Raw genomic sequence first — 144,179 nt, 5'->3', positions numbered from 1 at the left:
CTGAAGAAGGGGCCGCAACAATGTTAACATTTTGGCGTAAATTCTCCCACACACCACCTGTATTTATGCAAGTACTTCTTCCTGAATCATTGCCTCTTCAGCTCAGAGCTAAAACACACATACACCTCTCCACCTTTCTTCTCCTGGTTTAATTCCTATTATTCCTTCAGACATCACCTCAACCATCACCTCCTCTGTGCAACCCGCTGACATCTCCCTGACTAAGTAAATTGCTCCTTCTATTGGGAGCTAATAGCTGTTCATCAAAACCTATTGCATATAAGCCTAACCAATGGACACAGACAACAGGGGCATGAGGGCATATGTGGGGCCTGGTGTGTGTGTGGGGGGGGTGACAATGGGGCGATAAGGACACATGTAATACCTTAATCAATAAAGAAAAAAAACCTATTGTCTCCTTCAAGCGTGGTGTTATGGCATTGATAGGAAATGCACTGCCCAGCAAGCCTCTGCAGTTAGGTATGCCCATGTGACCAAGCTCTGTCATATGCAAGTGGACGCATTATGGAGTGTGTCTGCCCCGGCCCTCATCTCTACCTCTCAACCCCAGCCATCTTGTGAGGGTCACAAGTTTTCTTTATAGATTACCACCAACTGTTTGGGGCATCTTCAAAGCACTGTTGCTTTCACGTGCCCACATTCATACCCTCTTATTCCAATAACCCCGATTTTCTTTTGGGAGAATGTCCCTTCCTCACTCTAAATCCTGTGCCTTGAGTGCCTGACTACACCTTTGGGACTCCGGGGAAACAGTAGATGAACTATCTATGTTTTCATGTAGATGATTACTAATAAGCCCACTCCATCTGTCTGGCAACAATAATTAGCTCATGGATAGGCACTTTACCAAAGTTGACCCAATAAGAGGAAGCCCCAAGAGTTTTGCTGGAATTCTTGGGAAGAGCCATTCTTTTGCTGCTCCTGTTCCTTGGGTGGAGTAGCTTAAACATAGAGCTGCCACTGGTTATCTTTGCCACAACAGAGATAGAGCCTGTCTTAAGATTATGCCAGCGGTTGGCAAACTCATTAGTCAACAGAGCCAAATATCAACAGTGCAACGATTGAAATTTCTTTTGAGAGCCAAATTTTTTAAACTTAAACTATATAGGTAGGTACATTGTTATTAACTTAATTAGGGTACTCCTAAGGCTTAGGAAGAGCCACACTCAAGGGACCAAAGAGCTGCATGTGGCTCGCGAGCCGCAGTTAGCCGACCACGGGATTATACCAACTCAGAGGTGGCAGTGCCAGAATAGTGAAGAAAGACAGACTCCTGACAGGTCTTTTGAGCACCTGATCAGCCTAAATGTAGTAACACTCTTTACTTTGCAGCTGACAGAGCCAATAAATCCCCATTTATATTTTAAGCCCGTTTGAGTAGATTTTCTGTCCCTTGGGTATTGGGAATCCTGAGTGGTATACTCCCCCCACCAATCAGCTCAGATCTCTGATTTTACCCTATTGAGGGCAGATATTACATTCTATCTTATTTTACCTCCTTCCCCAAAGTTTTAAGTTCCATGAGGGTAAGGATGCCTTATTTTTCTTTGTTGTCTCCAAATGCCTTCAAACAATACCTAGTACTTAATAAATTTCGAAAGGCTGGATGGACAGAACAGGTTCTATGGCACCCAGGGGACTGACTGAGGAAGGTGAAGACATAGTTCCTTTTCTTAAAGGAGTTTATAAATTAACTATTAATTATTCCCAGATGGAAGTGTATTCTTCCTAATTCATCAGCTCCAGCTATGAATTTGAGGAGCTATTAATTATGTGTTTCTATTGGATGATCCTACAGCTATGTCTTCTACCGTACAAATGATACTAACTCCATTCATCCTTAGATTTTTCCATCACTTATCTTTCGGGGGCTGGCTTGCTTGTTGAGCTGAATTCTCTCCAAATATCCTTCCAGTCACATGATACTAATCCATCAATATCAGAGAAGGGCTTGGGGGGTGGGGGAGGGAGAGCTATCAGGGAGGGAGGAGAGAAGCCAGGGGAAAGTGAAACCACATGAAATGGGCACAGTACCAAAAACATTTTGGAAGTCTCTGGTGAAACTTTTTCTGGCATCACTACATAACAATAGCACATCATTTTCATTAACTTGAACAAACAAAACTAAACTGAGATTAAAAACCAGTACAGATGTGATAGAACTTTCCACCCCTAGCCTGGGCTAGGATGCTGTATGGAGCCACTTCTCTTCACAAGGCAGGACGTGTTCTTTCAGTCTGTCCCAGGATAAACAGAATATGGCAACACATGCACAGCTCTCAGCTCCCTCGTTTGTTCTCATCCTGCTCCTCCCATTAGGCTCCTTTCTGATCACTGACAGGATCCTGGTGTCGTCTCCATCGCCGCCCCCTTTATATTCCCTTTGTTGCCACCCCTCATGATGCTCCCTAGACCTGGAATCATGTCTTGCTCCTTCAGTGCCAAGCACCTTCTCCCGGTTTCTCTCCTATGGAGCACTGCCTGTAGCTGAGCCTTCCAAGGCTGATCTCATCGCAAACCGTGTTTACGCACCGTGAGTCCCTTTACTGTTATCTCATGAATCATGAGCATCTGAAGTCCATTTCCATTTCCTTGGGGGACCGTCGTGTCTGGTGTGTGTTCCACACAGCCCCACATCAAGGGATGGCACTCAATAAATACATTGTGATGATAACAGTACCATGAACAGACACTCCAGGAATATTTCACAAAAATGGATGATTGTGGGACCTAGCCTTGGCTCCGGGGCTGAACCTGCCTGGTCAGGGTGGGTTTTGGTCTGAAGCTGTCTCTCGTGTGCATTGTGGCTTCCCAACTATCAGGGCGGCACATGGCTCCTCAGGCTCCCAGGAACTAAAGATGAACACAATAACGAAACAGCTGCAAGGAACCTTAGAGACATGATTTTCCTGCTGAGGACTCTGATATCCAGAGAGATGACATTACTCTTAATCCTATCCGATTCAATTCTTACGACAACCGTAGACATTAGTTAATGTTTTATCCTCACTTTAAAGATAAAAACAAAACTGAAGCACAGAGAAGATACGGAATTCTTCCAATATTTCATAGCTAGTAGATAGATGGTAGACCAGTTATTGAAGCTGGGCGTTTGAAGCTAGAGGCCATTCTATGATATATTATCTACTCCAGAAACATGATAAGGTGCAGCAATGTAGAAAGGCAAAGCATTATTTTAAAAAAAACTCTGGAAGTACCAGGTATCATTGTTACTTGGAATATTACATGGTATCATAAATAAAAATAATTCAGAATAGCATTAACATAAGTCAATTCTCCCCTCACTCTGTACCAGAACGTCTTACCAGGGTGATGCAAAGTAAGATAAACATGATCCATGGAATGGCATCCTATGCACTTGGAGCCTGCTCTCCTTTCATTCCCTACATAAAAAAAGAAAAGTGATCTAAAGACTGCGTGTGACTCACCCGCCTTGCATGGAGCACACGCCCTGTAATGGGAGACCCGCATCAGCTGCTTCTCCGCCAGCCTCCATGGCTGCATTCCACCCACCCTAGTGAAAGCCACTCACCACACTGTATGTGACTTCGGGCGTTAGAGATTCCTACTTTTCATATGCATGGCCGCTACATATAAGCCGATCCTTTCATCTGGTGCCCAGCAAAAGAAACTATAACCTGCTCCTACCCGAGGGGAAAACTTGGCTCTTGCTTGAATTACTGAGAGATGTTGTTATTCTTTAATGCGGCACCTTCCTAGGGGAACCTTCGAGGTATTTCAACTATGCACAATGGTTACATTATTCCCCCACGCTGGACTATAACCCCAGATTAAATGGAGGGATAAGCCAAGTACTGTAACAGAGTGTGTGTGGTGCTGGCAGCGATGGGGGTTATTCTACTGCTGAGGGGGGACCCAAAATATTTTTGAGTAAGAGGGTTCATTTAGGAAGAATGCCCCTTGAGTGAGTGACTGAATGGTATCAAATAAACCCCAGCTTCTCTTTATACTCTGCATTCGTCACCAGCCTTTTGCAAGAATAGCCAGGCATCCAGCAGTATTCCCTGTTGTGTGCACACTATATCCGAGACAGAAATACATCTGTGAATAGGGCAGGCAAGTACCTGCCTTTATTGGGCTGAACTTCCAAGGGAAAGAGATGGAAATTAGATGCAACAAATAAATAAGTTCATTTCAACTTCTAATAAATGCTACTAAGAAAATAATATATTATATTTTATCAATTTTAAAATGCATATTTTCACATGTCACCATTTCTGATATCTGGAAGGATCTTACAATCTGCTAGTAAGTCTGAGTTCAATTGGCAGCATTTTTTTCCTTTCTTTGTGGTATGTAAAATAATAAAGCATTGTATGACTGATGACAACTTAGAGTAGATGAAAATAATACAAAATGTGGTAGACAGTAGGGCCTTTGCATATTCATTTTAAATAGCAATGATCATGTGACAAATTAATAACTTGACAATTTCCAACACTAAAGAACTAAGGTGTATCAAATGACTTTGACCATGAAAAAGCACATAATGGGTCAGAGGGAAGAAAAACTCATTTCAAATTTTTATAAACATTTTACTTTCTTTATCTTGTTTGTTTGTTTTGTTAATCTCCACCTGAGGATATTTCTCCATTGATTTTTGGAGAGAGTGGAAGGGACAGGGAGAGACAGACAGAGAGAGAAACAACAATATGTGAGAGACACATCCATTGGTTGCCTCCCACAGGGGCTGTGACCACACCCACAACCCAGGAACATGCCCTTGACCGGAATTGAACCTCTGACCCTTCAGTCAGCGGGCCAATGCTCTACCCACTGAGCAAAATGGGCCAAGGCAAAATTTGTATTTTCTTTTAGCCTAATTTCTTTTACTTGTTGGCCTGCTTCTTTTTAGCTTGCACTAAATTTCCCCTTATTTATTTTTCCTTTGAAATGCCTACACCATCTCGTCCACAGATATAAAAACAGCTGCTCTAGCCAGAGGACGGCCTTTCCTTACGGTTTTGCTTTTCATGTTTAAAAAGTTCCCTTTCATCTTTCAGTTTACTTGTTCTTAAAAAAACATCTCCACCTCCACTTTTCTTCTTCTTTCTTACTCCTATGAGGTGGAGGTTGCTTCTTCCAGACTTTCCTGAATACATGCATCTTAAAATTGATAAAATATAATTTTCTTGGTAGCATTTATCAGAAGTTGAAATACACTCTCCCCTCCTCATAGACTTGCATACAAATCTTACCTGTATGTCAGCTCAATCTGCTTCTGATCCCCTCTGCTGGGTGCTCTCTCTCTGCTACCCGTGTTTTCTGAGGCCTGACACCGACCCCGAGTTGCTCCGTGTACTCCCTTACAGTTACAGGTTTCCCTTTATGAATTCACATTAAAACATGTCAGCACATGCTGCGCCTTCGCAGTTTCCTTCAACGTTTAAGCCACATTTTATTTTTGGCAACTGACCTTATGGTGAGGGGGACCTTTTCCCCTTCTCCTGATGTTTCCACGTGGGAACCTCTACTCCCAGGTGTGAATGGTTTTGAAGTAACGTGTCTAGCCTTCCTTCCCGCCCATCCCTTCCTCCTCACCTAGGGAGAGGAAATGATTCATCTGACTAGTAAATCCGGGAGAGAGAGCTGAGCGTGCTCAGCTCTGCCATCCGGGCCTTCCTCTGGGTCTCCCTACAGAGTGGGTACCTCTAGTCTGTGCCTGGGGCCGCTTCTGGCCCGTGAGTGGGGAAGGAGTTTCTATTGCACTTGTGACCCGGTGGTTAGGTAGGTCCCACTGAGCATGGGGTTCTGTGTAGGTGCCACCTCAGGTTGCCTTTGCCAACCCAGCTTCACCAATGCAGCAGGCACGCTGATGCTCGTCGGACACCTGTGCTTGATTTTTCAATCACGATTAGAAAAAGAGCAGATAAGGCAGGGCTGGTTTTTTTGATCCCCTAACACTTCCTCTCATGATGCCAACATATATAAGATCACAAATGACATAATCAGGAGGGATTTTTAAAAGCCAGAGGTGTCCAAAATGAAATTAGCTGTCATTTCTGGAGATATCCAACTTTGAGGCGGGGCGGGGGTGGGGTAGGGGGTGGAGGGGTGGGAGGTAAGGGGTTGAGGGAGGTAGGGTGAAATTGATTGTGTTTGTGCCTCTATTACAAGCAACTTTTATATCTATTTTTTCCTTTAATCCTTACAACTGCCCTTGGGGTTAGATGTGATTAGACTGTTTTCACAGTTGACAAAACTGGCACAGAGATCCCCCAGATGATAAGAGAAGCAAGGTTGTAATTAGTCAGGTCAGGCTGCCGTAACCAAATACCAGAATGAGCGGCTTAAACAGCAGAATTTATTTTCTCACAGTTAGGAGGCTGGAAGGCAAGATCAAGGTCCCAGCTATCTATTGATTCTGTAGAGACCGCTCTTTCTAGCTTACAGATGGCTGCCACTTGTTACCAGGAATCCAACCCACAACCGTGTGTGTGTGTGTGTGTGTGTGTGTGTGTGTGTGTGTGTGTGTGTATGAGAAGATGCTCCAACCAACTGAGCCACCCAGCCAGGGCAAGTTCCATTCATTTTTAAACAGAATAACAATAGCATGGTACCTCTATGCTTCAGAAACAATATTGTCTGAAAACTTCTGCGCATCTAGAAGATCTGAAATTAATGTTTTCTCAGATTTATGGTGAAATGTCTCTTCTCTAATTCTGTGGTTACCTTAAAGCTTACTTTACGAAGTGCCTAAACCAAATTTAAAATTGTCTGAATAGATCTCCTTGCTGATAGCATTGCAGACAGGGGACATGATAAAAATGGTAAGTTTCAAGTAAACTATTCCCTCATAATTTTGCATTTCCCTGCTTACATTTTTTCTTATAGTAAGAGTTCATTTTCAAGTATAGTCAGTAATGGTCTTTTTGATCCATTTTGTTTTTATGGCCACTATATGTAGAGATTGAAATTCATGCCAGAGAAAAGCATGAGGCGAGATTAGAAGTAATGATAATGTTTCCACAAGCCACATATGAATACCAAGCTTATCATGTAAAGTAATCCCTTATGAAACGTTATGAAAAAGATGTAAAAAAAATTTATGTTTATGGAGCACTTAAAGAAAACAACATATAATGCTGTGACATTTTACTTCATCATTTACTAAACTTAAAAGTGATGGTACTTCTATTCCAACACAAGAGACTTACACATACACCACATCAGACTTACACATATCATTTGTAAATCATTTTAAACTTAGTTCAACCACATAAATGCTCTACTGATCTCTTCTATATGACGCTCTTTGTTAATTTGGACCCCACTCCTCATTTCTTGATTTATTTTCTTTCTAAAATAAATCCCAGAACAATGATGCTGGGTCATGTGCCTTGATCTTAAATTGATGATCATCATAGGTCAAAAGTCCAGAGAAGAAAGAAAGGCAACAGTTGCTGATGAAATCACATGAGTTGATGAAATCCATAAAGAGCAGCTGTTCTATCAATCAAATCAACCAAAATTTCCTTAAAAGTCACCCCAAAGTTTGTACCCTATATGATTGGTGGTTGCCCAAGTTTTATGCTTTGGTGTGTGTTTAAAGAAGCTTTCAGTGTGAACTTAGGTAAGATTTCAGAGAAATGACCTTAATAAGGTATTGATTACCTGGGTGAAATCTGTGTTTTCATCCGGAAATTCTTGAGAGAAAGGAAAATCTTTGTTCCTTCATTACTTGTTTATATGTCCTCCTACTTGCCTTTTATTATCAAGTTAAAATATCTTTCTTTTATTGACCTTCCCACAAACCAGTAAAAACTGCTCTGCTTCACAAGAAAGTAAAAGACACAGAGAGTGAAGCCAGATGCACAGATTGAACACACACTCATGAAGCTCTCTTTGGTCTTATCTCCATAGAATGTGCTTTTCTAAACGTTTCAAAACCACATAATACAATCTCCCATGTACGGTGTGCTTAGTGTTTGAGGATGATGTTCCTTTCACAGCTGAGAAGGTGATGGACAGACCTTCAACAGTAACTTGTCCAATCCAAAATTGGTAAAAGTTGGACAATTTGTAAATTTATTTTGGAAGAATGGCCAAGTGGCCTAGTGCAGTTTCACTCTACTTACCTCTCAACTTTAGTTCTTTTTAACCACTGAATTTAATGTAGTCTCAGAAAAAAAAAAGCATAGAATTCTTGTTTTCCTTAACAAAGAGTAATATGATGGCCTTGAAACCCACCTAATTTTAGAAATATAAAATCATTTGATCTACAGTATCTAGAAGAGCCCAGAGATGGATCATATGATGTTTCCTGTTCATTTTTCCCCTAGAAATGATTTAAACTTGTGGATATTTGCACCTGGAAATGCTTTTCCCGTTAATCAGCCTGAAAAGACTATGAAGTTGGTATTACCAATTTACTGGCTGACTCTGAACTGAAGTGGCATTTCACACATAATGTAACGGTCTTCCCTGATTCAAAACCTCCAAGCAAGGCTTGGAAATAGGCCAGCACATCTGCTATATATCCCTGGATATATCATCACCATCCAAATAGAGATACATATTGAAACTTGAACATTTTTATAATAATTGTTTTTCTTCATTTCTTCTTTAGAGACTTTATATTTTTTCCCCTTGTCATTGTATTCCAGATTGCCAGACTGGAGCATTCACACAGTTTAATTTATAAAAAAATACATCTAAATGAAATGTCAGGATAAACATCTATTTATTTCCACTTTGTGTCAAGCACTATGAGACGTTAATAATTTTATAGAAAGTGTTATTTTTTTTAAATGCCACAATTGAATGAAAATATGCACTAAAGTCTAAGTAAATCCTTCTGGTTTTCTTCACACAACAGATTTTCTTTATGCTTATGTGAACTCCAGGACTATCTCTTTTTCCTGGTGCTCAGCAGAATAGTATGTGTGTTGGCCACCAAAATTTTGAAGATGATCTTTAAACAAAGTGTTTAGATTCTCTTCTATAATACAATAGAAAAAAAGACAGATAACTCATTAGAAAATGGGCAAAAGACTTGTACTGGCATTTCACAAAAGAGGATTTCCAAATGGCCATAACGATAAACATATGAAAAAGTGCCTACATTGGCCAATAGGAAAAAAAGTGAATTAAAATTATAATGAAATATCAGTGCACCCTCACTAGTCTAAGACAGACAACATGAGTATTACAATGACGTGGAGCAAGCAGAACCCTCACATTGCTGGTGAGAAGGCAAATAGATAAAAATCACTTTATTAAACAGGTTGGCAGTTTTCTAAAGCTGAATGCGTTTCCTACAACCAAGCAACTTAGACTATTTTGGCAACATTTTAAGGAGGATAGTGACTAAAGAAAAATACAAGGGAGTGGGTGAGTGTTGGGTTGCATGATATCCTGTCTTTTGGTCTAGGTGCTACTTCAATAAGCTGTATAGTTATATGAGCATTTTGTATATTATAGTTCAAAAATTATTTAAATGTTTTTTTTTTCTATCAAGTCTTTTTCTAGGAATTTAACCTGAGAAAAATCAAATCACAATAAAGTTCAAATATATACTTATGAGGATGTTCATTATGACACTAATTTAAATTTAAAAATGAACCCCCCCCCACATGTTAATTAGTAGAAAATTTGTTTAGAAATGTGATATATTTTTAAAAAATCACTTTAGCTACCTAAAAATATCATTGAGATAACTATTTATTATACCTAAAATATTTGAAATACTAATAAATGAAGAGTTAGGTTTATAAGAGTATGTTTGATGTGTTCTGCTTATGGGACCCAGGGCCCCTGCCATGTGTTCCTAGAGCATTGTTGCCATTTGTAGTCTGTGTGGAAGGTGACCCCTGCAGCTGTGAAATGCACAACCTGCTAATGGGGCGTGACCATCCTTCAGGCATCTATCAAGGCCTTTCTGTTTATCTCTGAGCGGTGAGATTATAGACATTTTTATTTTTCTCTTTGTAAATTTTCTGTACCTTCTATAAAGAAATTTCTATAATGAAATTTCTATAATGAAAATGTATCAGTTCTTTTTAAAATGAAAAGAAAACTAAAATAGTTCAAATCCCAGAACACTTACTTCAATTATTTTATAAGAAAGCTAAAAACTGCAATTTCATTATCAATTTTCATTGGTGTTTATCAAAAAGAGTGGAAGAAAGTTGATTTTTTACCCCCTTGGAAATTCTGATCAAAGGCAACCTACAATAATATAATTGGTGTAAGGATATAAAGTAGAAACATAGAAAAATGAGTGATGGACATAGAAACAACACTTAACAAATGCACTTTTAAAAACCTCTCTCCTTTTGTTGAAACCCTGCACATTCTTCAATGCCCGCTTTAATTTCTAAGCTTTTTTACAAAGAACTTCTGGACCACACTAGTCAAAATGAGCTGTCCTTCCTTCTCCAAATGCTCTTCTCATTTTTAATCAGTAAAATTTGTGCAGTTCTTAGAAAATTCTACCTAAGCTCTCTTCCCAAATAGAAAGTAAGCGTTTTGAGAGCAGGAAATGCAAAGTACATTTTTACTTTTGAGTAGCCTCTCCCTCCCCCATTGCACCTGGCATAGTGCTTTGTATTACAAATAAAATATTTATTGGTGTTCAATAAATAGATATGCATTAGTGAATCACAGTGACCCCTTCTATTAATGCTAAGTGATTATAAAATCGATATGAAGGAAAGGGTGTGAAGGGATCATCAGTATCTGCTGTCACCACTCCTACGAAGGTGAATGCTTACACATCGCAGGACCAAGACAGAGGTCATTCATTTAATTAAACCATTTATGCGAGAGTCCAGATCAGTGATGGCAAACCTATGACACGTGTGTCAGAGGTGACACGCGAACTCATTTTTTTGGTTATTTTTCTTTGTTAAATGGCATTTAAATATATAAAATAAACATAAAAAATATAAATCTCTGTTTTACTATGATTGCAAATATTAAAACATTTCTATATGTGACACGGCACCAGAGTTAAGTTAGGGTTTTTCAAAATGCTGACACACCGAGCTCAAAAGGTTCACCATCCCTGGTCCAGATCTTCCCATGGGCAAGGAGGGCCCGATATAGTGGAAGGCCTTGCGATGCTCTGGGACTGACTGTGGGCAGCTCATGCAGCCCCGAAGTCTTACTGCCAACCTGCAGCTGTTGGAGAAGAGAGTGGCCTCAGATGGAGAGTGTTCATCCATAGCAACCGGCTCATAGCTCTTCTTTCTGATCTGAGCCATTCTAGCCAGATTCATCTTCGAGGGGTGTCCTAACTAGGCCAAAGCTAAATTGTCAAGTAGAGCATGTATTAAGAAATTAAAGTCTGGGTGATGTCACTGGCATTAAAGACTCTGAATATTATGTTTAGCAGAGGAAGGAAACAAGATTGAAACCAGAGAGTAGGGTCCCATAGACAAGTGTCTTGCGGGGGAGGAGTTTCAGGTAAACAAACAAGATCAAGTGTTCACTGGTGAGAACAGTCACACACATAAAGGAAACATCACATCAAGTTCCAAGGCTGGAACTAACCTGTAGGGGCAGTAGGGCTGGGACAGAGGTAAGAAGGAGTGAGGAGCTTGAGAAGAGATACAACATGAGGCCTGACCACCAGATCAGAAAGTTCCTGAGCCTTAAATACTGCATCTACCACTACCTTTCTACCTTACCCAGGCTTCAGCTCACCTGCTCCATTTCTTTCAATCTCCCTATATTTCTTCACAACCCAAAGCCATGAACTTGCATGTGTCTTATGAACCCAACCACTGTGGGAAATCTAAGGGTACAGAGAGAAAAGATTTTCTAATTTCCATGGTTCAAGGTCATAATCCCTGCAACTTTCCCATGTTGGAAAAAAAAAAAAAAAAAAGGAAGAATTTTGACATTATTGTGATTGTATTTCCTCACTGAAAAAGCTGATAAACAAGAGGATTTCATGTGGTTTTTCCTTTCTTTATGGCTGTTTCATTGATCAAAGTTGAGCTCCTATTCCACTAAAAATAAAGCCAGCTGTTTTAAAAATCTTTATCGTTTGCAGCTCTGCAAGCGACCCACAGCGAACCAGTTAGTGAGTACAGATGGAGAACTGGAAGAGAAGGGGTGTGGGTTTATAAAAGAGTCTCCTGGACTTAACTAGCCTCAGGCTACAATAAAATTTTAATGAAAATGCGTTAGAAGGAACAGTCAGGGGCAGCAATAATTAACTACATACAACACCACTGACTTACTCAAAACAATGCCCCCCGCTCCTCTGGATCATTACACCTGCACAAGGAGAGCAGGTCAGATGGGAAAGATCTCACAGCATCGCCTGAAGGTCGAGGTTCTAGGCAAACCACAGAGGACAAAATTTCAGAGGCCAGGCTGGAACACCTGCCTGAAGTCAGACTTGAGGTGGCTATAGGTAACATATTCCACCGGATCTTGTCTTCAAATCCATGTTCAAATGCATCCTGAACCAGAAGTGTTTGAGGGATGGTGAGAGCAACACGGGCTCTGCTGACAATGTGATGGAGGAGAGCGTTCGCTTGCTAGTAAACTTAACCGAAATAATTGGAGCCAGTTCACGGTTATTGTTTCTTTTCCCAGAATATGCATTTCGTTGTTTATACGCTATCCCCCGCCATACTGAATGCCGTCTAATTGGACATGTTTTGAGAAACTGATTTTTGCAATAGTCTCACTTGAAGTTCAGGAATGAAATAAAATATTTTTGTAGAGCAGATGAAAAATGTAAGATGCTCTTTCAAAGGCTCTTGTGCTCCGGACTGTCACGTTCACAGGCCTTAAATTCCACAAAACTCTTCACTCAGCCGAGCGACATTTGCTTTCCTAACCACAGGAGAAGGAATCCCGCAGACGAAAAACTGTCCCCGGAGACGCAAAGTGCTGGTGCAGCAGCATGGCAACATGCATAATAAAAAAACGGGTTAAATTTAGTGATGGATGAACATCAAACGATTTCTAGCTCTGTTTCAATTTAGATATTTATTCAAAGCATGTCGAAATGACATAAACCTCGTGAGCCTACATAATTGAGCTTTAAAAATTTCTTGACCAATTTTTCCTTACAGCTCTCTCTCTCTCTCGCTCTTTCTCCTTTTGCTTTTGCTTTTTGCTTTTTTGTGTAGAATCTGGAATGTAAAAGCCAAGGACTACACAAATATGAAAATAAATATTGCAAAGATAACTATGGTTCTGTCTGTTAACACTACAGTGGGGTTTCATTTTCATTCACTTTTCTTACAACATCATAAGAAACTTGTTTCCCCATATGCCACATGGATAGGTAAGGACTCGACATGCCAAAAAGTCCCATTGTCTTTTGGATATTGAGGAAATAAGTCACCATCATGGACATAATGGTACCTTTCTCCCAATTTTTTCAAAGTTTAATAATTTTATTCTTCCAATACTTCAGCAATGTTTTAAGAATACATATTTTTGTCCCCCGTAAGAGTAATGCAAAGGACAGAAAAATTGTAGTAAGTAGGCCTCCCAGAGATCCCAGATTTTCCACTTAGTCTCTTTATAGTAAAGTGTTTCCTTCAGTAAGTTTGGAAGATATTAACTATCTGATGCCCTGGAAGCTAAAATAGGAAACACTCACTCACACCTGGAAGTTCTGAAGAAAGGTGTCATGCCAAGTTTAAATATAAAGAGAAAAGGAGAGGCAGGGGCTCAAGGATTGGCCTGAGAACCGCTGTCTCTAGGCAAAAGCCCCAGACTTTTTGGAGTTCTGATCCTGTGCTCTCACTCCTTTCCTGAGTTCCTGAGGCCATTACTTCAGAACAATGGAATTTTAAAGAAAATATTCTTAATGCTACCTTGAGATGTTTAAAAAAAATTCCAGATCTGCCATGTTCATTTTGCTTTGGGCAATTCATGATATATTTTAGAACTATTTTCATCAAAAATACCTAAGCCCAGCTGGTGTGACTTAGTGGCTGAACATCAACCTGTGAACCAGGAGGTCACAGTTCAATTACCATTCAGGGCACATGCCTGCTTTACAGGCTCCATCCCATTTGGGGGTGTGCAGGAGGCAGCCAATCAACTATCATCTCTCATTATTGATGTTTCTATCTCTCTCTCCTTTCCCTTCCTCTCTGAAGTCAATAAATATATATGTATACTAAAGGCCCAATGCATGAAATTCATGCAAGAGTAGGCATTCCTTCCCCTGGCTGCCAGCACTGGTTTCCCTCTGGGACCTGGGATTCCTTCCAGCCGCCGGCATGCACCCAGGACTCAGGCTTCCCTCGCAGCCCCGGCTTCATCTGGAAGGTCATCCAGAAGGACGTCTGGTCTAATTAGCATATTACACTTTTATTATTATAGATATAACGTACCTAAAATGTCAAGATTTTACATTTTAGGTGTTCATTACCCAGGAAACTGTCTTCTGTGACTATCTGAATTTCAGTCAGTGGTACAGCAGCCATGCAGACCACAGTGCCAGAGCTCCTTCTCAGTCACACCACAGATGAGGTCTTTAAAAAAATTTTTTAATTTTTAAATTACAGTTGACACACAAAATTATATTAGTTTCATGTGTACAGCGTAGTGCTTACACATTCATATAACTTTCAAAGTGAGAGGATGAGGCCTCTGGGTTGGAGATGAACAGGAGTCTGGCATCAGAGCTGAGAGCAGCACAGGAAATGGACCCCATGGTTAAGCACATTAAGGCCGGATAGACCTAGAACAAAGTTCCCAGAAAAAACACACTACACTTAGCCAGAGTCAGTGGACCCAGGAAGAATAAGACAAGGGGAAAACTGAATTTTTTATATTGTCAGGAAACGGTGACAGTAAAGCCAAAAGAACTTTGGCCAACACTGAATTCTTGTAGATCCCAACGGCCAAAGCTAGAACAATTTGAGCAGCAAAATAAATAATGATGCGATTGGATAATAAGCCAAAGAAGAACATAAATATCTAAAAGTCTGTACTGATATAACTAAATAATTGATTAAACAAAAGGAGACAAATCTTCTCTACAGAAGAAACCAAAGCAGTAACTGTTGAAGGCACAATCCATGGATGAATGCTAAAATTAGTGGGTGAAGCTTTTAGGAGAAACAGGATGTTTGGACAGCCTCAATCTATCTCCCTCGAAATGTATATTAATTACTGTAGTGGTTTTAACACATGTCCACAGTTCTTTGATACTCCTTCCTCCAGACAGTGGAGCTTAATTTCTCTCCCCTCAAAAAGGAGGCTGAATAGAATAGTTATGGGGATCTAAAGTACAGCATTGGGAGCGTAGTCAATAACATTGTAATAACTATGTCTGATGCCAGGTGGGTACTGGAAATATCAAGGGGGACACTTTGTAAAGTATATGATTATCTAACCACTATGCTGTACACCGGACACTAATATAAAATAATCCTAAATGTAAACTGTAATTGAAAAATAAAATAAAAAAGAAAGGATACAATTTAGTGACTTACTTTCAAAGAATAGAGTATGGAAAGGGGAAAAAATAGCAAACATTATTTAACAACGTGACTAAGGTTAATGTTGCCAGTGATGTGCCATGGTGCCATTAGGTATCCCTGATGTGAGAAGGGCACTTCACCTCTGTGATATTCTTTCCCAAAACACACTACCCAAGCCTAACCATGAGAAAACATCAGTCAGACCCAAACTCAGGGACATTTACAGAATATTCTTCAAAAGTGTGAAGGTCATCAAAACCAAGAGGATGCTGAGAAACTGTCACAGATTAAAAGAGACTAAGAAGACACAACTATTAAGTACAATGTAAGATCCTGGATAGGGTCCTAGACCAGAAAAAGTACGTTAGTGGAAAAACTGGTGATATCTGAATAAATTATGCAATTAACTTTATAGTCTTATACCAATGTTAGTCTTTTAGTTTTGACAAAAGTATCATGGTACTTTTCCACCTTGTTTTACCAAAGGAGGAGACATTGAGATTCTGCTTCCCAGCAATTGTCAACGGTTTGGCTCAAATAAACTCCCCAAATTATTTGCAGGTTTGAATGTTTCTTATGTTAACACCAAGATTCCCTACAATAGGCGAGTGGATAAACAAACCATGGTACATCCATACAATGGAATGTTATATAAAGAAAAGAAATGAGTAAGCAAGCCAAGAAAAAACATGGAGAAACTTTTAAGTGCATACTACAAAGTGAAAGAAGTCTATGCAAAAGGCTACATCCTATATGCGTTCAACTCAATGACAGTCTAGAAAAGGCAAAACTATAGGCAGTGAGAGGGTCAGGTTGGAGAAGAGGTAAATAGGTGAAGCACAGAATTTTTAGAGCAATGAAGCTATTCTGTATGATACTGTAATGCTGGACACTTGTCAAACCCATAGAATGAGCACCACAGAAATGAGCTCTCACATAAACTGTGAACTTTAATAAAAAATAATGTATCAATATTGGTTCACCAATTGTGACAGTAATGCAAGACAAGGGGTTGGAAGAATGAGGAGGCTTGGGGGAACTCTCTATACTTTCTCCTTAATTTTTCTGTAAGCCTAAAACCAGCATAAACAATAAAGTCTATTGATTAAACAGGAAAAAGTATCATGGTGACATGAGATGTTAATATTAGAGGATGCTGGGTGAAGGGCATATGGGAACTTTCTCTACTATATGCAACTTTTCTATAAATCTTAAATTATTTCAAAATTAAATGTATGTATATGTGTGTGCAATACCCCTCAAAAAAAGGTAAGTCCTGGCTGGGTGGCTTGGTTGGTTGGAGCTTCATCCCATACACCAAAAGGTTGTGGGTCCAACTCCAGGTCAGGTTGCTGGTTGTATCCCCAGTGGGGACTCACACAGGAGGCAATAACCGACTGATGTTTCTCTCACATTGATGTTTTTCTCACTCCCTCCTCTCTCTAAAATCAATAAAAACATATCCTTGGCTGAGGATAAAAAAGGATAAAATAGATTTCAGAAGCCAGGATAAAAAATAAAAATTATTTATGTAGAAGAATATAAAGTAAACAGATTCAACTCTAGCATTTGAGAGCTGAGGTTTAGAAACCTCAGATAGATTCTCAGGCCTGTGTTTTCTTGTTGCTAAATAGTTGATCACAGTCTTGAGCAAAGCCTGGGACAGGTTAGGTAGTGGGCCATCAGCCTTCTGAATTCTTACATGCATACAAATTTGAGAGAAGATGTCAATATCCAATTGATCAAAAACTAGAATGTTCTATTACTCAGCTCAAAAGAAATGTAAAATTGAAAAAAAAATCACATGATTTAGAAATAGAAAAATTGGGTTAAAATCTTAACTCTCAACTACTTAGCTAAGTCAATCAGCCTTACTGAGCACAGTTACTTCCTCTGCAAAATATAGGCAATAAGTAATAATGGCTGTCTTATTTACTTCTAAAGGTTTGAGGAACCTTAAAAGAGGTTTTGTAAGTAAAAGGACTTGGCAAAATACACCAAGCATGGTTCTACTGGGCCTTCTGTGTTCTCTAAAAAGCAGAAATTATACGCTGCATACTTTAATAATGTATTCTAGTGGAAATTTCCTATAATAAGAGCAGTTGATTAACTGCAAAGCCTTCCATCTCCCTGAGAGCTTTCTATGGGAGATTTCAAATAGACCAGAAGAACATACAGGTACAACTAAATTCACTTTATTTCCTGAGGTTTTTTCATCCCAATATATAACAGGCAAAATGAAAAGGACTCTTCATTTCTTCACCTGTAAAATGTATGTATTGGTAGATAATCCCCCCAAATCTTTCTGGTTCAAAAGTTTTTAGGACAATTATATATTCTTCCAAAGATGCAACCATTCAAGGCAATGCTTTACAAGATTACAGTTGGGGCATCAGAAAAGAAATCTATGTCCTCTGTAAACTTATGACAGTTTTAACACGTCACACATACAAATAATTCTTATAGTGGACATCCTAACTATGAACACATCCTGAGGAGATCCCAGGCCCAGTAATCATCTCTCTAATTGTAAATTGCAGTTTCCTACTTAGATTCTTTGAGATCTATCATCTGCAGTGGTCAACCACTGACTGCCAATAACCCAATCAACCAATGAACCATAATTAAGACGTCATTGTGTTTGTTCCTGTCTCAGCTATTACAGCTGAACTCAGTACCTACATTCAAGAATTCCACTCATGTAACTGAATTTGTGTGTGTGTGTGTATGTGTTCCTAGTCCTCTGAATTAAGGTGAAAATAAACCTCATTAATTGTTTTCAGGCATAGAATTTGCCTGACTCCAAATAGGCAAATCAAAGCAATCAACTCATTTTTTCCAACTTTGACCACTTCATAGGAAAGGAACTTATAAATCTAGTCCAAATAAATCTGTTACATATCAGCCCAGAATAATTACCCAAGCCCAGCTCAAACCCAGTTCCATTAACCAATTCTTTTATCTCTGTAATGTTTACATAAATCTTATCATAATCATCACTCTAGGTTTGGCTTGAAGATTGCCAAAAGAAGAATACTTTTTTTAAAAAAGGTAAAATCTTCATACCTGTTACCTTTATCAGCCCTATAATGCTAAAAGGAACCTCCAGTACATACTACATGCTTCCTATTTTGTGAATGAAGAAGCATTTGGCATGTGAAGGAGTTTTCCTACTCTCTCCTCCCACTATCTCAGAGGTGTGTTCCCCTGAAAATAACAGTCAGAGCTACCACCACATTTTGGCGTGATACAAATCAAAGTACTTGGTGTGGCATCACCGATCCATCCACACTAGTGAGTGTTTTAACTCCTGCAAATAGACAAGTTTGAGTGGGCATATTCCTAACCTAAGCCAGATGGGCTTCAGGGTTCAGATTTTTCAGATTTTGGAGAGGTAATAAGGCTCATGTGCTGAGTCCCATGTAGCATCCCCAATGAAGTCTGATGAAACACTCAATTCTTCATGTGATTAAGACTTCAGGGAAGCCATGAATATCACACTCAGTGGGATAAATAAAGATTTCTTAATAGCTCCACATCCATTCAGGAAAAATTTTGTTCTCAAATGAATTATGAAAAAAATTTTATTTTTAAGAATGTCTTGGATTTTGGAGTTGAGGTTAATGGCTTGTGGACTTGAAACATCACTGATGGCAAAAATGACAAAACTAAAGCTGTCCTATTTCAGGCACATCATGAGAAAGTCAGGGTATTTTGGAAAAGATAATTATGCTGGGGGAAAATGGAAGGCAGCAGAAAAAAAGAGGAAGACCAAATACAAGATGGGCTGACTTCATGAAAGAAGGCATAGACACGATCTACGGGAGCTGAGCAGGGATGTTGAGGACAAGACAGAGTGGACGACACTCATTTGCAAGGTCACTAGAAGTTGGAGCTGACTTAACAATACGTAATACACAGAGTGAAACTAGTATTTGAGTGTGAGAAGGGAACAAAAAGAAAACTCCTGTTATTTTAATGCTCTCCTTTCTAGAAAAGAAACTATTTCTCCATTTCCAATAGTTAAAAACATCCTTTGAGGGTTGACTCTCTCTAATTAAGACCTCAGCCTGCCACCTTCAAAAGGATCCCTGTAGGCAGATAGCATATCTCTATCCTGCCAATGTAGACTCTACTATAATTTATTGCTCCCAAACTCCAACCAGTTTCTTTTACAAAGTTCACAGTTTCAGAAGACAGTTTTGCTTAAGTTAGAAATAGAAACCCACCTGGCTCCATTTATCCCCCTTTCATATTAAGGGCAATGTAACCCAAAACCTTTATCTTCAACTTTTAAACAGACCATTTGGAAAATTTATTGTATTCTTAAAGAGAGTTGTCTTTTTCATTCACCATACCCACTACAAAAACCAGCTCAGTACCTGTCGGCCATCTGGTCTCTGTGTATATAGCAGGCCAAAATTTCCAGATTTCCTCCTTGGAGTTTGTTCTGTAGAAGACGAATCCGATTAGGTAAAAAATAATGCTGGAAGAGTTACAAGCCATTATTCTGAGCGCAAATGACATTTTCTTTAATAAGCGTTCCTTTGAACTTCAGATCTGCCTGGATGCTGGGGCTTGTTTGCAATAGCCATGTAGCCAACATGACGGCATCTTTGGCTGGGACCCAGATATTTTTAATCAGCAAAGCTGTAGTGTATGAAACAGATTCAAATGGCCCTTCTTTTTCTATGTCAGAAATTTCCAGGAACCTAACAGTGATTCTAGCACAGAGCAAACAAAATTAAACCAATAGAATCATTGTGATAGTCACAGCCAGAGTCTATAAGTAATTTGAAATCAAACAGGGACTTGTAACAATAAATAGGGAAAGATTTATTTTTTGAGAATATATTGGATTATATGATAGTGACACCATAGGATGGTGAGACCTCAGGGGTCTGGGTAAACCATGTAACTTGTTTATTAACAATTGTCCTTTCCTTGAGCTCCCTCTTTCTCAACTCTACCTACAATTAGAATAATCTGAGAAGTGTTTTCAAAAATACCAATATTCTGGTCCATAGCAGAAATTAAATCAGAAACTCTAGGAGTGGATTTTAGACATATTTGTTAGTTTTAAAAATATATATTTTTTGTTTTGTTAGAGAGAGAGGAAGGGAGGGGGAGAGAGAGAGAGAGAAAGAGAGAGAGAGAGAGAGAGAGAGAGAGAGAGAGAGAGGGAGAAACATCAATGTGAGAGAGAAACATTGATCGGTTGCCTCCCCTACACACCCTGACCAAAGATTGAACCCTCAACTTGGGTATGTGCCCTGACCGGGAATAAAACCAGTGACCTTTCAGTGCACAGATGATGCTCAACCAACTGAGCCATACAAGCCAGGGCCAGACATATTTATTTTAAAAAGTTCTGTAGGTGGTTCAAATGTGCAAACAGGTTTGATAACAGCTGCTTTGAGTCATCCATTCATTTAATTATTCAATAAATATATGTAGTGAGTGCCGGCTATGTCCTGGAGCTATTCTAGGCACTGAGAATGCAGAAAAAAATGTCAGGAGTGGCTGTAGGATAGTCATCACACGTTACAGGTGATGTGTGACCAAGTGCAGGATCCAGGTCATGCAGAGCCTTGAAGGACTTGGATTTTATTTTAAGTGCAATGGAAGGCCATCATGAGGAGGAGAGCAAGCAGACAACTGACATGATTAGATTCATATGTTTAAAAGAACATCTTGGCTTCCCCTTGGAAAATATCATTAAAATTAAATCAAGTTCATGGACAGAACACACTGCAAGTTTGGGAAACAAGACAATGGAAACTGTTGGACACTTGCCTTTGTTACTGCCTTTGTCTCAGACAGCAGAATGGCATGCCTGCTGTTTCAAAGTCCTCGTTCCTCTGGGCCATGTTTGGATGAATTACTCTGGCACCATCCCCCTGAGTGACCTCCCAGTGTTAGGAGGAGGCCGCATACGACCTCCTCTGCTACTAGACAGAACTCACTTTGAGAGCACAGCACACATTTCTCAACTTGATTGTGCATGACTATTGACCATCTCGAACATTCAAGCAATGACTGTTCCCAGTTGAGACACATGGGCCCCATGTAGAAATATGAACTCAGCTATGGACTGTCAAACAGTGCCGGGAGCTGGTCCATCCTTGCTGTTTCAAGGGACCTGGCATATATGGCATACTGTTCTTAAAATGTTTGCTCACCTTCTTGGCACTATGTGTTTTAACCAAGGTCTCCTCTCTGAGAAAGGTTGTTTCCCCAGGTAGGGATTTTCCCCTGAAGTTAGGGAGGGAATAAAACCTCTTAACTAAGTGCCAGGCGGGTAATTAATCACTTTAACTACGAACAATCGTGCTTAAGCTACATAATCTTTACTCCCTGGAATGAAGATAAGAAACGCCCTAACCTTTGTAATAGAGATTGATAGGATTGAATCAACTGGTATAAATACAGATGCAACAAGACAGCAAGACACAGAACTTAGAACACAGAACTTAGAACACAGAACTTAGAACACAGAACTTAGAACACAGAACCTACACAGAACTAGAGACAGAAGAACTTCGCTGGAGAGAACATGGCAAAAGATCCTGGACTGAACCTGACTACAGAAATGGGCAAGAGAACCTGACTAGAACCTGGTGACTGAACCTGGCTGGAGAACCTGGACTGAACCTGGCTGGAGAACCTAGCAAGAGAACATGGACACAGAACCTGGCTGGAGATCTGAAGCAGAACCTCTCTGGAGATCCAGACCAGAACTTGGCTGGAGATCCTGGCTGGAGATCCTGGCTAGGCTGCTGATCAACTGAACGTTGCCTCCATGTCATTCCTTCTTTGCCTACTCCGTCCACACCTTTGGGGACCCCTGGACCTGCTGGGGCCGGACCCCGGCAAAACAGGAGCTAATGTCCACCACCAGAGAGAAAGTTATGATCTCTAACAAAGGCTTTGGGCTCTCCATCCTGTTTGGGTAATAACTACTACCAGGCCCTATGTCTTTCTTCTAAATTATAATGTAAGCATTTTCCCCACAGTGTGGGTTTGTGTGTGAGTCACAGCACAAACAGGATCAGCCATGATTGATGAACTATGGAGCAAACCCATTGTTGTGTTTTGTGTTCCTAACCAGATCACAACTGGGAGCCAGTAACACCATCTTGGGAACAGGAAAAATGGAGAGACAACAAAACCTCTGAAACACAACCTACTCTGCTAAGGTATTTTATTTACCATTGCACTGCCTCTTCTTTAGTTGAGACTGCTCTGGTGTGTACTGCCCACTCTGAGTGATGGAAGAGGGTAAAAGGCTCCTGTATAGATGGACACAAAGGCAAGTAGTACAGCACTTAGGCTAGGTATTCGTCATTTAGAGCGACCCTTTGTAAGTTTTAACCAGCAACTGTAAGACAGGCAGAGATTTTTGTAAGCTACTGTCATTGAAATACAATGTCAAGAATAATTTTATTACTATGAACCAGAAACACGGAAGCTGGTAGACCCCCTTTTCCATTGATACCATTGTTTTCATGTCTTTGGTCAGCAATTGTTGCTGACACAAATTTTCTTGGGAAGGCAGTTCATTTTCTCTTAAAGCAGAATATAAAGAAAGTGAAAATTATTGGAGATGAGGCTAATTCTTCAGCAAAATTCTATTAAAGTTAGCATACTTATTTTAGAAAATCCATGCATTGTCATTTACTGACAGATAATAACAACCTTGGTTAGTAATTTACTTACACTTAAAATAATAGTTCCAGTTGATAATATACATGAATCAATTATTCAACAATGAGTCACTGGACTTATGCTAGACACACGGATAGAAAACAAATCAGATAAAGTGTTTGTGCTTATCTGGAGCTCAGTGAGCTGGGTGCCCGCCTTGCTGTCTCTTCGCTCTGCTTCACGGCACTTGTCATTACCCAATTTATGTGTTTATTTGTGTATTGTCATGATCCTCTGCTAGGCTCATGGCGGAACTGACTTATTTAATGCTGTTACCATCTCCAAATCAGTGCCTGGCTTATAATGGGCTTTCCGTACATATCTGCTGAATAAAAACAGGATGAAATAAAGTCAAAATCATATAACTTATAAGAGACAGAACCCAAACTGAAGTCCAGATCCATCTGACCACAGAACTTGCATTCTTCAGTTATACTCTTCCACAATGTTCATTAATTTTTTAGTCATGATACCCCCAATTTAGGAACAACCTACATGTTCTATAGTAGGGTGTCCATTTGTTAGAGTGATATAACCAATAGAATACTGTTTTTAAGTTACCTTAAATGCTGTTGGAAATTGCTGATATTATAGATTTAGAAGAAGAAAAAACAGGATATTGTATATACTGCATGTAAAACAAAACAAAACACTGAAAGATAGATATAAAAATAAAGATTAGAGAAAAGTGCATGAAAAGGTTTAGAATAGTTCATTCTGGGTGATAGGATTGTGATAACTTTTGGGTTTCTTTTTACTTTTATCTACATCCAAATGTTCTATTAAGAACATGTAACCTCTTATGTAACCATAAGAAGATAATTTTTCAACACCTAAGTAGAATTTTCAGTGGAATATAAGAGCAAAAAGGACTTGCTAGGTAGGGCGAGTTTCAATAGCAAAGAAATAGAGGAAGGGGACATTTTGCAAAGGCATTTTGAGGGTAGATTATAGGGAAATCTTTCATGCTGACTAAGTTCAGACTTCATTTTAAAGTAATAGGGAGCCATTGAGGGTGCTTGAGTTGTATGAAAGTGCTACTGAGTGCTCAAAGCCTAAGTAATTTTAAGAAAGTGGAGCCACGAGACACTAATTAACCACCATGTTAATTATTCTTCCTTGCAGACATGTCTATTGTTTTAGCATTCCATCATTACATCCGAAAGATTCACACAAGAACACATTTACTTGCCAAAAACTGCTTTGCTAACAAATTTTGTCACTGAAAATGTGACAGTGTCCCATGTGCCAACACCGTGCGGAAGAACACTCTGATCCTCTGATATACCCCACCGACCACAGGTGTTTTAAAATGAGGAGTTCCATCAGGCCTTCGTTTTCTCTATTTCTTCCTTGTGCAATAAATTTATGATAGGGAATTGGTATACAATATAAGAATATGCTTATTGTTCCCTGGAGTATTTTTTGTGAAATATTTTCGTTTCATTAGATTTTATTTCAATACTGGACATTTTTCATTTTACTTTTTTCTTTTTCTTTTTTTGCATTTTTCACTTTCATTATGAAATTTTTGGTTTTCTAACACTATATCTGGAAACCAATTAGCCAGTGCATCACAGGGGGCAAATGTTACCTTTAATACTGATTCTTACAAAATTATCGGACTGAGTAATTAAACTTTTACCTTATTTTGCTGAGATAAACAGCCATAGGAATTTAAAAAATCAAGCATGTAACAATTCTTTTTTCTAAGCAGGAATTAAGAAGCCTCATGAAAATAAGTTTTTTTCACTCCGGAAAGGAAATACATTATATATGTGCTGACCTATGTAAAAACTGTATTTCTACCTAGTCTACCTTATGTGTTTTTCCCTATCTAGTTTACATATGAGCTTTTTGTAAAACCTACTCTATTAGGATTTTTTTGGCTTCAAGTGAAAGGAACCCAAGTCAAACTGGCTTAAGAAAAATAAAAAGTTTCATATAACTAAGAAGCCAGGAGTTTTGACTTACATCCTACATGCTTAGCAACTTCAGAAGAAGAAAAAATGCACCTCTTTCCTATCAGTTCCATCAGGAATCCTGGATTTATCTTTCATAAACCTGGCTTGGGTATTCTGCCCAACTCTGACCCCAACACTGAGACTGGGGCATGTCATGCTCTAACTAGTCAGAGAGAATCCTCTCTCAGCAGCCAGGGGGATGGTCAGCTCTAGGCAGAGAAAATAACAGGAGAAAGAAGAACAAAGGCTTATGTGGAGTTTCTGGAGAACTGCAAGGCACCACATTAAACACACACACACACACACACACACACACACACACACACACACACACATTTACAAAGGAGGAAAATGTCAAGAGATGAGGTGGCAGAGTTAGACAAAGACTGGATAATAAAGGACCTGGAATGTCATGCTCAGGAGTTTGGAGTTGATCCTGAAACTGAGGCCAGCAAAGGAGTAGTATGGTCATGTATGCATCCTTCTGAAAGCCAGGTGGAAGATGGTTTGGAAGGAGAAAGTCTACATAATCGTTAATCTATATTAGAACACCTACTAGTAAAGTGTAAGCCCATTGGTACAGCCACTATGGGGAACAGTGTGGAGGTCCCTCACGAAATTAAAAATAGAACTACCATATGATCCAGCAATTCCACTTCTGGGAATGTATCCAAAGGAAATGAAAACACTAACTCAAAAAGATACCTAGACCCAATGTTCATAACAGCATTATTTACAATAGTCAAGACATGGAAACAACCTAAGCGCCCATGAACCAATAAGTGAATAAAGAAGTTATGTTTATATCACATTGTATATATCACATTGTATATCACATATAATGGAATATTGTTATACCATAAAAATGAGGAAATCCTATAATTTGCAACAACATGACTGAACTTTAAAGGCATTATAACTAAATGAAATAAGCCAGACAGAGAAAGACAAATACCGAAAGATCTCATTCACATGGAATATGAAAAAGCCCCACAAAACTCATAGAAAAAGAGATCAGATTTGTGATTACTGGAGGCATGGAGTAGGGAAAATTGGAAGAAGGTGACCAAAAAGTACAAACTTCCAGTTATAATACAAATAAGTACTAGAGATGTAATGTACAATAGGATTACTATAGTCAACACCGCTGGATGATACATAAGAAATTCATAAAGGGAGTAGACCCTAAGAGCTCTCATCACAGGAAAAAAATTTATTTTATTTATATGAGATGATAGATATTAACTAACCTATTATGGCCCTAATTTCACACTCTATGTAAGTCAAAACATGATGCTATACACTTTAAACTTTTAGGGTGATGTATGTCAATGATTTCTCAATAAAACAGGAAAAATGTTAGCAGTACAAAAGAAAGGTATTTCTGACTTCACAATTATGTCCAAGATGATCCCCACAGTCCTGGATTTCCTTTGTGAGTCAGAGCATAATGTTTCAATTCTTAAAAATATTAGCTTTCCTTTTCATCTGACACCACCCATTGATAAGATTACTATGGGAATAATGGAATTATTCTTATTTCCTGAGTTTTTTATCCCCCTTTAAAGGGTCAAGTTCCTAGAGGACGGTAATAAATGAACCATGGTAGAGCAGTTTGTGGAAATTTCTTCTTGACCTGTAACTTAGCTTTATAAATAATTCTAAATAGTCATAAGATGGCTATGCTTAAAAGATAATTGCTCATTGAGGTGGCAAATAAATTCAGCAAGAATATAATATCCAAGAAAGGCTTTAACTTAAAATTGTGCTTTCTAGGTATCATTGTTAATGTACTTGGCTAATTCTATAGCTTCATATTTTAGAAATAATACATTTTGTATAGTTTAAAGGAAGAAGAAGATAAAAACTTTAGTGTTCCAGGATTTTTAAAAATGTTATTCTTTATGAGGGAATGTAAGAGGCGGGCAGAGGGAGGCGGCAGGTCAGAGAAGATACAATTAATGTAAATCAAAGAAACAAACTATGAGGATGAAAGGTGCAATTGCTGCAATCCCAAGGTGAAGGGTACAAAGGGAAGGAATAAAAGACACAATACACTATAGTTACAGAGGGTTTTATTTATTTATTTTTTTGTTTCTCAATGGAATCATCTTCCTGGTGTCTCTCTTTCATTCATGTATTCCAAGATATTTATTGAATTTATTGGATACCAGTAATTAGTTGCATATCATACCACATGTTTTAAATTCTAGGATAAATAAAATACAAAGCATGACCTCACAGTCCTGAAAATCTCATTAGTCAGGGACAAAGACATGTAAAGAAGTGATTTTTTTATTATCATAAATTAGATGAGGTAAATGTTGATATAGGTCAATATAGTGCACTTTAGGCAGTATCTTTTTAAAAATATATATATATTTTATTGATTTTTTACAGAGAGGAAGGGAGAGGGATAGAGAGTTAGAAACATCAATGAGAGAGAAACATCTATCAGCTGCCTCCTGCACACCCTCCACTGGGGATGTGCCCACAACCAAGGTACATGCCCTTGACTGGAATCGAACCTGGGACCTTTCAGTCCACAGGCCGTCGCTCTATCCACTGAGCCAAACCGGTTATGGCTAGGCAATATCTTAAAAAAATGAGCAAGGGATGAGAAAAGAGTCTGTGAAGAATTCGTAAAGGAGACCTCTTTAGAGCTGAATTAAAAACAGAAAACCAGATTTTTTTTTATCTGATTTTGATAATTCTCTGGAAATGTGATGGGTCTTGACCAGTTGGGACATATGATTAAAGATGATGCCATGGGCCTATTGAGTAGGAGATTGAAACAGAAACTCCCACACCAAGCCATGATCCTCAATGTACTCTAAGTAGAAAGGTAGAAAGATAAAAAGATGGGCTAATCCAAATTTACCCACCCAGGGATATGACAGATAAATTGGTTATCTCCTTTAGGATCTGGGAGTCAAAAGTCTTCCTTGAGAATTTGGGATGGAATTTACAAAGGAATGTTAAAATTTGAAATTTATACTACCAAAATTATTTGGAAATACCCAAGCTCAACAATTAATATGACAAGTTTTCCCAGATTGATGCTATCCCTGAAAAGCTCCTGCAACCCAAAGCACAAAGATATGCTTGGGAAAAATTAAACTCCTCTAAAAATGAGGTCATGGTAATATTTTTAAAGTATAGGACAATGATGAAAGAGTTGAAAAAGCACCAGCAGACAAATAGAGACTCAAGAAGTTGAGAGAACAAAAACATCTGAAAGAGAATGAAAAATATATTTAAAATAATTAAAAACACAGTCCCTAAATTCTGATTGAAGTATCCCTTTGCTTTCTCACCTTCTGCTTTCTATTTCTCTTGAATTAATTGTAATTACAAGACTCTATTTCCATATCAGAAAGCCACCCTCTCAATCTCTTTGCTCTAATATATTTTTTTGTGTGAGCTATTATGAGTTCCACCCTTAATTGAATCTTTACTGAAAAATGTTAATAGATTCAGGGATTTTAATAATGAGTATGAAACCAAAAGTACTCTTAGCTTGATCCTTGCCAGCTAGACTGAGGTTTAGTCAACTTTTGTCCTTCGAAGCTTTTAAAATCTTATTTTTCACTATTAATACAGGAAAACACGACGTCAATCAACTCTGTCTCTGAGTGTCCCCAGAGATCAGATTTAGCAGACAAAGACTTCAAAAAATTCATTTTAAATATGTTCAAAGAGATAAAGGAAACTATGCTTAAAGAGTTAAATTGAAGCATGGCAATGATAAATCAATTAACAGGGATTCCTTTTTTAAAAATATATTTTATTGATTTTTTACAGAGGGGAAGAGAGAGGGATAGAGAGTTAGAAACATCGATGAGAGAGAAACATTGATCAGCTGCTTCCTGCACACCTCCTACTGGGGATGTGCCCGCAACCAAGGTACATGCCCTTGACCAGAATCAAGCCTGGGACCTTTCAGTCTGCAGGTCAATGCTCCATCCACTGAGCCAAACCAGTTAGGGCAACAGGGATTCTTAATAAAAACATAAAAATTAATTTTTAAAAAACCAATGAAATTTTATAATTGAGGAATACAATAACTGAAATCATCAGTAAAGGGGCTCAACAGATTTGAGATGACAAAAGAATCAATAAATTTGAGGAGAGATCAATAGAAATTATTGACTGAAGAACAGAGAGAAATAAAGATTGAAGAAAAATGAACAGAGTCATAAGTCAGATTTAGCAGACAAAGACTTCAAAAAATTCATTTTAAATATGTTCAAAGAGCTAAAGGAAACTATGCTTAAAGAGTTAAATTGAAGCATGGCAATGATTCAATTGGACATTTAGCATACTAATGTGTGCATAATGGGAATCCAGTAAAGATAGAAAAAGAAAAACTGTAAAGAAACAATGGTTAAACACTTCTTAATTTTTTTAAAAATATACTTTATTGATTTTTTACGGAGAGGAAGGGAGAGGGATAGAGAGAAACATCGATCAGCTGCCTCCTGCACACCCCCTCCTGGGGATGAGCCCGCAACCAAGGTACATGCCCTTGACCGGAATCGAACCTGGGACCCTTGAGTCTGCAGGCCGACACTCTATCCACTGAGCCAAACCGGTTAGGGCTAAACACTTCTTAATTTTGATGAAAAACATTAATCTACACATCCAACAGAGTTTGTTATAAGAGTTAAATAAGTTTATATGTATAAAGCAAATAGGAGAAACCTGGCAAATGGCTATCCCCATATAAATATAATTCATTATTAAATACATTTGTAAACATAAAGCAAACATAGTTTATTAAAGTATTATTTGTACCAAAAAGAAAAGATATAGAATATCTGCAGCACCCCTGTGTTCCCCTCCCAACTATTACCTCCTTCCCCTAGGTAAGCATTTATTCTGACCTTTATCAACACAGATTAGCTTTAAATATTCTTGAATTACACATAGGTGGAATAATATAGTATGCTCTCTTTGTATCTGACTTCTTTCATTCAACATTGTATCTGTAATTTTAATCCATTTGTTCTATGTATCAGTGATTTCTTCTTTGATTGATGTATAGTATTTTACTGTATGAATATAACTATCCCTTCTACTTAATTTTTTTTAATATTTATTGATTGATTTTTTTAGAGATAGAGAGGGAAAGAGAGATGAGAGAGACAGATAGAGAAAGAGGGAAAGAGAGAGAGAGGGAAAGAGAGAGAGAGAAAACATCAGTTTGTTGTTTCAATTATTTATTTACATGTGCCCTGACCAGGGATGGACCTGAAACTTTGGCATATTGGAAGGATGCTCTAACCAACTGAGCTACCTGGCCATGGTTCCAGTCTACTTTTGATGGATATTTATGTTGTTTACAGTTTTTTACTATTATTAATAAAGTTACTATAAGCATTCTTGCATATGTTTTTTTGGTGCATATAAGCATTTGTATCAATTAGCTATTTACTCAAGAGTGAAATCTTTGTATCATAGAGAATTCTCATGGTTAGCTTTTTGGGGGGAAGTGAGGGCTTAAAGCAACAAATTTATTCTTTCACAGTCCTTGAGGTCAGAGATCAAACCTAACCTCTAATATCCTACCTATCTAACTATGGGCAGTCAGTCAATCATTAGAGACCTCAATTTCCTGGTGTATAAGATTAACCTGAATTGTTGGGACAGGCCCTGGTTGCCATCGAGTACTGTCTTTATAAGAGAGGTGGAGTGGGATTTGGTGCCGTTACACACAGGTGATGTAAAGATAAAGCAGAGAGAGAGAGATTTGAAGATGTTGGCCTTGAAGACTGGAGTGAGACAGCCACAAACAGGAATGCTGGCAGCCACCTGAAACTGCAAAAGGCCAAAGAACTAGTTGCCCCCACGGCTCCAGCGATAGATCCTTGAATATCCTTGGATCCTCTCAGTGTCCAGAGTAGGACTTAGTGAAGGGTAGTTCGTTGAGCTCATCTGCAAGTATTAACACAAAAACACAAGTGCCCGTCAGACTCTTGTGCAGGATGGTTGGCTTTTTTCAGAACCGTCAGTTTCCCAAAATGATTGTGCCCATGTGCACTCCCCGTCAGTATAAGAACGTTTCGGTTGCTCCACATCCTCGCCAATGCTATTCATGTGTCTTCTGAATGTCAGCAAACTGTGATATCATATTGTGACTTCAATTTGCATTTCTTTGATAATTATTAATGCGTATATTTATTGACCATTTTGATAGTCTCTCTTGTGGATTGTCTCTTCATGTTTTTGTCTATTTTTAAATTAGATTATTTATCTTCCTAATGATTTAAAGGTCTTCCTTACATATACTACATGCCAGTCCTTTGAGTCCAAGTTCAATTAAATGCAGTCCCCACTCAGGATTGGAGGGCCTGACAATACCTATCTAGGGAAATTTCTAAATTGATATAGACCAGTTTATTTATTTTATTATGTCCTTTTTATAATTATATTATTTTTGTTCCATCATTATATGCATTTCAGATATTTCCCCCAGTTTGGCTTATCTTTTGACCTTTTTAATAATGCTTTCTTATAAAAAGAAGTTTGTATTTTTTTTTAAATATATTTTTTATTGATTTTTTACAGAGAGGAAGGGAGAGAGATAGTTAGAAACATCGATGAGAGAGAAACATCGATCAGCTGCCTCCTGCACATCTCCTACTGGGGATGTGCCCGCAACCCAGGTACATGCCCTTGACCGGAATCAAACCTGGGACCTTTCAGTCCACAGGCCGACGCTCTATCCACTGAGCTAAACCGGTTTCGGCTTGTATTTTATCAAAATATATTTTATAAATCACTCCTTTTAAGGTTAATGGATTTTGAAACTGTGTAAGAAATCTTTGCCTATAAAGATCTCCTGTTGTCTTCTAGAAATTGATTTCTTTCAGATTTAGATCTATGATCCACCTTGAATTAATTTTATGTATGGTTTGATTAGTGGTTAAAATTTATTTTTTTACAGCTTGGAAATATAGTTGCTCTAATATCATTTGTTGCGAACATTGCATGTATAAGTTATTAGGTTATTGTCTTTCAGCTCCAAACCCACTTGGCTATATATATTGCTTTGTGAGGCTGGGGCTGGGACTTTGCAAACCACATTTCTGCTTTGCTAGCCAGCTTGCTATTAGACTCTACCAGTAGGGGTCGATAGAGAGGGGCTTTAAACCAAGTAGAAAGAAGGGACTTGTTTATTCCTGTTGGTTTCTAGGTTGGTTGTCATTTGTTTATTATTATTACTAGAGGCCCAGTGCACAAAAATTTGTGCACTCGGGGGGAAGGGGGGCCCCTCAGCCTGGCCTGTGCCCTCTCGCAGTCTGGGACCCCTCGGGAGATAAAGACCTGCTGGCTTAGGCCTGCTCCCGGGTGGCAGAGGGCAGGCCCAATCCCTAGGTGCAGCCCCTGGTCGGGCTCAGAGCAGGGCCGATTGGGGAGTTGGGGCGCCGCCCCCTGTCATGCACAGAGCAGGGCGGATGGGGAGGTTGCGATGCCACCCCCAGTCACGTTCAGGGTAGGGCCGATTGGGGGGTTGGGGCACTGCCCCCTGTCACACTCAAGGCAGGGTCAATGGGGAGGTTGTGGCGCCACCCCCTGTCAAGCACAGAGCAGGGCCGATCCGGGGGTTGAGGAGCTCCCCCCTGTCACTCAGAGAGTAGGGCCGATAGGGGAGTTGGGGCACCGTCCCCTGTCACACACAGAGCAGGGCTGATCAGGGGGTTGGGGCACCGCCCTCTATCACCCACAGAGCAGGGCTGATCAGGGGGTTGGGGTGCCGCCACTCTCACACTTAGGGCAGGGCCAATGGGGAGGTTATGGCTCTACCCTGTCACACACAGAGCAGGGCCCGTGGAGGGGGGGGGGGTTTGTAGCACCACACCCTGTCACACACAGAGCCGCAGGGCGATCAGAGGTTGGGGAGCTCCCCCATATCAGGCACAGAGCAGGGCTGATCAGGAAGTTGGGGCACCTTCCCCTGTCAGGAACAGAGCAGGGCAGATAGGGAGGTTGTGGCCCCACCCCTTGTCACACACAGAGCCGCAGGGAGATCAGGGGGTTTGGGCGCTGCCCCCTGTCACGCTGATCCCGGTGCCGGGAGGCCTCTCAGCTCCGCTGATCCCGGTGCTGGGAGGCATATTACCCTTTTACTATATAGGATAGAAGCCTGGCGCATGAGTGGGGCTGACTGGTTTGCCCTGAAGGGTGTTCTGGATCAGGGTGGGGGTCCCCACTGGGGTGCCTGGCCAGCCTGGGTGAGGGGATGATGGCTATTTGCAACTGGTCACACACCATTCAGGGTGGGGGTCTCCACTGGGGTGCCTGGCCAGCATGGGTGAGGGGCTGAGGGCTATTTGCAAGTGGTCACACACCCTTCAGGGTGGGGGTCCCCACTGGGGTGCCTGGCCAGCCTGGGTGAGGGGATGATGGCTATTTGCAACTGGTCACACACCATTCAGGGTGGGGGTCCCCACTGGGGTGCCTGGCCAGCATGGGTGAGGGGCTGAGGGCTATTTGCAACTGGTCACACACCATTCAGGGTGGGGGTCCCCACTGGGGTGCCTGGCCAGCCTGGGTGAGGGGCTGAGGGCTATTTGCAGCTGGTCACACACCCTTCAGGGTGGGGGTCCCCACTGGGGTGCCTGGCCAGTCTGGGTGAGGGGCTGAGGGCTGTTTTCAGGCTGGCAGGTGATGGAAGCTCCCAACCGCTCCTTTTTTTCTTTTCTTTTTTTATTCTGGGCCAGCTTTAGCTCTGAGGCTCCAGCTCTTAGGCCTCCGCTGCTGAAAGTAGGTATCTGGTTTGTTTCGGTTCTATTATCGAAACAATGTATAACTCCAGCTCTGACTCCAGCTCTGAGATCCCAGCTCGCTGAAAGCTGGTTTCTGGGGTTTTTTTTAGCTCCATGTTTGTTACAATGTTCAAACTGCAGGCTCAGAGGCCTGCAAGGCAGGCGGGGAACGTTGGAGTCCTCCGTCACTGAAGCAAGCAAGCCTCATGTTAGTTTCAAGCTGCCTGGCTGCCGGCCGCCATCTTGGCTGACAGTTAATTTGCATATCTCCCTGATTAGCCAATGGGAAGGGTAGCAGTCGTATGCTAATTACCATGTTTCTCTTTTATTAGTGTAGATTACTAGAGGCCCAGTGCATGAATTCATGCACAGGTGGGTCCCTCCCCCCGCCAGAGATCAGGGCTCATCTGGGCAGTCCAGGGGGGCAGGACCACAGAAGTTTTGCTGGCCAGAGGGGAGGAACCACCGGAGGTTGGCCGCCAAACCCAAGGAGGGAGCCGGCCCTTGGTCCTCCTGGGAAAGGGGCCTCATCCACCATCACCACCCCTGGTTCTGGGTGTTGCCAGCAGTACCCCGCCACCTCGCGGTTCCCTCCTTCCCCCCTCCTCTTTCCCTCACTGCCACACAGCCACCTCAGCAGGCGGGTGGCCCCTGGGGAAGGGAGAGGATGGAAGCAAGACAAACCCTTGTGTCAAGCGCTGACTTTCAATAGATCTCAGTGAGGGAGCTCCTGTGCTATATATAAAATCCCAACCCAGAAGCAGGTTGTCTATGAATGGTTTAGCACCGGGGCCAACAGGGGGGGCCCAGCTGGCCTGGGGAAGGGGCCACGGGAGGTTGGCTGTTGGAGGACACTGACCACCGGGGGAAGCTCCTGTTTTGAGTATCTACCCCCCTGGTGGTCAGTGCATGTCATAGCGACTGGTCAACCGGTCGTTCTGGTCATTTGGTTGTATATATAAACTAGGGGCCCGATGCATGAAATTCGTACAAGGGGCTTGGCTCTCGCAGCCCCAGCTGCCTTGGCCGGCCCTTGCAGTCCCTGCTTTGTCTGGAAGGTCATCTAGACAGTCGTCAGGAAGGATGTCCGGATGGTTGTCCTGCTGTTTGGTCTAATTATTAGCATATTAGCTCTTTATTACATAGGATAGATTATTATTATTATTATTATTATTATTATTATTATTATTATTATCCTGAGGGCTCCTGTGGCTGGTGTTTTCTGCATTGGCACCCAATCGTATGTCGTCCCTGTAGTGGCAGAAGCATGCTTGTCTTCTGCAGCAACAATACCCCCTCTTCAGAGCCTGGGACTGATCCCCAGACCGACTCCTCCAAAGCTCATAATCACAAGCACAACTGAGCACCACCCCTCCTCAGAGCTGAGAGTCAGCCCCAAAAGCCCTTTCTCTAACTCTCCAAGTTTTCCCTTTGATCCTGAAGCCAGGGGGGTGGTAGCTGCTTTCTGCTTTCTGCAGTTGTTACACTGAGACTCTCTATTTGCCCTGTTAGTAGTTAATAACATTTCACTCTGTGAACAGTGCTTTATATTAAATTCTCTTTGTTCAAATTACTGGTGTGGTTTCTAGCTCCTGACAAGGCCTCGACTGATGTACCATCTGTTCACTCACTGCATTGGGTTGGAATGTCACCGTAAATCAGGTGACTTCATATAAATGGGTATGTTCTTGGCCTCTCTTCTGTGTCATGGGTTTGTTTGTCTATTCTTCTGCCAGTACCATACTGTCTGAATTACTGTGTTATTATAGTAAATCTTAATATCTAGTAGTGTAAGTCATACAGCTTTGTTTTTGTTTTTTTCAAAAAACAAAAGGCTCTTCTAGATAGTGCATTACTACCAGAATTTTCCAATCAACCCATCAATTTCCATTAAAAAAAAGGTTGACATGCCCTAACCAGTTTGGCTCAGTGGATAGAGCATCGGCCTTTGGACTCAAGGGTCCTGGGTTCGATTCTGGTCAAGGGCATACACCTTGGTTGCGGGCACATCCCCAGTGGGGAGTGTGCAGAAGGCAGCTGATCGATGTTTCTCTCTCATCGATGTTTCTAACTCTCTATCCCTCACCCTTCCTCTCTCTAAAAAATCAATAAAATATGTTTTAAAAAAAGGTTGACATTGTGATTCAGATTGCTTTGAATCTTAAGAAGGGACATTTTACAATGTTGATTTTTTAAAAAGTGATAAACAGAGAGATGTATTCACAAACATGATATATCCTAGTTACAACTTAATTTCTCACAAAACGGATTTGTAGCTTTCACCACTGTTTTTACTCACCTTCCCCTAGGTTTAATTCTAAGTATTTGATGTTCTTGATATTGCTATAAAAGATGTACTTTTTCGTTTCATTTTCCACTTGTTTGTTGCTAGTACAGAGAAAAATGATTTTTATTGATATTGTAAATTTATTTATTAGTTTTATAGTTTATTAGTTCTACTTTATTTTATTAGTTGTGATTCCCAAAGAATTTTTCCTTTTAAGTTATGTTGTCAAAATAATCAGCATGAAGTTGACCATGATATCTCTTATTCTTTTAAAGCATACTCACGTCTTCTTTTTAATTCTATTGATGTTATTCTCTCTTTTATCTTAACACTGCTAAGTTTTTACCCATTTTATTAATCTTATCAAAGAATCAGCTGCTCACTGTGTTGATTTTAGTTATTAAACATTTGGTTTTTATTTTGTTGATTTTTCTTTTATCCTTACTATTTCTTTCATTCTAATTTTTAAATTTAATTTGCTCTCTTTTTATAGCTTCTTGAAAATGGAAGACCCCTCACAACATTGCTTTGGCTGTACCCTAACAATTTTATGTGACATTTTTATTTTCATTCAGTTTGAAACACTTTCTAATTTTATTTTGATTTTTAAAGCAATATGAGTCATTTAGAATGTGTTATTTAATTTCCAAACTTTGCGGGATTTTCTAGGACTTTTTTTGTTATTGATTTCTAGTTGAATTTTATTGTGGTGAGAGAACTGACACTATGATTTTAATCTTTAAAATGTATTAATATTTATTATGTATTACAACATATAGTGTATTTTGGCAAATGTTCCATGTGTGCTTGAAAATAATGTGTATTCTGAAGTTGTTGGGTGTGGTGTTCTGTCAATTAAAGGAAGATGGGTAATATTGTTATTTGAGTTTCCTAAAAGCTTTTTTTGTTGCTTCTGTTAATCATTGAGAGGTATTTGTTAAATTATGTAATTCTGATTGTGGGTTTGTCGAATTTTTTTAAAGTTCTGCTATGTTTTTCACTGTTATTATGGTGCAAACACATTGTGAATCATTATGTCTTGCTGGTGAATTTTATTGAAAGACAAACAGATTAATATATATACATAGAGAGAAGGGAAAACTTAATTACCTAAAGATGGCAAGTTTTTCCAAAATAATCTATAAATTTAGTGTAAGACCAATCAAAATCTCAACAATTTTCTTTTATTATGATTGTCAATTTCATCCTATAAATCATATAGAAGAATTATAAGCCCAAAATAGAAAAAACGATTTCAATGAAAGCATTTTTAAAGGAATGATTCATATTTTACTGTACTTATAATTGCAAATACACAGAAATTAAATGAGAATGATACTCTGACAGGACAGTTAAGAAAATTAAATGAATGGAAAATAAAGCTTAAAAACTCTCTCTCTCTCTCTCTCTCTCTCTCTCTCTCTCTATATATATATATATATATATATATATATATATATATATACACACACACATATGTATATATATATACACACATATATGTATATATACACATATAAACTTGGCATGTGATAGATAAGATTTCAATTAAATTATGGTTTGATTATTAAATGGTGCTGGTAAAATTAACTACACATTTGTTGGGGGAATATGTATATCTCTATTTCTATACACAAAAATAAATTACAGATGGATTAAAGAACTAACTGCAATTTCTGTTTGGGAAAATTACAGACTAGATACTTTGAATTAAAGTATTAAATTTCTGAAAATATATATAAATGTTAAAAATCTTTTTAAATGCTTTGCTAAGCTGGCAAAAAATAAAATTCACAGAGAGACCAAAAATGATGGAATGCTAGAATCCTGTGGTGCAATGTGTTCCACAAGCTTTTATTCTAGGAAGTTTGGCTAAATCCTGGAGACCCTCAGCATCCATTCTGACGGCTGCATGGGGAAATGACAGAAGGGCCATGGGTCTAGCTAACATGAGAAATCTAAGAGAAAACCTCCACATGTAGCTGGTTTTCCAATGGGCTCTGCCTTCTGTGTCAAAATGAAGAGGAAGTAAACCTGCTATGTGGTTTACCCATTTGAAACTTTCCACTGATGGAAAGTAAAAAACAAAAACACCCCCCTAGGATTTGTAACAAGTTAGCATCTACAGTGGTTTATGGCCTGAATTCATGCTACCCCTATAGTCTGAAAAACCTCAAACCACTTAGGTTGGTGGCATCTCCAGGCAATAAGCAGAAGCAAATACAAATCATCTTGGAGAAACTCAACTGCAAGTGAAGCCATAAAGAGCTCAAATAAATAAAATAAATTCCAAGGGAAACAATCATCTAACAGTCAAAGAGCACAACCAATATCAGTGGTGGTACAATTAACAAAAGAATTATTTTAAAAAGCAATTTGTCTGCTTGGAGGTGTGCATTCTCATGTGACCCAGTGGTTCCATTCCCAGGTGGAGACTCCCCTGTGCTGTACAAGGAGATGTGAATGTGTTCATGGATGTTGAGTACAGCCTGTTAGTAACTCAAAAGAAATGAAACAGAGTAGACTGGGGTCATCCTATGCAATATCTTATAGTAGAATAAATTAACTCTCCTTCAATAAGTCTCAGTATTGCAATGTTGAACTTTCGTAAGTCAATTACAGAATGATGCAAGCAAGTTGGCACCATTCATCTAAAATTTTAAAACTCAAACGATATGGTTATGTACATATATATTTAAAGCCCAAAAATATATGGAAGAATTTTCAACATTAACCTCGGGATGGGGGTTACTTTTGGGGAGGGAAGGAGAAGAGAAGTTGTGGAAGGCAGAGGAAAATAAGACTTCAGCAATGTCTGTGATAGTTACATTTTTTCTGTTTTGTATGAGACAGATATAAATCAAATAATGTATTTTAGTCATAAAAGACTGTTTTATTCTTTTCTTGTCTGTATGTTTTAATGATAAAATTTGAAACAAAACAAAAAGAACAGAAAATCAAAACCTAACTCATGTTAAAAAAATGATATATATCATTAGTTGCCTGGTTTAATTTTACTCAATATTATATAATTAATGAAAAATAATCATTTTGTAAAAAAACAAGTCTCTATAAAGAATCTTTTTAAAAAATTATCTGTATTGTTAAAAGTATTAACAGATATTCCTCATTTTTTCCCCCATTGACTCCCTCCACTCTGGTCCTAACATCCCCTCCCCAGGCTGAAAACTTGAAATCTACTCTCCAACAAATATGTCATTTATTACCATATTTTATTCAACTTTTTTCAATCTTATAATCTAGTGATGTCCTTTAAAAAATATTTTTTCCAAGGCTGTTATTATTAAAATGTTCAAAACTCACAGACAAGTTGAAATAGTACAGAAAACATGTGTATTTTTCTCCCTCACATGAAAATTAATAATAATTCCAAAATATCACTTTATATTAATATAACTAATATATATTATTAAATATTAATATACTTACTATTCAAATTTCCCTTATTGTTCCAAAAAGGGTTTATTGTTATTTTATTTAAATTAGGACCAAGAGTCCATACAGTATATATAGTTGTTATTTTTTTAGCTTTTTTAAATCTTAACATCCACTCTTTCTCCTTTATGACCTTCATGATCATATCTAGGCCAGTTATATAGTACAAAGTGCCTACAAGGAAAGGTTTACTAGATGCTTCCATCTTTACTTTTGCCTCAAGGACATATGAGAATTTGATTCTTGCTGGCATCTTCCTTTCAGTATTAACTCAAGAAATTGTTGGGAGTTTATCTATACCATACCAGAAAAAACAGGATCCAGGGGAGAACTATGCACCTCATTTTCTAAATTGTTTATCAAGTAACTAGAGTCCCGGTCCCTCAGCCCAGCCTGCACCCTCTCCAATCTGGGACACCCTTGAAGGATGTCCCTAAACAGGCAGTCGGACATCCCTCTCACAATCCAGGACTGCTGGCTCCCAACCGCTTGCCTGCCTGCCTGCCTACCTGATTGCCCCTAACTGCTTCTGCCTGCCAGCTTGATCACTCCCTAACCACTCCCCTGCCAGCCTGATTGATGCCTAACTGCTCCCCTGCATACCAGATTGCCCCCTAACTGCTCTCCCTTGCCAGCCTGGTAACCCCTAACTGTCCTCCCCTGCAGGCCTGGTCTCTCCTAACTGCCTTCCCCTGCTGGCCTGGTCCCCCCCAACTGCTCCCCTGTAGGCCTGGTCCCCCCCAACTGCCCTCCCCTGTTGGCTGTCTTGTGTCCACATGGGGGTGGCCATCTTTTGTGTTGGAGTGATGGTCAATTTGCATATTACTCTTTTATTAGATAGGATGAGAAGCCGGTATTGAAGAGATGTGTCCACACTGGAGAATGGAAGTCAATCATGTCCTTCTGAATGTATCCTACAGCTGAGGCTCAGGTGAGCCAGCTTAGCTCCTTGCCAGTGACCACACATGTTCCAAACACAGAGCTGTGCTCTGGAAGTAACAAGCCCTTCACTATGTTGTTTAAAGGTGCTTATTGTGTGCTTTTCTATTCTGAATCTTTTTGTAAAATTTGTACTGAGTAAAGGCTTTCAAGTCTCATGAGTCTGGTTGTCAATCCAAATGCTAGAGCACCATTGTCAGTAAAGCAGAATGAGGTCATTGCACATCACATCTGTTTTGTCTGCCCTTCTCACCATACTGTCATTATCCATCTCATGAATGTCATGTAAACCGCAAGTGATGTGTAATGACATGATGAGAGTCAGATTAAAGAATTTTGGCAAGCATACCTCATGGGTGATCTTGGTTAATTCATTTTATACTACATCAAGGGTCACATAATGTCAATTAGCCCTGCTCTTAGTAATGAATGATAGGTTTGACTGCTTGGTCATGGTATGGGCATTAGAAAACAAAGATATGGAGGTACAGTGTGCTTATTAGTACTGGAGTTTCACTTCTTGGATTATTCCTAAACTTTTGCAGTGAGTAGAACTAGCAAATATGTTTCCTTACAGTATAATTATGCATTTATATTGCCAATTCAAATTTACCATTATAGATTTTCCAACTCCTTTTGCTCTGTGTTTGTATCCTTTTTCTTTTATACTAAAAAAAATCTTTGTTCACAATAAGCTAATATATTTATTTATTTGCTTTATCTTATAATATATAAAAAATAGTTTCAAAATGGCAATATGAATACTACTACTATCAATAAACTTATTTAGTGAGGTTTTTCTCTGGATTTTGTTATTGTTTATGTCCTTAAGATATATTACAGATGTACAGTCAGAGTACTATGTCAAAGTGACTTGAAATGAATCTTTGGTTATATTACCCATTTATATACATTTAGGTCCTATGTTTCTATTTATGTTAAATTTTAGAGTTTACTTTTATTTCCTTTTTACTTTAACTTTGCATATGTAAAGCACTTACATAGTTTAAAATCATATTAGAAAGTCAAAAGAATATGCTTTTGAGGGAACATATTCAGAGAATTCTCAGCTTCATTCCTATCCCCCCACCTGATTTCCTGATTTCCTTTCCGGAATGAATAAACATTTTCATCAGTTTCTGTTTCTTTGCTTTTCTTTTGCATGCATAAATATATGTACATGCTTCTATTTCTCTTTATTGCTTACACACAAAAGTAGCACACCGTAATAGACATTGATTTTTCCCTTTATAATATGGCCTGGAAGTCAGTCCATACCAGCTCATAGAGGCCTTCCTCATTCTTTCTTACAGCTACACTGACCCGTGAGTATGCCATAGTTTATGTAACTTATCCCTCACTTGTGAATTCTTCAGTCATTAAAAATGTCTTGCTACTGCAAATAACACTCCAATGAATAAGTGTTGTGCAAGTTGTTTCATATTTGCGGAAGTGTACTAAGATTATGGGGAAAAGTGTCAATTGCCTATGTAGTTTGGTCAGATGTTTCCAAAATTCTTTCCATAGAGGTTGGACCATTCCATAATCCCACCAGCACTGTATGAAAGGCTCTGTTTCCTATATCCTTATCAACAAAACACATCGCAAAGATTTTGGATGTTTGCCAATCTGATAGGTTAGGAATGGTATCTCAGAGCAGATTTAATTTGTAATTCTCTTATTTTGGTGTTATTTGCCTTTCTTTTTCTACAAACTGCCTAATATTTTTGCCCATGTTTGTCTTTTTCCTCTTGATTATAAACAGGTCTTTATATATGAAGGAAATTAGCACACTGAGTTACAACTACAGTTTGTAGCAAAAGTAGGTTTGCAGTTGTGAGAATGTGAAACAGCATTTATTCTTGTATTATTATTTATTAATTATTGTATTACTTTTCATAAAAACAACTGTAAGCCTATTTGCCCCACCTTGTATTTTGTTTCAGGTGTTCTTCATCTTTTGATTTTGCTTATAGTAGTTTGATTATTTTAAAAAATATATTTTATTGATTTTTTTACAGAGAGGAAGGGAGAAGGATAGAGAGTTAGAAACATTGATCAGCTGCCTCCTGCAAACCCCCAACTGGGGATGTGCCCGCAACCAAGGTGCATGCCCTTGACTGGAATCGAATCCGGGACCTTGCAGTCCCCAGGCTGATGCTCTATCCACTGAGCCAAACTGGTTAGGGCAATAGTTTGATTTTTTTATTTATACTACTTCCTATACAGACAACATTATATTTCATGCAAAAATTATTTATTTCATGGAATTAAATTTATTAATTTTTATTGCTTCTGTATTGTATGAAATAGTTTAAAAGAGTTTCTCCACTTCTAGATTATTAAAGAACTTAATGTTTTCTTTTGCCATTTGTGTGTGTTTTTTTCTTACTCACTAAGAGTTTATTACGGTATAGTGTGAAGTGTGAATATAATTTTATCTTCTAACAAATTCTGTTCAACTGTTCCAATGTTATTTATTAAAACTCATTTCCCCATAATGATTTGAGGTGCCACCTATGCCATAAACTAAATTGCCAAAGGTACTTGAATCTATTTATGGAATTGCTATTATTTATACCCTAACACCACAGTTTTAATCACAGAGGCTTTAGAGTGCACGTCAATATTTGATAGAGCTAGCCCCTGTCATTACTCTTTATTTTCCTAGTTATTGCTGCATATCAATTCTTGCATATGAATTTTAAATTTAATTTGTCTAGTTCCAGAAGAAATATTTTTGATATTTTTATTCAGCTTACTCTAAATGTAAATATTATGAGATAACTTACATATTTAAATACTGAGAATTCCTCTCCAAAACAAAAGGAGTCTTTCCATTTGTTCAAGTCCTGTTTTGTGTCTTTCGAAACTTTTCAAGTTTCCCTCATATAGATTTTGAATTTTTCACATGAAGTTTATTTCTAAGTATTTTATCTTCTTTTATTTCTATTGTAATTGTGGTCTTCCATTGTCTCTTTTAACCACATTTGTTTGTTAGGATGAAGACCACTAGTTTCTGTATGCTAACATTTTATCTTCTTTCCTTGCAAATTCTGTTGTTGATTATATCATTTAACATTGATTTTCTTGAGTTTCTACATTAAGTAACATATAGAATTGGGGGCTAAAATATGTACTAAGAGAATATCCAAATATTTCTATTTCATTACTTATTTTCTGGTTGTTGTTTTTTCAGGAATGGGTATTTAATATTACTCAAGGCATTTTTAGTGTCTGTGGAGATAATTACATCATTTTTCTCATTATCTTCTTTGTAAGTTAAATACATATATTTGTGTAAATATATGTTTATGTATAGATTAATAAACATTTGTATGTGTGTGTCTTTAATTAACTTGATCACAGGCACACACAAAAAGTAGCTGACCATATTAAATGTCAATGTCAGGTGTATCTAAACTCAAAACCAACAGGAAACATTTCCCTTGCCAGATAGAAAAGAAAGTGGTGGTTATATGCTGATATACTGACAAATGTTAAAACTTGATTTTAGCCCTGGCTGGTGTGGCTCAGTTGGTTGGAACATCATTCTGTGCATCGAAGGGTCATGGGTTTGATTCCCAGTTGGAACACATACCCAGGTTGTAGGTTTGATCCCTAGTCAGGGCCATATGGGAAGCAACTATTTGATCAATATTTGATAGATAGATGTTTCTCTCTGGCATCAGTGTTTCTCTCTCCCCCTCCTCTCTCTCTAGAATCAATAAAAACATATCCTAGGGTGAGGATTAGAAAACACACACACAAAAAAACTTGATTTTAAAATATAGCTGAAGGAAGATGGAGGATGGTGAAAAAGTTGAAGGGGAATATAGTCAATAACATTGTGATAAGTTTACATGGTGACAGATAATTACTAGAATTAGTGGGGTGGTTGATTACATTGTAAAATATAAAAGTGTCAAATCACTATATTATTGTACACCTGAAACTAATATAAAGAATATAATACTGTAAATCAATTATACTTCAATAAAGTAAATAAATTCTTACAAAATTAAAAAATAAAATGTAGCTGTAAAAAATCATTAAATAAAATTTGTAAGTAACATGTACTTTTAAAAAATATCCTCACCTGAGGATATTTTTCCATTCATTTTTTTATAAATAGTGGAAGAGAGGGGAGTAGAGACAGAGAGAAACATTAATTTGAGAGAGACACATCTGTTGGTTGCCTCCCACATGAGCCCGGACCAGGGCCAGGGATCAAGCCCACATCTAAGGCATGTGCCCTTGACTGGAATCAAACCCAAGACCTTTCAGTCGGAAGACCAATGCTCTACCCTTTGAGCAAAACTGGCCAGGGCAATATATATTTTTGATAAATAAAACTTTACATGTGTATTCAAGAAAAACTATACAATTAAAATTAATCATCTACAACTATACTAAAAAATGTGGCTAAATGTCATAAACATAATGTTTAGTGAAATAAACCAGATAAAAAGTAGTAAATACTCATATAATTCATTCATATGAAGTCTAGAAAAATGGGGGGAAATATGTGCTGTTAGAAGTCAGAATTATAATTTTCAGGGAAGAGGGCAGTGACTGGAAATAGTAATGGAGAGAGTGGAGAAATGTTCTACTTCTTGATCTCAGTACTAAGGTGTTCAGTTTTTGAAAGGTCTTTGATCTGTACACTTTTGTATTAGCTAGTGTTTTTTGCATAATAAGTTACTCAAAACTTAGAGGCTGAAAGCAACAATAAGTAGTTCTTATAGTTGCAATTTCGTTGGGCTAGGAGGAGAGGCTTAGCTGGGTCGTTCTGGCTCAGGGTCTCGGGAGGCTGCAGGCAAGTCTCTGAAGGCTCCCAGGCTGATTTACTCGGAGGCTGTTGGCAGAGGCCTCACTTCTCACCAGAGATCTCTCCATAGGGCTGGTTCAGTGTCCTCCCACCCTGGTATCCGGCTTCCTCCAGAGCAAGTGCTTTGAGGGCAAGGAGGGAGCCATCATGCTTTTTTGACCTCATTTCAGAAGTCACACTGTCCCTTTCATCACTTTCTAGCCAATAGAAATGAGTCACTAATTTGGACCCACCTTGAAGGGGAGCAGAATTGGGCTTTACCTTTGGAGGAGGAAGTAGTAAAGAATTTGTGCACACATTTTAGAAATTTCAACCGGGTAGGTCATTTTTCTGAATACATATCATACTTCAAGTAGACGTTAAAAATACACAATTTGAAAGTATTCTCTAAAATATGCATTGTTAGGGATGTTTCATTCCTATATCTGATATGTCTTCTATATTCAGGAAGCTTTGTTAATTTAACTTTTTAAGTCTCTCAGCATATTCTCCCCACCTATTTTCCCAACACCACCCAGTCCTACAGCCCTCCCCTACCCAAGGAAGTCGGAGTGATTCATCTGATGGTAATTAGGGATAAATAAACTGGGCCTACTTGGCTTAATTTCCTTTGGAAGCCAGCATGTCTCTTGGATAACTCACTCCATGGCAGGATTTTATAGTTTGGGGAGTATTTCAACCCAACATGTGGTGTTTGTGATTTGAACACTGGAAAATAAAATTGGAAATAGAATTTGTGGACCATATCAAGAGGATTTCTCCAAGGACTTGCGTTGATAGACCATGGACTTGAATGTATGGGTAAAGAATGCCCTTGGTGCCCTGACTGGTTTGGTTCAATGAATGTTCCGTCGGCCTGTGGTCTGGAGGGTCCTGGGTTCGATTCCAGTCAAGGGCATGTGCCTTGGTTGCGGGCACATCCCCAGTGGGGGGTGTGCAGGAGGCAGCTGATCGATGTTTCTCTCTCACTGATGTTTCTAGCTCTCTATCCCTCTCCTCTCCTCTCTGTGGAAAATCAATAAAATATATTTTTAAAAAACCACAAAAAATGAATGCCCTTGGTGGTTTGGAAAGTCTTATGTATACCATGCCTAAGGGTTTTCCTTTGTGTGGCCAGCTTTACCTGTTGCAGCTTGACCTTGGCAGCTGATTGTTTCTTTATGGCCATTTTGTCCACAGGCCAGAGGCTGTGTTGTAGAGGTGCCGGGGTCCAACCCCAGCAGGTCCAGGGGTTCCCAAAGGCGTAGACGGAGTCGGCAAAGAAGGAAGGACACAGAGACAGTGTTCAGTTGATCAGCAGCCTAGCCAGGATCTCCAGACAGGATCTCCAGCCAAGTTCTGGTCTGGATCTCCAGAGAGGTTCTGCTGTTTATTGTCTTGTTACATCCGTATTTATACCAGTTGATTTTAATCCTTTTAATTTCTATTACAAAGGTTAGGGCGTTTCTTATCTCCATTCCAGGGAGTAAAGATTATGTAGCTTAAGCATGATTGTTTGTAGTTAAAGTGATTAACTACCCGCCTGGCACTTAGTTAAGGAGTTTCATCCACTCCCTAACTTCAGGGAAAAATTCCTACCTGGAGAAACAACCTTTCTCGGAGAGGTGACCTTGGTTAAAACACACAGCGCTAAGGGGAGCAAACATATTAAGAACAGTATGCTATATACGCCAGGTGCCTTGAAACATAGGCTGTGCAGATGTTTCTTTCCTTAAGCGACTGTGTCAAGCAGCAAGGATGGACCGGCTTCTGGCATAGAGGCAGGACTGTGCACCCGGGCAGCTCCACACAAATCTTTGGGCCACGCAGGCCTCAGCAAAGCACGGAGGTGGGAGGACCTGGGCTGGGTTGAGGAGGTACAGTTCAAATTTCAGGAAAGGTGTGTGTGCTAGACAATGTCAGCTAAATGGCCCAGGCTTTATAACCACCACCACCACCACCCCCCCCCCCCCCCCCCCCCCCCGCCCCCGCCCGCGCACACACACCCAGGCCTTTTACTCCTTAGGCACACCTGAGGCAAAAATTCAAGTCTAAAGAAAACATCCTCATTCCACACTAGACAGTGGGAGGCAAGCAAGGTTTTGCTGCTTTCAATGCAAGACTGCCGAGTCCCACCTGGGCCAGGGAACACTGGGGAGATGACATCCACGGGTTGGAATTGTTTGTTGCCTCTAGAAAGGCAGGGCTTGATCAGCTATTCCAAGTCCTGCTCTGAATCAAGGACCAAGACAGAACCTGTGGAAGGTCAGATGTTGAATTTATGGGGTTTGTACACACGCTCAAGAGTGGAAAGTATTTAACACACTGGGTGTGTTTCAAGGTGATCCTGGGATTGTAGGTGGCATGCAGGTGCTCTGAAGGAACACGCCTGAGAAAATGTACGGAATTCAACAGCACAGAACAAAAGGTACTGAGACACTGACTTGGCAAAAAGTATGTAAAATTATGTAACCTTGAGCTTGGTTCTGGGAGCTGGAGTCGAGGGTTCTAAGTCTGGTGATGAGCCTGGCTCTGTGTGATGGCATCTACTAAAGGAATGATGGTGCCGGCAGCCACTTCCTCTCATACATGATGTGGTCTTTCCTTTTCCTAGGATGTTTGGGTAAGTTCTGTAAGGAATTTTAATTATTTTATCAACGTTGTTTCATAACAGTAGGTAATCCAACATTGCAATTTATTTCAGCCATTTCAGAAAAGTCTACATGAACAGAGGGGTTTTTTTTTTTTTGGATTCTTAGTGGTCTCATAAATCCCACCATTGTTCCTTCTGTTTCCCCTCCATTTACTGAAAAATACAAGTGTCTCATTCTTTAACCACGGCACATTGCTACCGTTTAACCATAAAGATATAGGATAATTATATATGAGAGCAATCTGGGTGGTAGGAAAAATAGAATTTCTGCTTTATATTTGTCAAATATATGTCCTTGCCAAGATATTTTTAGATTTTTTTATTTTTTTATTTTTTGGCTGGATGCTTCCCAGGAAAGAAAGTTGGTTCTTCCATCTGAAACTTGCACTTTCTATCTCAGGATTTTTAGGTCTTTAGATCTTTAGAAAGTACTTTTTAAAGTCCAGAATTTTAAACCACTGAGGGATCATTAATGAGGATAAAGAAGGCACTGGGGTTTTAGCCAGCATCACACAGAGCCAGGCTCGCAGCCTGACTTACAGCCCATGGCTCCAGTTTTCAGAACCATGAGACTCTACTTTTCCCAGTTCGGCAAGCACTCACCACATCCTACTGTGCATTATACACATTTGATACTCATTTCATTTCAGAGTACTTAGTGGGCTTAGTTTGCTTGACTTGCCTGTCTCTATAGTAAGCAATTTTTTCAGTTATGGTATTAAAAAATAAGTCCAGTTGCCAGTTATTATGGCTTCCAGTGATTATGAACTAACCAATGATTTCTTGCTTGTTTTTTACATTCCTAACCATTTTCATCTCAAATTTTGCCACGAACCCTAACCTGTTTTCCAAAATCACAATTTCTTCAGAGAACAACGTGTTCTACTGGAATTATTTGAAATAGTGTCACAAATTGCTCTTGGAGCTGTGGTGAGCCAGGTGCAATGTCATGTTCGCCTAGTTAGTTACTGCTCTTGGCTTTGCCACAACTGATGCTCAGATTATATTAAATAGACATGACTTATTTGTGTCTCACCTTGCCGGCAGAGCTGGCGGAGCTGTCTCTCCACTCAACGCGATGCATGCTCTTTAACAACATACTGATTCCCGGATTAAATCCCCTTCCAATTACTGTCTGTCATCCAATGTGGCTCAGTTCCTGGCCCGTTATCCCTCCCATGTCTCTTTGGTTCCATTGCTTAACATGAGCATTGGACAGCACAGCTTCTGTGCCAAAGATTTCTCATTTTGTGAAAGAGTTTGTATCAAAATTCGTTTAAAAAACTCAGAGCTTTGAAGATGAAGTCCTTGACAGCCCTAAACTTTTGCAAAGTGTAAAGAAGCTTCATAATCAAAACCAAAACTAGAGAAGTATTTAAATTCTAATGCTAATCCTACTTACTCTTATAATAATGATATTATAGCTACTAACACTTATTGAGTACTAACTAACTCTATGTTCCAAATATTGTGCATGGATTGGTTTATTTAATCTCACAACAGCCTCACAAAGATTTTTTTGAATCTCTGATAAGGAGAAGGCAAAGAAAAAATTACAATCCCATGATCACTCAGCTCCTAGATGGTGAATCCATGATTTGAACCCAGACAAATCAGATTCCAGATTCCATAGCTCTTAATCAGCACCCATCGTCTCTTTCTATTACGAAAGAAGTGGAAACTAAACAAAGTCCTCTCATGAAAGGTGACAGGACATTCTAATCTCTTGGAGTTCATTTATTTGGTTGCTAGTTTTAGAACTTACCAACTTTCGCCCTAACCGGTTTGGCTCAGTGGATAGAGCGCCGGCCTACCGACTGAAGAGTCCCAGGTTTGATTCCGGTCAAGGGCACATACCTTGGTTGCAGGCACATCCCCAGTAGGGAGTGTGCAGGAGGCAGCTGATCGATGTTTCTCTCTCATCGATGTTTCTAACTCTCTATCCCTCTCCCTTCCTCTCTGTAAAAAAATTAAAAAAATAAAAAATAAATCAACAAAATATATATTTTTTTAAAAAAAGAACTTACCAACTTTAATTTATGGGTGTGGCCATTTCAATGTCTTTAAAAATGTAAGCACTATTTCTTATTCTTTCATTCACTAATCATTGATTGGGCAACCATCTCTCAGGTATCATGCTATGCATGGGTAAGAATAAAATCTAAAAACACATATTTCCTGCCTCAAGTTTTTCCCAATCAGAAAAAAAAAAGTACATGGAAACACAGCCTTGTGATACAGTGTGATAAATGTGATGCTGCAGGTGTACACAAAGTAGAAGGGTGGGGGAAAGGAGACCACGACATTTGGATTTATGGTCATTTGTTAATATACTTTGATGTTCAAGTGTCAGCCTCAACAATTCAATGACTCTGGAAAGAATCTAAAATTATATTTTAAAAACAAATTATCCTTTTTTTCCAAGAGATGTACTATAGCTGGGTTTGAAACCTGGGTCCATTAATTTTGGGCAATTTAACTTCCCTAAGGCTCAGTTTCATTATCTGTAAAATGAGGATAATAATTTTAGTAACAGAACTGTTATGAGAATTGAATGTGATATATGTGAATTCCTCAGAGCAGTATCTAACATACAATAAGCACTATATGTATTTTCTATTGTTATTATAACTAGAGGCCCGGTGCACAAAAATTGGTGCACTCAGGGGGGAGTGGGGTTCCTCAGCCCGGCCTGTGCCCTCTCTCAGTCTGGGACCCCTCGGGAGATAAAGACCTGCTGGCTTAGGCCTGCTCCCGGGTGGCAGAGGGCAGGCCCAATCCCTAGGTGCAGCCCCTGGTCGGGCTCAGAGCAGGGACGATTGGGGAGTTGGGGCGCCGCCCCCTGTCATGCACAGAGCAGGGCAACCTGGAGGTTGTGATGCCACCCTCAGTCATGCTCAGGGTAGGGCCGATTGGGGGGTTGGGGCACCGCCCCCTGTCACACTCAAGGCAGGGTCCATGGGGAGGTTGTGGCGCCACCCCCTGTCACGCACAGAGCAGGGCCAATCAGGGGGTTGGGGCACTGCCCCCTGTCACTCACAGAGCAGGGCCCATCAGGGGGGTTGGGGCTCTGTACCCTGTCACGTACAGAGCAGGGCCAATCAGGGGGTTGGGGCGCTGCCCCCTGTCATGCACAGAGCAGGGCCCATCAGGGGGTTGGGGCGCTGCCCTCTATCACCCACAGAGCAGGGCTGATCAGGGGGTTAGGGTGCTGCCACTCTCACACTCAGGGCAGGGGCTGATGGGGAGGTTATGGCTCTACCCCGTCACACACAGAGCAGGGCCCGTGGGAGTGGGGGGTTGGGGCGCCGCACCCTGTCACACACAGAGCAGGGCCGATCAGGGGGTTGGGGCGCCTTCCCCTGTCACGAACAGAGCAGGGTGGATAGGGAGGTTGTGGCCCCACCCCCTGTCACGCACAGAGCAGGGCCAATCAGGGGGTTTGGATGCTGCCCCCTGTCATGCTGATCCCAGTGCCGGGAGGCATATTACCCTTTTACTATATAGGGTAGAGGCCTGGTGCACGGGTGGGTGCCAGCTGGTTTGCCCTGAAGGGTGTCCTGGATCAGGGTGGGGGTCCCCACTGGGGTGCCTGGCCAGTCTGGGTGAGGGGCTGAGGGCTGTTTTCAGGCTGGGGGTGACTGAAGCTCCCAACCGCTCCTTTTGTTCTTTTTTTTTTTTTTTTTATTCTGGGCCAGCTTTAGCTTTGAGGCTTGGCTCCAGCTCTTAGGCCTCCGCTGCTGAAAGTAGGTTTCTGGCCTTTGCTTACAATGTTGCGATCCTGCTGGCTGAAGCCCGGCAGGTTCCTGGGGTTTTGTTTAGCTTTTATATTTGTTACATAGTTGCTTAGAGTTGCAGATCAGAGGCTTGCAGCGGCAGGTGGGGAATGTTGGAGTCCTCCGTCACTGAAGCAAGCAAGCCTCATGTTAGTTTCAAGCTGCCTGGCTGCCGGCCGCCATCTTGGCTGGCAGTTAATTTGCATATTGCCCTGATTAGCCAATGGGAAGGGTAGCGGTCATATGCCAATTACCATGTTTCTCTTTTATTAGATAGGATTATTAATAAATATGTTGATATTCAATGAAAGAGCTTTGTAAGGTAAAATTGAATGCCTTTCTTCAAGTGGACCAGGTGATATTAAAAACAACACATGTATATTTGTTGAGCTTCTAATTAATATTCTAGGTGTCATGCCAGGGTCTGGAAAACAAATTCGATTCAGGAGTACTCAGTAAGTTTATAATAAAATGGAGGCAACAAAATACTAGCCAAAATATATTAGAATACATGGTATTTAAACGCAATGTGCGATGGGAAAATGCAGGTGAGCAGAAAATTAAATCAGTCTTGATGGATCCAGAAAAGCTTTAGTGAGGAGGTGACATTTGAAACAGCTGTTGAAGGAATCCAGCAAAATGAGTACCAAGGTCAGACCAGGCACAGGGAGCAGCATGGCAAAGATATGAAGAGATAACAGAAGAATAGAAAGTGAAGACTCATGGGATACATATAGACAGGTGTCTGGAAATGAGCAGGGAGAAGTGAAATTCTTATGAAAATCCTGTAGTCAATTCTCTAATTTGGGGAGAGAGTAATGTAACAACATAACATCTGCATTTCGAAATATTTTTTGTGGTACCAGGGGAAATGGATTTGAAGAGGGAACAAACAAGGATAGAAAAACTCATCAAGAGATTATTACAACAGTCCCAAAGAGAAATGATGATGGCCTGAACTAAGGCTGTGACTAGCATGAAAGGAAGAGAGAAGATAGAAGTATCAACAAAACAAGGTGACCAATTAAACGTGGTAGATAAAGAGATGTTCAATGTGACTCTGAGATGCCTGCTCTGAGTCACTAATTTTTAATGCTGATAACCAATATCAAACAAGGCAGAAGGAAAAGCACATATGCCATCTCTATCTAGCAGCTAAAATTCCCCAGCCAGGGATATGGATTTTGAAGACTTGAGAGTTCACTGGGGATTTGGAAATAGTTAGGATCAACAGGAATAGAAAGTAGAATAAAAAGACAAAGACTAGACTAAGACTAGATCCCAGAGAAACTCCAAAATTCTAACAGTGTCCAGAAGAAGAAGAAAAAGGAACAGAATACAAATTAGATATCAAAGGAGCAGCCAGAGTGATGAGTACCTGACTGTAGCAGTCAGAGGGATGATGAGAGAGCAGGAAACAGATGGAAAAGAGGAACAAGAACAGGAAGGAGTAGAATTGTGGAAGCTACAGGACAAGATTTCAAGTAAGTTGTGGTGACAGGAGACAAAGAGAACAAGAAAAGAGTAGAAGTCAGTACTGTCAATTCATAGAAACAGGAAAAAAGAGTAAGTAAACTCTATTTTAAGTGCCCATTATGGGGAGGGGAATAGGGGACTGTATAGGGTGTAGAGATAGAAACTTAATCTGAGCCCATTTCTGAAAACCTCAGCGCTGAGATATGGTGGGGGAGTTGAAGGAGCCAATCTGATTATTGTTCATAAGGCCCACAGTTGCACAGGTAGCACCATAGGAAAGACCTCACATCTTTCAGTCTCATGGCCACTTCTGGGACTAATCCATATTTGAGGTGGAGAGCAAGACTTTTCCTCTTACGTTGGTGCCACAGCTGGGGCATGTTGCTGTTTGGAACACTTCCGTGCCCGCTCTAGACATAGCTGTCATTCCTTCTCTGAGGGCTTGCTGCCTTCCAGGTGCTTAGTCAAGAAGTCTTACTTCACACACAGAGAGGAAGAAAGAGAGAGAGAGAGAGAGAGAGAGAGAGAGAGAGAGAGAGAGAGAGAGAGAGAAAGGGAGGAAGGGAGGAAGGAAGGAAGGAAGGAAGGAAGGAAGGAAGGAAGGAAGGAAGGAAGGAAGGAAGGAAGGAAGGAAGGAAGGAAGGAAGGAAGGAAGGAAAGGGAAGGGAAGAAAGAAAGAAAGAAAGAAAGAAAGAAAGAAAGAAAGAAAGAAAGAAAGAAAGAAAAAGAGAGAGAGAAACTCCCACATTTTGTCCTCTCATTCTCTCCTGCCCACAGTTTGGGTCTGGAAGATACATATTCTAAGTTGGTGAGGGACCAGCAATGCCCCAAACTCTCTGCCTTGCTTCTCCCAAATATTTGGCTATTCCCCAAATTTATCAAATATCTCTGAACAGAACACACAAACTTGAATGTGTACCACAGCTGCACAGGTGACATAGATGAATGAGAGGCCCATGGTGGCCATGTCAAACTGGAGCTCAAGCAGCCCATTCAAGGGGCAGGCATTGTAGAGCTCTAGCCAATTCCTCTCCATGAAAATGCAGATCCAGCTGTGCCTGATCTTCCAGAGCTTTATATGAAGTATCCCAATTTTAAGTGCTAGGAACTATTTATACACTGCGAAGCAATACAGAACACCTCTGAAAGCAAATGCAGGCCAAATCCCACAAGTTTAAGACAACTCCCTCAAAATGTTAAGTTCTCAAATGCAAAAGCTAGAAGCACTGCTGATTATTTCTGCTTTCCTCTCTATCCCTTCCTCCTAGAGCAGTGGTTCTCAACCTTCCTAATGCCGCGACCCTTTAATACAGTTCCTCATGTTGTGGTGACCCCCAACCATAAAATTATTTTCATTGCTACTTCATAACTGTAATTTTGCTACTGTTATGAATCGTAATGTAAATATCTGATATGCAGGATGTATTTTCATTGTTACAAATTGAACATAATTAAAGCATAGTGATTAATTACAAAAATAATATATAATTATATATGTGTTTTCCGATGGTCTTAGGCGACCCCCAAAGGGGTCGTGACCCACAGGTTGAGAACCGCTGTCCTAGAGGGTCCCTACTATGTGCTTGATCACTGTGGAAGTTTAAGGGTGGTGGTGAGACAGGAAAGAAAGACCAAGATGAAAGTGTATAGCTTAGTATGTCAAAAGTATTACACAGCAACACAAGATAAAGAAGAATTCAAGCCAAAAATGGGCAGAAAACTAATTTATTGTACATTTTTATATAACCAATAACATACATGTTTTATCTCACTCATCCTTATAATTATCCCAGTAACTATGAATCATTATCCTCAATTTACAGGTGAATAACTGAGCTTCAAAGGGATTAAGCAACTTGGCTGTGGTTACACAACGATGGAGCTGGAATTTAAACTCAGATATTTTTTATTGCAAAAGTCATGTTCCTATTCAAACTGCTTTCCAAATGGCTGAGTGCTCACATAATGAGAAATTTGGGTTTTGCTAATATAAAATATGAATGTGTTTAGGACCATCTGTTTCTCTCCATTCCAATACCCATTACCATTTTCCTTGGGGAATAATATACGTTTTGGGAGCTGGCCCCTGTCACTGCTCCAATGATGGTAGCTCCTATTTCATTCCATCCAAGCTCTTCCTCCAAATCTCTTTGTTCTTCCATACTTGTAAATTGCCTGATCAATAATGTTGCTTAAAACGGATTTTTCTTTACATATATCCCTAGTCTTATGCTAGATTTTGGTATATTTTTGTTACTGATGAAACTAGCATCACTAATTCTAGAATTTGAAAAACAAAAAACAACCTATGTATCTACTTTACACACCCATGGAAGATACCATTTCTATTCAACATTGCACTAAAGGTCTTAGTCAATGAAATAAATCAAGAAAAAAAAGAAATAAAAATGTGTAATTATTGGAAAGGAAGAAATAAAGCTGTATTATTAGCCAAGCACACAGTGACATATGTAGAAAATACGCAATATAATCTAAGATAAATTATTAAAATTAATTAGTAAGTTTAGCAAAGTTACCAGATTCAAAATCAACACAAAAAATGTGTTTCTTTTCTTTTAACATGTTTTTATTTATTTAAGAGAGGAAGGGAGGAAAGATAGAAACATCAATGATGAGAGAGAATCATAGATCGGTCACCTTCTGCATGCCCCACACTGGGGATTGAGCCTGCAACCTGGGCATGTGCCTTGACTGGGAACTGAAACATGACCTCCTGGTTCATAGGTCAACACTCAACCACTGAGCCATGCTGGCTGGGCCAAAAATTATATTTCTATATTCATTTATTTATCCTAAGGATGTTTTATAAATTTTGTATTAAAAGACTTGCAATTATTCATTATATTTATTTTTAGGTACTTAACATTTCACGATTCTTTGTAAATGATTTTTTAAAAATTCCAATTTGTACTATTTATAGTTGATATAAAACAATTTTGCATGTGGTGACATTGAATCCAGCAACTTTGCTAAACTTACTTATTAATTTAGACAATTAAAAGATTTCTAACAGAAAAATGCTAAAACATTATTAAAAACAAAGAAATCTAAATAATTGGATAGGTATACCATGGATAGGGAGACTCAATGTTGTAAAGATGTAAACTACAGATTCAAAATAAAAATTCTAGCAGGAGTGTGTGTGTGTGTGTGTGTGTGTGTGTGTGTGTGTGTGTGTGTATGCGCGCGCACAAACTGACAAGCTTCTAAAATTTCTATAGAAACATGAGGGCAAAGAATAACCACATCACTCAACAACAAAGTGAGAGAGCTTCTTCTATAAGCCTTATAATGTTCAACAGCAGGGTATTGGCCCAAGGATAGAACAAAACAGAGTTCAAAAGCAGACCTTGGGGCAATTTGGGACAATATCCCACCTTTGCCAGTGGCTCATGGTGTTTGTCTCGTACAGAACTAACTCTCCAAGGAAGGTGCTTAGGAATGGTTTGTATTGTCATCCAACACCGCCATCTCAGTGTGTTTTCCAGTCTGGGCTACAGAAGTTACTTTTTTTTTTCAATTGTGCACATTTTTTTCAATTGTGACTCATGTTCAATTTAGAAGACAGGCATCAGAGAGGGTCTCTTTGATAAAATATGATAAAATTCTACTCTAATGCTCTATGTGGGGTCCAATAAATTTAGTCTCTTAAAAGATGCTCTTATGTTTTTGAAAGATTAACTAAAAATGAAAGCAGCCTGCTGCTGTAGAAGACTCACTAATTAGTGTACACTGTGTGTGTTTGCTAGCTGTGTTAAAGAGGAGTTTCACTACAGTAGGTGGTGGTAAATAAAACGTTTTACTTGGGCTCATTATATGCCCATAAATATCTGCAATATATCAGTAACAGAGACAAAGAAAGAAAGAATATTGAATAGACCATTAGTTATTTCTACCTCAGGAGGGATTGTGAGAGATCAGGTAGGATGGTAGCCACAGGGAAGCAGAAAAATGGACAGATTTGAGAAGCATTTGTCAAAACATAATATATATTTTATATATAAATGAGTGCAATTGTATAATCTTAAACATAATGGAGATAATTTCTACATTTTTCTTAATTAGAAGAAACATTTCTACCTACATTGAGTTATCAATTTGACCACAGTTTCTTTTTATTTTTTTCTTGCTGTGTTCTCAAGTAATTTAATAAAATGTAATATGTTTTTAATATTGTGGTTTGTTCTGGGAAGCATGAAGGTAAAAGATGAGCTTACTCTTAAATCTGATTTTAATATCCTTCCCTTATAATTACCTTCAGTACCAAAGATCAAAATTAAGACTTCAATAAAATATCATAAGCAGATAAATATCTTCTAGATAAAAGTTCTCCTTTGGAGTTGATGAGACTTAAGTGACTTGCAAAAATCACACAGTCATCAAGTTCAGAGCCCGGCCTAAAACGACTTCTGACTCCATGATAACAGGCACCTCCTACCCTGGGGCAAGAGGCCATGTTATTCAGATGTGATTCTCTAAAGCAGGGTTTCGTAAGCACAGCACTATGGACATTTTGGACCATATAATTCTTTGTTATAGGGGCACATTCCTGTGCATGGTAGGATGTTTAGCAGCATACCTAGTCTCTACCCACTAAAGGCCAGTAACATTGCCCTTCCACACCAGTTGTGACAATCAAAGTATCTCCAGACATTGCCAACTATCCTGAGAGGCAAATGTCTTCCCAGTTAGAAACAACAGCCCTAAAAAGTTCTATCCCTAAAATGCTTTGAATTTTTGTCAAAACAGAAAGAACCCAGGAAACTTTGTACCATGTCTCCTAAGAATATTAAATCTGTTATGCTTTCTACAGCTTAATCAGAGTTCAGCACCTGTGTGCTTGCTCTCGAAACCTCCCATTGCTAAGACAGTCTTCCCAGTCTGCTCAGTGCAGTCCTTGCCACTTTCAGCTTAGCTTTGAATCAGAGGAACTACATTACCCAGGCGCCCTTGTTTCCTGGTCTCTAGGTGATTTCAGCCAGTGGGAGGTACTGGCAAAAGTCTGGAGTGGGCAGGAGGGAATGAACCTGGGCACTTCTCCCTTTCTCTGTTCTGGCAGTAGCCCTTGAGTCCCCTCCTAGACACCCTTCCCTCTGTGGTCCCTGCCATAGGTTCCGTTATCTCGGTCTTTCCAGTCTAAGGGTGGTAGCAACTTTCTATGGTTGCTAATTTCTGGTTTACCTTGCTCTCCTGTTTGGCTTCTTCTTCTATCATCTGTATAAACAGTTGCTACGGACTGAATGTTGTCCTCTCCCTCCCCAAATTCAGGTTTGGGCCCTAAGCCTCAGGGTAGCTGTATTTGGCGTCAGGAAGTAATTAAGGTTAAATGATATCTTAAAGATGAAACCCTGATCCAATGGGATCAGTGTTTTTTATAAGACACCAGAGAGCTCATTTTTTCTCTCTCTGCCATGTGAGAACTATCAACAATTCTCTCTCATCACTGATGTTTCTATCTATCTCTGTCCCCCTTCCTCTCTGAAATCAATAAAAATATATATACTTAAAAAATAGTACTAACCTAAGAGTGTCATTATGGATTAAATGAGTGACCCCCATGCAAAGTACAAGAGGGTGATTCATCCATAGGCTAGGAAGAGGGCTCTCAGCAAGAACGGGTCTGCAGCACGCTGACGGACTTCCGGCCTCCAGAATGGTGAGGAAATCAATGTCTGCTGCTTAAGCCCACTAGTAGTGGTGGGAAAACTCATTAGTCAACAGAGCCAAATATCAACAGTACAATGATTGAAATTTCTTTTGAGAGCCACATTTTTTAAACTTAAACTATATAGGTAGGTACATTGTTATTAACTTAATTAGGGTACTCCTAAGGCTTAGGAAGAGCCACACTCAAGGGGACCAAGAGCCGCATGTGGCTCGCGAACCGCAGTTTGCCGACTAGACTATTATAGTGTTTTGTCATTGCAGCCCAAGCTGACTAATATAGCAATTCCCTCTACTGTATTTCCATTATTTAAATAGCTAGAGATTTTGCTTTTCTGTTTTAGTTCTTTATGCCATTGATACCATAACATGTCCTAACATGTGCCCGACACTATGCAGAGGCACTTCCATATTCACTTCCTCACCCACTTCTCCCAATATCACTGTAAGGTAGGGCAAAATGGTATGATGTAAGGAGCACAGGTTTTGAGTTACTTAGATAGAATCAGAAGTCCTCCACTGAACTAGCTGCATAACCTAAGGAAAATTAGTTAATCTCAATGAGCCCTGGTTTCCTCGTCTGTAAATTGGATCTAGTAATAGTACTAACCTGCCCTAGCCGGTTTGGCTCAGTGGATAGAGCGTCAGCCTTCGGACTAAATGGTCCCAGGTTTGATTCTGGCCAAGGGCACATGCCCAAGTTGTGGGTTCAATCCCCTCCAGTAGAGGATGTGCAGGAGGCAGCCAATAAATGATTCTCTCTCATCACTGCTGTTTCTATATATCTCTCTGTCTTCCTCTCTGAAATCAATAAAAAATATATACTAAAAAAATAGTACTAATGTAAGAGTGTCATTCTGGATTAAATCAGTGACCCCCATGCAAAGTACTCAGAATAGTTTAGGCATATCATAAGCTCTCAATAATATAGCTAAGGTATTCTTTTTAGCTACAGTTTATTGAGTACCCTTTATGTGCCAAGCCCTCCAATAGGTACTGGGAACATAATGGCAAATAAGAAATAACTAATGCCTTTAAGGACTTGCAGTTTACCAACAGAGGCAAACCATGAACAGGTAATTATAATACAACTAGAGGCCTGTTGCATGAAGATTTGTGCAATAGGCCTTCTTTCCCCTGGCTGCCAGCACTAGTTTTCCTCTGGCACCCGGGACCCAGACCTGTAACTCCGGCCACCGCCTTCCATCTTCACTCTGGACACAGTCTTCACTGCAGCTGGAGCCTTCAGTCTTTGCTCCTCACTCTGGCGGGAGTCTTCAGGCTCTGGCCAGAGCTGCTCCTGTAGCTCCTTCCACACCCCCACCCTCTCCCTCATAGCTTGATCACTGCTTCGCCTGCAGACCTCACCGACGGGCTCCTGGGTTCCAGGGGGCCGCCTTGCCTGAGGCCTGGCTTCCCAATCAAGATCATGATCACAGGCCTCAGGCAGGGCGGCTCCTGGGTCCCGGGGTGCTGCCTTGCCTGCGGCCCAGCTTTCTGATCACAATCATGATCACAGATGCAGGGTCCCACCGCCCAGGGCCGCACACGGGGGTTCCAGCTGGCGGCGGGGCTTAGGCGGCACATGGGGGCCCGTATGGTGGCTGGCGCTGGCCCTCCCTGCCTGCAGTATGCAAATTAGCCACCATCTTAGTTGGTGGTTCATTTGCATATCACACTGATTAGCCAATGGGAGGCGTAGCAAAGGTACAGTCAATTACCATGTTTGTCTATTATTAGATAAGATATGGAAAATTTATTAATAGACATGTCATGGGAAAGCCAAATAATGATTCTCAGCCAAGGCTTGGGAGACAAGAGTCAAGGTTTGTGTCCCAGTTTTGCCAGTTACTAATGGTTTGGCTCTGGGCTGAGAGCTCTAATTCTCTATTTTCTCACCAGCAAAATGAGAATAATAATAGATAGTATTTGCCTCATAAGAATGTGGTGAGAAGAAATGAGGTAATAAAAGTAGAGTTTCTGGGACATGGCCTGTGCTTAGAGGACAGTTACCGTTACCATCAATAGGGGAGCACAGAATCAGGCTGTGTAACCCAGCCAGCACTCCCTCAAGTTTTCCAGTCCTTGCTGGTCACTCTCATCTACTTGACAACAACTGCCTTTCTTCCTCTTTCTCCTGCTCAGAAGAGGAGTGCAGATACAGACTTAAAAATGTACAAGAATGTTTATAGCAGCTTTATTCACAATAATTCCAAATTGGAAGCAAATCCAACAATGCCTGTCAACAGGAGGATGGATAAATACATTGTGCTATATAGTCCTCTACAATGAAATACTACATAACAATGAAAATTAACTACAGTTGCATGCAACAATATAGATGAACCTCACAAACAGAATGTTGAAGAGAAAGAAGCCAGAGTGCAAATTTGACTATTCCATTTATAGAAAGTTTAAGAATAGGCAAAGTGAATCTGTGGCCATAGAATAAATTCAGAAGAGGGGTTATCTTTGGGGAGGTATTAGCTGAGAAGGGCGATCACATACTAGTAACTGTTTAACAACCAGCTCTTAGAAAAAAATCCCCAATTGTATGCCATTTGCCAGTTTCCATCGTGTAAATACTCCCACCACCATGGATTTAAAGCACTGTGTGATGCCTCTGAGCACAGAGTGGGGAAGAGACCCTTATGGATGGTCTGCTCTGTCATAGCACTGGCCGGTGGCATGCAGGGGCACTCTGGTGTGCTGGAAGTGTCCTGTATCCTGACCTCATCATGCTTACACAGGTGCATACTTAAGATTGTTCACCTTATTGTGTGTCTCTTATACCTCAAGAAAAGGTAGAATGTAAAAATGTCTGTGAGAACTAGAAAGATAGAAGCCGTTGTAACTATTTTCCAGAGAAGGTCCAGAGAGGAATCAGAGAGTCAGTGTCTGGAAAGATGGCACTCACATCTTCTTGTCCCCTAAACAGAGAGAAGAGAGAGATGCCATCCGTAGACATTGGCATAAATAGCAAAGAGCCAGCCCACTCTCTCAGTCTTTCAAATTGTGACTTAATCTTATCACTAATGGCTGAGACACCACACAAAACAGTGTTGCTTCTGAAGAGCCCTAGATGCACTGCCTTGACTACCTGTCACTCAGAGATGGCTATTCCCCTGGCTGGCTCCAGATGAATGTTTTAAGCACAGTACCATCTGAACACAATGATCGGACACAAAAAAGCACCAATGTAAAGAATGTCACTTTTATTTTGAGTAAAAATGCACATTTATATTACTTTTCTAGCATCACTAAAATCCTAAGTATATTCAATATGTCTGGGAGATAACTAAAGTCTAGCTAAATAAGAAATTTTAATAAGACAGCTGCTCCTAACATAGACAGCACTCATACGTTTAAAGTTACAGAGGCAAAGCAACCATTTTAAGGAGCTTGACTGATGATAACTCGACATATCCACAGATTCACTTGTTCCCAATCTGGCAGAACAGGACCATAGAAAATACCAGACCAAGTATCTAGAAAACAAAATAATAGAGTTAACATGGAATTCAAGGGAAAATGCATTATAAATAGACAGAAAGAACATTATATAGGAAAAGATTCTGGCTATGGACAGTTTTAATCTTTTTAACCTACGTCATCTCTCTTCCTGGGAAATTAGAGACTCCCATGGGACAAGAGAGCATTGAGAAAGTTCTCTGAGTGAACTGTTTTAATCAGGGTTTTCTGCTGCCAGTCCATCTCTAATTTGCCCAGTCTGGTTGTTCAGTAGCTGCTGCCCCCAGAGCACTCCAACTTTGGGGGACACACACCCTTCTGTGGGGCACCTGCCCCAGAGCTCAGGGGAACTCGGGCCTCTGGACGCTCAATATACCTATTGCTTCCATGAAACAGCTATGCTCTCTGGGTTAGATCATCTGCATACAAATCAAGGAGTCTAGAATTTCTCTTGCCATAGTGACGGCATTGCCAAGAGGAGTGAAAAAAAAAGTAACATTTAAAAAACAACAACTTCTAAATCTATGGAGAATAGCTTAATTTAGAAATTTCCTCCGAAGTGAACAAACACAGCTGAAAATCGGGGGCATAGTTTCCCATTTATTAAGTGGCTCTCCCAAGAATGAGGCATCTCAAAACTTGCCCTAAGTGTCTTTGCAGTTGGTGACTCGCATGCCGTGGCTTTGATGTAGAAATGACAGAAGGACCTGTGTGTTTTACCAATCAAAAGTTTTCCTCCCCACCAGCCTGCTTTCAGGGGAGGCAGGAGGAGGGTGAGCTGCTACTTATGTTGAGTCGTCATAAGTGCTCCTACTATATTGAGATGTCCTGCTTAAGAATTTGTTCCTGAAAATGCATTTCAGATGAGAACTACTGCCCAATATTTGTCACCTTAAAAAAATAAAAAAGAAAAAAAAGCAGATACCAGCTCTCTGAAAAAAATAATGATTTTCATTCAGAGCTTTCTCAGAGTCATTCTTTTAGAATGACTTCAAAAAGCCTTGAAATTTAGTCTTTTTGCCTTGATCCCAAGCCTCAAGTCTGGGAGACAGGTATCAGGAAAGAATAAAGAACATGGGCAAAATACTGAGATAAGGCAACTATCATCTTTCATCGTCACATCCTTGAAATAGAAGCCTGATATTTATCATCTGACTAGACAGTTAATATTCCCACTTTCTTGCACTTCGCTGCCTCTGAAAAAAATTTTTTTATCATTGTTCATAAAAATAGCAGGTAATTAAAATGAGATCCATCATATGGTAATGTATGCAAAGACTCAGGATAAACTTGCTATACGTAATGTGCATGAGTTCCCCTATTCTGGAAAAGTCTAAAAAAATGTAAAGTTATCATTTTTCTCTCTCTTAACTATGCTATTCTTGGGATCTTCTGTCAGGATAACATTTATCCTACAAAGTGATGACTACCAGTGTCAGTGCCCTTTTTTTTTTTTTTTTTTTTTTAAATATATTTTATTGATTTTTTACAGAGAGGAAGGGAGAGAGATAGAGAGTTAGAAACATCGATGGGAGAGAAACATCGATCAGCCGCCTCCTGCACATCTCCCACTGGGGATGTTCCCACAGCCCAGGTACATGCCCTTAACCGGAATCGAACCTGGGACCCCTCAGTCCGCAGGCCGACGCTCTATCCACTGAGCCAAACCGGTTTCGGCAGTGTCAGTGCCCTTTTTTCTTAGTTGAAATGAGAAGAGAAAGTGCTGATCATTTTTGTGCTTGTAAGTTCTATAGTCAAATACGGCAAGGTATGTTATGATGGTCTGATTATTTAACTTGGAATAATGAGGATTCCAAGAATGTCTATAGCATTTTCTTGCAAAAATAAAGCATTTTGCATAGATTCATAGCATCCTCTCTAAGAAGAATTGCCCAGGTATGTGGTCTTACTTAGAGTCTTGAAAATGACTACTGGCCCACTCCATCAGAGCCTATGCATAAACAAACTAATGCCAACAGTCTAAATGTCAAAGGGTCATGTTTTCATATGATATTTTAATGGAGATAGTTTGAATATATTTTATGCATGGAGATATTTGCCCCGTTTCCTTCTTAAAAATATTTATTAGAGAGATATTTTTTCTCTCTCTGAGTCTTTGTGTTTACTTGAATGTAAACTTGGGAAACAAGGCCTAGGTATTAAGCCTTAGAAACGGGCCTAAGTGTTAGTCAACTAGGAATAATGAGTATAAGATAGACTAATGTACATTTTTGGATACATTTTTATAGGCTGAATATCAGACTATTTTCAAGGCTATAGTTCTTTTTTAAAAAATATATATTTTATTGATCTTTTACAGAGAGGAAGGGAGAGGGATAGAGGGCCACAAACATCAATGAGAGAGAAACATCGATCAGCTGCCTCCTGCACACCTCCCACTGGGGATGTGCCCGCAACCAAGGCACATGCCCTTGACCGGAATCGAACCTGGGACCCTTCAGTCCGCAGGCTGATACTCTATCCACTGAGCCAAACCGGTTAGGGCAAGGCTATAGTTCTTTAAACCAATTATCATATCTACATATAGTCTAGAAATCACACTAACTGGCATAACTAAAAATGTTATATTTTATGATATTAATATATATAAATTTCATACCCATAAAACGGTATTTCCCTAATCATATATTTAGAACACTCAATAAAATATCTAAATATGTAACAAACACATGGATATACCAATTTCATAGACTATGTTACTCCTCTTGTGTTCTTACTTTCCATTACATGTATTTAGATTCTTGGCAATGCCTTTGATTATGATATACAGTGGGGCTTTGACTTACGAGTTTAATTCGTTCCGAGACCGAGCTCATTAAGGAGCTTGTTAAGGAGCTCGTTAACTCAAATTACTCTGTCAACTCAAAGCAAAAAATCGGCCGAGAGACAGCTGGTATCTCAAAAAACTCGTTAGTCGGGACACTCGTAAGTCAAGGCCCCACTGTATGAGATATCAAACTCCCCAGTTGATTATGTCCTTATTTTCTCTGGCTTTCCTTTTGAGAAACTTCTTAAAAGCATCTGTGGGTTGTAGCCAGTCATAGTCAATTTGAGTCTAATATGGAATTTGACACATATTGATACTTGCATTGAATACTTCATTTAAAGCCTGCTCTTTCAACCATTCATTTAAAGTCTATTCTTGCAACACATGTGTGTGTGACTTTAATGAAAATATGTGAGTGTATGTGTGTGATTTCTTTCTCACCTCTAGGGCCACTAGCTCATATTTCTAAATTAACATTAACCCAGAATACGAAGCAGAGAAATAAAGGACATTTCGAAAAAGGAAGAATCAAGAGAAATAGACTTAATACTTTAAGTTTAAGCCAATTATCATATCTACATATAGTCTAGAAATCAGACTATTCAACTTCGATCATATATCAGACGTAGAGAAGGACATCCATGTTTCCAACAGAGAATGCTTCATATGTAGACCTATTCTGGGCTACCAGAAAGAATACTCAACACCCCAATTTACTGCTAATTGTCCCAACCCCTTTTCTAATGATTGGCTGGGAATTCCACCAGTAACCTTAATGACCACATAGGACACTAAATTGCTTTAGTCCCAGCTAAAATTCCTTTCTGGCACAGATGTGGCACAAGAGGTAAAAAGGTACCAGAAATCCCAAGGAGGACGCTGTACAGCGTTCCATGCAAGTGAAGCAGCAGCCGCTCAGCTGAGCTCACCAGCCCTCAGAGGCGTTAACCAGAGACACCCCACACCTCATCAGGACTCCTGCCAATGCCCTGCACAGGATGCAAGGGAATTTGACTCACCTGATATCTTTATTCACCAAGAGCTAGGATGATTCCAAAAACCCTTCCCTGAGATTGTTTTATTTCATCTATTTGGCAAACATTTTTAGGCCATGTAAAAAGTATCATTCAGATTCTTTTAAAAAATGCCAAGTAAGGCCGTCCAGATAAAAACCCTATTCAGGAATTGTTTTCAACATCAATAATTAAATTGATGAGAGTACATTTGAGAATTTTTACTCAATGAGAAAATTAAAGGCAACTGCTTCAAAATTTTAAAACTAATTAGATTTCTGTGGAATGGAATAGCAGGAAAACAGCTATTGAGTTCAGTTTTTATTTTCTCTTGAGTTCAGTTTTTATTTTCTCTTTCAAAATCAGGAGGAGAGATAAGAAAATGTAAAGACTGTGTTTTGGATTTGTCTGGGCTCTTTCTTCTGACTTTAAATCTTACATTAGATTCCAATGGGAAAACGATATATGGGACTAAGAACTATGTGGAAGTTAATTCAAAATTTATTCCCCAGTAGAGAGATCATTGAAAAATAGGCTTAGCCATGCTCAATTCATACAATTGTAATCCCCTCCCCAGACTCAAGGTTGACAGAGGGAGAAGCTGGCCCTTGGCACTTGGTACCCAGTGCTTGTCTGAAGCACCTGGTTTTTACTTGGCTCACCATAAATGTGCTAGCAGGATTAATGGACAAGCAAGGGAATAAATAGAGTAATTAATGAAAGGTTATACTGTACCTCAATAAATGCTATTCCAAATGCTAATCCAATAATTACGAGGAGATTTTTTTTAAGTATGTCTTTTATAAGAGTAATGCATGCCTGTTAAAAAATATATACATAAAGTTAACTTTAATCACATTTTGATGACCTTATCAGAATTAAGATTTTTTTTTCCCAGTGGGTTGATTTTTTGCACTGTTACCAAGAAACATATTCAACAAAAAGGAATTGGATTATCTCCTCTGCTTCAAACTCCTCCCCTCATCTGAAAGGTTATAGCAAGCACTCGAGGAGCAAAATTTTGCTTCAGCTACATCATTGCTGAATCTAGGGATCTCTAGTTATAAATAATAAATAATTTTATCTTAACTGGCAACTTAGAGTTATGACATTGGCTATGTATATTTTTAGGTTTGTAATCTGCAGATTACAACCAGAGTTCTCTGGTTGGGGTTTCAGTTAATTATAGTGAAATGTTTCACTTTTAAAAGGAGGTTTATATAAATTCCCTTTCTAATACTTATCAGTAATTTTTAGCTTAAAAATCATATGTCCACTATTATGCCCTTAATTGAGATAAAAAAGGAGAATTTTGGAAGTTATCTCTCTACCACATTTTTTAAAATTTATTAACACCAGTATGCAATTCCAACCTTAAAAAATTTCAGACCAACTAAAAATTCCAAAAATTGTAAATTACATGAATAATTTTAAAAATGAAAAATACTGCACAATGTAATAGTCCTATTATCTGTATTGACAGAAAACATTTCATTCCCATAATAGTCTTATATGTTCAATGGGCTAGCAAAATATTGCTATTTGTTAAATAAAATATAAGTTTTCCATAAGGTTTTTTTCCCCCCTTTGTTCCTGCCTGGGTTTCTCCATTCTCATCTGATCCAAAGTGGTCAACATTAGAAGAAGTGATTACATTATTTAGGGTTAACTATGCGATTAATGATCTATGGAGTCATATTTGTTACGCTTGAGGCGTTTTCTCCCCCATCCCCTTTAGATAACCAGGTTATCTCGGCAAAAGAGAAGGCGGGTGGGGGGTGGGGGAAGAAACAAATTATGGCCATTCAGATTTCTTATTTTTCCAGACTTCTTGCAAATGACACAAGGCAGATGGAAGTATTTTGTGAATTTATGACCATCCTGTTGGGAAACTTGGTGAAGCTATCACCCTGTATTCAGTTGAATTATGTGTGAATTTTGAGGGAATGTCTATTATTTTTGAGGATAATGTTAGTACTTTTCAAAATGTATCCTAAGGAAAAACATCTTTGCATTGAATCTTTACCAGAACACAACAATCTGCAATTTGCTATTGAATTTACCATTTTCATCATCCCAAGCAGAAACTACATTTGCTTATACCATATTTATTTCTCTCTTCCTCATACATACCATGTCACTAACATTAGGTAGAGGAAGGGAGCAGGGAGAAATATAAAAAGTAAGAATAAAATATTTTTACTGGTATTACTTGGACAATGAAAGACAGGGTAGCTGTGTAGTCGGATAGATAACTTCTTCCCCACCTGTTACTTTAAACACCAGTAACCGAAATTCCCTTTCAGAACACAGTCTCCTTCATTATGATAAGATTAGTAAAAGGGATGTGCTAGTCAGCAGGAGAGACGTTTCTCCTGAGACGCTTTCTATGTCCGGAAATGTAATTCATCTCAGTAGCCATTACTAAGCCAATACTAAATTGAAAATAATATTAAGGCATTACAGAAATTAATTTATTGAATCACGTAGCTGTTATAGATCTTGCTTCCATCTAACTATAATCTCCTTGAGGAGCCAGAAGTCTATCTGACTCTAACAAGGGTCTGTCTGACACACAGTAGGCACCCAAGTATAATAGCAAATAAAGGAAACATTAATATCATTCATATCAACTGTCATTTCTGTACACAATCCTTTCAGGCGTAAGGAAAAAATTATATAAAACCCTGTGGCAACAGGCAGATATCATGTCCTCTAGGAAGCCATAGCTTGTACCTCCAACCCTGAATTAGATGGTGTCCCATAACACTTATGCTTGCCCCTATCCAAGAAATACCAATAGTTCATTAAATGGAAGTTGCCGAGTTATCATCCTCTCCTCCCTATTTGGGCTGACCCTGTGTCCTGCACAGAAATTGGTCTCCAATGGATGATAGGAGGTAGTCAAGAAATATGGGATGAATTAAGCAGTAAGAAATATCACATGCATATATTGACATCCACAAGTGACATAGTTAAATAGGACATCTACAACACATAAAAAATAAACCCAGCTTTTTCAATTGACTTTAAATATCTGAGGCAACTTTTAATTGGAGCACTAATGAGACAAAGCAGTAAATAAACATGAATCCAGAGCTGAAACCACTAAAGGCCAATCCTTTCTTTAGGCTGATACAGTTACTTGAGAAAAGGAATCTTTGATTAGAAAACGGAAGCTTCACTTTTAAAATTAAAGTGAAAATATAGATTTCTAGAATTTATGTTAAAATAGAAAAAAAAATGGAGGAGAATAATAATTAAAGTCACCAAAAAGAGGACAACATAAACATGTATCTGTTAATTTGGACGTTGCTTCCCCTTGCAAGCAGAATGTTGCTTTGATCTATTAGAGTTGAGTTTAAATGATTGCCAGGCTCATAGAAGAAATGAAATACTTTCATCTTTTATATTGGCTTTTATCTTTAAATAAGGATTTCTTTTTTATTTGGGAAATTCCTGGGACGTTTATGTCATGATTCCCATTATAATTGCTGAAATTTAAATTTTGTGAAGTCTTTCATTTTGAAAAAGAAATGAACAGAACCACTTACTGTGACAAGTTTGATTTGTTCTTACCTGTTGGTAAACATATTTTCCATCATATAGTGTACATGGGGAATCTGATGTATCTGAACATTCACACGACTCAGAATTGGGTTGAAAATTCTGTCCCCAGTCAGAAGCTCCATCGACCAAACCACAACATTTGAACTGTTTGATGAAAAAATAGATATGAAAAGTAGGCACTAAAGAAGATAAAAAACATTGTCAATACACTGAATCACATTCTCCTGAAACCATTAAGATGTTTCTTATAATAAAATATCATATATTTTCACCCACCTCTCTGAGTACAAAAGCAAAAATAAAGGACTATTCCTTTTGGTCTTAATATAAGAAAAGGAAAAATAGGTTGCAGGAGCAAAAGTCTGAGGAACTTGGGGATGAAAAACTCACCTTCTAGATTTTAATGATGAAAGAGGAGCAGAATCAGTTCTACTTGGCCTAGATTTTAGGAAAGAAGCTTCCAAAGAGTTCATGAGAGAGTCAAGATCTCTTTAAAGAACTTTTGCTCAAAAGAGATGAGAGGTTTTACAAATGAAATTTCCATCTCATGATCTTTGACCACTTACGAAGGCTAGGAAGAAAGGGGCGAGAGGCCTCTCAAAAGCCAAGGATGCTCCGTGGGCCTCCCGTGGGATGAAATGTTACATGGACATCTGCACGAGAGGGAAAGGCGTGCCAATGGGAGATGAAACTCTTAGAACAATGTCAGAAAGACGGAGGCCCAGAACAAACCGAAACATGGAGAAACACTAGCGGCACTTGTGGCCATGCTCGGGGAAGAAAAACAAGGAAGTGATGAGCCCAATAGCACAGAGTATAAGGCGCAGATTATTAGATGAGAGAGAGAAGTAATTATCCCTCATCTTGTCCTACTTGTTCTATTAGAGGGAGAGAAAACGCTTCATGCAGAAAGGCAGAAGAAAACGGAGCCAATCCTGGGTGGTTTTCCAGGCCCAGAGGCATCGTCATGCCAGGAAACTGAAAGAACGTTCACGTACTGACTGGGTGACCACATTACCCAAGTTACTCAACCCTCTCTGTGCCCGTTTCTTCATTGTTAAATACAGATAATAATAGGATCAATTTGTAGATTTGTTGTAAAGATAAAAATAAGAAAAACAATGTGAAGATATGAAATGCTTTACCCAGGGACTGACTTACAGGAAGCACTCACTGTGTGTCAGCTGTTGTTGTTGTTTCTGTTTTGCAGTTGCTGTTATTTCCGTTATGCTTACACCGCACATGATCTACTCAACACTGATACCAATGATTTAGAGAAAGATATAGAAAGTATCTTTTCAACTCTGTAGCTGATCTAGAAGCTGGGAGTGATGATCAATATATTGGAGAGAAGCAAAGATAGTTCAAACAATGGACTCAAAGTAGCAAGTTTAACTGGGGGGCGGGGGGGATAAAAAAATCTGCACTTTGGCCCTAACTGGTTTGGCTCAGTGGATAGAGCGTCAGCCTGCAGACTGAAGGGTCCCAGGTTCGATTCTGATCAAGGGCATGTACCTTGGTTGCAGGCACATCCCCAGTAGGGTTGTGCAAGAGGCAGCTGATCGATGTATGTTTCTAACTATCCCTCTCTGTAAAAAAAATCAATAAAATATATTTAAAATTAAAAAGTCTGCACTTTGGCTCAAAGACTCATTTGCACAAATACAGCGGGGGGCAAAAGTATGTTTACAGTTGTGAGTATGCAAAATGCAGATGTTATTCTTGTATTATTATTCTTGTATTATTTTCCATATGAACAACTGTAAATCTAGTTTTGCCCCTCCCTGTATATGACTTAACAGGCATTTATATGAGAGAGCTGAAGATTTCTGGTGGTTCAAAGGCCAATCAATATTAGCAAAGAGGGCAGTTTTGAAATAACCTCCTTTCCTGTTCCCACGGTAGACATCATTAATTGCTCACTCTTTCTGATTAAATAATCTTGAATAGTGTTAATGGATAGAGATACTTCAGACTGAAATGAATATAAGCCCTACTCTATGCACTCACAGATCAGTCCATATTAGGAACACAGTGTACCTCAGGAATCCTCAGGGAGGTACAGAAGACAGGGTAGAAAGGCTAAACTTGTCATGATATCTAGTCCCAGATCGGATGTGGGAGAAGTTGGGAAGAACTTGGTCAGAATGTGTTGAAGGAGTTATAACTGCCACATGAACAAGGCACTGTGCAGGGAATGAGACACAACAACCTCTAGACTAACAGTCATCACAAGAACGCAGAAGGCACATTCCATTAGCATGTTAGCAGGTAACTTGTGTGGGAATTCCCTGAAATCTAAAGAGAAAGCCATTTGTTATCTAGAACTTCTGTCCATGTGTGGTGGAGTGCAGGTCACCCAGCCAGAGTTTGAAGTAGGATATTTTGTTCCCAAAGAAGCATTAAAAAGGAAGGAAGGAAGGAAGGAAGGAAGGAAGGAAGGAAGGAAGGAAGGAAGGAAAGAAGGGAGGGAGGAGGGAGGGAGGGAGAGGAGGGAGGGGGAGGAGGAGTGAGGGAGGAGGATGAAGAAAGGAAGAAAGAAAGCCAAGAAAAAGAAAGAAAGAAAGAAAGAAGAAATAAAGACACGACGGAAGGAAGAAGGAAGCAGTACGGAAGGCAGAATGAGGTCCGTCCTTAAGTCCGGAGGATGTGTGAGGTGTGGAGTTCTTTCGTTGCGTGCTTTCTTTCTGTCTTTCAGTCCCTCCGCCTCCCTCCGACTCCTCCATCCCCAGCCCTCCCTTCCCCCCACCCCTCTCCCGCCTTCTCCCCGCCGACCCACTTCCTCCGTTCCGTCCTCCTATACCTTCCTTCACTCCCACCCTCCTCCTCCCTCCCTTCATCCCTCCTCCTCCTCCCTCCTCCCTCCCTCCCTCCCTCCCTACCCTTCCTCCCTATCCTCCTTGCCTTCCTTCGGTCCCTTCCTTTTCTCACCTCCATTAACGTACAAGCAAAAAAACCTCAGAATGAATAATAAACAGGAACTATTGTCCTGTGACAATGATGGCGAACCTTTTGAGCTCCAAGTGTCAGCATTTTGAAAAACCCTAACTTAACTCTGGTGCCATGTCACATATAGAAATTGTTTGATATTTGCAACCATAGTAAAACAAAGACTTATATTTTTTATATTTATTTTATATATTAAAATGCCATTTAACAAAGAAAAATCAACCCAAAAAATGAGTTCGTGTGTCACCTCTGACACGCGTGTCATAGGTTTGCCATCACTGTCCTATGACATAAGGAACTTCAGATAGAGGATTAATGTGTAAGAATGAAAACAATTCAGAATTGTACTACAACAAAGAGAACATTCAGAACCCCACTGTTGGCACTGAGACCTTGGATAACAGAGAATGTGTAATAAGTATGACTCAGGACCCAACCCAGAGACCCAGAGGTTAACTGTAGTACATTTGATTCCAGGTCAGCTACCAGGGAGAGTCAAGGATGCTCAATCCCACTCAGTGGAGGAATTGAATTGCCTAAATTCTTTCTTGATTAATCTGGGGGTCAGGGTGGGAATGATCCAGAGAGGAGTGGACCAAGGGATGCAGCTATGGGGAAGCTAAGACAGCTCAACACAGAGAAAGTTACACAGGGACGGACTCATATCAGGTTTTGGCTCTTGAAAATGATTCTTAAGGCAGAATTCTTACAAGCTGGAGTCTATCCAAATGGGGACTGAGTAATGCTCTGGAAAGAAAAGTCATCTGATAAATAGCTCAAGAAAGGATGTTTGAACTTGAAAGGCAAAGCTTTTAGAAGTCACATGATAGCCATTTTCAAAGAAAAAATTGCAGCATATAGGCCCATCCGTAGATTTTCTTTCTCCTCTGAAACTCCAGAAGAAAGAATGGGACTAAATGATGCAAATCCTAGGGAGGCAGATGTTGTGTCCAATTAAGAAAGAGCACACTAATGATCAGATGTGGCTATAGGTGGGATGGGCAAAAACTGGTGAACTTTCAGCTCTTCCATATTTAATTAGCAGGTGTGTGAACATAGATATAAAACACTTCAGTCAATGAGAAGTCAGGTTAAATGTTCTATCAAATCCAGCTCTCCTCTAAGATTCTCAGTTTCCACGACATACATGAAATGCTACATGTAGTTAAGATGATGGGGATTATGAATAAAGAAAGTGTGGTTGGAAGGAGTTTCACAGAGTAAGTAATATTTCAGTCAAGCCTTAAAGCACATGTGTATTTGGAAAGCAAGAGAAAAGCAGTGAGTGCGTTCCAAAGGTGGGGAACCATGCAAAAATGCAAAAGAAGAGAAGCAGAACCGTTTCACGCATCCTGCACAGATAGACCTGGCTGGACTAGAGTATTTCTGTTATGAAGCTGTGTTTCAGAAAGTTAAACTGTTAGGCAGGAGCCCGATAGGAGAATACCTTCAAAGCAGCCTAAATAAACTAACTAACAAATGGGGGGTGGGGGTGTTAATGTGCTGGTTCAAAAGAATAAACTAGTCAGATCTGAGTTCAAATTCCAACCCTATCACTTGTTAGCTGTCAGACCTCTCAAAGCCCTAATCCCCTCATCTGTCAAATAGGGACGATGAAGATAATTATATTATCTGCCTCATAGAGTTGTGAGGATTCAATGAGCTACTAAATGTAAAGCCTGGTACCTAGTATGTAATAAGTGACCATTATAATTATTTTTATGAGAGAGGGAGCGGTCATGAAGAAAGGGAGAGAGAGAGAGAGAGAGAGAGAGAGAGAGAGAGAGAGAGAGAGAGAGAGAGACTCTTCAAATGCCCAAGCACAATATAAATATTAAAACAATGATTGATTTGGCCTTGAAACTTAATCTATTATGAACATATCTTCTTAATCTCTGTCCTTGTGAACTGCTTTAGAACTTTGTAAGATGCTGGAAAAAAATAGAAATGTTCTCGGATTTTTTTTTATTGCATGGTGACAGAAAATCTGCAAAATGGATTTTTCAACCTTTAAGGAACCCACCTGTTGAAAATTAAGTAAGCACAGAAGAACTAAGTCTAACTCCCCAAACGACCTACCTCTTTCTGAAAATTAATCAGGTTTTTCTGGAATGACTTTGCTTTTTCATCTGTTCCCCTCAAAAGCTCTACGTTTTTATGGAGAGTCTCATTCAGGACTCGTTCATACTGAAAATTAAAGAATATTGTTAAAATTGTTCATGCCAGAAGGTAGTATTTTTATTTTTCAGAATTTTCCAAAATTATCAAGTATCATATGTGCACATACCTCAGATCTGTAAGTAACTCCTAAGATACCTGCCGCCACCTGCAGGAGCAGGATCAAAAGCAAGCATATGAAAAACTGAAAAAGAGAAAAAGGAACATACATTATCCCCCAGTGCATTCGGTAACATCTTGGGCATGTCAGCATGGCGCTTCATTCTACAGTCTAGGTCATGTTACAATTTGAAGTAGTAACCATGTCCTTTATTGATTCTAACCTTTGCCTCAAGAAGCAATTCTTGGGACCATTACTACTGAGAAATATTTGTACCAAAGACTGACTATAGAAAGCAGTTAAAAAGAAAAATTATTCATAGATTTTCAGGCATCAGTATGCTGTTAATGGGGAAAAGTTTCAAAAGTCAGATGAGATTATTTAAATATTATCTTTCTCCTCTTTCTTCCTCAAACACAAACTTCAGAACTGACTACAAAACAACATTTCTGCAGCTATCAGAATCAGCCAGTCTTGTTATAAATGCAGATTCCCAAACCAGCCTCAGATCTATTAAATCATAATTTTGGAGAATATAGCCCAGAAATTGATTTTTAAAGCAAGCTCTTCAAGTAATTGAATCCCCAATTGCAAATGAGGCCTTATTAATCTAAGGGCAACCACTATGGATGCTAATAAAGTTCTGTTAAAACGCTGTCCTTACCTTCCCTCATAATAAACACTTAAAAAATATTTTTTAGGGAATGACACAATACTTTATGGGAGAAGCAAGTTGAGGTGAATTCTCATAAACACTTATGTCAGATTTATACCTAATAAATATGTGATGGTTTTTCTAATGTGTTTTTTATAACCATTTATTATTTTCTACTCTTTATTTTAAAAGTGGAGTCTGCGGGTTAGCCCAACTGAAGCCATCCTCTTCAAAGCTTTCTAAGTGACAGATCGGATTACCTAACTCTCTTAACATGAAATGTGATTTTGCTACAGTCCATACTCAGACCCATCTCCCATTGTTTACCAAAGGGGCCTCTGCCACTCTAGCCAGACCCAACGCCTACCAGTTCCCCAAACAGGCCAGCCATGCCCAAAACCCTATAGTTCCTCCAAAAATCCAGGGTGTTTTTTTCTTGGAAAGCACATCACAACCACATCCGTGCAAATACCTTATTTACTTCTGCTTCTGGCTTGAAGTTCCCTCCTATATCCTTGCCCTTTTCTTCTTGGGCCACTCCCACAGTAGCTAATTATTTATTTGTCTGTCTTCTTTAATGGGTTCTAACTGTCTTAATGCTTCTGCATTATTTAGCACAGTATCTGGCATGTAGCAGGTACTCAGCAATAATGAATAAGTGAATGCTGAAATTTGTCTTCTCTCAGGGTACCCTCTAATCTAAGCTAAACATATTAGCTTCCAGAATCAAACCTGCTAAACAGAAGTCAAGAGTTTCATCAGTCTTGGCAAGTCCTTTTGGCAGGCGATGGGGGTGGGTGTTGGGATTGGCTGGAGAACTCACCACCAGAAGCATGCAGCGGCTCTCTTTCATGGCACCACAGCATCCCAGGAAACCCAGAATCATGATGATAGAACCCACAGCAATCAAGATATTCACAGCAACATAAGGATGCATGCCACCGTCCTCAGTGACAAACTGAAAATAAAAAAAGAAATCTGAAAATCCCTTTCCTTGATGTGTTTTAGTCAACAAAAATCCATTGGATGCCTACTATGTGCCTTAGGACCTTAAGATACTTCAATGATTGCCCCTAACCAGTTTGGCTCAGTGGATAGAGCGTGGGCCTGCAGACTGAAGGGTCCCGGGTTCGATTCCGGTCAAGGGCATGTACCTTGGTTGTGGGCACATCCATAGTAGGGGGTGTGCAGGAGGCAGCTGATCGATGTTTCTCTCTCATCAATGTTTCTAACTCTCTATCCCTCTCCTTTCCTCTCTGTAAATAATCAAATATATATATATATATATATATATATATATATATATATATAATACTTTAATGATCTACACCAGCAAAAGTATCTGCCCTCAAGGAGCTTACAATCTATTAAGGTTTTACTTGTCTGGATAATGTTTCCAACATTATACTTTTCTAAGAGGAACTGGATATTGGATAGAGGCAATGTAAAAGGCTTTGAAACACCAATTATTTTAAATTTAGAAGGACATGTACTTCCTTCCACCTATGATGTGCTCTTTGATTTGCATATTTTGTGTTTTATACATAAAAGTAGCATTGTAAAGCATGTGTAGCATGTGTTTCTATGGCAATTAAATGAATTATAAAGCCCAAGTTTCTCAAACTACTGAGAGACTCAAGAATATGAATGATTTCAAAAATGAATTAATCTCTTATTGAGCTAAATAAGCCACATTCAAACAAGTGATTATTGTATGATTCCATTTATATGATGATCAATAATGGGTAACTCTAAACTATGATGATAGAAATCAGAGCAGGGGATGACTGTTAGCTGTGTAGGAGAGAAAGGAGGAGCTGACTGCAAAGGGATGAGGGAGCTTTTAGGTGTTAATTAAATGTTTTATACATTGATTATAATAGTAATTTCACAGGTCTATACATTTGCCAAAACAAACAAAAAATTTAAACTAAGAAAAAAAAAATCTAGTACCTGATATTTCATATCAATTCTATCTCCTTGTTCCCAGAAGATATATAGTCCATAGAGTCTTCCAGAAAACTCTTCCATTTGCCTGACTGTTAAGTAACAGAATGTTAAGGGAAAAAATCTTAGGTCCCTATGTGGGGGATTAGGCTATACAACTTGCATAATTTGATTCCTCTTCCCCACACATACTCTTCTTCATCACCTTCCTAACACCTAGCCTCAATCTACCACTTGCTAGGTGTACTGGTTAATAATGCAGATTTTTTCAATAGATGAAGTTACTCATATTTTGATATATATGCTATTTGATATGTATGTTATTTTGTTGTATTGACAACAAGCTTCAAAACTTCATATGCCAAATTTTCTGAAGGTGTTAACATCATGGATATTATTACACTTAAAGAGGTCAAATTTCGTGCCCCAAAAAAGAGCACTTTAGTACAAAGAGGTACCCTAAAAGATGTTCACCTAACCCTCTCTGACATCCTTCTTTTCTGTGTTTATGCTCAGGTTTCTCCTTCTAAAATTGCAACCACTGCTTTCCACTAGTAAAATCGGTTCTTTGCACAGTCTGGATTCTTTGTCACTGACTTTGAATAAATACAAATCAAGCCAATTTAACAGAAGTCAAGCTAGGTAATGTTGTCCTGAAAGATAATGACTTTTGTGCAGGGTTAGAACCTGGCAGAGGACAAGAAGCAAAATGTGACTAAAGATGCTGTCTAGCTCTATTAATTTATTCTTATCCTCAGGGACACTTCTTTAATACATTCAATCTGGGTAATTTCTTAATAGACTAAACACTAAATTTGTTTACCAGAAGCACTGGGGGAAAAGAAAATGTTCCCATATCAACCAGGACTCTTACCTAATAATAAACAAACATGTAAATTGACCGCCCCCCTGCTATGCCTACCAGCCAATCAGGAGAGTATGCAAATTAACCCAACAAAGATGGCGGTTAATTTGCATACCTATGCGTGAAGCGGTGGAGCAAAGACTGAAGGCTTCGGCCGGAGCGAAGGTCTGGGTCCTGGGTGCCAGAGGAAAACTGGTGCTGGCAGCCAGGGGAAGGGAAGGCCTGTTGCACAAATCTCTTCATGCAACAGGCCTCTCGTAGTAAAATAAAATAAAATACAGGCTGTACACACATCTTAAAAGGCAAAGCACCCTCTAAATAGGTGGCTGTTATGAGTAATCTCTGTGCTTTAATTTGAGACTCAAAGTCAGACATCAGTTTCTAGAAAACAGAGAGTCTGTGCATCTTCAAATACCATCAACAGGCTCAAAGTTCAAAGCCCAAGGCCATTAGGAAGTTACAGTTACATTTATCAGCATGAAACAACACATGAAATCCTGATGGACTAGAATGTTATCAACTAGTTGCCACACCTGTCCCTCACCCAATTCACCCAATTTCTTCAACAGGGTAAGACACAGAATGAGGAAGCAGCTAATTCCCACTGTGATTCTCTGGTTTCTCTAATGGTAGAAATCATACTTTTAAATGAAAATAAATAAAAGAGAGAGAGAGGGGGAGGGAAGGAAGGACAGAAGGAAGAAAAGGAAGGAGGAAGGAGGAAGGAGGAAGGAAGGAAGGAAGGAAGGAAGGAAGGAAGGAAGGAAGGAAGGATAGAAGGGGAAAGCCATGCATTTAGAATAAGTGTTAATTTTCTTGTAATCTTTCTTTCAACTAGGCTATATCCAAAGGCATTTAGCTGAACCACAGTATAAGAATTCATGGGAAATGCTTTACCTGTACAGTACAGGGAGTATAGTCAATAGAATTGTAATAACTATGTATGGTGTCAAAGGATACTTGACTTATTGGGGGATCACTTCATAAGTTATATAAATGTCTACCCACTATGATATACACCTAAAACTAACATAATATTGAATGTAAACTTCAATTGAAAAATTAAACAAAAAATTAATTAATTAAAAAATTCTTTACCTTAATTGATAGCTTAATAATCTTATCTAATAAAAGAGTAATATGCAAATTAACCATCACTCCATCACTCCGTCATAAAGATGGCGGTGCCCATAGCCACAAGATGGCAGCACCCAGTCCCCTAAGCTCCACCGCTGAAGTGTCCAGGCCTGTTGGCCAGGCAGGTGGCGGGGGAGGTAGCAGGGGGGAGCTGAGTGGCGAGGCTGGATCTAGGCAGATCCAGCCTTGCCACTCCATCGCTGTTGGAGTGTCCAGGCCTGTCACCTGGCCGGGGGCCGCGGGGGTGAGCAATGAGGCATGATTTGCCCACTCCAGCGGCCGATCCAGTCTCGCCAATCCAGCCTCACCCCTCCGCCACTGCTGCAGTGTCCGGGCCTGTCACCTGGCTGGGGGCCACAGGGGTGAGCAACGAGGCATGATTTGCCCACTCCAGCGGCCGATCCAGTCTCGCCAATCCAGCCTCACCCCTCCGCCACTGCTGCAGTGTCCGGGCCTGTTGACCCAGCCAGGGGCCATGGGGGCGAGTGGCGAGGCATGATCCGCCTATTCTGGAGGCTGATCCAGCCTTGCCGCTCTGCCATCGATGGAGTGTCCTGAGGGAGCGGATACGGGAGCAGAGCTGAGGCAACGGAGATGGGAGGGGGTGAAGCAGCAGAGAAGGGCAGGCTTCGCTCCCTTCTCTGCTTCGCTCCGGCTGCAGGAAGCCCTATTCTTGCAGAAATAGGTCCGAGGAAGCCCGATTCTTGCAGGAATCTTCCTGCAATGGGCCTCTAGTAACTTAATAATCATCAAATAAAAGTCAGCATTTCTCTTAGAGGAAACTTTTTGGTAAAGTTCCTTGGAAAGGCCCTAGCAATAGATAATGTGATCCTGAGTAGTGGCAGAAGCCCAGACAACAAAGAACAAGAAAACAGTCCCGAGGGCAGTAAGGATATTTCTTTGAAGGGTGGAATGACTCTGATAGGAGAGAAAAGGGAAGCAGGGAAGCAGGAAATAGTGCCAGGCATGATGTTGGGTTAAACTAATAGAACCCCCTCCTACACACACACACACACACACACCCTTTTCCCCAAACACACATTCTTTCCACATTTGTGACACGATGATGTGGAACAGAAACAGTGCAGGTGGAATCCAAAAATTGGACACAGAGCTAAATATATGAACTAAACTTCCTCTAGACCTACGGAAATCTGGGTAAGAGCTTTGCCACAGGACAATGCACAGTGTGTGTTGAGGGGGAAGGGGCATGCTAATCCTATCTAGATCGCAAGGAGCTGGAAATCCCCAGCCCACTGCTGAGTTACACCAGTGTGACCAGCCTCCTGCTGTTAGCAGCAGTTACCCTCATTGCCAGTGGCCACAGGTAACTACCAACCATCTTTGTACACTGCTGCCTTTAAAACACAGATTCAAAGTCTCCAAGAGGACTTCTTACCTTCTTTCCTTTGGACCACCACCCCACCTAGGGATCAGCCAAATGATTGCCAATACCTTATACTACAAAAACCATTCCTGGTGGGGAGGAAAGGTGATCATTATCGTCCAGCCACACTTCAGGCTGGCCTTAAGCACATGAAGGAAAAGGCTAACTTCCACTCAGGCCCCTTCCCACCTCCACTTTCTTTGCGATCTTCCTATTTTTGGAATAAATAACACCTCCATTCTCCAGAAGAACTGATCCATGCCCAACACAGGCAGGCACATAGTGAGTACTTTTGATTAATTAAATTTAAGTATATTAAAAAATCACTTACCAATGTAAATAATTATATGAGTCAGTTAAGGAAAATGCTATAGAAACATTTATTATAGTCGTTACTCTCATCATTATAGGAAAAATGATCTACTTAGGGATAGGAGAGGTTTGTATTTATTTATTTACCTCTTGCTCAAATTTGCTTACTCGTAGCCAGATTGCCAATGCCAGGATCAAGATGCCACATAGCTGCAGGAAAAGAAAAAAACATATATTAGAGTACAACTAAGATAAACTGCAACTCTTATCCCATATACCCCCAGGCATCTGGTTACAATAGTCTGTCTGTTAATTATACCTTTAAACCCTAAAAGACATAAATAGGGCATATTCCCATGCAGATAACTGCTAAAATGATCCACCGTAATTGGTAAGTTTGAAAAGAATAATGTTTCCCATCTACAGTCCAGTCATAGGTCTAGGACAAAAAATCATCTCCAATGTGGGGCAGGGGGAAAGATGATTTTCCATTTTTCAACCCTAACTCGGTGGTTTTGCTAGATTTTAACCTACAAAAGATAAATCACAACAGTTTAAAGACAAAATATCCTTATTAGGCCCTGGATTGTCTCTGAGAAGCTATCTTAGACCAAAATAAGGAGAATAACTGACTAATTACCAAACATTAGTCAAGATCCAAGAAACAAGAAGTTGGATAGACAAAGAAAAGTAGAACATTTGACAAAATTTGCAGTTAAGCAACAAGCATTCATAGCACTTTCTGTACCCAAATAAACTCTTTTAAAATAAGCTTTTAGGTAGTAAAGATTACATGGAGAAGAGCAACAATGGGGAACAGTACTTAAAGTCTTAAATTCCATAAATGACTTTACCAGATTATTTAATGTGGACCAAGGCCAAAACATAAAATGTGAAACACATTTTACTTTCGTGTAAGGAAAACCCCTGTCTTTTTTTTTTCCTTTTTTTTTAAGATATTTATGTTGTGGTCTCAAAAAAAAAAAAAAAATCAAAGGTCCATTATTAGATAGAGATGTTGAGAACAAACTAGGTAACATACCAAATACAGCAGGCCTTGGAGGACTTTCTAGACTATTCTGACCTTATGGTGCTCTGACACAGACCTGGCTGAGTCCCCCCAAAGCCCAGGGAACCTGCAGTATCATTGCTTTCATGCACAGTTGGACCACATGTCTGGAATCCCAAAGTAACAGTTTCATTTCCAATAGCTTTTCATTAAGTTTGCTATGGAAGTAGAGTCAAGGGTTTTGATGAGGAATAGCGAGTGCCATGAGTAGCTGAATAACCCGAGAATCTGTGCTCCCTAAAAGAACTCAAAAATCATCTAGGTTCAAACCCTTCTTTTCAGGTACAGAAACTAGAACCCTTAGCAGATCACAGTCATATCGTGAAAATCCAGCACTGCAGCTGATCCAATCCTGCCTCTATTGCATGCTTCTACTCCTACAAAATAAGGAATGCAATGGAAAACCAACGCTCTTTATCCAGTCACCAAGTCAGTTGTACAATTTAATTATCTCATAGGCACACACTGTAAAATACAAACCATTCTTTGGAGCCTGAGAACCCTCCTTTTTTCCTCTCCCTGTTTCACCTAGTTCTAATTTCATTTGCAGATGAAGATAAAATACTCATGTTAGCAGTTCTTTGTTAATAATTAAGTCTGTAAGAATGTATGTCAAATAATAATGAGACTCTCTGGTATTATCTGTAATTTTATAGCAGTTGAATTTTTGTTATTTTCTTTGTTCACTGATATTTTCTTTCTTTTTCTTCTTTTGTAGGAAGGCTTACATTGATTATCTTAATAGTTGCTCTGGCTTTTAGATTTAATTGAAAACAGTATTAATTATCTAAATAGATATGATTATCATCCTTATCTGATATTTATTGATGTCACTATTAAGAAAAATTTAAGAATTCTAAGAAACTAAGAGTATAAGATTGTTTAAACCCTTACTTTTTTTTTGTTTCTATGTGATCTATAAGTTCACGTTTTCAATGTATTTAGACATCAAATTATTCCAAAATCTTTTGAAATCAATCATATTTTCCCCTCAAATGATAACTTTTAGTCTTCTCAACCACTGGCAATCACCTGTTACATTAACATTTAAAGGAAGGATAGGAAAACAATGAGATGCCACTACACACCTATTAGAATAGCCATAATCAGAACACTGACCATCCCAAAAGCTGATACGGATGCGGAGTGACAGGATTTCTCATTCATTGCTGACGGGAAGCAAAATGGTATAGCTATCTTGGAAGATAATCTGGCAATTTCTCACAAGCTACATATACTCTTACCATGTGATCCAGCAATAATGCTCTTTGGTATTTATCCAAAGGAGTTGAAAAACCTGCTCAAGGATATTTATAGCAGCTTTATTCATAATTGCTAAAACTTGAAAGCCACCAAGATGTTCTTCTTTATGTACATCCAGGCAATGGAATATTACTCAGGGCTAAAAAGAAATGAGCACCCTAGCTGGTTTTGCTCAGTGGATAGAGCACCGGCCTGCGGACTGAAGGGTCTCGGGTTCGATTCCAGTCAAGGCCACATGCCTGGGTTGCTGGCTCTATCCTCATTAGAGGGCATGCAGGAGGCAGCTGATCAATGATTCTCTCTCCTTCTCCCTTCCTCTCTGAAATCAATAAAAAAATATTTAAAAAAAAATAAAAAATAAATAAATGAGCTGTCAAGCCATGAAAGAATATGGAGAAAGCTTAAATGCATATTACTAGGTGAAAAAAGCCAATCTGAAAATGCTACATACAGTATGATTCCAACTATATGACATTTGGAAAAAGGCAAAACTATGGGGTCAGTAAAAAGATCAGGGATTGCCCTGGCAGTGTTGCCCAAGGTTAGAGCATCAACAGAATACTGAGGTTAGATTCCAGGTCAAAGGCACATTATCTGGGTTGCAGGAGGCAACCAATCACTGTATCTCTCTCTCTCTCTCTCTCTCTCTCTCTCTCTCTCTCTCTCTCTCTCTCTCTATATATATATATATATATATATATATACATATATATATATATATATATCTTCCCCCCCCCCTTCTTCCTTCCCTTCTTGTCCACTCTCTCTAAAAATCAACGGGAAAAAATATCCTCAGGTAGGGATTAACAACAACAACAACAACAAAAATCAGGGATTGCTGGGGGGAGGATGAAATGAATGGGCAGAGCACAGAAGATTTTAGGCCTGTGAATCAATACTCTGTATAATAATATAATGGGTATATGTCAATGTCATTATACATTTGTTCAAACTCCTATACAAGACTAAGAGTGACCCCTAATGTAAACTATGGTCTTTGGACAATTATAATGTGTCAATGTTGGTTCAACAATTGTTAACAAATGTACCACTGTAGCGATATCAATAATGGGGGAAGCTATGCATGTGTGGGGACCAGGAGTACATGGGAAATCTCTGTACTTTCTTCATTTTGCTGTGAGCTTAAAACTGCTCTAACAAATTACAGTCTTTTTAAAAATAAAAATAAAGAGTATTCAATTATTTCAGAAGTCAAGAATATTTTGCCCAACTTCAATCTTCCCAATTAGATCAATATTCTTAGGGTTTTTGAAGTTGGCCAAACTATCATTTCCATCCCTTCTTCAAACATTATCATTAAAAACAAGAAATAAATGCTCAAAATATATCATCCTCATCTTATTGAAGAAAATCATATGTAAAAATCAGAGTCTTAATAACATGAAATCATTTATAAATCTGTTAAATGACTTTAAAAGTAAATTGATTTTCTGTCAAGAACAATCATTCTGTGTCAGGATTGACACCAGCCTAACTTATCCCAATTGTTTTTAGATTGGTAAGAATAGTTCTTGGAGCTCTTTTCCAGTTTGTATTTGAAGGTTTGTTCCCAATCCAATAAAACAAAGAGGTATATGCAAATTGACCCTCACAAGTAAAACCGTCACAAGATGGCTGCGCCCACAGCAGAGGCAGGGTTCCAGTAACGAGCCATAATGAGCGATCAACACGGACCTGAGGCTGCGTAGCACCAGGCTGGGCTGGGGAGTGGGGGACCTGAGGCTGCACCCCCTGCCCAGTGAGGCTTGACAGGGGACCTCAGGCCACGGCCCCGGCCCTGGCGCCAGGCCGAGGGACCTGAGGCTGCGCCCCCTGCTCGGCGGGGTTTGACAGGGGATCTGAGGCTGAGCCCCCCACCCGGCAGGGCTTGATAGGGGACCTAAGGCTGAGCCCCCCACCCAGCGGGGCTTGACAGGGGACCTGAGGCTGCACCCCCTGTCCGACGCCGGGCCAGGGGACCTGAGGCTGTGCCCCTCGCCTGGTGGGGCTTGACAGGGGTGGGGCCAGCCAGGTCTGGATCTCGCCCAATGGGGGTGAGTCCGGCCGGGTCTGGGTCTCCTGCAATTTTGTGGAGTGTGCAGGTGGGTAGGGACTTGACTCTGGGTCCCGCGGTGCACCCCAAACTCTGACAGGAGGAAGATTTTCATACACATTTTACTAATTTTCTTTCATCTCTGACACTTCTATTACAGAGAAAGGGCAAGTAGCAGTATTAAAATATTTCCTCTAATTAATCCCTTTTAATGTGCATGAATTCAATGTGCACCAGGCCACGAGTCTTTTTATAATGTTTTAAATAATTGGGAATATAAATTAGAAAAAAATGTCTAGCTCTGTCCTTTCTGTTGATAAGACTATAAAAGGAAATGGATTATGTGGGGCCCCCAGGTTAGCTGAACTACAGAACTGAGTAGGTTTACTTCCACTCCCATCCCAACCCCCAATGAGGTATTGCAGTTGTCACTCGGCTCTCATGGGACATCTTTCTTTCTTTTTCAAAATATTTTTTATGATTTTTTTTTTTTTTTAGACAGAGAGAGAGGAAGAGAGAAAGAGAGAAAGAGAGAAATATTGATGCAAAAGAGAAACATCAATCCCCTGCCTCCCACAATTACCCCGACCAGGGATCAAACTTGCAACTTGGGTATGTGCCCTGTTTGGAAATCACACCGGGCTGGTACATAGGCCAATGCTCAACCAACTGAGCCACACTGGCCAGGGCAGGACATCTTTCTTTTTATGGAATTAGGATGCTGTTGGTCTGAGCCAGCATGCTAAGAAATGAGGTAATTTTGGTTTGCTTATGAGCATGCTGTGGACTAAATTATATTGGGATGTTGGAAGTCCTAATTCACAATGTGACTGTATGTTGAGGTAGAGCTTTTAGGAGGTAATTAAGGTTAAATGAGACCATAAGGGCGAGATCCTAATCCTGTATGATTGGTGACCTTGTAACAAGCGGGAGAGAGAGAAATCTTTCTTTTTCTCTGTACACATGGAGGGAGGAGAGGCCATATAAGAACATAAAAGAAGGCAGCCATTTGCAAGCTGGGAAGAGAGGCTTCACCAGAAACCAAATTAGATCTTAAACGTGATCTTAGACTTCCAGCCTCCAGAACTGTGAGGAAAAAAAAAATCTGTTGTTTAACCTACCAACTCTATACTATGTTGTTATGGCAGCCCAAGCCCACTAATACAGGGCAGGAAGAAAATGGGAAGCCACGTCCAGAGCACAAACAAATGGTATAGAACAAGCCCCTTTGTCCTCTTCTCAGATAATGTGTCCTCCAACCATCTTTACTCACTCTCTCTCAATCCTATCTTTTTATTTGGGTGATTATCAAAGTGTTTTTGAAGAACGTCAGAAATGGAAGAAGTGCATGGTGCTGTGCTAAGAGGAAGAGTATATTATGAGCTATGTCATTATCGATCCAAAATAGACACTTTTAAGATAAACTTAAGGGACATCTTATGCTGCTCCTGAGAGGTCACAGATGAATAAGAAAATATCCAAATGGATACTGTGGAGAACTACAAGGTGTGTTTATACAATAACCCAGAGCACAAGAGATCATGAGTACAGTCCTAACATTTTGGGACAGCGCTACTGTTGTTCATTTTCAAGCTTCCTCTTTTATTAACCATGACTCAAACATCTAGTTCAATTGCATTGTAGTAAGATAATATAGCCTGTGAAATCATTGCTCATGAGAATTTTTAATAATTGATTGTTGATATAATTGATATAATCGATCGTTGTTCTGTTCTCTGTTCTCTCGCTCTCTCTCATCTCCTTTCCCATCATTTATCTCTTTTTGATTCTCCTCTGGCAGAGCCTCTCAATTTGGGACTCTATTTTACCGTCTCCATGTAATGTGATTTCTGGAGTGGATTTTAATTCTATCATTGTGTTTCTGGCTTACTCAAAGTACTCCTTTATTTTATCCATTTCCCTGTTCATCTCATCCTATGGTTTCCCAGTTAACTTTATCTTCTCTTATGACCTCCAGCCACCATTTCATGGGGGGTTATTTCTTGCATTGCATGTGGATACCAATTTCCTGATATTTTTTCAGGATGCTGGAGCGTTTTTTTCAGGGGTGTGCACTTGTCCTCTAAGGCTTCAGAGTGACATTCCCTTTCACTGGTTCAATGGGTTTTTGTTTGTTTTTTATCAGCACTTATGTTGGTTTTCCCTTATTCACTATATTTTTATTTTAAAAAATTGTTTTTATTGATTTTAGAGAGGAAGGGAGAGTGAGAGAGACAGAAACATCAATGATGAGAGGGCATCATTGATTGGCTGCCTCCTGCATGCCCTCCACTGGGGACTGAGCACGCACGCACCCGGGCATGTACCCTGACCAGAAATCGAACCATGACCTCCTGGTTCCTAGGTCAACACTCAACCACTGAGCCATGTCGGCCAGCCCTTATTCATTCTTTATTGAACCTGTTCTAATTTCTTATTAATTTGCCTCACTCTCTAACAACAGTGGAGATGTTAATTCTCAGATCTGCTGTTGGAGGGAGGTTGCTGTGCATTTTCTCTGCAGGTATGGCCTAATGCCACTCTGACTTACTACAGAGATGGCCCCCAGCCGTCAGATAATATTGAATTTTCTGATGCTCTAAACCAAGGGAGTAAATTAAAACCTTCAATTCTTAGCAGGCTCTACTACTGCGAGTGACATTTTGGGTTTTCTATCTTCCCTATTAATATGTGTGAAATACACAGTGGCATGTCTCTATGGTTGCATTCATGTGCATTTTCTAAACCTCTGATGTAAGCCAAGAACCCCGTATAACTACTGCAAATTCTAACTTTAAATATCTCTAAACTTAAGGGAAAGAAATCAACCACTTCTCCTTCTGACACAAATAGGTCCTGGGTAAGCATACTTCAGGTTATCTTTCCTGAACTGAAGCTTAAAATCACTAAAATTCACACAACTTCAAAATATATAAAGAGAGATGAATGTTCAGCATTTGGTTGGCATCCTAATGTTTCTGAATGATGAAACGATGCACATTCAGGAATTCTTTTAGCACTTTGTTTCAAAGTACATTTGCAGGGCTTTGGGCAAGAATACAAATAACAGACCACAGGCCACAGGTCTCTATATTGAGAAGTTATAACGCAAGTGATAAATATATACCAAATGTGTTCCATCTTTCTGCCATTGCAAATGTACCCACTTAATGACCTGAAGGACAAGGTTTGATTTAGAATTTTCAGAGTTCGCTAGCAGAAGGAGGTGGCCCAGGCCCCCATCCCTCACTTCCAGCTCTGTCTTAAATTCTAAGGGGTATAACGGAATGGGTATGGATAGCTCAGCTTGCAAGCCAGATCTGTTTATAATTTGTTCTCATTCCTGGCAAATAGCTCCCTCTTGATCACCCCTGCAGAAGGGTTTGTGCAGACCCTGGAAACAGGGCCATTTGGGGGGGGAAATTGTGGTCTTGGGTGCGCAAAATAGAGATTGAATTTAGGGTGAGCATATTCCTCTAGCTGTAAGATTATACAGATTTCTTGCACTATGAGGCTAGAGGAGAATCAGAGGAGGGATAAAATTATATTTAAAGACCATCTACACTAATAAAAGAGAAACATGGTAATTGTCGTACGACTGCTACCCTTTTCATTGGCTAATCAGCGAGATATGCAAATTAACTGTCAGCCAAGATGGCGGCCAGCAGCCAGGCAGCTTGAAACTAACATGAGGCTTGGTTGCCTCAGTGACAGAGGAAACCAACGTTCCCCGCCTGCCGCTGCAGGCCTCTGAGCCTGCAGTTTCAAACATTGTAACAAATACCGCCGGACTTCAGCCAGCAGAATCGCAACATTGTATGCAAAGGCCAGAAACCTACTTTCAGCCGTGGAGGCCTAAGAGCTGGAGCCAAGCCTCAAGCTAAAGCTGGCCCAGAATTTTTAAAAAAAGAAAAAAAAGGAGCAGTTGGGAGCTTCAGTCACTCCCAGCCTGAAAACAGCCCTCAGCCCCTCACCCAGACTGGCCAGGCACCCCAGTGGGGACCCCCACCCTGAAGGATGTGTGACCAGCTGCAAACAGCCATCATCCCCTCACCCAGGCTGGCCAGGCACCCCAGTGGGGACCCCCACCCTGATCCAGGACACCCTTCAGGGCAAACCAGCCAGCCCCACCCATGTACCAGGCCTCTACCCTATATAGTAAAAGGATCAGCGGAGCCATGAGGCCTCCCGGCACTGGGATAAGCGTGACAGGGGGCAGCATCCAAACCCCCTGATTGCCCTGCGGCTCTGTGTGTGACAGGGGGCAGGGCCACAACCTCCCTATCCACCCTGCTCTGTTCGTGACAGGGGAAGGCGCCCCAACCGCCCTGATCAGCCTTGCTCTGTGCCTGATAGGGGGGAGCTCTCCAAACCCCCCCCCCCCACGGGCCCTGCTCTGTGTGTGACGGGGTAGAGCCATAACCTCCCCATCGGCCCTGCCCTGAGTGTGAGAGTGGCAGCGCCCCAACCCCCTGATCGGCCCTGCTCTGTGGGTGATAGAGGGCGGTGCCCCACTCCCTGATGGGCCCTGCTCTGTGTGTGACGGGGGCAGCGCCCCAACCCCCTGATTGGCCCTGCTCTGTGCATGACGGGGGCAGCGCCCCAACCCCCTGATTGGCCCTGCTCTGTGCGTGACAGGGTACAGAGCCCCAACCCCCCTGATGGGCCCTGCTCTGTGAGTGACAGGGGGCAGTGCCCCAACCCCCTGATTGGCCCTGCTCTGTGCATGACAGGGCGTGGCGCTGCAACCTCCCCATCAACCCTGCCTTGAGTGTGACAGGGGACGGTGCCCCAACCCCCCAATCGGCCCTACCCTGAGCGTGACTGAGGGTGGCATCACAACCTCCCAATCTCCCTGCTCTGTGCATGACAGGGGGCGGTGCCCCAACTCCCCAATCGGCCCTGCTCTGAGCCCAACCAGGAGCTGCACCTAGGGATTGGGCCTGCCCTCTGCCACCCGGGAGCAGGCCTAAGCCAGCAGGTCGTTATCTCCCGAGGGGTCCCAGACTTCGAGAGGGCACAGGCCGGGCTGAGGGACCCGCCCCCTCCCCCCCGAGTGCACAAATTTTTGTGCACCGGGCCTTTAGTCATATATAAAATACTATCACACCAGATTCCAATACTTTTAAATTAAAAAGCAGTATGATGGTTGGACTTGGGGAAAATACCATTAACTGAACTATAATTGTATGTCAATCCTTGGTTATAGGCATTCATAAAACATCTCAGTGAATCCTGAAAAATAAAATTATCACCCTCATTTTACAAGTGCAGAGACCAGGGAACAGAAAAGTCAGGGAACACGTTCCAGGCCACAAAGTGATATGGGTGAATTCAGGAGTTGAATCTGTCTGTCTGTTTACAAAACATGCTTTCTTTCCATTCCCTTAATTTATGATAGAAGAATTTCTGCCTTATGACATTTTACTTCCTCCTCTGTTTGAAAATCCAACACTGTAATGTATTTATCACTGCACACAATGGTTTTATATTTTTGCCTCGTAGAAATGCCTATATACCCCAGCCGGTGTGGTTCAGTGGTTGAGCATTGACCTATGAACCAGGAGGTCATGGTTTGATTCCCGGTCAGGACACGTACCTGGATTGTGGGCTCGATCCCCAGTAGGGAGTGTGCAGGAGGCAGCTGATGAATAAGTCTCTCTCATCATTGATGTTTCTCTCTCTATCCCTCTCCCTCTCCCTTCCTCTCTGAAATCAATAAAAATATATCTTTTTAAAATGCCTATACAATGTTGGCTGAAGTGTTTGTTTTTTAAACATTTATGTAGGGTTATTCTGAGTTCTTTATAGAAATTAAATCACTTAATCTCACAACAACCCCATGAGGTAGGTACCACTACTACCCCCGTGTTACAGATGAGGAACAGTAAGGCACAGACAAGTTAACTAACTTCCCCGTCACACGGCCGGTGAGGAAGCAGCTGAGGTTAGCCTGAGCTCTCAACCACTGAGCTCCCGTGCCCTTTGTCACTGTAATAGTTGCACACTGATTGCATACTGGCAGACGAATGCTTTATTTACAAAGCTCACATGTTTCTGCCATGGTCAAATCTTTATCTCGAGGGAATTTATCAGCTGACAGAATGAAATATAATTGTGCCCTATGTTCTAATACAGCCTATCTCCTAGTTATGTCTGCTCTGCATCAACTCTTTTAATTGCTCTCAGAACATCTAATCTAGAGACCCAGGCACCACATAAAATACAATGATGAACATCAAAATGCTGGTTTCTGGACACTCTCCAAACTCTAGCTTCCCTCTGCTCTCTTCAAACTGCTTCATGCATGGGCTTCCCTCACTTGCTGATCCATTTGGCTTTACAGCTTAGCTCCTCCTTCTTACCTCACCTCATTTGCCATTGGTAATGATCCTTCACTCTGCTTTCCTTCATACAGGGCTGGCCTCTCCATGGCGCTCCGCCACTGGCAATGGCTCCTCTGCACCCATGGGTCCAAGGCCCTGTGCTCCATGCTTCCCCAGACTCCTAAGACACCCGAAGCATCTACAGTACTCCCAAGCCTGACTCATCTGAGAGGAGCATGAGAAAATGTGGGCAGTTCATCTGTTTTGACAAGACTAAAGAAATAGGTTTTGTTCCTATCATTTATCTATCATTTATAGCATTTCCAAGTCACTGTAACGCACACCACCCTCTAGCATGAGCGATTAGAAGCGATATTCACTTACACATGTTTTCCTTCAATTACTAATTCTAACAAATGGAAATCACGGCATATTTGTGTGGCATATCTCAAGTTCTCTCACAAAAGAAGCCGGTATGTTTAACTTAAGTGACCATATGCATATCTTACAGATATTTCAACATCTGGCCCTACTTTGCAAAGGCTTAGTTTCACAAGTTACACCAGAAAGAATGCATTTAAAAACATAAGGCCCTGGATATCTATACGAAAACCACATCAGTGGGACCCTTGAAATTTTGTGTAAGTAAACATTGGGAATGTGACAAATTGCTAATTTCCTATGAAGGACAGTAAAATTCCAGCTGAGAACTCTGGGTTGTGGGTAGAGAGAAGAATAGAAATAGGAATGGCTCGCTAACCTCAGAGACTGCTCCTGCTGTCTAGATTTTGAATGAAAACATGTTGCCTGGAGGCTGAGAAGTTATCATTGGTCTTTATAACTGTTGCTCACCCAAAGCCTCCATTTCAAGATGCTCATATACAGATTGTAGATCTCAGCATTCTGCTGGTGGTAAGAACAAGACCTTTAGCCCAGGGAAGTTAGTAATGTCTAACTGAAATCTACAGCATCAGACTTTGTCTTCATTATCAGAAAAACAAAGAAATAACAGTACCGATAAAATAATCAGAGCACCCCAGGAAAGCAACAGTAATGTCAAGTAACAGCATGGTACAGATGTCTCCAACTCACTTTGAACTCTGCTCTTAAATGTATCCTGCTGAACCTATGGCATATCCATTTCTTACACTGTCTTTATCATAGTAGTTTAAAATTTGGATTTATTCCAAATTTCTGCTTACCTATTTATTCTGACCTCTGATGTATTCACTTTGTATGCTGTATTTTTACAACAGCAATATATTTCCACTGTTTTATAATGTCATAATGAGGATTGCTACTGGTTTGAGTACTTTGGGACATGTTATTAAAATAGGAGCCATACACTTATTGGCATATTCATATTTTGGTTTGTTTAAATGAGACGCATTCTGTATCATGAAAAGACAATGGTTACAGTTTTTTAAAAAATGGGTATCAGGATTTCTTGGAAAAATAGCTGAGTCCAGGCTGGGGCAGGAAATAGGGAAGTGAGCCTGAAATATCTTGTCATACCTAATAGTGAAGAAGTTATCAAAGTTCTAAGGATCATGGTAAAAGAACTCAGAAGACAACTTTTAAGGATGCTCCCACTGGCCAAAGATGGAATAAATTATACATCAATGAGGATGAGAACTCTGATGGTATTTAAATGTATTACTTCATAGGCTACTTAAAGAAATACTTGCTTATCACTGTTGTCTGATACCAAAAACTTAACTCATCATTTTGAAATCTGCTGGGTAAAGAGTAAGAAACATTTGTGCTGCTTTTTTAAAATAAAAACTGGGAACCAATGAGTCAATGACACATTTCTCTTCATGGAAAACATTATTGCTAATAAATAAAACAAAAATAATAGAAATGTAATATCACTCATTTGAAACTCTTACAGAACTAAGGATTTAGGTTCTTGAGCATCAGTGGCTACTAACATCATCAAAAGTAACATGGCCAGACATTATGTGTCTCCTGATGAAAAAAATGCAGTATCACTTATAAAGTAGTTATATCTGACAAAAGGAATAACCTGAATCTTTTCAAGTTGCCAGATGTGGCTATTAAATTAGAGTAAATACAGAGAATGGGGAACATGTTAATCTACATACACTGTGGGTATGAAAATAGCAAAATCCAGATCGTGAAAACTGTGACAAGACAACACACAGCAGTACATAAATTTCAAGGAGAAAAAAATGAATAAATAAAGATGGAGGGATAATCTAAACGTGAAAATGGATGTAAAGGATGTATCAGTGTGTGGGCACAATGTATGGGCCTTATCTGGATTCTGATTCAAACAGGGACATTTACAAGCAATGGGAAATTTGAACCCTGGATGGATATTTGATAATCAGTTAAGAAATTTTTGATGTTTTTAGTGTGATAATGACATTGTGGTTACATTTTTTTAAAGAATTGTCCTTTAGAGATATATACTAAAGTATTTATAGATGAAATGCTATATCTGAAATGTGCTTCAAAATAATATGGGCTGGGGAAGTTGGATGAGACTATGTGCAGGAAAAGATTGACAATGGTTTCATGGCTATTGGGGTTAGATGATGGTGTTGATTACCCCTGTCCTGTTATGTGGATGTTTCAAGTTCTCTCTAATTAAAGCTAAAAACAAAGCCAGCCATTTCTTTGTTTACATTCTACTCTCAATGTATATTTGAATATCCAATCAATTTTAAATATCCAAGGGAAGAAATTTATCAGGACTAACTTAAAAAACCAGCATATATTCATGAGCTTCATTTACTATTTACAAAGGCGGCCCATTTTTCTAGAGAAAAGAGAAAGTACAAAGAACAAACCTTCTTTATTTTATTGTATCTATTTATATGCTCACTCACTTCACCTATGTATCATCTGTACTCACTGTGGCTACTGGACATTGAATGGAAAGTCAGTCTGTACAATAAGACTGTATTCTTATAGTTATTGTTTAATTAAGTACATCATTAGTTTAATAGAACAGAAATTTACCAATATTTAAATTTACCAGCTGCCTGTTTACTACAGGTAACCAGGTAGAAAACAAAACCACAACTCTCTTCTGCTTATACTGCATTAGCCAGTTTTTAAATCAGTACACAAAATGATTTTTTTCTTTTGAACAGTCTAAAATTGTGCCATCTATACTAAAAGTAATGTCAGTTTTCCTATATCCCTGCCTGCCCTTTACCTTATTGCCTTTCCATACCTTATTTTTCCATTTTCCAATGTTAGATTTCACTTATCAATTTATTTGCTATGTCTCATGTCAATAGACTTTTAAGGGAAACATAAGAACTTGCTAAAATACTAAACTTGTTGATTAAAAGGTGGGGTGATGACGCATCAAAATCCTAACTTTAAATTGCTGATACTAACCGAGTTGCTTAGTTTCACCTTTTCACGATTGAATACTTTTATTGTTTCCTTCTCAAGTTCTTTATGACCCATTGTTTCTTCTGCGAGTTTCTGAAAATAATCCTTTTCTCAGGCCTTTATCTTCTGACAGCCCACCGTCCACCTGCTACAACCCCAGATGTAAAGGTTACGATTCAGGGGCTTGGGCTCCATCCAGATGGAATCAGATCAGAATTTTCCCACTGGGTCCTAACACCAGGGAGGCCTGCATGATATACAACTAAGAATAATTAGCCTTTAATTAAGGGGTATTTCTTTCCTCTGTGATTGTTTTGCAACAATATCAAAACATTTATAAAATGTTTATCCTTACAGATCCTGAGGTGCATTTCCTTGAGTCATTGGCTCCTTTTCAATTACTGAAATAACCAAAGAAAGAACAAACGAATCTAAACAAGTAAATGGAAAATACATTTTCCTCCTCCTATTTCTCTAGTACAGAGCCTGCTCTCGTTTATGATATTTATATCAAGATCCCCTTTGTTGTATAAAATTGATAATTAAAAGAAAAACACTTACCCAGAACAAGAAGTTGAAGACAAACATAGAATATTTTAGACAGTTATTCACACCTGCCATGTCGGAAAAGGATCAGGAATCAGATGCTGAGAATTTAGCTGTTCGTTATAGGATTGTCCGGCAATGTGCTCAGGAGTAATTTGCCTGTGGAGAATTCTGTGCCCGCGGCTTCAGAGCAGAAATAGAAAGCAAAGAAGTGAGGGGGGCAGAGGAGGGGGGGTAATCTAGTTATTAAAGTGGATAAAAAATTAACCCACACATTTAAATATCTCAAGGGCTATCTCTAGGCGAGTATGTTCTTTTGCTTGTCATGGCTCTGGGGCACCAGGCCAGGATATTTATGGTCCTTTTTCAAAAACTGCCTCCTCTAAAGTAAACAGATATCAAGTTAAGGGAGTGGCACTGAACCCGGGAGAGAATGGCACAGTGATACTAGGTTGTTAGATTTCAGAAACCACAACCTGACTTGTCTGCCCTCTATTTTAACTATACGGAAGGAAATAAGGCTGCTTTGCAGCTTTGAGATAAAGGGACATTGCGTCTCAACTCATTTTTGCATTGCATTTTCTCAAGAATGCAAAATTTCTTTCAGGTGCAATAGCATGCATTCAGAAATCTGCCCGATCTGAAGGCTTAGACATAGCAGCCTTTTATCCTTAACTCCAGAATAGTGGTAACAACCATTGCTTGTACCTGCCTTCCAAAGTTTCTCAATGTATTTCGAAACAATTTCATGGAGCTTCTTTAAGTGCAGCGCAGTTTGGGGGAAGTGGGGAGGGAGAGGCTGCCCTGCCTGTCATAAGAACATTCCATTTTTATCTTTATTTCTTTACGATGTAAAAAGAAAAAAAAAATTCTCAGGTGTCACTCTCTGACTCCCCTACTTGCATTCATTTTATAACGTGTAGCCATTCTGACAAGTCAGCTTGTTTTTAAGGTGGACACTGATAAGTTATGTCTATCAAAGTTCCTCACCACCAATTCAATTTCTGGATTCCGGGTCTTTTGGACAGAAAAAAAAAAAAATTTTTTTTTTTTCAAAAAGAGAAGGTGGTCATAGTTCAATGACCATAGATTATAGAGTTTGTTTCCAGTACTAATAGAAGGCAGCTGTTGCAGGTAAAGGCAAAGTTTTCTGACCTAATTAGGGAGGTGTGGACTGCTTTTGTGTAAACAATTTGGGTCATGCTAGTCTCCACATCCTGCCTCTAAAAAGAAGGATTCCCTGCCCCCACCCCTGAAATAAAAGAACCCTGTACTTCAAAAGGTTTTTTTGAAAAAAATAATTCTTTAAAATCTTTGTTATGTTCTATACAATAAGCAAGCATGAACTTCTAAAAAATGTGAAGAGTTAAAAGAATATTTTTCTAACTTTTACTGACATACAAAGATGCTTTTGAAACAATCTCAGTACTTGAGTATAAACATAATATGTTTTTCATGTATTAGTAGCAATAATATTTAGTGTCAAAAGCCAAATTTAGAACTAATATTAAAAAGTATTGCTTAACATTTAAATCACTAAAATTATTGGTGTCCTGTGTTGTTTCCTCCTAGAAAATGGAAATTATTTTGAAATTGCTATTGAGATAGTACATTTAGGATTATCCATGGCTAAAAGAAGAGAGAGTTTTTAACTGAATGAAAAACCAAATGGATTTGATTTTTATTTATCAAAAGAAACATACAGTATAGGTTAAAATACTGTTTTGTTGACAACCATGTAATTGAGTGTCTACCAAATTTAAGTTTGGAATAGATTTTTTTTTATAGGTGCTGAATCTCCTTTAAAAAATTATAGTATTTAGTTTAAATCATAATTGAACTTTGAAACACAAAAATCAATGGATGTGTTTTTAAAGGAAAAGTACTCAATGTAATAGATTCCCCAGTCCAATTCAAAAATCTATATGAAACAGTTCACTCCCCTAAATTCTTATCCCAGTAAGTTTGAGAAGACACATTTGCCCAAGCTAAATACCATAGAATCATTTTACATTCCACCTTCTTTCTTGTCTCATATCCTATCATTTCACACAATCTGTTGAGCTTCTACAGTTTCTCCAAAATCTGTTTCTTCCCCCTCATTCATTCACCACTGTCATTACTCAGCCTTTTGTCATCTCTTACGTGAACCATTTCAATAGTATCATAATTAGTTTCCCTATCCCACTTCTCTACTCTCAGCACTCTAGAATTTTCTCTTTTGCTTTCCATAATTCTCTTTGTAAAATACTTACTGATCATGTAATTTTCCTGATTAGAAACCAAGCGAAGGATGCTTTCCTGCTACCTACTGGATAAATTTCAGGCTCAGAGTGACAGTGAAAGCACATGGCAGGCAGACGCCTACCCATCTCCCTGAACTTTGCCCTGCTCCTTTCTCCCCAGGCAGCCTCCACAAAAGTGTTTCACAGGACTAGAACACACGTTGGTATTTTATCCCTCTGCGCCATGGCATTCCTTCTACCTGGAATATCCTTTCCCACTTTCTCCACCTGGTGAGTTATTACAAACACTCCTCAGTGCTCAGTGCAAATGACACTTCACCTGTGGCACTTCCTTACTTACTCTGGGAAAACCTTGTTTCTCCATACTCATGCCCATTATAATTTGAAAAAAAAAAACAAACAAAAAAAAACCCTTTAGTCTAAAATTGACATCCCTTGTAACACTGATTTTCCTCTCTGCCCAATTTGATCTTTTATGCCCGAAAGACCAAAATCCTGACCTACTTATCTCTATACTGACAGCAGCTGACATTGGAGATGAAGGAATATAAAACTGCAGCCAAGATTCCCAGAAAGTTCAACTAGGGACTCCTTCATAGAGTTATATGGAACTACCAACATGTTAGCCTTTCCCCATAAAAAAAAAAAAGTAAATATCAGGTAAAGAAAAATAGTTTCTTAATTCAGGACTTGTCAAAACCTTAACTTGCTAACCGTTAAGAAGGTGACAAAGTACATAGCGATTTCCAAACAAATGTGACCTCAGAACATATTTTTGAAAAATATATTATTGGACCAGTGTTATAGCACTTACTTATAGAAACACTAACCTATACCAACCCTCACACTTTATACATGAGAAACGAAGCTCAGAGGGATTGAGTAGCCCAAGTTCACAACACTGGTTATTGTCAGAGCGCTTTCCAGAAAGGAGGCCTCATGGTGATCAGATCAGTATCCTTGCATCAACTATTTCTTGAGTTAAGTTCTAAGATTGTGAGTCAGTTATCAACTTAACTTATCTTGAGAAATTGTCTTAACCAATATTTAACAGTAGAAGGTTATAGTAGGGAGGGATTGGAGAGTGTTAGTAGTAAATCTTAGACCCCGGGAAAGACCAGGCCAGGAAAGAGAGGCAATAGAGAGTGGGATATCACAAGAAGTAACTACTGAAGGAAGGAGCAGAAGGAGAGTTTCAATAAATTTAGATAAAGTTTTCTTAATGCTTCCATCATGTCAATGACTATCACTCATAGGGAATGCACTAGGAAAAGCAGGATGGAGTTTCAAGTCTGATTAATCGTGAAAACTCTATAAGAGGCAGTCTTATTAAACTGGGTTTTGATAGCAGTATGGGAACCCTGACAGGAAAAAGAGAGAGAGAGACTCCTTGTGCTCAGAGTAAAGAGCATGAATAGAACCATCAGATACCCTATGCAAATTGGCATTTTCTTTAAGTCATAAGCAAATCAGGCTTATCTTTGAGACTTGAACTAGAAAGCAGGCATATATAGTGGTTTACATTTTCATCATGACATCATGTTTCCTTCTACTAGATACACCCAGTAATTCACTCAACAAATGTACTGAATGACTAATATACTCAAGGCACTGTATACTAGGTACTGGAGATATAGCAGCTTAAAAAACAAGACAAAAATATTTGCCCCATGGGGGATTTTTGTTATCTATGTACACAAATATATTGGGCAACTAGATTTCAGAAACAAAAATGTAACAATGAAGCTTTTGTTCCCAAAATCTAGTTACCCAATATATTTGTCTGTGGAGTAGGTACTGAAAAAAAATCATGTGTTTTAGAGAAAATATTATTTTATGTATTAGAGGCCTGGTGCACGAATTCATGGGGGGAGGGGCTGCACGAGGTTGGCTGGCTGGCCTTGCCCTCGATCAGGCTGGTTGGTCAGCTGGAGTGCATGTCTTACTGACTGGTTGTTCCAGTCATTCTGGTCGTTCTGGTCACTTGGCTTTTATCCTATATTAGAGGCCTGGTGCATGAAATTCATGCCCAGGGGAGGGTCCCTCAGCTCGCCTGCACCCTCTTGCAATCCAGGACCAATCCAGGACCCCTCAGGAGATGGCTGACTGCTGGTTTAGGCCCGATCCCTGGGGGACATCCCTCTCACAATTCAGGACTGCTGGTTTCTAACTGCTTGCCTGCCTGCCTGCCTGATCACCCCTAACCACTCTGCCTGCCTGCCTGATCGTCCCTAACTGCCTCTGCCTCGGCCCCTGCACCATGGGCCCAGGCTTTCCTCCTCTGGCTATCTGTAAGCACCCAGGACCTGGGCCAGCTTCACCCAGGCTGGCTGCAGGCACCTGGGACCCCGGGTGGCTTCGCCCAGGCCCCACCCAGCTTTGTCAGGAGGGACATCCAGAATGATGTCTGGAAGACGTCCAGTCTATCCAGTCTAATTAGCATAATACCCTTTTATTAGTATCCTTATATAATAAAAGGCTAATATGCAAATTGTCCCCTCTACCGGGAGTTCAACCAGGGGGCAGGGCCAGCCAGCCAACTTCCCGCGTCTCCTCCCCGCTACCGGCACAGCCCGATCAGCTGCAATCGGGGCAGGCTGGCTGGACCCCACCCGTGCACAAATTCGTGCACCAGGCCTCTAGTAGATAATAAAAGGCCAACTACCAAAAGGGTGGAATGACCAGAATGACCAGAGACCAGAACACCATGGCCCCTCGCCCAGGCTGGCCCTGCCCCCCAGGGAGCGGTTAGGGGAGCTACTAGGCAACACGATAAGGTACGAGTTTGATGGGGGAAAGTCGAAGAAATAGCAGGGATGGTCTTAAAGGTCTGCAGGGTTGGGGTGGTCAGTCCGGAGTAGGTTTGGAGCGTGCTGGGGAAGGAAGAGAAAGATCGAATTGGAAAAAGGCTCAGCACAGCACCTTTCTCATTGCAAATAGGGACGGCGCCAGCCATGGATTGAATGGAGGTGGTTTCATGAGTGTGCGGCAGTACTCCCAAAACTTCACTGATTTCAAATAGTAAACAGCTATCAACGTCAAACAACAGAAAAATCCTCTCCAACTAGAGACCCTGGATGTCGCAACACAACTGAAGGAAACACCATTTAAGGAGGAACTAGAAAAATCGGAAGTATATGACCAGAGGATTGTGGGATTGTGGAGGACGCCTGGACACCTACCGCTAGAACGTGAGCCCGTTATTGCACATGTAGATAGTCAGCCCTGTAGTCCTCAGTCTCATAGTATTTGGACATGACTTCTGGTGGGAAATTATTTCGATTGAGGTTTGCTGTTCCCTTGTGGCGAGGAAGATCAGAATTAAAGTTTTCATTTGTTATCTTGGTTTGAAGTGAAGCGGAGGAAAATGAGATAGTGATGAGTAAGAAACTTTGGAGATAGTGAAGGGCAGATTGTCCAGACTGTTGAGAGCTCAGAATTAAAGTTTAATTGGGATAGAAATCCTGCTAATAGCACCTGATGCCTGAAATCTGAGCACCCTACTTTTAGGTTTTCCAGTTCAAATTTTTGGAGACTGTCTATTAAAACATTCCTGGTTGGAAAGTGCAGAACACCACGACCCCTCACCCAGGCTGGCCCTGCTCCCCAGGGAGTGGTTAGGGGCGATCAGGCAGGCAGGCAAGTGGTTAGGGGTGATCAGGCAGGCAGAAGTGTTAGGGGCAATCAGGCAGGCAGGCTGTTTGCAGGCTGTTTGCAGGCAGAAGTGTTAGGGGCAATCAGGCAGGCAGGCAGAAGCATTAGGGATGATCAGGCAGGCAGGCAGAGTGGTTAGGGGTGATCAGGCAAGCAGAGGCAGTTAGGGGCAATCAGGCAGGCAGGCAGAGGCAGTTAGGGGCAATAGGAAGGCAGGCAAGTGGTTAGGGGTGATCAGGCAGTCAGGCAAGTGGGTAGTGGTGATCAGGCATGCAGACAAGCAGTTAGGAGCCAGCGGTCCTGGATTGTGAGAGGGATGTCCAACTGCTGGTTTAGGCCCGATCCGCAAGGCCTAAACTGGCAGTCGGACATTCCCCAAAAGGTCCCGCATTGCAAGAGGGTGCAGGCTGGGCTGAGGGAACACACACACACACACACACACACACACACACAGACACACACACACGAATTTCATGCACCAGGCCTCTAGTATATACATATATCGATGAAAGAAAACTTGTTGCTACTTGGATGTCAGACAAAGTTATTCACACTTGAAATTGCAAATATCCACATTTTTCTGTGAGATACTATATGACAACAGGGTCTTGGGAGAGATATGGTCAAAGAAATGTGAAGTCAGAGCCTGCCACAGCAAGGTTAAAGGGTATGATACAAAAGTTTCACACTTTCATTCCTCCCAAATATTGTCCAGGTGTGTGTTCAAGGAAGAGATAAGACGGTAAACCATTCTTTCTACTCATTTGATCATTTGGAAATGTTGTAAAACCAGAAAGGGTTTTATGATTCAGATGAGAGGCTTCAGCCTTTAGGATCTGATCCACAATACTTCTATAGCTCTACCACGGTAATTTTCCATTTGAATTGAAACTCAATTTGAGAAGGTGAGAGGGATAAAAGGACAGGGTGACAAATAGACTGAGGAAACAGAACAATACAGAGAGGCTGCTTGCTTGTGACAGCCATGGGGGCTACCACACTCATCCAATGTTTGCCAAATCACTACCAAATCCCTCCAAGAGGAAGTTTTTATTTATAGACTAGAGGCCCAGTGCACAAATTTGTGCATCAGTGGAGTTCCTCGACCCGGCCTGTGGAATCGAGCCAAAACCGTCTCTCCGACATCCCGAGAGGTTCTGGATTGCAAGAGGGTGCACAATCAGGGCCAGGGAGGGCACAGGAGCTTGACTAGCCAGGGAGGGACTGCAGGAGGTTGCCAGGGCATGTTGGGCCCATCTCGCTCAGTCCCTATTAGCAGACCCCAGCAGTAAGCTAACCTACCAGTTGCAGTGTCTGCTCCCTGGTGGTCAGTGCACATCATAGCAACTGGTCGACTGGTCGACTGTTTGCCCCTGGTGGTCAATGCACATCATAGTGAGCATTTGAGCAGCCTTAGCAGATTATTAGCATATTATGCTTTGATTGGTTGAATGGACAACCAGATGACTGTACACTTAGCATATTAGGCTTTCATTATATAGGACTAGAGGCCCGGTGCACAAAAATATGTGCACTCCAGGGGGGTGGGGGGTCCCTCAGCCCGGCCTGTGCCCTCTCTCAATCTGGGACCCCTTAGGGGATGACCACCTGCTGGCTTAGGCCTGCTTCCTGGGGGAATGGGCCTAAGCTGGCAGTCAGACATCCTTATGGCAGCCCAGAAGCCATTGGGGGATGTCCACTTGCCAGCGGGGAGCAGGCCTAAGCAGCAGTCGGACATCCTTAGTGCTGCTGAGGAGGTGGGAGAGGCTCCCGCCACCACCACTGTACTGGTAGCCTTCAGCCTGGCTTGTGGCTGAGCAGAGCTCCCCCTGTGGGAGCGCACTGACCACCAGAGGGCAGCTCCTGTATTGAGCGTCTGCCCCCTGGTGGTCAGTGTGTTTCATAGTGACCAGTCATTCCCAGTCTTTCTGCTGTTAGGGTCAATTTGCATATTACCCTTTTATTATATAGGAGTGCCTGGCCAGCCTGGGTGAGGGGCTGATGGCTGTTTGCAGGCTGGCCACAGGCCCTTCAGGGTGGGGGTCCCTGCTGGGGTACCTAGCCAGCCTGGATGAGGGGCTGATGGCTGTTTGAAGGCTGGCCAAGCCCCCCAGCAGGGACCCTCACCCCATGAGGGTGAGGCCAACCTGGGTGAGTGGCTGATGGCTGTTTGCAGGCTGGCCACAGTCCCTTCAGGGTGGGGGTCCCCACTGGGGTGCCTGGCCAGCCTGGGTTAGGGGCTGAGGGCCATTTGCAGTCTGGCCACAGCCCCTTCAAGGTGGGGGGTCCTGTTGGGGTGCCTGGCCAGTCTGGATGAGGGGCTGAGGGCCATTTTCAGGCTGGCTAAGACCCCAAGCAGGGACCCTCACCCCATGAGGGTGTGGCCAGCCTGGGTGAAGGGCTGATGGCTGTTTGCAGGCTGGCCACAACCCCCAGCCACCCAAGCTCCCAGTGGAGGCTGGCTGGAAGCAGGTATCTGTGATTTATTTGTCTTCTATAATTGAAACTTTGTTGCCATGAATGGAGGCCACAGCCAGCTCAGGGAAGGCGTCCTGCTTGCTCCAGCTCTGTGGCTCCAGTCTGCCATCTTGGTTGGGTTAATTTGCATATAGTCACTCTAATTGGCTGGTGAGTGTGGCTTAGGGTGTAGCGAAGGTATGGTCAATTAGCATCTTTGTCTTTTATTAGTGTAGATTGCTGTCACTCTATACTTACAGGGGTTTTTTTATGGTATTGTGAATATTCCATTGTCTCAAAGGCTGGTGGCAATAGCAAAAAAAGTGATGTTAAAGTTTCTCTTCCTTATGACTGTTCTTACGTGTGGTTATGTAAGTGCATGAGGTCATGTGAAGAAAAAGATCTGGTACTCCTGAGCATTTCTCATTTTGAAAAATCATTTTTCTTATTTTTGGAAAATTGAGGTTGCTCACTTACCGTTTTTATGACCCTTTTTACAGGGAGAGAGCCTTGGCTCTTGTCCTCTAGCTCAATTCCAGCATCCCCGAGACCAACATTCTTCTTATGCTTTATTTGAACACATAGTCTACCCTTCCTACCCTGTATGCTTATGGAACCTGGCTCATAAAAGCCTTCTGCATATTCCCACTGGGAGGGGAAGCATCTGGTATGAAAATGATCCCTCTCCTTCCTTAGGATATTTTGAAAATATAATATCTACTTGTAGTATTAATTCCAGCTCAAAAAACGTGTGGCTTGGAATAGTCATGAAGTAGCAATACAGTGTCTGTGAAGAATGGACTTCCAATAGTCTTCCTCTTTTATAGATATGCTTATTCTGAAATGTTCATCATCTGCACCTGGACATAAAGTTACTAATCATATAGGTCACATAAGGAAAAGTATGAAGGTGTGTACGAGAAAAAAACGTAGACTATAGATCACCCAAATCTATTGTTAAGAGTTTATCAGTAAAGACAGGCAAACGGTACAATGATTTCAAATGCAGTTGCTAGCCCTGATGGATTAAACATGCCCGTGAATTCTTATTAGGCTTCACTGCAGTGTTCATAGCCCTTTCATACTTGTAGCAGTTGCAGAAAGATGAGAAAGAGGCCAGCTTCTGGGTCAGGTCCTTGGCTCAGCAGCCCCTGAAAGTCAGCTTTGCCAGCCTTTCCTAAAGTGATCTGCTTCTTAGGACTGGTTCACCTTAAGTGATCTCACAGAAGCCAGACTGTCAATTTCTTTGTTTATCATAAGAAATGCACCCATCAAGCTTCCAGCATAAGTTAGTGGCTGATCAGAAAATCTCTCTCCCTGTAAGAAAGCAGCACAGAAGCCAGAGCATACACAGATGGTTTCTTGGAGGAGAAATTCAGTAGAAGAGTCAGTGAATGCATTGCCAAGATTTGATAGGCTGATGAGTCTAGCCACACCAGGGACCCGAAAGCCAAACCCTCCAAACTGCACTCTCAGTGGGGGCAGCATCCCCACCCCCACCCCCAAAATATCACTGACATGCCACCAAATTCTTTTCCTGCTGGTTACCTTTCCTGAACTCTGTCCAGTCCATGTCTCCTCTGTGCTCACAGCCTCTCCCCAGACAAGGGGACATGAAAATTGACTTTGACTAGACACCCATTTACGAGACTGTAATTACAATTCAGTCCTGCTCCAAGATCGCATTTTAATTGCATTTTAGATATTTTTTAATTTCTTCACGTAAACATGACTGCTCTCTTGGTCCGTTCCTATAGATTTTACTAGCTGATTTCTCAGAGGTCAATCTTATTTTCCTTTGCTCTAAACTGGAATGTGTGGCCACACCCAGACTACAATACTTAACACCAAGATAAAGAATACAAAACAGAGCTTTGTAATCACCAGCCCGGGATCACTGGATTCTCCATTTTTGTGCTGAATATTTGCCTGGTTGTTTGCTTTTTGAGTTTGAAGTTTAAATGCCAACCTGCTTTTCTGTGAGTTCTCTCTGAATCAGCCCTTTGTTTGGTCAGTTCACAAGGTACACATGAGCTGCCAGGCATGGTTAGGCTCTGAGGTAATAGTTAAGAGGAAGGGAAGTGACTGAAGGCCACCAACACAGAATTTTTTTAAAAAAAGAAGAAAAAATGGAATAGGGTGGGGATGCTAATACTCTTATCAGACACCAACTGCTTAAACTGAAGGAGTCAACAAAGGGTTACCATGAATTTAACACAGGCTTCCCCTATGACTAGTCCAAAATAAACATGGACATTTTACTCATAATGTTAATTAGGATCTCACAAGTGACTAATTCTAAATTAGAAAGGTTTATTCATCCTCACACAGTGGGAATGTATTGCATGGCTATTCTGGTTCCCAGGGGGAAACAAAATAACAGGAAGTCACTGTAAAAGGTCATTGATCAGGAAATACCAAATTTCCACTTTGCACCTTTATAAGAAGCAACAAAATGTGCCCCAAATAAGCTGGCGAAAGGAGAAAAGTCAGGCTCTGGTTTAAATTATTTTTAAACCACTGAGAATACTATTTAGATTTCCTTGAGCGCTTGGAAGATCTAGCTCTTTCTTAATGTAAGAAGGCAAAAGAAACTGAAATATTCCAGGAAACCTGTGGCTTAGCACCTAAACCATAGCTCCAGAATCAAAAGGACCTAGCTACACTTTCTTCACTGTCATCCCACATAAATAGATCACCCTAAATTCAATTCTTATCAAATAAGAGTATGTGTCTTTAAAAATACAATATTCACATGCAATCGTTTCAAAAACTGGGCACGAAATACACCATTTCTCCTAGAATTCTCTTCTAGATCCTTTCTCCCTTCATACTCAGCCACGAAACTGTCCTTCCCTGACTTTCTCAGTAATTCTCTTACTTATTAACACCCTGATTCATTCTGAAAGGCTTCATCCATAGGCCAACAGTGTGAGGAAATAAAAAATGTTTTCAATAAGCTACTTTGGGGATCACTGAAGTGCCTATGGGTAAAACAACGCAGAGGGGTTATTTTGCTTTGCACAATCATGCTGATCTCTAATTTTGCCTACACTAATCATTAAACCTTCAGAAAATATTCCAAAGGAGAACTTACCAATAATGTTTTTATTATGGGAAGGACCCAGACACTTTCTGCGTACTAATTTATTTATGCCATATTCATACTTGAGGTTTCAGAGAGCCAGGAATTCCCGTAAGTGCTCTGCTCTCGTTCCTCTCCACTCTTCAGACTTCCTTAAATACATGAGTATGAAGAGGTATTGTTAAGCCAGAAAAACAAAAAAGAATGTGCAAATCTGGGAACACATTCCAGGATTTCCAGCTACCAGTACAGGGCTTGATGTATCGAAAATATTGGCCAGAAATGTCAAGTTTCTCGAGAATCACTGATTCTCGGAGAATCCCCCAAGGAGCTTTCTGAGAAGGAAATAGTGCACAAAGCAATTCTCTGTGCAGTACAAGATTATGTCACTCCCAGGCTTTGAACCCCCTAATGGATTTCCATCACAATTAGAATGAAATCCGAAGCCACACAACCTGGGCCCTTGGCTGCCTCACTGGCCTCCTTTCCTCCCACTTTCTCCCTCACTGAAGCTGTGCCAGCCACAGTGAACTCCTTGCTGGTCCTTGGAGTTGCCGAATGTATTCCCATCTCAGGGTCTTCCCATTTCCTCTTCTCTCTCTGGAATTCTCTTCATCTGTAGAGTTAGATGGTTTATCCTCTCCATTCATTGTATTACATGTTTTTGTATTACATATTTTGTAATACATTGATTTACTTGTATTATCTGCTTCCTTTCTGGAATGTAAACTTTAGGACATCAGGAACATTTTCTATGTTGTTCACTGCCATATCCCCAGAGCTCGGAATGTAGTAGGTGTTCAATAAATATTTATTGAATGAATGACTAAATAGCAAGTTACCTGAATATACCACCTAATGCATTTTTAAAATAACAACAAAGAGCATCCGTTTGTGTTCACCATTATATTGCTATTGCCTGTGCCAGTGACTGGCAGATTATAACCACTATATGTGCTAGAATATAGCACTGCAAAATAAAAATAAAGTCCAGGCTGCTTTCATGGACTTTATAGTCCGCCAAATTGAGATAGCAAACAAACACACAAACAAATATGCCAGAAAAGAAACCAGAAGGGGGAAAAAAGGCAGGATACTGTCTACCAAGTAACTGAGGGAACTATTTCACATTAAATGAAACTCTGACAGGGTAACACTTAAATTGAGTACTACACCTGGGTCAAATCATGGGGAAGCACTTAACAAACCTAAATTCAGGACATTCTACAAAATAACTGGCCTAAAACATGTAAAGCATTACGGTCATGAATGTTAAGGAAAGACTAGGGAATTATTCCTTACTCAAAGAGCTAGAGAAAGACACAGCAACTTGGTGAAAGGCATGATCCTAAATGAGATCCTTTATATAAGAGATGCTACTGGCCAAATTAATGAACATGAATGGGTCTCCAAACAAAACTACATGAGGATTATTTATATACTTTCGGTAATTTTGAGATTATTTAGAATAAAAATAAATGGTTGCTGATTTGGGCGAAAATGAGGAACAGAAAAGTTAAATAACTTTCCCAAGGTCCCAAAGTATGTGACAAAGCCTGGATGTGAACTCGGGCAGTCTAACTCCAAACCATGTGTCTTCAAGCACTCTACATGCTGTTTCTATCAAATAGGGCATATAAGTGCTTAGCATAGTGTCTCATGCAAAGTAAACTCTCAAGTGATATTCATTATTATTATTAAAAATTAATACACTGAGTAAATAAATAAATATTACATGTCCTGCATGATAAGAAAGCAAAAACCAGGGTAACATAATTCCAGACAAAAGTAACTGGTAGTACAAAGGCCCTAAGGTGAGCACAAACTTGGCATGTTGGAGGGGAAAGGTTGGTGTGCACGCATTATAAAGCATTATGGGGAGCGTGGTTTGAGGTGAGATCAGAGGAAGTTCTTCAGGTCCTATCCTGTAGAGAGAGCTGTAAGCCAGGGAAATGAGAATGAAGCGCTCATTTAAGTGTGACTGGAAGTATAGGCAGGTGTTATAAGCTAAATCGTGCCTGCCCCTGATTTATTTGAATATGATATCAGCAAGATATTGAAGTAGGAGGCCCTAGGCCATGCAGCCCACAAACACACCAATTAAGCAACAATTCATGGGCATATTTCCTTTATGAGAAATCTAGAAACTAAGTGAAAGGTTCCTAAACATGAAAAAGGTTCCTAAACCCAAAAACAGATTGATTAGCCAGTAAGGAGATTCAGGACACTCTTTCCCTAGAGTCCCTCCCTCTGATGCAAAGCCATGCGATTAGAAAGAGATCTCCTGGCACCCAACTCTCCCAGGAGAGGGAAGGGTTTAGCTTGCCTATCCAGTGCTCCAACTGCTCTGAGGAGCCTCCCCAGAGAATTAATCTCAGTCTTGCCAGTTTTGGAACTTGGATGAGTCACCACAGTCTAGCAGCCTAAGAGAAAATGGAGACAGCAACTTGCGCCCACAGACACATAGCCCCACCTCCTGTTCAGCATAGACTGAGCAAATAAAAAAGTCCAGCCCTCAGCTTTCCTGGGGAAAGAGTAGAGCCATGTACAGAGCACACCAGCTTCTCTGAGGGGCTCCCCAGAAGACTGACCTCTGCCCTGCCTGTCTTGGAGCTCAGACAGGTTAGCCAACCATAGTCTAGCAGTTTGTTACCCCCAAGGCACAGGCAACAAAAACAAACAAACAAACAAACAAACAAACAGGTGGAATTACAACAAACTGAAAACCTCCTGCACAGCAAAGAAAACAATCAACAGAGTAAAAAGATATTATACAGAAGGAGAGAAAAAGTTTGTAAACCATATAGCTGATAAGGAATTAATATTCAAAACATATAAGAAGTTCATACAACTCAACAAAAAACTAATAACCCAATTTTAAAAATGGGCTAAGGATTTTAATAAACATTTTTCCTATAAGACATGCAAATGGCCAACAGATATATGAAAAAAATTGCTTATTGTCACTAATCATGAGGGAAATGCAAATCAAAACCACAATGAGCTATCACCTTATATATGTCAGGATAGCTATTATTAAGAAAAAAAATGTTGGTGAGGATATGTAGAAATTAGAAGCCTTGTACATTGTCAGTAGGCATGCAAATGTGCAGCCACTATGGAAAACAATATTACAGTTCCTCAAAAAATTAAAAATAAAACTACCATATGATCCAGCAATCCCACTTCTGTATATAAGTATACCTAAAACAATTGAAATTAGGTTCTTATTAAGATATCTACATTCCCAAGTTCATTGAAGCACTATTTACAATGGCTAGGATGTGGAAACAACCTAAACTTTGATCAGCAGATGAATAAATAAATAAAATGTGGTATAAATACAAAATAAAATACCACTCAGCCTTAAAAATGGAAATTGTACAATATGTGACAACATCAATAAATTTTGAGGACATTATGCTAAGTGAAATGAGCCAGTCACAGAAAGACAAGCACTGCATTATTCCACTTATTTGAGGTATCAGAAACAATCAAATCTATAAAATCAAAGACCAGAATATTGGTTGCCAGGGTGATGAGAGAGGGGGAAATGGGGGGTTATTTATTAACAAGTATAAAGTTTCCCTTAAGTAAGATAAAGTAAGCTCTAGGGATGTGTTTTACAATTTTGTACCTATCCTATATATTAAAGCGGTAATATGCAAATTACCTCACACCCTCACAAGATGGCTGCCTATGACCAGGCCAGCAGGGGGGTTAGTGTGGGCCAACCAAACGACTGAACAGCAGGCTTTGTGGGGTGACCAGGCCGGCAAGGGAGTTAGTGAGGGCCAACCAAACGACTGAGCAGCAGGCTTCATGGGGCAACCAGGCCGGCATGGGGGCTGTGAGGGGCGACCAGGCCAGCAGAAGGGAGCAGTTGGGGGCAACCAGGCTGGCAGGGGACCAGTTAGGGGCGATCAGGCAGGCAGGCAGGTCAGCAGTTAGGAGCCAGCAGTCCCAGATTGCGAGAGGGATGTCCGACTGCTGGTTTAGGCCTAAACCAGCAGTCGGACATCCCCTGAGGGGGTCCAGAATTGGAGAGGGTGCAGGCCGGGCTGAGGGACCCCTTCCCCCGTTGCATAAATTTCGTGCACCAGGCCTCTAGTAGTAAAATAATAGGTAAATAAATGAAATGTGTCTATATTTGGACACAGGGTCTTTAAAGAGATAAAATTAGGTCATTAATGTTGACCCTAATCCAATAAGATTAATGTCCTTTGGGGAAGAGGAAATTAGGACACAGACACAAAGAGGAAAGACCATGTGAAGACATAGAAAGAAGACAGCCACCTATAAGCCAAAGTTAGAGGCCTGCTGACAACTTGAACTCAGACTTCTAACCTCCAGAATTTTAAGACTAATTTCTGCTGTTTAAGTCACCCAGTCTGTGGTACTTTCGTATGATGGCCCTAACAAATTAATACCGAAGGTTTTAAGCAATTAAAGTGACATAATGAAGTCACTTAGGCAGAAAATGATGGTAGTTGGTCTAAGGTGATAGTTGTGCAGAGGAGGTGAAGTGACTGGATTCAAGACAGCTTTAGAAGAGAAATCAACATTGAGGATGGGAGAAATAGAGGGACATGGAAGCCACCCAGACGGCAGCATGAACAACTTGTAGACAGTGAGCTACTAGATGCAGGAAACTGGGGGAGGAGAAGTTCTTACAATTTGAGATCACCTATCAGACACTCAAGTGGAGATGTTAGGTGAACAGTTGAATATATAAATCTGGAATTGATATATAAATCTGGGCATCCTTGCTACATAGATGTTTAAAACCAAAGTACTCTGTAAGATTCCCTAAAGAGAAGGCATGGATAGTTAACATCAGAATCCTGACCCAGTTCCTGCAGCATGTCAAATTTTAAGGCTTAGCAGTGAAGTAGATAAGACTGACAAGCAGTTAAAAGAGAGTTAAGAGGAAAACTAACAAAGTAGTGTCCATGAATCAAGGGGGGAAAAGTGTCTTAAGAAGAGAGTGGGACAGCTTCCAAGTGCTGTTGAGAGGTCTAGTGAGCTGAGAACTCTCAGTCACCACTGGTGTGGGCAGTATGGACATTACTGCTATCAAAGAGAAACCTGTCAGTCCCATGGCGAGAACAGAGTTCAAATGGAAAGGGTTGAAGAAGAAACAAAAAACATGAAGGTGAAATCACTTACTTTAGGCAAATACTTTAAGTGTCACTGGAAAGGGAAGCACTCAGTATATGGAAGCTGCGATAAAATATAGTTCCAATGGAAATTTCAGAAGGATCTGGAAATTTGACCCCATATTAATTAAATGGAAGGGTTTCTGACCATTTGTACAGTTAAGATTATGAGGCTGTATCATCTAGAATTAAACTGTTCATTGATTCTATGAAAATCTATAGGAAATCATAAATGCAGATTACAGCTTAGAAAGTGGTCATTTAAAACAGGAAAAAAAAATGGAAATGTAGAGTGTAAATGAACATTCCACAGGACTCTTTTGAGGAATTAAAGGTAATTTTATTCTGGTCTGATTTGCAAATCAGAGAACATAGCCTTTGGCATGAACCAAGGACATGCTTTAAGATGGGAAGAATAAGGCAGTGTTTTCAAAGTGAGGGTCAAAGGGATAAGTTGCTATTATGCCCCAATTAATTAATTATCTGTCTAGATTTAGTGGGACATACGCAGGTGACCAGGGGTCAATAATAACGGCCTATCCCCTGGTACTTCAACATCTAGACAGCTGAGCCGAACCGGAACGCATGAACACACAAGACAGAATTAGCATGCAATCACACAAGGTTTATTTACCTATTCCTAGTGGGTCCTAGGCTCCAGCAAAGGCCCCCCGGCGATACACACCAAAAGACAGACGACGAAGACAGAGACAGACAGGAGGCCGCAGTTGGTTCAGGCTCACACAGCAGAGCAGTCAGTCAGGGGCTTGTCTGAAGGAGTGACATGGAGTCCACCTCTCTTCAGGCAGGAGATATCGACTGAAGAAAATCTGGTGCTTATAGAGCCAGTAATAAACAACTTGTGTCTTATCAGTGTGGGCCAGACGGTGTGCCTTATGCTAGGAGCAGGGTGTTTACGCTTTAAGGCTTAGGGCATTCACATCAAGACAGTGGGGTGTTCACCACATTTTGGAAGTTACAGAGTATTGGGGGTCTTCACACAGCAAACATTTCACACATTAATTATTTCACACAATAATTATTTCCTTACATAAGAGGGGTTTCCTTATGACCATAACATTATTATAACGAAGACCATAAACTTTTCATTCATTTTTGGATTGGTGGAGGTCACTGGGCTTTCAAGGGTCATCTCACTCAGTGGTCAGCAAGCGAGGTTACAAGATGAGGACAGTGAATAGCTTCAGTTCACTCATGGTCAGCAGATAGAGTCAGGGGATATGGCCAACAGTTGGAGTCATAAGACATAGTCAGCAGGGGAAGAGGATTATGAATGCCAGAGACAAATGCCTCAGTTTCCCGTGAAGTCTGGTAAGACAAGTTATGTGGTGAACTGAAAAATGCAGGGAATGCAGTTCTTTAGGTAGACAGATTCAGAGTTTAAACTGCAAAATGATCTAGTCACTCCAGCAGGGTCAGAGACCAAATTGCAGTAGGGTTTAGATATTAGATCACAAAATTATGACATTAGAAACCTCAAGGGTTTCTTGTCTTGGATAATAACAACCTATAGGCCCTTAGGCAAATCTCTCTAAAATGCTTCAGTAACTAGAAACTGTACCTTCCACAATAGATATTAAAAACCATTACACATTTCCCAACTCTATCTGCTGACCATGTCAACTGAAACTACCCATTGTTCTCATGCTACAACCTCACTTGCTGACCACTGAGTCAGAAGACTCTTGAAAGTCCAGTTGCCCCCACCAATCTAAAAATGAATGATGTAAGTTTATGATCTCATTTCCTAGCAACTCATCCCTTTGACTCTCACTTTTAAAACACTTGCCTAGCCCTAGCTGGTTTGGCTCATTGGATAGAGCATTGGCCTGCAAACTGAAGGGTCCCGGGTTTGATTCCAGACAAGGGCACGTGCCTAGGTTGCAGGCTCGATCCTCAGTAGGGGGCGTGCAGGAGGTGGCTGATCAATGTTTCTCTCATATCATTAATGTTTCTATCTCTCTCGCCCTCCCCCTTCCTCTCTGAAATCAAGAGAAATATATTAATAAATAAATAACACCTGCCTTATTGCATTAGTAAATCCAACCAAATATTTAAAGTATTAGATGGCAAAATATATGGTGAAAGTTTTAATAGCTTTATCATGCCATGTCCCAGAAAGAATCTTAGGCAACTTACACAAATATACACATAATTATAAAATATATAAGTAAACGAAGAAATTAAAGGTTAAGGAATGGAGTAGGCAGGATGGAGGCAAGACTTCTTATGGTATACTTTTTATTTCCTTTTTATCTTTGGATGATACAAATGTATTAGCTATTTAGAAAATTAACATTTTAAAAACCCAGAGTCTCAATCTAAAGCTGAAGAGACAGAGAACTGGACAGGTCTCAGCATTAGGCTGATGACGAGGCTTTAGATCTGCTTTGGTTCCTCTCAGAGGGGAAGCAGCGAGGTGTGAGCAGCGTGTTGCCTGAGTAGAGACAGAGCCTAAATATATAAAGAGGAAGTCAGGGACCAGGGCCCAATAAAAGATCTAGGAAAATTTTCAGGATAAGGAAAATGAGCACAATTATCTCAGGATAAGATGCAGGCAGGCAGATATACATAAAAAAACAAAGTTGTATGAGCATCCATTCTAGAACAGGGATACTTTGTTCTGTTCCCATTTTAAACTTTTTCTCAAATATAGGGGCCAATTTGGTACGTTAGAATATTCTCCAGAAGAAAAGCAAAGTGGGTTCTGCCAGAGCTGGAAGCTAATGAAGACGGTAAAGGGAGAGTGGTAGTTCCTCTCGAGGACACTTAGTGTTCAAGCCCCAGATCTAGTACGGCTTTCACAAGGCACATCAGTCAGATGCAGGCAGTGTTCATAATGTGTGTGTGTCAGGGGGCAGGGGACCTCTCTCTTCCAAAAACCAGGATAAGTCACTGTTCTCAATTTGTTGGTGTTTTGCCCAGCATTTTGTTGGCCGTCCTACTTGGGTCACTTTTTCCTCCTGACTGTGAAATTCCTTTATGTACCATACTGATATCTTATATATCTCAGGACTTCAAACTCAAGACTGTCAAATTAAACTATTTGTTGCCCCCTAAACCTCCTATATTTACTTTGTTGTTGTTCTAAATAATAGACTTCATTTTAGAGCAGTTGTAGGTTTACAGAAGTACTGAGCAGGAAGTACAGAGCTCCCATATACTCCTTCCCCTGACCCTGTCACACTTTCCCCTATGGTTAGCATTTGTTTTACTGCGGTACATTTGTTACAATTGATGTGGTCATATTTAAACATTAATAACGAAAGACCATAGTTTACATTAGAGTTCACTCCTTGTGTTGTACATTCTATAGGCATTAACAAATATATAAGGATATGTCCACCATCACAGTATCATACGAAATCATTTCAGTGCCCTAAAATCTCCTGTGCTCCACCAACTCATCCCTCTCTCCTCCTCCAACTCTTGACAACCACTTATCTTTATATTCTCTCCATATAGTTTTGCCTTCTTCAAAATTCCAGAATTAGAATCATACAGTATAAACGTGTAGCATAATAAGAAATACATATTTGGTGTTTGTCTCCTAAAACCCTTACAGTTTCCAGAGGGATAACAAGTGTCTTTGTATGCTAATGTGATGACTGGTGGTGGGGAAGGGGGCCCTAAATAGCTTGCTGAGGATGGCTGGTTGCCAGAAAGACGAAGGCTCGCATGCAACATTCAACTCCACCCCTTGACCTCCAAGAGGAAAGAGGGGCTGGAGATTGAGTGTATCATCAATGGCCAATGACTCAACCAATTATTCCTGTTTCTTAAACAAAATATAAATTCCTTAGAAGAACATTCAAGGCCCTTCAACACCAGTCTCCCAATGCTCCTTTCTAATCTTCATTCCTAAAACTCCCTATCTAGTGCCATCATGACAACCAATTTGGACATTTTGCCTTTTTCCTGATTCTTTTATTCCCTTTTATTCCTCCTGTTCTCTTTTATTACTTCAATTCTCCCTATCTCAAATGTTCTCCTCATATCAACAATTTCATTGATACAATCAGATCTGTTTGATTCTTAACTCAAATGATACCCCTCAGATGAGATTTAAAAATATTTTTTGCTTAGAGTAATTGGGTATAGCAATGATTTATTGCTTATAAAAAGTAATTTTTACAAACTTACTTGCCTGGTTGAATTTCCCTCCACTTTTTGCCTTTGAATTTCTGGCTTTTTAAATTTTATTTCTTAAATTTATTGGGGTGATATTGGTTAATAAAATTTTATAGGTTTCAAGTGTACAATTCTATAATACATTATCCATATATGTATTTTGTGTTCACCACCCCAAGTTAATTCTCCTTCCATCACCATTTATCCCCCATTAACCTTATTCTACCTTCCCCCACCCCCTTTCCCTCTGGCAATCACAATACTGTTGTCTGTGCCTATGAGTTGTTGTTTTGTTGCTTATTTGCTTAATAGCTTCAGCTTTTTCACACAGCCCTCCAATCTCCCTTCCTTCCAGCTACCACTCTCTTCTCTGTATCTATGCTTATTTTGTTCATTAGATTCCACATATCTGTGAAGTCATATGGTATTTGTCTTTCTCTGACTGGTTTATTTCACTTAGCATAAACTCTCCAGGTCCATCCATCCTGCTGCAAAAGGTAGGACTTCCTTTTTTACTACCTAGTTGTATTCCATGGTGTAAATATACCACATCTTTTTTATCCACTCATCTACTGATGAGCACTTTGGCTGCTTCCAAATCTAGGCTATTGTAAATAATGCTGCAGTGAACAAACAGGGCATATATTCTTTCAAATTAGTGTTTCAAGTTTCTTTGGATATATTCCCAGAAGTGGAATTTCTGGGTCATAAGGCAGTTCCACTTTTAATGGAACTCCATACTGCTTTCCATAGTGCCTGCACCAATCTGCAATCCCACCCATAGTGCACAAGGATTCCCTTTGCTCCACATCTTCACCAACACATGAGATATTTTTAAAAGATATCTTTCTTCTAATCTCTTATATCCCTTTTTATTCCATAACTCAATTTAAGCATTTTCTATTGCAGTTATTTGTCTATTTTCATTTTCTTTCTACTAGCATGCCTGTAACCCTGGCCTATATTTCTTCAACTTTATGTCTCTCATACCATAAACTGTGTCTAGCAAATATTGAGTGAACAGAAGAGTAAATAAATGTTGTGATTCCCTTTTTTCATAAAGAATTTCTAGAGAGAAGAGAGGGTATGATTTTGAAAAACAATCATTTTTTGGCAATGAAACAACTGTTCCCCAACTCTGTCTCATCATCACCATAAGTGGAGATTTTCTGGTTGTTTTGGCACAAAACCCAGTGCTTCCTTTCATTAAACCTGCTGCAATATTTTAACCTAATGTGAAAGCAGCAAAACCAATAACTGCATTCTAACGTGTCAGCATCCTTTTTTCAATCTCTTTTATCTCTTCACTAAAATCCTTTCCCAACTTGCCTATTTGACATCTTTCGAGTGCTTTCATGTTAGCATTGCCCATCATGAAGTCACCTTGCACACCCCAGCCCTCCCAAGAGGAGGGCAGGTTCCAATTATGCTAACACACAGCAGGCTGGAAACAGTGTCCATTGACATCACAAAAACACAATGTTTTCAAGAATGAGAGCTTCACAACTTTTTTCCAGAAACGGTAACGTACAAAGCAGTTCAGCTTGCAGGGAAGACAAGAAGGCTCCATCAGAGAGGCTGTGAGGTAAAAGGGCATAAAGAGAGAGATAATGAGGGCTCCAAAGAGGAGGAGTTGCAAGCCAAATACTCTTGGCCAAAGCATGGGCTTTGTCTTCAGAGTTCTGAGTCTGAGTAAGAATCTGCTTCTTACCAGCTTAGGGAACTTTGTTCTTTTGTCTGTCCCACAAATATTTTTAAGTGCCTATAAAGTGTTAGATTCCTGGTATATTATAGTCAGTAGACCAAGTATGGTCAGTGCCCTGGTAGAGTTTACAGTCTCTAGCAGGATAGAGATACAAAGCAAAAAAGCAACAAGTCAGTTTGTCCTTACAAAGTATGATGAGTGCCATGAAGGAAAATGACAAGGTGTTAAGAATGTCAGTAATGAAAACTAAAAAGCCAGCCATAAAGGAGTGTGAGGCTTCGAAGGAAAAGGTGTATTACTTCATTCACAAGAATGTTCTTGTGAGAGTTTACATATAAGGTGCTTGGTACAAGACTGGCCCTTTGTAAATTCTCAACAAGTAATCATTCTTATTGCTATGGCTCTTGACCTTATACACTTGTTAGCCAACCTATATAAGCCTACTGATCACTGAGAAATCTTTGACACCTAACATTCATTCAAATAATAAGCATCAATAAATAGTTATATCTTCAAACAGGAGGAAAATAGAAACTTTTATAAAACACAAAGAAAATCGCATGAGAAATTCAGCATCTTTTTTCCCATCTTTCCTTGATTAGTCCTTCATCTTTATTTCTGTAGTATGACAAAAGCTCACTAATTATGCTGATAATTAAAGATTTTACATTTGTTCTGTGAAACAAACAAATAATGTAATCAAAATGTAAGGAGCAGAAGGCTTTAATTTAATTAAGGAAAACTTGTTTCTGAGCAGATTTAACCACATACATTTGCACACAATTAATGTGTTGATTACAAATGACTTGAATTTTCTCATTAAAGCAAGGCAAGTTAAGATCTTACTCTGTAACTCGTGACCTTCATAAACTTTCATTTTTTGTCAAAGTTTGCCATAAATAAGGTATGCCACTAACTCAGACTGGTTATTTTCTTCAGTTAGTCCAAATTACACTTTTCTGTTTGGACAGTCCTAACCTGACCTGCTTTCCTTTAGTAGTTTTTCATCATTTATGTTTTGTCATTTTCCAGAAATTAGTGGATCCAATTAAGGTGGACTCTTTTGTGGTTAAATGATCTTTGTAGTAGTTATAATTTGATAAAGATTGAAAGGGTGTTCAAGGTGTAATTTTCCTTCTTTATTATTCTGCCAAATCTTCCTTTTTATAATCCTCAAGACTATTCCCACATCTCTGATTCCATATGCCCAGAGCCCCATAAGGGCCCCATATGATTCCCCACGTGCTTTAAAAAAAATTGTCTTTGTTCTCCGCCTCATGGGAAGAGGAGATGAGTTGTTAGAAGAGTTGTGCAAGTTTTAACATAGAGATCCTGAAGTCAGGCCTCCCATTAGACAAAAGGCTTCAAAGTTGGCCCTGAATGACTAATGTGTTTTAATAATCTTGAATGATAACCTTGATATCATTTAGGAAGGATGGTTTTAGGTCATCTCTAAAGTGTGTCCTATTTAGACCATCTCATGAAATATTTTAAAAAATACACGATCATCATTAGACAAGTGATAGGCACTGTTAGAGAATTTTTTTAAATACATATAAAGTCACGATGCTCATAAAGATATCAAATGAGCATGTGTTAAAGATTTCATTTAATTTAACATTAATGAGGGAGTTGATACGAAGTTACAATAACTTTAAAGAAGACTCCAAAGATAATTTGTAGGTCAAGAATATTGAAATGAATGTACAAATGGAAGCAACATTTAGCTACTTTTATAGTGAGGGAAAGGAATCAATAGAATCTCTACAATGCTGAATTTATTTGCATACCCAAAACAAAAATTATTATTTATTGCTATCAATTATCTACAATTTGCAGAATTAGAAAATAGCTCAAAGGCAGTTAAAGGCCTAGCACCTCCATAAAATCAGAATTGAATAACCCAGAAGGGAATGCTTTAACCAAAGCAGAGTTTTCCACTGAAGCACAAATTTTTCTCTAGAGTAAAAATGGCACATATGCTTCCCACTCTTATGCTCATATTCACTCAGCCACAAATATATATTGAAATATTTTGGTATGCCAGACTGAATGCTCTTCTCTGGGCACCCAGAGGTGAATTATAAACAGTCTTTGTCATCAAAAGGCTTAAAATACCATAAGGAGAGAATTATGTGCAAGCAAATAAGTGCAAAAAGTGCCAGAGGAATTACAATAAAGGCTTATTTAGAACAGATAAAATAAGTAACCTTCAGTAAGTACTTATATGCCTGGAATGAGGAAACTGAGGCACAGAGGAATTAAAGAAATGTATCTAAGATCTCACAGGCCATAAGTGTTAGAGCCAGAATATAAGACTAAGAATAATTACAGAGCTTGTACTCCAATTTCTATACTATATGTTTCACAAAGATAAGACATTTACTCTATCTTGGGTGAGTGGTGCACATGGCAAACCGGAGAAGGAGGCAACTGAGTTGAATTTTGAAAGATGACTGAGGTACATTTATACATTGGGACATGAGCTTCCCAAAAAGAAAGAGAGCCCAGTCAGTGAGGCTCAGCAGTTGAACATGGACCCAGGAACCAAGAAGTTGCCAGTTTGATTCTCAGGGCACATGCAGGCTCAGTCCCCAGCAGAGGTGTGTGCAGGAGGCAGCCAATCAATGATTCTCTCTCACTGATGGGTCTATCTCTCTAACCCTCCCTTCCTCTCTCTCTAAAAATCAATAAAAATAAAAAAAGAAAGAGAGCCACATGAGCCAACACACCAAGAACTGTATTGCGAAGGAATAGCCAGATCACAAAGATCCTTTTAGTCTAAACTAAAACATTTACCTTTATCTATAGTAAACAGATAACTGACAGTTTAAAGCTGGGGGCAGTCATGAACTATTTTTCTTTTTAGAAAGAATTATGCTGTTGTTTTTCTGATGGCACTATGAAGGATGGATTAGAGACTGGGGTAATCATTTACTAGGTATATCAATTAAAAAATGCAGATTTTGTAATAAAAGAACACACAATAATTTCAAGAGAAACATCAAAAATGCTTTATTCAAAATAATGTCCATCACTAGCTACACATTTCCCCATCTTTCAGGGAATTTTGTGGATACTTTCCCAATAGAACTTTTCTTGTTTTGAGGCAAACAAACCATTCAGAGACCTAACTTTCCACTTCTTCATATGTTTTGAAGTGCTGCTCAGAAAGTGCGTGTGCCATCGATAGGAACAAGTGTAATCTGAAGGAGCAGGGTCTGGTGAATATGGCGGGTGGGTTAATACTTCCCAGGCAAGATCTTTTATCATGTCTTTAACTGGTTTTGAAGTGTGTGATAGTGGGTCATCATGAAGCAAAATTACTTTGCCGTGTCTTCTGGAACATTCTGGTCATTTCACAATCAAAGCGTGGTTCAAATTGATTATTTGTTGTCAGTAGCGATCAGTATTAACGGTTTCACCTGGTTTTAGAAGCTCATAATACACCACACCTTCCGGATCCCACCAAACGCAGAGCATTGTCTTCTTTCTGAAGTGATTTGGCTTTACAGTCGATGTTAATGGTTGACCTGGATCAACCCATGTTTTTGTGCATTTGGGATCCTCAAAATAAATCCACTTTTCATCGCCAGTCACAATTCGATGCAAAAAGACTTTCTTTTGTGCTGTTGAAGCAACATTTTACCAATAACTTTTCGGTTTTCCGTTTGTCTTTCGTTCAGTTGATGTGGCACCCATTTTCCTTCCTTTAAAATCTTTTCCATTGCTTGTAAATGTTCGGAAATTGCTGAGCAATGTTTAATCTTTCTGCAAGTTGTTTTTGAGTTTGACATGCATCTTCATCCAATAATGCTTATAACTGTTGGTCTTCAAACTTTTTTGGTTGACCTGGACGTTTTTTGTCTTTCACATCAAAATCATCACTTCTAAAGCACTTAAACCAGCATTTACAAGTATCTTGAGATGGAGCATGTTCACCATAAGCTTCCCGAAGTATACGATAACTTTCACCAGTACTTTTCTTCAAAATAATGAATTAAAACTTCCTGCAAATGCTCTCTTTTTTTGGCACGAAATTCAACATTTTTAAGCGAAAAAATATCTGATGTTAACACCTTCAGAAAATTTGACATATGAAGTTTTGAACCTTGTTATCAATACAACAAAATAACATACATATCAAATCGCATATATATCAACATATGTGTAACTCCGTCTATTGAAAAAATCCACAATATTAACCAGTACACCTAGTAAAAACTATAGAAATAGGGCACATGTGTGTGCATACACACACACAATGTGACGAAAGTAGAACTCAGAATAGAGCTATCAGAGCCCAGTGATTTTAATATTACTTATTTTAATGCGACTTGTAACAAAATTCTTATTTTAAGTTATTAGGAGATGTTATTCATTGAGGTAGAAAAAAAGTTAGAAGGAACTGATTAGTAGGAAAGATGAGCTTAGTTATGGGCATATTGAAGTTGAGGTCAAAACATCTAGAAGAAAGTTAAATATCAAGGACTAGAGCTCAGGAGAAAACTCTAAACAGTGATAGATTCATGAGTCTCTCATAGCAAGGAGGTAGTTAAAACCATAAAACAATGCAATGATCCTGGGTAGGCAGAAAAGTCAAAATAGTAAAGACAGAAGAAAGAAAGTTGGGGCACAACAACACTAAAATTGTGGACCAAAAAAGAGAACCCTATGAAAGGACTGGGAAGGAAGAGAAGTAGGGATTCAAGAATAAGAGAGTTGCCTTACCCTTTGAGACAGCATGCAGTGGTTCTCAACCTTCCGGCTCTTTAAATACAGTTCCTCATGTTGTGACCCAACCATAAAATTATTTTCGTTGCTACTTCATAACTGTAATGCTACTACTGTTATGAAATGTAATGTAAATATCTGATATGCAGGATGGTCTTAGGCGACCCCTGTGAAAGGGTCGTTCGACCACCAAAGGGGTCGCGACCCACAGGTTGAGAACCGCTGGTATAGAGGGACCTAGAGAGTATCATGCTAAGGGAAATAAGTCAGTCAGAAAAAGACAAGTATCACATGATCGCACTCATATGTGGAATCTAAGTAACAGTATAAACAGATGAATGGAGTGGATCCAAAGACATGGAAGCATGGAACAGAGTGCAGAATCTTAGAGGGAAGGTGGAGGAGGGTGAGTGGGTGGGTGGGAGGTAATCAACCAAAGACCTTGTATGCATAGATGCATAACCCATGGATACAGACAATAGGGTGCTGAAGGCTGGGGCAGGGGTAGAGGGGGTGGAGAGGGCTGGAGGGGGTCAATGGGGGAAAAGTGGGGAAATATGTAATACTTTCAACAATAAAGAATTATTTTTAAAAAAAAAAGAAAGAAGAGAATTGCAAATCCTAGAGAGGGGAATGGTTTTAAGGACCATAGAAACGGTTAATTTCAAATGCCCCAGATAAGACAAGTCCTACTAAGGTAGCGGTTCTCAACCTGTGGGTCGCGACCCCTTTGGGGGTCGAACGACCCTTTCACAGGGGTCGCCTAAGACCATCGGAAAACACATATATAATTACATATTGTTTTTGTGATTAATCACTATGCTTTAATTATGTTTAATTTGTAACAATGAAAATACATCCTGCATATCAGATATTTACATTACGACTCATAACAGTAGCAAAATTACAGTTATGAAGTAGCAACGAAAATAATTTTATGGTTGGGGGTCACCACAACATGAGGAACTGTATTAAAGGGTCAAGGCATTAGGAAGGTTGACAACCACTGTACTAAGGCCACTCATCAGTTCCCTTGTTGGAGCAGTGTCAGTAACATGGCAGCATGGTTGGAAAAGTTTATTGAAACCTGAGTAAGAATATCTGGATGAAGCAGATTGGAAACATGCATTTACCCTGGCTCTCTTCTGAATCCACCAAGATAACAGTGAAGAGATTTTAAAGCCATTAAAACCTACAAAGACAAAGCAAACAGTCAAGGAGATAACAGAAACATTTTGAAAGTGAGAAAACTGGTAGATGAGTGGAAGATGATTTAACCAAGTCAAGAAAGAGGAATCTTAAACCAACAGTGAAGAAAGCTAAGAAGCCAAGCAACCGCCACCCCACATCCCCACTCAAGTAATCTGGAAGTGGTGGCATCAAATTCCGATGCAGCTGGAAGTCTGAGTGAAGACAGGGCTACAAAGAGGACTGTTTGAGTATTTGTATGAAAAAGCAGTCAGATTGCAAGATGGCCTTCAATACCCAGAAAATAAGCTTCACTGCTTTATGGAATACTGGAAATTTATAGCCTACAGAGTGAAAAAAAATTCTTGCACTAGAAGACACCCATACAGTCACTGGAGGTGGGCCATGCTGAATTCAAGAGGATAAAGGAAGATGTCGTACCGGATATTGGAACCTTCAGCCCTCTTCCCTAACTCTACCTCTAGAAAACTGGCGGTCAGGGTTATACCTTCCAGGCAGGAGAACGAAAAGTGTCTTCTCCAGAGACTCTGGCCAGCCTAAGGGAAAAGACCTAAAAAATACTGACATCGGAGGTTCCCCAGAGAACCCACTGTGCAGAATGCAGGATGCCCTCAACCCTTTCAGAACTTCCCATCAGCTTTTAGCACTACTACCTTAAACATGAGCACAGTCAAGGCTCCCAGACAACTAAAGTAGACCTCTAACATGAAAGACAGAAAACAGAACATAACAAAAAAACAGCAGATAATCAACCATACAGGGAGGTGAAAACCTCAAAAACGAACATGTATATAGTTGGAGAGACTAAATGTATTACCCTTTAAATATAAACAGAATTTTTTAAATAAAGAGAATAATAAAAAAAATAAGAGAGAGCTCTTATAAAACTAAAAACATGTTTGCAGAAATAAAAAACTTAGATGCGGGATTAAAAGATATCCAGGAAATCTATAACATAGATAAAAAATAAATAGATAATAGAAAAAGAAAATTGGAGAACTGATCAAAGAAGTTCAACCATCCAATAATACAAGTTTCAGAGAAAATAGAGGAAAGGAAATCATCAGCTAACAAATTGAAGAATATTCCCTACATTGAAAGCACCCATAGAGTGCCCTGAAAAAATACAACAGATAAAAATATATTCACATCAAGACACATCTTGAGAAATTTCAGAACACTGAACAAATATATGTTCCTAGGAAATTATGAGAGAGAAAAATAAAATGAAATAAAAATTATAAGCAAAATTGAGTCACCTAAGAAAGATCAGAAATTAGAATAGCTTCGGATTTCTTAACAACACTGGAAAAGTGGCAGAATGGCTTTAAAATTCTAAGGGCAAGTGATTTCCAACTCAGAATTCTAGACTCAAAACACAGCTACGCTACCAATTGAGTGTGATGATAGACTGCACACATTTTTAGACATTCAAGAACACAAAATATTTATACACATCCCCCATGTACTCTTCCTCCGGAAATTACTGAAAGTATTCTACCAAAATGAGGGTGTAGAAACAGGAAATCCCCTCAAGGATGAGGCCGAGGAAATCCTGAGTGATGAAGAGCGATTCCACGACAGCTGTGTGCCAGGTGTGGATAACAACCACCCAAACTGGAACCAGTTAGGCTCCAGGAAAGAAGCCTACAAAAGGTGAATTTGATAGAATCCCTGATGTGTTTGAACACAATGAGAGCAGGTTTAGACATTGAGGAGGGGTTAAATAAGTGCATTGAAAAAAAAACTAAGCAAATGAGGAAAAGAAATATTGCTCACTCCAGAGAATACAAAAAAAAGGTGCACAGGAGAGAAAATGTAATCATGTGATTCACCTGTAAATGATGATTAACAGTCATATTCCTATGACACCAGAATTAATGTATAACTGTAAAAGAAAGGGAGTTCTTGGAAGTATATGTACGAAGAATATTGTTAGTAAGGGAGCAATCCTCATCTTTCATAGGCGTGGTCAGTGATATTGCCTACAATGGACAAATGAAGAAGTAATATGTTATACAGAGATACAACGAATACAAAGATAAAGAAAATAAGTGTATTGCTTCTAGACTGCAAGAGTGGCAACGCCTTAGAGAACTATTTGACTCTTTTAACTGAAATTTCTATCAAATTTACATTTTGATAAAAATGTAAACTAAATTAAAAAAAAAAAATGAATGGCAGCCTTGGCCAGGTGGTTCAGCTGGTTGGAGCACTGTCCCATACACCAAAAAGTTGCAGGTTCAAATCCCGGTAAGGGCACATACTTAAGTTGTAGGTTCAGTTCCTGGTTGGGGTGTGTACAGGAGGCAACTGGTCAATGTTTCTCTCTCACATCAATGTTTCTCTCTCTCTTTAAAAATCAATAAAAACATATCCTCAGGCCCTAGCTGGTTTGGCTCAGTGGATAGAGCGTCAGCCTGCAGACTGAAATGTCCTGGGTTATATTCCAGTCAAGGGCACATGCCTTGGGTTGCGGGCTTAATCCCCATTAATTGTAGGAGGCAGCCAATCAATGATTCCCTCTCATCACTGATGTTTCTATCTCTTTCTCATCCTCTCCCTTCCTCTCTGAAATCAATAAAAACATATTTCAAAAAAAATCCTCATTCAGGTGAGGATTCAAAAAATAATAATAAGTGACTGGTAGCTGAGGTCAGAGAGATAAGCACACAATTCTTGGATGAATTTAGTGGGGAAGAGAAGGTGAGTAGGTAAAAAGAACACAGGAAGTTTAAGAAATATTTATGAGATGCTTAAGCATGAATACAAGCTACAATGTCACGGTCAGAAAACCCAGAGGGGTTGAAAATACAGATGAAAGAGGACACAATGAAAGTACAGGGTCCTGGCCATGATGGGGTGGGAAGACTGACCTGGAGAGCACACCTCTGCACAGCCAAGAGGCACCTCTTCTCTGAAACTTGAGACAAGGAAGGGAAAATGCAGACATTTAGATGCGATAAATATGAAGAGATCTTGGCAGGGAGGAGACACCATTTTACTGCTGAATTCTCAAAACCCAGTGAATCATAGAACGTGATACTCTTTCTAGTTTCCATAATCAGATTCCACTATTTTTTATTTTAAATTTTGTGGGGTCAATACGCTCATTGATGCTTATTCGAGCCACTCACTCTTGCAACAACAAATGTGGGCTTGTGCACGTGCGCACGCGCACACACACACACACACACACACAGACTCATCTAATACTTTTACTCACTGATAGGCATCTATTTACTGAGAATTTCTCTTCAGGAAAAACTATGTTGATAGCATTAGCAAAGAAGGCCTTGATATTCTCTTATAATTAGGAGGTTCTTTTCCTCCTTGCATCTCTCAAGAAGACTAAGGCAACAGCACTATCTCATGGTAGTTACCAGCTCAACTGGGAGACTCTACACTTAACTTAGGGACTTTAGCTCAACAACAGGTTCATCACATTGCATTTTCTATGCATTTCCTGGACTATGTTGACCTGGGATGCCACCAACAATGTCCTATCAGGTCACATCTTCCAAATGACAAGTCATAGCCCAGGAACAATACATACTCAATTGCTTCTACCCTCTTCAACAGTTTTCAATTTTCGGTTTTAGTTTATTCAGATTAATATGCCTTTTATTATAAGTCATTCCTGTTTTCATTTCAAACACATATAACTAATATTCCGGGAGAATTTACAATGTGTCAGATACTGTGCTAAGCTCTCTATATTCATTTATGTGTTTTACATTCATTGACTTGTGCTTCTCTCCTAACAGCCACCTTAAAATATAAGTATGATATTAGCCCCACTTTAAGGAGTTTGAAATGACTAAACTAGAATTCAACCCCAAATCTTTCTACTTCCACAGTCCTAACAGCAGGTGCTACTGCCTCTCTTGTTCCCATAGTCCAGGGACAAAAGAACGAAGCTTAAACCTGGACCTTGGTTCACTGGGAAAGGCGGCATACATTCCTTCTCCTGTTCACCCACAGCTCATTTGATTCAAGTCTTTAATAGAGCTGACATCCACTACAAAGTTACACAAACACACCCTCCTGTTACAAAGGTCCTTCCTGAATTCTTTAGGGTGTGTGTATATGTTTATGTTCATATATATGCCAGAAACTATGTACATGTTAATTTATAAAATATGACAGTAACACAGTGCATATATGTTATTACCTCTGTTTTATGGAAAAGAAAATGGAGGCTCAAGTGGCTAAGTGATATACCCCACTTTAAACAGCTTAAGACTGCTGGGCCTGAGAGTTTGGGAGAAAATGTTGCAATAGAACAATCTTTGGGACCAAGCTTTGAATACTGTATTTGGGAATGACTCCATGTAGAACTGTACTCTCCCTCTCTGTTGCTCTTTTGTACATGGCCCAGAGGTGATGGTGATATGTAAATATCTTTATTAATTAAAAAGGAATGTTGATAGTACCCATTTAGGCAATCATCTTATATAATAAAAGCCTAATATGTTAAGTGCCCGGTTGTCCAGCCGCCCATTCAACCAATCAAAGCGTAATATGCTAATGATATGCTAAGGCCACTCAACCGCTCACTATGACGTGCAATGACCACCAGGGGGCAGAGAGTTGACCTGTCAACCAGTTGCTATGACATGCACTGACCATAGACCTCTGACCGGTAGGTTAGCTTGCTGCTGGTGTCCAGCCTATCAGGACTGAGCAAGATGGGCCAGACATTCCCTGGAGCCCTCCTGCAGTCCCTCCCTGGCCCTAATCATGCACCAGTGGGGTCCATCAGCCTGGCCTGTGCCCTCTTGCAATCAAGGACCCCTTGGGGGATGTCAGGGAGCTGGTTTTGGCCCAATCCCACAGGCATAAAAGGCTAATATGCAAATTGACTGAATAGCAGAACAACCGGTCACTATGATGCACACTGACCACCAGGGGGCAGATGCTGAACGCAGGAGCTGCCCCCTGGTGGTCAGTGCGTTCCCACAGGGGGTGTGCCACTCAGCCAGAAGCCAGGCTCATGGCTGGCGAGCGCGACAGCGGTGGCGGGAGCCTCTCCCGCCTCCATGGCAGTGCTAAGGATGTCTGACTGACGGCTTAGGCCCTCTCCCCTGAGGAGCAGGCCTAAGCTGTCAGTCAGACATCCCCTGAGGGCTCCCAGACTTCAAGAGGGCGCAGGCTGGGCTGAGGAACCACCCCCCAAGTGCACGAATTTCATGCACCAGGCTTCTAGTATATGTATAATATTATGTAGAAGCACACCAAGTACATCCTAATTCCCATGGGATTTAAATTCTGGAATTTATAGATTAACCCAGCTCATTGTTTTGTTGGGGTTTTTTTGTATAAGAACAGACCAAAGATGTTTATTACAGATACATATAAGGTCATGCAACAACTGTTCCTTCATAGGACTTAGGTTGTACAACACAAGGTTTACCAAGCGCATGTAGGCGCTGCAGACAGATGCCCCTGGTCCTCAAAAGGCAAAGGCATTTCACCCACGACTTGTTTCTTTCCTGCTAAAGCAGGCATGCAAATCCGGAGTTGCCCTGCCTTTCCATATTCAAAGGAGAATCTTTTCTCCTCATGAACCAGGAAGCAATACTCTGTTTCTTATGGAAAATTTGCCTCATGAAAGTATTCTGACCTTGAGATGTTTTTGAAGTAGAATCAACATGAAAACTGTCCTTGGGCTACCCTTCTCCAAAGAAGAGTTTCATGATAAATGTTCATTACCTGAACTATTTAATAGTGGTTTTTACTTTCCTCACATTTTATTCTTTGCATGTTGAAAGGCCCTTGTTTGTTTATTTTAGTGGAAGCAGACAGAAAGAATGGCATAGCACAGGATCATTTTAATAATAAACCTTGCCCTCAGGAGTTAGAAAAGGATAATTCACTTCTTTTTAAAATCATATAAAAGTATATTTTCCCTATAGACTATCTTGCTATACACTCTAAATTTAAGCAAAAAAATATATATGTCCGTGCTCTGTGTCATCTTCAGAGAGCTCTACCTGTTTAACAGACTGTTTCTTCCCTCAGGGAAGCTTATCTTGCTAGAAAATTTAAAAAAAAAAAACACACACACACACAATAAATTTGCACACATATGCCACCTAAACCAACAGACTTTAAAATATAAAACAGTTCTGCATTCATAACTATGCAAAGTATTCCAAAGATGAGGCTATCACACCCAAGGGAAGCATACACATTTAAAAATCTCCTCACTTGTGTGACTTGAACTCTCCTCCCATTTCAGGAGACATCATGTGTTACAGTTTCCTCAAAGTAAACAGTTTGTTCCATTTAAAATATTTTCAATGAGCTTAGTGAGAACAGCTGTAATGCAGGTCTTTCCTATCACATTAATACTACTGAGTATTCCTTTCTGTTCCGTTTCCAGTCTAGACTTGATTAACCAGATCTGCAAAAAATCTGCTCAGCCACCTGTCTCTATGTTCAAAGTTAATTGTTGTTTCTCTCAGGTGAGTATAAGAGTAAATGAACAACATAGTGTATGTTTTACAGGAAGAACATACACGCTATTAACAGTTAAAAAGCAGGGAAGGAAGGAAAGAAGGGAGGGAGGGAAGAAGAGAGGGAAGTGAAAGATTTCTTTATAAATGTTTGTCCTAGTCATTTGGGGGGGGGGGGGGCACGACTAATCAACATAATAGTTGTATTATCATTTGCATAAATCAATTACCCTAGGACAGAAGTCAGGGCAGAGCCAGGAAATATTGTTGGCCTTGCTGTCTTCAGGATATGAAACATCATGTTGACTCTTAACACATGTTATCTATCATGACATCATTTGGCCAAGGAGTAGGTAGTTTCCAAGATGGAAGAGGTAGAGCACTCCCCGCTCCCCTCCCTGTCATTATGCAAATAATCTAACTTCACTACATGGTTTCAGACTGGTGACAATTCAACAAATTATTTTCTGAAAGAAACAAAGATATACCAGGTATACAGAAGACAAAGAACAAATTGAAGAAAGCATTTTAGCTATTAAGATGAGCATAAGTACATTCTGCTTTAATAAGCGAATCAGATGTTCATTCACACACTGCATAGAATCCCATCAACATAGTAGAACTCAAGATTGAATCCCAGAAATCAATTAAAGGAAATGCTGGCACTAAATTTACACACATTTTGGATATATGGCTTTACTCCTTTAATTCTCTTTAATTTCACTGATCTGGTCCTCTTTCTTTCCTGTGGACCTCCATATATAAAGAAATACAAGGTAAAGTCATAAGTTTTGCGTTGTTCTCTAAGGCAATACAGTTTCTTTGGAGTGGCCCAGCATGCAACTTTACAAATGCATGCCTCTTTGTTTGGGGTAGCATATTCAGAAGACTAGAAACTCATCACCGTTCAGAGATATGGTTATAGTTATAAAAAACCTGAGTGTGCAAAAACTCTAGTGTCAAAAGCCATTAACTCTAATTCACACTGGTAACAAAATATATGTACCAGACGGCCTTGATCATATGTATATCATCACCTAAGCACATCCTATATTGTAAGAGAGTTTTGTCTCTGGGGAAAAAAAATCTGTATAGAACATTAATGTATGTGTCTGTTATCCGCTGAGTAGGGATGAGAATCTAGGGGCCATAGTACATCGGTACTAATTTCAAGCTTCATCTAATAACAAACCCATCCACTCAAGTGTAAGAGTTTGGGGGAAAAATTCCCTCAAGATTCTGTTACTTACTAATGAAGAAAGTGAATAGATTAGACCTAATTTAATTAACTAAATGCCCTTAGATTTCTTTTCCAGGGAAATAAGTTCAAATACAAGAGCCTCAGTCTGAAATCTGTAAGAGTATTCTTCACAATGTTGTACATATGGCAATTTCATTAACAAGAAGCAACATGATGCAATGAGGTGCTGGAATACCTGGTTTTCCCATTCAGTAGCTCTGTGATGTTAGGAAGTTTGTTTAATTTCTCTGTGCCTTCATTTGTTCACATTTTCCAAATGGATAGGAAATATGTTTGTTTGTCTTGCTTTGTTTTGTACCCATAATGGTTTTTAAACTCAGTTACTGAAATGTATACAGAGCAGAAAAAATTATATTATAAAACTAATAATGTTAACTTGGAGTTATATCTCCTATTTCTATTTCATTATTCCCGTGCAGGGCACAGCCGTTACTAGGCAACCTAGACATCTCAGCAGCCCAGGCAAATATTAGCTTAATTGTCCAGTATTAATATCCACTGATGCAATTAATCAAGCTGGCAGAGCTTCCTGGGAAAACAAATGCCTACTAGGGAAAATGGCATAGAGCTGCTTCACAATGACTTCCAGGCTGCTCTCCTAGTTAATGCCAGATGAGTGACTAAATCAGGATCCAGCAAACTTTTCCTATAAAGGGCAAGAAAAATATTTTAGCCTTTGCAGGTCTTCGTCAAAGCTGCTCAGCTTTGCCCTTATTGTATAAACGCAGCCTTAGACGGTAGGCAAACGAATAAGCATATGTTCCAGTGAAACTTTATTCATGGTTGGTGATATTGGAATTTCATATAATTTTCACATATTACAAAATATTCTTTTTTTTATTTTTTCAACTATTTAAAAATGTAAAACCCATTCTTAGCTGTTAGGTGTACAAAAGCAGGGGTTGGCCAGAATTTGACCCAAGGGCCTTAGTGTCCCAGTTTCCAGATGAATGTTAGGAAATGATATAGGTTTTTCATCTGGGCTCTGATGAGATATCTGTTTGGGTTATACTGTGTGATTATTAATTGTTCTCAGCACTGATAATGCTTTGCAATGTGGTGATTGTGTCCATGAATCAGGACAAAGTGAATACACAGAGACAGGGGGAGGGGGAAACCCATCTCACATGTGGCACTCAGAGAAAGGCAAGCATTGGAGTAACAAGTCCTAAGCCAGGTGGCAGGTGCTCTGATCTCTGATTCTGCTTTTGGCACAGAATCGCCATGAGACCAGAGGAAAGATAAAAGCAGGAGCCCAGATACAATAAAAACAATGTTATGCTAATGCCTGAAAATAGAGCACAGCCTTCTCCCATCTTACAGAGCTTATCATCAAACCTGCTCCCAAACTGGTTTGACAGGCCTTGGAGGTCCCTGCCACTGAGGATAGTACAATTCTACCATGTACATTCTGTCTTACTCTAACCTCCCTTGAAAATTGCAAATACTTCTCAAAAAAAGATAGCTCAATAAGTGACCAGTATTAGTGCGATAAAATTATTTTACTTAGGGCTTGGAGCAGACAGAAACAGTAGGTAGTGACTAGGGCTGACCAGGAATTCAAGGGTTGGTGGGGGAGAGAAGGTCAAGAAGAAGGAAGAGGCACCCAAACTTTGCCAATTTCATATTTGAGGCTAAATGGATCCTTGCCATTCACTCCACAGCATTTATTGGGCTCCTGGGTCAACTCAAAGTGTTTGGTATCCAGAACCTTTACCTTCACTATTCTTACAAACACAGAAATATGACTGAGGCATTCTTACTATGTTAATAATAGCGAACATTAAACCAATAGGTCAATTGTACTCTAGTAAGAAAGCCAAAGTTAATTGAGAATTTCGGAAGTATCATTTTCTTTCAAAATAACCCATAATGAAATCCTCAGTAGAATGATATACTGAGCTGACTGCCTAGCAGATTCTTTTGCTTATATTTTTCTCCACATTTGTAACCAGAACACTTTGGTTATTTAATACTAATGTAATGGTTGTAATGGTTAATCAACCATGTGCAAGAAAAATACATAAGGGGAATAATGCCAATTTGAGTTTGGCAAGAATTCCTACCATTTGCTTCACTAATATTTTGTGGTAAGAACAAAGCTCAAGAAATTCTCTGTGGAACATTCAGCTCCTTAAAATACATATCAATTACCATATTGCCACTAACAATGTTGGAAAGACAGATCAAAATTGGAACTGTCAAAAATATAGGGGGAACACCAGGGGTGAGATAAACTTTAGAGTTAGATGGGTCCAGATTTGAGTTTCAGCTTCAGCCAACTAACAACAGTGTGACCTCAGGCAAGTGTCCACTCCCCAAAACACGGTGTCTTCATCTGTAAAACAAGGCCAGGAATCTTTACCCACAGATTTGCTGTGAGCATTACGTGACTCGCTATCTATGAGAGGGCTCAGAACAGGAACTGGCACCGAGCAGGCTTTGAATTAATGTCGGTTTCTCTTAAAAGACCACATTACACTGGTCTCTATTTGAAAGCTCTGCAAAGTCAGAACTGAGCTCAGTCGTTGGCTTTCTGGTAAACTGAGGTTATAAACAGTCCCCTGTCCCTAGTCACTGAAGACCTGGATTTACCTTCCTGCTTCCAGTAAGCAATCACTAAAAAAATTTAGAGATTTCTTTCTTTTCTTTTCTTTTTTTGTAACTGAGGACCTAGCAAGTGACTCTGTCTAGATTTGAATCTTGTCATCTACTAACTATGTGACCTTGTAAGGTTTTTTTTTTAACCCTCATTATGCCTCATTCATCTATCTTTTATTTATTTTAGTTTTCTAAATATATTTTTATTGATTTTTTACAGAGAGGAAGGGAGAGGGATTGAGAGTTAGAAACAATGATGAGAGAGAAACATTGATTAGCTGCCTCCTGCACACCCCCTACTGGGGATGTGCCTGCAACCAAAGTACATGCCCTTGACCAGAATCAACACTGGGACTCTTCAGTCAGCAGGCCAACACTCTATCTACTGAGCCAAACCGGTCAGGGCTCATCTATTTTTTAAATCAGAATAAGACTTCTAAATTCTTAGGCTCTCGGGTTGTGTGTGGAGGTTGCTGAGAGAGCCAGCCTTCAATTAAAAGGTATATTCTTTATAGAGAGTACATTTAAGTGCAGCTTCCAAGTGCAAGGATTCCTTTAATGGGCTTCATCTCATATGGCATAGCAAGGATGGTACAACCTCCACTCAGAATCTAAATTGAGAGGTGAGAGGACTCCTACAGAACTAACCAAAGGAACAAATCTACAATGGGGCCATAACTAAGAAAAAGACTCCAATGGACAAATGGTTTTTCTTTCCCTTCAGATTTTAGAAGAAAGAGGTAAATGGTCATAACATTACAAAGATTTTTAAAAAATTTTAAAGCAAGCAAATAGCTTTGAAGGTACAGCTTGTGTGTCTCCCTTCACCTAGAAGAAAGGTGACAAAAGAATAGTGCCTTGTATACTACAGTATTTAATAATGATTTCTTAAGTGGATAAATCCTGATCTCTTTATACATTTATCTGACTCTCCTAGAGTTTCTCAATCTTCAGCTTCACTATTTTTTCTCTATATACTTATCATTAATGTCTAGAATGTTAATGTTAATCATAATGGTTAATACTTATAAACTTACATAGAATTATTACTGTTATTAAACTACTAGAGGCCCGGTGCATGACATCTGTGCACTGGGGGGAGTCCCTCAGCCCAGGCTGTGTCCTCTTGCAGTCCAGGACCCCTTGGGGGATGTTCACCTGCTGACTTAGTCCTGATCCCCCGAGGCAGTCAGAAATCCCTCTTGCAGTCCAGGGCTCTCGTAGTCTGGGACCCCTAGCTCCTTACGGCCTGCAGTGGAGGTGGGAGAGGCTCCCACCACCACCACTGCTCTTGCCAGCCGTGAACCTGGCTTCTGGCTGAGTGGTACTCCCCCTGTGGGAGCACACTGACCACCAGGGGGCAGCTCCTGCATTGAGCATCTGTCCCCTGGTGGTCAGTGCGCATCATAGTGACTGGTCATCCCACAGTTTGGTCGATTTGCATATTAGGGTTTTATTATATAAGACTAGAGGCCCAGTGCACAAAAATTTGTGCACTCGGGGGGCAGGGGGGTCCCTCAGCCCGGCCTGTGCCCTCTCGCAGTCTGGGACCCCTTGGGAGATAACGACCTGCTGGGTTAGGCCTGCTCCCGGGTGGCAGAGGGCAGGCCCAATCCCTAGGTGCAGCCCCGGTCAGGCTCAGAGCAGGACCAATTGGGGAGTTGGGGTGCTGCCCCCTGTCACACACAGAGCAGGGCCGATCAGGGGGTTGGGGAGCTCCCCCCTATCAGGCACAGAGCAGGGCTGATCAGGGGGTTGGGGCGAACAGAGCAGGGTGGATAGGGAGGTTGGGCCCCGCCCCCTGTCACACACAGATCTGCAGGGCAATCAGGGGGTTTGGGCGCTGCCCCCTGTCATGCTGATCCCGGTGCCAGGAGGCCTCGCGGCTCCACTGATCCTGGTGCTGGGAGGCATATTACCCTTTTACTATATAGGGTAGAGGCCTGGTGCATGGGTGGGTGCCGGCTGGTTTGCCATGAAGGGTGTCCTGGATCAGGGTGGGGGTCCCCACTGGGGTGCCTGGCCAGCCTGGGTGAAGGGATGATGGCTGTTTGCAGCTAGTCACACATCCTTCAGGGTGGGGGTCCCCACTGGGGTGCCTGGCCAGCCTGGGTGAGGGGATGATGGCTGTTTGCAGCTGGTCACACACCCTTCAGGGTGGGGGTCCCCACTGGGGTGCCTGGCCAGTCTGGGTGAGGGGCTGAGGGCTGTTTTCAGGCTGGGGGTGACTGAAGCTCCCACTGCTCCTTTTTTTCTTTTTTTATTCTGGGCCAGCTTTAGCTTTGAGGCTTGGCTCCAGCTCTTAGGCCTCCGCTGCTGAAAGTAGGTTTCTGGCCTTTGCTTACAATGTTGCGATCCTGCTGGCTGAAGCCCGGCAGACTAAAGTGGGTTTCTGGGGTTTTGTTTAGCTTCTATATTTGTTACATAGTTGCTTAGAGTTGCAGCTCAGAGGCCTGCAGCGGCAGGCGGGGAACGTTGGAGTCCTCCGTCACTGAAGCAAGCAAGCCTCCTGTTAGTTTCAAGCTGCCTGGCTGCCAGCCGCCATCTTAGCTGGCAGTTAATTTGCATATTGTCCTGATTAGCCAATGGGAAGGGTAGCGGTCGTACGCCAATTACCATGTTTCTCTTTTATTAGATAGTATACATACACATACATATAACCTAAGTAAGAAGATGGGTTCTGGCAAACTGGACTTAGGTCAGGTCTTGAAAGAATTTAAGTCAGTTTTGTTTGGTTAGCAATTTGGTTCAGTCAGGAAAAACAAAGTTTTGCCAACTTAAGACAAAGAGAGCAGCAAAAAAGAGAAGACAATTTATTGGAAATATATGGATAACATTCAGAAACAAAGAAAACACTGAATAAGCATGTCTCTGAAAGAATCCAGGACAACTAAAAGATCCAGGTAATGGAAGAAAATGGACAATCTTTTTAGAGTGCCTTAATCTATAATACAAGTCAGGAATGCAATCTACACTATGTTTCTGAAACAAATCACCTCCACTACTTCCAATCATTCCTTCTCTTTACTCAAAATTGAAAATTCCTAGGAGAGAATTTGCCTATCGTGGTCAGGGAAGCAGAGGGTTTCATGCATAGCAGTCCTGATAGGCTGCAGGCACTGTGATTTGGGCAATACCCCAAACTAACATCAATTGTATGGGTCCAGGGGGAACTGAGGATGAACATTCCTCAGGCAAAAAGAGACCCACAAGAGTCTTGCATGTTCTGCCAAGGAGTTTGGACTTTACCCTACAGGCAGAGAGATGCCCAAGGATGGAGATGACCCATGCTTATGTTCTCTCTGGGAACACAAAACAATCTGCAACCTAACAAATAAGGTCATAAAATGAGTGTCATATGGTTTTGTGTCCAGGTTACAATGTGTAAATGACAAATTCTCATGACATTGATTGGTTGTGGGGAGCCTCTATAGGGTTAAACCTCGGACTGACCTTTTAGCAAAGTCACAAACAAGTCCCAGCTTAGAGGGCACAGTTCTCTTAAGCATAATTAGGCTTGAACTTATAGCGCTCCCTAGATCTTACCTGGGAAGCTAATGGGCTGAGGGAAGTGCAACAAGAACAAAAACAAGTGAAACTCACAAGAACAGTGTAAACAAGTGAAACTCACAAGAACAGTGTAACTTTGGTAACCACTACCTGTTTACCTCTGACTATAAAAATAAAGGCTCAGCTTGCCTCTGGATCTTTCTCTGTGGCCTCAGCCAGGCACAGGAAGATCCACGGAGACTAGAGAGAGCTAGAGAGTTCTGAACACTGTCTCCGTGTAAAACATTCTTCGCCGACTCCGTCCACACTAATTGGTGGACAATATTGCAGGATGTTAGAGAGAAGAGTAAATTTAGAAGTGAATCCGATTTCGTTTCACAGGTAACCACACAGAGGCTCAAAGTCTGTGGCTCTTTCTAGGTCACGAATCTACTTCTCAGCATTCAGGACTTGAGACTAATTTCTCTTGGTCATAGTACAACACCATCACATAAAGCCCTTAATTATAAGCTCATATTAAAATGTATTTCTTCACTAAAGTATTGTGCTCTAACACAGATTCTGAGGTGCCTTAGATTATGTCTGCATACTACATAATATAGGGTATTTAGTTAGAATGTTGAAGAAATAATGTGTCTTCCACTGTTTCGTTTATTCAGTACCTAGTAATTACTGGGCATTGTATTGACTGAGAGTACAAAGATAACTATAGTGACATTGATAATAATAACATGAATGATAGTATCAGCAATCAGTTATACAGCACTTACTAGGTGCCAGACAATATTCTGAGTGCTTTTCATATATTAATTCATTTAATCCTCGTAAAAACCTGTGAGCTGGATTGTGGACTGATTACTTATGTGACCAGGATTTCTTTGGGGAGTAATAAAGATGTTCAACACTAGACTGTAGGGGATAGGAAGGTGTGGAGTTGGGGGTGGAAAGGAGGAAGGGAGGGAGGGGGAAAAAAACAAGAGAAAAAAGATTGTATAGATCAGTGGTTCTCAACCTTCTGGCCCTTTAAATACAGTTCCTCATGTTGTGACCAAACCATAAAATTATTTTCGTTGCTACTTCATAACTGTAATGTTGCTACTGTTATGAATCGTAATGTAAATATCTGATATGCAGGATAGTCTTAGGCGACCCCTGTGAAAGGGTCATTCGACCGCCAAAGGGGTCGTGACCCACAGGTTGAGAACCACTGGTATAGATGGTTGCACAATTCTATACTAGAAAACACTGGCTTGTACACTTTAAGTGGGTAAATTTTGTATTTTAATAAAGCTGTCAAAATAAAGTAAAAGGAAATCCTAGGAGACAGATTATTAGCTCCACAATGCACATTAAGTAACAGGAGGCACAGAAATGTTATATCGTTTCTTCAGGGTCACGAAGCTGTGGCAGAGCTAGGACTCAGATCCAGGCAGTCAGATACAGAGTCTGCACATGAGGTAATACACAGTCACTGACCTGAAACAACTCACAATCTGGGGTATCTTGACAAACATGAGGCATAAACATCTTGCCCTTGTATTTAAATTATGCAAATACATTAAATCCACCCTGGAAGAAAAAGGAGAACTATGTAAAGAAAAGCTGACAGATAATAGAATGCCAAATATCTGTAGATGTGCCATCACGTCCAAAGCCTGATCCTGCTTCTGATGATGTTAGTGTAATCAGCAAAAAGTAGCATGAAATAAGTTACATTAGAAAAGAAAAACCCAGCTTATGGCTCAGTGGTTGAGCATTGGCCTATGAACCAGGAGGTCATGGTTTGATTCTCGCTCAGGGCACATGCCCAAGTTGCAGGCTCGATCCACAGTGTGGGGCATGCAGGAGGCAGTCGATCAATGATTCTCTCTCATCATTGATGTTTTTATCTCTCTCTCCCTCTCCCTTCCTCTCTGAAATCAATAAATAATATATTTTTTTTTAAAGAAAGAAAGAAAAGAAGATGAAGAGAGCAGTTGTCCATTAACAGGACAAGCCCAAGTTGCTTTAAGCGCACATGTGTCTGTGCAGGTGTTTGCATGTCAGTGTGTGGATGTGGATGCATATCTGCTGGGAAACAGCCCTCCAGGAAGTCCTTCATTGTACCCTCAGCACCTGGCAGACACTTACGCGCTAAATGGATGACAGTGAATGAATAACTTTCAACCAGTTAAAGAGTAGCTTACATTGATCTCCAACTTCCTGGACTCAAGTCTAGGCCAAAGAAAAAAAGTGCACATGATGGTCTGAAGTATGCAGGCATTAAATGACTAATAAGTCACTCGGTGAGCACCTGGTGTTGATGAGGTTATAGCTCCAAGTCTACACAGGTGTAGTCTCACATAAAATCCTTTTCAAGAAAACAAACTATAGCGGTCTGAAAATGTTATTTAACTGGTTGTGAAAAGGACTGGGTAAGAGAAAATGGGGGAACAGGCTCAAACTGTATTCTACTACAGGAAACACTCACAGTGCGTTCCTACTAAAGAAGAGCCCAGGACAAAGCACTTCCTTAAATAGCATGTATTCAACCTGCTCATACTGCCAAAATGTAGCAAGCAGAAACAGAAAAGTTCTTAAGCCATAATGCAGTACCCAAATCTCACTACTACAAACTGGAAGAGACTGCTCTAAATTTTACTCACCAGTATTTGACGCACGTGTACTGTCTGAACAGCTAAATAAATAATATCTGACCTTTTCTGCTGAAGGAACTCACAGTATAAATGTTTATGCCTCCCCCAAATTTTTAGAATTCTGTATTATTACTTAGTTGAATATTCTTCAAATTGGGTAGTGAATTATGAATGTGATATTCATCAGGTCCCAAATAAGACTAATCTTGCCTATGAAAAACAAAAAGAGGCACATAAAAACTACCAAGGGATAACTTCTCACCAGAGTTTGAACAAAAAGCTCCACTCATCATTAAATAGTAGGTACTACATCCCATATAATTTATATTTAGCTTTTGATTGTTCAAAGATATAATCTCTACCCAGATTCAATGTCTCCATCCTCCAAGAACTTTACACATTCTTCTGTTAGTTTATTTATTGTTTGTATTAGAGGCAGGAGAACCAACTGGTTAAGAGCTGGAGTGTCCATACCCTATATAATAAAACCCTAATATGCAAATTGACCGAATGACGGAATGACTGATCGCTATGACATGCACTGACCACCAGGGGGTAGACGCTTGATGCAGGAGCTGCCCCCTGGTGGTCAGTGCGCTCCCACAGGGGGAGCGCTACTCAGCCAGAAACCGGACTCACGGCTGGCAAGCGCAGTGGCAGTGGTGGTGGGAGCCTCTCCCACCTCTACTGCAGGCGGGCAGTAAGGAGCAAGGGGCCTCAGACTGCGAGAGCCCCGGACTGTGAGGTGGATTTCTGACTGCTGGCTTAGGCTTGAACCCCAGGGGGATCGGGCCTAAGCCAGCAGGCGGACATCCCCTGAGCGGTCCTGGACTGTGAGAGGGCGCAGGCCAGGCTGAGGGGTCCTCCCCTCCTCTCCCCCATGCATGAATTTTGTGCACCGGGCCTCTGGTAATGTATAATGTAATCCAAATCAGAGCACTTTTGAAAGTGAATTAAGGCACAATAGTTGCATTGGGACAACAGAAGTAACCTGTAGCCATCCCAGGAAAACTGAGACATATGTTCATCCTAGTAAAAGCCTGTGCTTTAAGGTCAGAGTTTGCTTGAGGGCAAACAATGGAAGGCTTTTGAGTAGTATTGTTAAATGACCAGAACTTCAGGAAGCTTGGCATAGAAGTGGGTTTTGGCTAGACTGGAGGAGAGAAAGAGGAAAGCCCATGAAAATGTTCTTGTGGCACTAGGAGAAAAATAACAAGAGGCCAAGCCAGGATGGTGAGAATAAAAAGAGAAAACCCATATAAGAGATTGAGCAGTTAAAGAAGTCAGACAGGTTATAAAATGAGCCTAAGTAGGTAGAAAACATTGAACACATCTCAAGGGACTTTGACAGATAAAGGCCAGGCATAGCAGAGAAGCCTCCAGTAGGAGAAAGTAGGGGGAGTTCAGATTCTAGGGCAAAAGCTGTTTGCTCCCTGCCCGTTTTCATGCTTCCTGTTCATGTGTGCTAAAATCACAAGTGTGTGCTTCATCCCAAGGAGAAATGAAGGTCCTAAGAAAATGCCACCAACAATTGCTCCAGGCACCACTTGGTGGCACCAGTACCCTAAAATGGTTGAATGCATCCCGCTCTTGATCTTACACTGGAAACCTTAGACTCAAAGGTCGTCAGCCAACCTTCAAGTTCAATTTTTTTCCAGGATTATCTAAGTTCTTCTAGAAATTTCACACCCTCCTTTATCTCAATCTATGAAGATCCTGAAAACCAGAAGATGAAAATCTTTTATGTTACTATCGCTTATTTCAAACATTTCTTTGCATGCATATATACATAATTTTACATAAATGTGACCATATTTTTCATACTAGATTTTTTCTTATGTTAGTCTTTTCCTTTTTATCTTCCTCACCTCCCATCCCCTTCCAGATAATCCATTTTAACAACCTAGTATGTATCCATCAAAATTGGTTTCCATCATATAATCTTATACAAATGTTTGTATATATAAATTGTAGAGAAATAAAGATATAAGTGTTTTGATCAATGGTTTATAAAATGGGATCATATAATTATTCTTCTCTACAACTTGCTTTTCTCCCTCAGCAATATCTGGTGGCAATCCTTCTGAGCAACTGGTATTGCCCCAATTTACTCTTTGGAGAGTCTATATAAGATTCCATGGTATATACATTGAAGTGTGTTCACTTGGTTTAATTTTTTTTTTTTTTTTTTTAGTTTTAACCCGATATTTAATGTTACGTAGAAATCCTGTCTATATCCATTATACTAGTGCTTCTGTTTCTATGACTTAGATTCCCAAAAGAAAAAAATGACAGATTGAAGGGTAAGTATTTGTTTTTAATTTTAAGAAATATTTACCTCCAAAACCCTCTTTAAAATTCCCATTTTCACCAGTAATCAATGAAAGTGCCCACTTCCTCACATCTCCACTAGCAATATATATTTCTACCTTTTGCTTTTTGCTCTCCCAACTAGTTGTGATTTGGATCACCTCTCCGGGCTTATTTTGGCCTTGTTGATTTCTTTCTTCAGAGCCTTTTCCCCCAAAACAAGGGTATTTCAAGAGGATTCTGGCTTAGTAAAGAAGCTAGAAGAATACTGCTAGAATATATTTGAAAGTAGTAAAATAGGATTTATCATAGCCTCCAATATCTCTATGTGATATTTAGCACCAACTAAAAGCACTGGAATCCCAGATAATAATCTTGTGAGTGCTCTGCCACACTGGAATGTCTACTCTCAGGGCAGATGGTAATTCTTCTCTTCATAAGAACTGTCTCGCTCTCAGTGCTTCGTTTCTAATTGGACGATGTATGTATTATTGTGAACATTTAAGTGGGATTTGGTATTAAATAAAACCAGACCCTTTTATTTGCGTGTCATTCAAAATACTTGTTAAAAAAGAAAAAGAACAAAAATCAGTAGGGAAAGAAATTGTATTTTTAAGCTTCTAAGAAGATTTTATAAACAATGGAGCCCAGAGAACAAAAAAAGTCATAAAATGACTTGACAGTGCCCTTTTAAGTGAACATATGTGAGCTGTATGCATCCATATGTGTTCACATATGCCCTACATATGCACAGCCAGCTGCTAACCAACCAGATTGTTCAATGTGTATGTTTACTGTAAAACAAGACGAAAGTGTTTGGTCTCTTTGTTAGAGAAACTGTTCATAATTTCAAGTATACAAACGTCAGTTGTTTCTCATTTCTTTTTCTTCCAGGCCAAATGAGCTGTTGGTGCTCAATTTGGCAGAATCCTAACTGAGGCTGACTCTTGGCCAGCCACAAAACCGGCCATGAAAATTCAGGAAATTTTTACAAGAAT

The 144,179-nt window shown here is 40.2% G+C and overlaps 1 protein-coding gene and 1 long non-coding RNA gene across 8 annotated transcripts; one reads left to right on the top strand and one right to left on the bottom strand.

Annotated features, from left to right (window-relative positions):
- The first annotated feature begins 47,796 nt into the window (after nucleotides 1–47,796).
- Nucleotides 47,797–55,731, top strand: LOC118650927. Its single transcript, XR_004966067.1, has 3 exons — nucleotides 47,797–48,030; nucleotides 52,703–52,852; nucleotides 55,136–55,731. It is a non-coding gene; the product is annotated as an uncharacterized LOC118650927 (long non-coding RNA).
- Nucleotides 55,732–62,195: 6,464 nt separating this feature from the next.
- Nucleotides 62,196–113,402, bottom strand: TSPAN8 (tetraspanin 8). 7 transcript variants are annotated; one of them, XM_036299509.1, is made up of 11 exons: nucleotides 113,237–113,401; nucleotides 112,613–112,666; nucleotides 96,017–96,184; nucleotides 95,459–95,603; nucleotides 81,517–81,579; nucleotides 76,545–76,679; nucleotides 75,076–75,150; nucleotides 74,868–74,975; nucleotides 69,849–69,983; nucleotides 67,005–67,088; nucleotides 62,196–62,485 (listed from the first exon to the last, which is right to left on the bottom strand). In XM_036299509.1, the coding sequence occupies exons 4-11, from the start codon at nucleotides 95,528–95,530 to the stop codon at nucleotides 62,432–62,434; spliced, it is 726 nt and encodes a 241-aa protein (XP_036155402.1). In that variant the 5' UTR covers nucleotides 95,531–95,603; nucleotides 96,017–96,184; nucleotides 112,613–112,666; nucleotides 113,237–113,401; the 3' UTR covers nucleotides 62,196–62,431. The 7 variants fall into 7 exon arrangements, with proteins under 7 accessions (XP_036155402.1, XP_036155400.1, XP_036155399.1 ...); XM_036299507.1 differs by lacking the exon at nucleotides 112,613–112,666 and adding an exon at nucleotides 101,430–101,546; XM_036299506.1 differs by lacking the exon at nucleotides 112,613–112,666.
- Nucleotides 113,403–144,179: the final 30,777 nt, after the last annotated feature.

This window comes from Myotis myotis, unplaced genomic scaffold, assembly GCF_014108235.1.
Source record: "Myotis myotis isolate mMyoMyo1 unplaced genomic scaffold, mMyoMyo1.p scaffold_m19_p_3, whole genome shotgun sequence".
Classification (NCBI taxonomy): Eukaryota; Metazoa; Chordata; class Mammalia; order Chiroptera; family Vespertilionidae; genus Myotis; species Myotis myotis.
The sequence above is the reverse complement of the archived record's forward strand: the minus strand, read 5'-3'. Positions and strand labels throughout refer to the sequence as shown.

Bases quoted from the DNA above. Each gene is read 5' to 3' on its own strand.
- TSPAN8 (XM_036299509.1), bottom strand. From the start codon at position 95,530: ATGGGTCATAAAGAACTTGAGAAGGAAACAATAAAAGTATTCAATCGT. The intron at 75,151-76,544 runs GTGAGTTCTCCA...TCTCTTTTTCAG, and splicing joins GCCGCTGCATGCTTCTGGTG to TTTTTCATATGCTTGCTTTT. The intron at 74,976-75,075 runs GTATGTGCACAT...TTTAATTTTCAG, and splicing joins GAGTTACTTACAGATCTGAG to TATGAACGAGTCCTGAATGA.